The 135,235-nt window shown below is 41.9% G+C and overlaps 3 protein-coding genes and 2 pseudogenes across 4 annotated transcripts; 3 read left to right on the top strand and 2 right to left on the bottom strand.

Moving 5' to 3' along the window:
* The first annotated feature begins 21,111 nt into the window (after positions 1-21,111).
* LOC142399432 (dynein axonemal intermediate chain 4-like) lies at positions 21,112-47,998 on the top strand. 2 transcript variants are annotated; one of them, XM_075484091.1, is made up of 17 exons: positions 21,112-21,542; positions 21,661-21,811; positions 22,346-22,503; positions 27,230-27,336; positions 27,468-27,636; positions 27,845-27,984; positions 29,862-30,017; positions 30,391-30,570; positions 30,702-30,856; positions 33,246-33,332; positions 33,485-33,636; positions 33,743-33,903; positions 34,504-34,628; positions 34,772-34,870; positions 41,605-41,831; positions 44,098-44,251; positions 44,413-47,998. In XM_075484091.1, exons 1-17 carry the CDS (start codon positions 21,484-21,486, stop codon positions 44,455-44,457), a joined length of 2,325 nt encoding a protein of 774 aa, XP_075340206.1. In that variant the 5' UTR covers positions 21,112-21,483; the 3' UTR covers positions 44,458-47,998. The 2 variants fall into 2 exon arrangements, 1 of the variants encoding a protein (XP_075340206.1); XR_012772870.1 differs by lacking the exon at positions 41,605-41,831.
* LOC142399433 (dual specificity protein phosphatase CDC14AB-like) lies at positions 45,276-76,145 on the bottom strand. The gene is made up of 14 exons (XM_075484092.1): positions 76,109-76,145; positions 74,115-74,205; positions 69,554-69,629; positions 69,333-69,425; positions 69,158-69,237; positions 68,953-69,019; positions 68,752-68,814; positions 67,725-67,806; positions 48,883-49,113; positions 48,646-48,784; positions 47,521-47,719; positions 47,324-47,415; positions 46,034-46,165; positions 45,276-45,952 (listed from the first exon to the last, which is right to left on the bottom strand). Exons 1-14 carry the CDS (start codon positions 76,143-76,145, stop codon positions 45,904-45,906), a joined length of 1,431 nt encoding a protein of 476 aa, XP_075340207.1. The 3' UTR covers positions 45,276-45,903.
* Positions 52,818-54,272, top strand: LOC142398652 (uncharacterized; annotated as a pseudogene).
* On the bottom strand, positions 62,302-67,328 carry LOC142398651 (uncharacterized; annotated as a pseudogene).
* A 44,385-nt stretch (positions 76,146-120,530) lies between the features above and the next one.
* Positions 120,531-124,463, top strand: LOC142398433 (uncharacterized protein C17orf113-like). The gene is made up of 2 exons (XM_075482416.1): positions 120,531-123,288; positions 123,739-124,463. The coding sequence occupies exons 1-2, from the start codon at positions 121,644-121,646 to the stop codon at positions 124,170-124,172; spliced, it is 2,079 nt and encodes a 692-aa protein (XP_075338531.1). The 5' UTR covers positions 120,531-121,643; the 3' UTR covers positions 124,173-124,463.
* The last annotated feature ends 10,772 nt before the right edge of the window (positions 124,464-135,235 follow it).

Genomic DNA, 135,235 nt, shown 5'->3' with positions numbered 1-135,235 from the left:
ATGGATGGATTAAAACAAGTGATAATATTTTATGTTTTATCTGAAAAGCCGAAATCTGCGAGCCAGATGCAATCATCAAAAGAGCCACACATGGCTCGCGAGCCATAGGTTCCCGACCCCTGTCATAGTGAAACGATCCGCACTGACGCACCGGCAGTTTCAGGCCCTGCTGGAGGAGCTGAACAGCGCATACACAGATCTCCCCCACACAGCAGTGAGATGACTTAGCTGTGGAAAAGTTCTGGATTGATTTGTCAGCTGCTTTGATGCTGTCAAGGCCTTTTTGTCTGAAAAGGGCCAAAATTATCCAGAACTGGAGGACGAGAAGTTGATTGTGAAACTTGTGTTTCTTGCGGACATTACGGGACATCTGAACGGGCTCAATCTCAGACTGCAAGGTGCAGGACAAACTATTTTGGACACGTTTGAGACATGGATTGCTTTTGTCGGTAAGCTGGCGATATTCTCAGATGACAGTTCCACCTCCACTTTTCGCTACTTCCAACACCTGCGAGAGCTGTCCTCTCACCGCAACATCAGGACCGCTGAAATAACCATATACATGCACGAGCTGGAGGCGGAGTTCAAAACGCGATTTGTGGATTTCAAAAGGTATGGACCAATGTTCTCTTTCTTGATCAACCCCGACAGCTTTGATGGACATGATTTGGATGCTACTCTGATTGAATGGATGGATACAGAGGACATGGAAATGCAGTTGACTGAGCTGAAGAGCTCATCCCTGTGGGTGACAAAGTTTGCGGAGCTCAGAAAACAGCTAGAATCCTCACCAGTGCAAGATCATGGAGCCTACATCCTCACCTGCTGGGCATCTACACCTGAGAAATTCAGCTGTCTCCGGGACATTGCACTGGCACTGCTGTCAGTCTTTGGGTCAACATATCTCTGTGAGCAGGTGTTCTCACACATGAAACATGTGCTCAGCACCACCTGCAGTGGGTTAACAACGAGCACTCTGAGGCATGTTTACAACTCAAGGTAACAAACTACATGCCACAGATCACAGAGCTCAGCCAAGCCAAGCAGGGCCAGGGATCACATTGACTGTTAATTTGATGTTGCAAGCCTACACTTGGTTTTAGTTTAAATGTGTAGTTGTTTGTTCATGTTCTTGAAATGTTGATGTCTATTTTGTTATGCTATAATACAGATGTTATGACTGCTTTGTTATGTTACAGTACTGGTATGGCTGTATTATTATGATGTACAGATATAGTTGCACTATGGTCTCAGTTTTTGCCTCTCTTCCCAGTGCAATATGTTTATGAAAACAGTGTTTAAATAAGTGAAAAATATCTGGGACAGTCGGTGGCGTAGTGGTTTAAGCAGCCGCCCCATGTACAGAGGCTACAGTCCTCGCTGTAGCTGGCCCCGGTTCAACTCCCGCACTGAGTGGCCCTGTGCTGCGTGTCTTTCCCCTCTCTCTGCCCCCTGCTTCCTGTCACTCTCAAACTGTCCTAACATTAAAGGCATAAAAAGCCCAAAAAATACTTTAAAAAATATCTTTAAAAATGTTGCTCTGCAAATGTTGTAAAAGAAGTGCACTATATGGATGGAATAAAACTCCAGATATGTTGATAATGTGTTTGTATTTTGTATCATAATTACACTCTCATGTCAAAAGGTTGCCTACCCCTGGTATACGGTATAAACAATAGGTTTGTAGTGACTGTAATGTACATAATTCACCAACATCTTCATAAGCAGCATATTTCGCATTCTATACTTAGTGATAATAAGTGTTTAGTGGTCTTGGCCCCTTTAAGTGGCCGCAATGTTTGATGACGTTTGGTGTTTGGTTTTTGTCAGCCATTTTTGGAATGTGTTTTACCTGTTCTGGAGCTTAAATAAACAGCACGTATCAAGCGTGTATATTCCTTGGAAAATAGCACCTTACTGGTCTTTTCAATTTCCCACACTGGTGACCCCGACGTTAGTCTGCTGGACCTATCCAGTAACTCAACAATGACCGCAAACACTGTTACCCTCAAGCTCCCCGAATTCTGGGAATCATCGGTGTTGAGGATTGTGACCTCTGTTGCTGATTGTTTTGCCTAATTGACCACTGGGCATCCACATCCATAGAGTTCAGAAGCTCTATGTGCACCGCTCGTGTCGTGAGGCACTTGAAGATCACACCTCAACGCTTCTCCGTCCTTCTACCCATTTTAATCAGGTAAGGACCGAAACAGTCAACGCCAGTTGAATAGAAGGGTGGACAGAGAAGTCTGAGGCGTTGCAGGGGAAGATCTGCCATCTGCGGTACCTTTGGCTGAGCTCTCCATCGCTGACAGGTGGAGCAGTTGAGTTGGTGGTGTCGGATGGCCTGTCGTCCCCGAAAGATCCAATACTGTCTCAGTAATTCAGCATAGACCCGTTCTGTACCTGGGTGTAGTAGACGTTCATCCATCTCTTTGATGAGAAGTTTCACAGCTGGGTGCCTTGGGTCAAGCACAATTGGGTGGATCTCCCCAATGCTTGGGTTCCGCAATCTACGCAGCCTTCCCCCCACGTGGATGAGACATGTTTCAGCTTCCCACTCTGGAGCAAGGCTGAGCAGGTGACTGTGATTTGGCACAGGTTTCCCTGCCTTAAGGGCGGCGACTTCTCCTGAGAAGCTATGTGCTTGACATCCTCTCAGCAGCAAGACCTCTGCATCTCGGTGACTAATGAGCTGGTTGCGCACTGGATCTGTTGCTGCCGCCCCATGTGCTTGTCGCGTTGCCTCCACCAGTTCTTTTCATGAGCTGTACTGGGTAGCATCAGGGATGTTGTTGTTGGGCTCCACGGCTGTGAAGCAGCAGAAAGTGATACCTTTCAATTCAGATGAGCCCACTGTTGTAGTTTGCTCGGGTTTCTTCGGCCAGTGTTCTGCCCTCTGTTTAAGGAGTGGGGGCTTTTGACTCCAGCGACCAGGTCCTGCTAGCACAAGCAACGCCTCTCCCCTTGTCATATCGTCTGCCGGATTGTTTGGTCTGTCAATGTATCGCCAAGCCTGTCGGTCGGTTAGTTCTTGGATCTCTGACACACGGGTTCTGACAAACACCTTATAATGACAGGAATCTGATTGAAGCCACTCCAATACTGTGGTGGAATCGGACCACAACACTGTTTGTCAGATAGGAAGCGTCATCTCAGTCTCTATGAGCTTGGACAGTTGAGCTCCGGCTAATGCTGCGCAGAGTTCTGGCGGGGTATGGCCGTTTGGGAGCAACCCTGGACCTAGCCATCACGAAGGAGGTGTGGATGGTGTCTCCTGTATCGACCGTAAGGTAAGCTACTGCTCCGTATGATCGCTCCAAAGCGTCACAAAAGATACTTTGCATCAGTTCCTTTGACAGGGAGTGGTGAATAACAGCGGGGAATGGAAAGATTTTTCAGCTCACTCTCCCAGGTTTCCCAGGCTTCTCGGAGGGCAGGAGGTAGGTCAGGATCGTCCCAGCCTCTCTGTTTGGACCAAAGCTGCTGGATTAACACTTTGGCGCGGGTTGTGAATGGCACCATGAACCCTAGAGGGTCATATTAGCCGCTTTCGGACTGTAGGAACCTTTGGCAGTTCTAATAACCTTTTAATCCGCGGGGCCGTTTTCTCCCGCATTCGGACATACAGGAACTCGTGGCCATCTCCCTTAGTTCCTATAACCATTTCAGCTCCTTCTCCGAGGCTGGGTCTTTTCATGGTTCTATAGAACTTATCTGACAGAGGTGTTTGGTGGTTGGTAGCTACGCGCCTTGTCATGCTATCACGGCTGAAATGTTTACTCATACGACACAAACATAACCGGCGCGTGTTTAATAAGTTAAACTTACACTGGTCTCATTTGTCTGGGGCGCTCTGCTCTCCTTTCTTCCTTCATGAAATGAAAAAGTATCGCCTGCGCTCGATCCTTCGTCTCCTGACTCTCTCTGTGTGCTCTTCCAGCCTCGATGTTAGATGCCTGATGTGATCGTCCATGATTAATATCACCATCATGCAGACCATGAACACGGTGGCCTCCCCGCTCTCCATATTAGCTTCTTTGTGGTGTTTTTTCTTCTCTCCTTACTTTTACCGGGTTTTGTTTTGTTTTGTTTTGTTGTTGAATGTGGCGCTAAACGGCTAAAGTAACACATCACTGACACAGACGGCTGCGCATCAGTCCCGACCTGGTCCCGACTCATGTGCGAATGCAGACTGAAACAGTTCCGCTGGGGAAGGACAGTTATCAGAACGAAATTCGAGTAGGACAGTTCTGATAACTGCGTTCTTAGAACGGCTCTGTCCGAAAGCGGCTATTGACTGGCTAACACTTGATAGGCTGTCCTCATTATCAGCGTAGAGTGCTCAATGATCTGATACTGATAGCCAAGGGTGTCAGCAGCACAGTTCCATCTCAGGCCTAAGGTGGGTTCAAGTGGGTCTGTACGGCTCTGGCTCAGCCACTGCTCTGTAGTGGGTGGGAAGATGTGCTATCACCATTGGTTGATTACTGGCCCACTGCCTGAGGTCGAATCCTCCTTCTGCCAGTAAGGTGCGCAGCTGGTCGACTCTTTGTTTGGCTGTAGATATCGTGGGAAAGCTTTCGAGGCAGTTGTCAACGTAGAACCTCTGCTGCACTGACTGTAGCACTTCAGGATGGCTGTCTAGGTGGTTACAAGCATGTTGCTGCAGAGCGAAGATAGCACAGCATGGACTGCTGGTTGTGCCGAATGGCAGCACCTGCCATTTGTACACATCTGGTGGGTCTTCGCAGCACATGTCCCTCCAGATGAACCTAAGAAGTGGTCTGTCTTCAGGCAGCAGGCGGATTTGATGAAACATTGCACGGATGTCCCCGCTCAGTGCAATCTGGTGCTGCCTGAATCGGATGAGAACACCTACCAGCGACCCAGTGTAGGCCCAGGTAAGAGTTGCTCATTCAGGAAGACGTTGTGATGCATAAATGAACAATTGAAGACTAGACGTGGTTTATTGTTGTGGCACACAAGATGATGAGGGAGTCGACTATTTACGACTATTTTCTCATTCCGGAAAGGTAAGACATCGAGTTGCCATAACCTCTCGACATTCCGATACAGGAGATCATCTGGGCTGGCGAATGAGGTGAAAAGACACTGTTGCACTGATTTTTGCTCTAGCACACACCTCTCCGCCCCTTGCAGGGCCCATCCTAGGGCAGTGTGGATGGCTATGGGTCCACCGTTGGATCCTCTGTGGGTTGGTTCGGTGGCTGTAATGAGGTGCACATGATCTGAGCCGAGCAACACTAGTGGCTGTGCTTTGTGGAATGACTCCAGTGGTATTCCTCGCAAGTGGGAATGTCTCTTTTGAAGCATTTGTACAGGGGAGGTTTGCTCCACTAGATCTAGACCTACTGCTGTAAATGCTCCGTGCACTTTGAACCGCTTCCATGAGTTGCCTTTGGAGGAGATCTCGAAGTTAACCTTCGACCCTTGGAGGTGTGTGACATCCGTCCGTACAGTGCGAGGGTCTCAGACTCACCATTCAGCCGGTGCTGGACAGCTGTTGGTAAGATAATAGTTTGTTGTGTTCCATCATCTAATACGGCGAAGGTTTCTACTGAATTAAAACTGTTGTGCAGCAGGACAGGAATCACCTTCAGGAGCACTTTGCTGGAGGTTATGCTGGGTGTCAAATAGACTCGGCTCTCCGAGGTTCTAGACTGTACAGTAGGTCGGTGGAACGGCACTGAGCAATGCTGTGGAGCACTTAGAGATGGATGTCGCCACAGTCACTGCAAGGTTTCTTGAGGTTGCAAGACTCAGGTGCGTGACTACGTGCACACTTCCAGCAGCGTTTTCCATCTTTTATCCACCTGTCCAGCTCTGCTGTTGATTGCACTTTAATGCTAAGGCAGCGGCTGATGTAATGTTCTTGGCTGTCGCAGAAGGGGCAGTGCACTTTAAATGGCTTCTTGCCACTAGCTGACATGTGCTTGCTTGTAGTGCTCGGTTGGATGGGCTCTGCGCCATGGTACACTGCTATGCTCTGACCTTTGCCCTTAAACGGAATTCTCTCTTTCTCATTACTAGCAGGTCTCTCATGTTGATAGTGCTGTACTAGTCTGTTTGACAGGCGTTGTTGCTGAGCTTTACCTTGAAGCCAACCGTTCAAATCTTGTAGGTTGTAGGGGTTGAGGCTTGTAGTGTTGAGCTTTCCCTGCAGCTGGAGATACTCGATGAACCCATCCCTGTGATATTTAGGCAGTTTACTGAGTAGGCGGTCGACGTGGGAGCAGCAGTTGAGTTCCATCCCCTGCGGTCCTTCCAAGGACAGCAGCATACTCACTAAGAGATGGACTCTGAGAGCGAAGCTTTGGAAGGTGCGTGCATCCCCGGACTTAAAATCAGGCGCAGTGAGGATAGCTGCTATTTCGCTCTGTGCTAGCTGGTGTGGCTGACCATACTGAAGTTGTAATGCATGCATGGCTGCTGTGTACGGGAATGGATCATGTCTGCAGGACTGGCCAATCATCTGTGCCTCTGGCAGCTTGAGGTGTTCGAGTAGCACATGGTATTTGTATTTCTCAGTCAGTTCTGGATAGGGCTCAAGCAGGTTATCCACGGCTAACTTCAGGTTAGCAAACTCCCTTTCACTATATGTAGTGAAGTCTGGGATTTTGGGTTTGGGCAAACCATATACTGAGCGTGGTTGCAGACTAAAGTTGTGTGGGGCTGTAGCCTGGCTTGTTGGGAACTGTGACTGAACAGCTGGGGAGGTGTTAGTCCCTACTGGAGAAAATGGTAGTGATTGAGATGGCACTACAGTTGATGGCATAGGTGCATATTGAGGTAGACTATAGATTGAGGGGGATTGAGGTGGAGGATAGTTCGGCACACGCGGAACTACCAGGGTGGCAGGGGGTGGCAGCCGCCACCCGTGAAAAGGGGTCTGCCACCCCACCTGCCACCCCAGTCAAAAAATACCAACTGATGATTTATTGGATAATTATTATTAATATCGTTTTAGGATCAAATCAAATGCAAAACAATCCGAAATCGGTGTCAAACTGCAGAATGTTAAATTTGAAAAAGAAACACGTTGGTCCACCCCCCCTCATCACGAATGGTTGCATCCATATCGCAGAATCTCTTTGCCTTGACGTGGAGTCAGTGCGGACACAAGCTGTCAGATGGAGCCTGTTCACAGGTGGGTAACATGCATCAAAGTGTAATATGGTTTCGAAACGTTTATAATTCCTCATAGATGGAAGGCGCTGTACACAATAAAAGTATTATTATTATTATTATTATTTTCAAGCCAGTTGGGTCTCATTCACAGACATCCCAAGTCTCCCGGAAGTTCCGGGAGTCTCCCTGATATTGATAGTTAATCCCGGATGCCCGTGAGTCGGATAAAATATTCCGGATTTTAGACTATGCGAGGGAGTGTTTTTATTTTTTTCAATGCGAGTGAGAGCGTGCAGGCAATACAATAACTTGTGCACCATGCACGTTTCGACTGCGTAGGCACGAGAGAGAGAGGGGTGTGAGAGGTTGCTCGTGAAACCTGTGCGTATCTGTCCAAAGCGATTCAACGAACGTTCAAGGCGACTGCTTGTCAGAAGGCTGATTGGTTTAGTCAGCAAAATAAGCCAATAACGTTTGTGTGGGAGGGCTTCGATTTACTCTCTGACAGTCACCTAAGTTACCACTCAAAACTGTGCATCCTGTGAAATGGCAGAGGTGGGCTAAGTTGAACGCGCCATCATCTGCATTTTATTTCTGTAGGTTAAAATAAAGCGAAACGTATCAAAGACTTATTTAAAGTATCAATACACATTTAGTTACTAAATTGTGTAGGCCTAAATCTAACTAGCCAGCTACAGTATCTAACTATATCCAGCCTGTCTAAGCCTTTTAAAAAATTTGGGATGAGCAACATTTCTGCTGCTACAATAATCCCAAGGGAAACACTGTTTTAATGTACTAAAAAGTGGAATGCTCATGCATGTATGTAGACCAAATATTGAAGTGAAATCACACTTGGATGTTGAAAAAACTGTTGTATATGGGTTCATATAAAGTACAAAGTAAGATGGGCTTCCTAAAAAAACTGCCACCCTACAATATATGCCTGCCACCCTTCTGCCACCCCATGTATAAATCTCTAGAATCGCCACTGTAGTTCGGTGCTGCTTGTAGTGTGTAATATGAAGCTGTGGGCTTGTAGGTTGGTGTCACTCTACCAGATGAGATGATTGGATAGCGGGAGCTTAGGTGCGTTGGAGAAGCTGGATGTATTGGTGTGAATGGAGATTTTGCTCTGTTACCTACTACTGCAGGGGTGTAGTCTCTCCGCTCATCTTCTCCTTCCATTGTTAAGATCCAGTGTTGTGCATGAACGAGTTCAAAAGAACGCGTTCATTGAACACGCTCATTTTTTCGTGAACGTTGAACTGAACGCAACACATTTTTTAATAAAGAACTTGAACGTGAATTAGTTCACATTATGTGTCATGAACGGCAGACATCGCTGTAAATGAACGTTGGAATTTGTTCTCCATTGAAAACTGAGTGACATCTGTTTTCTCTTTTGAAACGCAACGAGAGAAAGTTTCTCCCTCCCGTATTCTCGCTGGTGCCGCCGCTTAAATCATGTATCAGACAGAAATGGTTTTGACATTGTGTGCGGCGTGCGCAATGCATTGCGGGAAACGTAGTGTCCGGCTGAGAATAGTTGAATAACATACTGGCTTCCGCACTACGTTACCCGTGATGAATTGCAGCAGTGCGGGGTAGGCATAGCAAAAAAAATGGCTAGTGGAAGTGGTGGCACGGAGACAGACACCGATTCTCCTTATGAACATTTCAAACAATTTTACGTTCTCGCAAACCAAGACCCCAACGGCAAAAATCTTACCTTTCTGTGTAAGATATGTCCACCTGCGCAGCAAAAAAAAGTTAGGACATCAACAACGTCCTTCTCAAATTTAAAACGGCACATTGAGAAACATCCATCCAGTGTGAATGCATATATGCACGTCCTCGAGAGTCATAAGGGAGGAAAGGGAAAAAAGACCCCCTGCCAACCCCAAACGCAAATGACACTGCCAGCAGCCTTCAAGAGGTCCGTGGTGGTCTCACAGGAGCAGGTAGATAAACTGATTATCGACTACATTGTGGAAGATTTACAACCTCTAAGCAAAGTTGAGAAACCCTCGTTCATCAGACTTGTGACAGGTTTGCAACCAACCAGACATGTGCCTTCAAGAAAGCAAGTGCAGGGACTACTGAATAGAGAATTTAAGGAGGTTATCCATAAATTAAAAAGTGAACTTGCAGAGCTTGATTTTGTTTGCACAACAGCTGATTGCTGGTCAGCTGTCAACAAGGGATTCATGGGCATTACAGTTCATTGGCTTGACAAACATGATCCATCACTCAGGAAATCAGCTGCACTTGCATGCCGTAGTGTCAGAGGGTCACACACATATGATGTACTGGCAAAAGTACTGGAGGTGTTCAAGGAATTTAAAATTCAGAACAAAATTGTGTGTACAGTGACAGACAATGCCTCAAATTTTGTTAAGGCATTTAACTGTTTTGGAGAGGGTGTTGCTATTACAGCTGCGGCTGCGGCTGCGGATCCGGCTGCTGATGAAACAGTGGAAGAGGCTTCTGTCCTGGCAACTAACAGTTTGGATGATGGTGATGATGATGATGGTGGGCTTGAGCCAGCACCCCTCTCAGCGTTAGAGGATCCCTGCCTCCCCCCTCACAGAAGGTGCATGGTCCACACCTTAAATCTTGTTGCTGCCGACACAAAGAATGTAACTGACAGGCAGTACAACACACTGGCGAGGCCTGTGTTTTCCAAAGCATGCGCTCTGTGGAACAGAGTAAAACGGAGCTCAAAAGCCTCAGATTTGGTTGAGGAAAAGCTAAAGATTGGCTTTGTCACTCCAAATGACACACAATGGAACTCAAAGTTCCTCTCCATGCAGCGCCTGAGTCACATTGCCACATTGACTCCACAGGGCAGCGACCTGACAGCGCCAGGTGATCCAGATCCTGAATATGACAAGCTGCTTCTGCACACCGTCTGTGATGAGTTCGGCCTTCAGCGGTTTTCCCCACAGGAGATTGATTTCATAACTTTGTGAGTGTGATGCAGCCCTTAGCCGCTGCACTAAACATTCTTCAAGGGGAGAAAAACACATTCCTTGGGTACCTGGTGCCTACAATTGTGCAGCTGAAAAATGACTTGAGAGGGCTACTGGATGAGAGCTCAAAGCCTACAGCTACAGCAGGTCTGGCTGCATGTCGTCCTCTCATCCAAACCATGATTCAGGCAATCTGCAAAAGATTGGATGACAGGCTTGAAGAAAAAGAGAACATCCTGGCAGCTGTACTACTCCCAATGTTCAAGTTGGACTGGGTGTCGGATGACGTTCGGCGCTTGCAGTACAGAGTGATGCTGAAGCAAGAAGTGCAATCTATCTCTGTGGTGGAGTCTGAACAAGCGCAAACCTCTGCAACGGAGAGGAAAAGCAGTGCTTCCTCCTTTTTTAAATTCAGTCGAAGCCCAGCAACAGTCACTAAGTCCGAGGTGGACATGTACCTGGATGCCCCAACTGCTGACAACTTCAATGAGTACACAGTCCTACCCAAGCTGAAAAAGCTGTTTGTGAAGTACAACACAGCAATCCCGTCAAGTGCTCCAGTGGAGAGGCTGTTCAGCACTGGTGGCCAGATATTTAGGCCCAGGAGAAACCGATTGGGAGATGCCAACTTCGAAAAACAGTTGGTGTTAAATGCAAACAAAAAATTCTTTGGACTGACCTGAGGGGAGAAAGAAGTATCCAGGTGGTGGGGTTCAGTTTTCAGTTCGCACTAGTGTAACCATGTTCCTGTAGATCATGTCCCCAGCACTGAATTGAAAAGGTCACCAAATACTGTTCGAAAGTTGAAGTTACCTACCTAAAGTTGCATAAAGTTCAGTTTTTCACAAAGTTACATGTTAAAAATCACTGTATCAACCATAAAGATACGCAGTTTCCTTAAAAATAAAGTTTTTTGTGCCTTTGAGTTTTGCCTTCATTACCTTCATTCAAGAGTTTTGCTCATTTCATACACACACATGTATATATAATATCATATATATCAAATAATATATACATATTTTATATTCTTTTTTAATTAAATGCTGGTAGATTGCACTGCACTAACTATAGAACTGGTCTATCTTGTCTGTACTGCTGCAAGTTTCATCACCTGGTAAGAAACCCACAATTGCAGTGTCATGAGCAAATGTCTACAATGAGAAGTTTCAAAGAACGTATAGTGATTTCAAGCTCGTAGTGTGAAAAAAAGTTTATTTGAATATCTCACGAAAAAAGTAAAATGAACTGAACTTTGAACTAGTTCAGAATTAAAATTGTGAACTTTGAACGTGAACTGTTCACTTTGAGCATGTATGAACTGAACTTGAACTAGTTCAGAAAAGCTGTGAACTGGCACAACACTGTTAAGATCACATTTGCTGGTGTGTGTCTTTCAGTGTGAGACTCCGTGTTGTGCGCCTGCTTCTCTGCTGACTGGGAATGGCTTGAAAGGTGGATGTATGAAGTGGTTGAATTGGGGGCGTGGCACATTTCACATTGTGACTCTCCTCATTCTCCTCTTCTTCCTGTAGGAATGATGTAATATGCTCCAACAGCTCTCGGCGACGATGTTGTCGATGCTCATTTTGGCAGAGTTTGTCGATGACTTGAGCTATTTCAGCCTTTTCCTCCCTCTCACTCCTAGATATGGATTCCATAAGTTGCCTGAGTGACGTGGTGCTCTGTGGTTCACCTGGACTGGGGCTATGTGAGGCTTTGCTGGTACCAAAACGAAAACCTGCATCTGCTTGTCCACTGTCTGATGGGGCTGCAAGTACACCGCCATCAAATCTCACTTGCTAAAAGACTTTTGAACTTTCCGACACTGAGGGAGCAGCAAGACTTTTCTCGCGATAGCAAGCCCATCTGAACTTATGGACAGAATGCTGGATCTCTTTGGTGACCACAAACCGGATTTCCTTTTTAATCAGCTTTTCCTACGGCAGTTGCCTCCCCAAGTTTGAGCTGCATTGGCCAACACTGTCATCACTGACTGTCGCAAACTCGCTGAGGAGGCTGATAAATTTTTTCCTGGCAAGTCAGCATCACTGTGTGGCCGCGTCTTACCCGCGCACACCACAGCTGCTGCGCTGGATGCTCTTATTGCTGCATCGACTTCTCGCTGGCAGCAGTCCCCTGGCTTGTGTTTCCTACCATGCAAGGGCGTCAGTTTGGTTTTAGAAGTGGTGGGGACAAAAAACGTAATGCATTCTATGCCCCCCACGGACCACCCACCATCCAGCATATTAAAAAGTAACGCATTCTAGATCTATTCCAGCGTCATGTTTAATAAGCGGCCCTTTTTTTGATGAACGCATACAGAGTTTATAAAATATATCCTTTAATTTCATGTTTCCATATCATTATGATATGATTCGAAATTATGTATTTATTCATGAATTAATTACTGTTAATTAATTACGCTACTGTACTGTTTGTAAGAAAGAACAGTGAAAATGATCTGAACAACAGAAAAAGGGGAAAAGTGCAACTGCAACTGCAGTTGTTAGTCCAGACAGACTATCAAAACAAACACAGACTTCGGCCAACGGGCCCTATAACTAAGCAGAAACCTGTAGTCTGTGGGGCTCCTCATTCCTCCTCAGGAGTTGCTAAAAAAAACAAGCAAATAACTAGCTTAACGTTTCCTTGGCTAACCTAATACTAAAATGCTAACGCTGCACGCGGAGACTTCATAGCCACCATGGCAAATTATATTCATAATATTATAGTCTACACATGACAAATATTTAACACACATTTCACACACAGACAATATTTCAGATGATTTCTATGGATCGTATATGGTTTGCTTATCATTACAAAACATGAATGTGGAAGGCTATTGAGTAGCCTACTGATAAAAATAAAACGTTAGACAATTTACCTTGATAACTGTGTATATACTCCACAAAGAACTTGTACCCTTTCCTCAGCCTGGACTGTGGTGTTGGTGAGTGTGACTCCACGATCCTGTGTATATCCTCTAAAGTTATCCTTGGAAGAACCACCAGCGAAGTTGCGAAGAAACGCTGCATTTTTGTTTGTGTAGAAGTAGCTCTAAATGAGTTTCGCCGGGAAAGCGGTTTACCCGGGGTCCGTTTCACAAAGCAGGTTCAACAAACTCTGAGTCTGTTCCTGAACTCTGAGTTGATCTACCTGAGATAGAAAATTCTGAGTTTTCGGTTCCAGAAACGCTGATTTGAGTGAGTTTAATCAACTCTGAGTAGGACCTTGAGTTTAGCGTGTGCGCCACAACTTTAAAAAGCCAGCATCAATGGAGCCCCGATTCAACGAGTCACCATGGCAACGGGGAAGAGGAGGGGCTACGTTTTTCACCAACCTCGAATTGGAAATCTTAATCACAGCCCTTTTACAGACAGCCGTTCCACTTCCTATTCGCCCCATTATAAAAAATTTGGCCGCAGTTCAGTTGATTTTCTCTGGGGGCGCTGGCGAGCGAGTGCAGAATGGCCATTTTCCATAGGGCTGGCGCTAATAACTCAAAAAATGTCCCCGCTAGCGGCTGAAACCTGAAAATAATACTGTGATTTCTGACAGAGTGATGTGGATTTATATCGAAAGTACAATAACCTGGGAGTTATAGCTTTCTGTTTTCTTACAGGTCTAGCATTTGCGAGTCAGTATCCGCTAGCATCTAGCTAACGGAATCTGAAGAACGCATGGTAGATTACGACCGGCTGCTTTACGGCACTCGTCCACTGTGCCAGAGTGCTAACCTGGTGCTGCTAACAACAACCGAAGCTAAACCAGAGGCTAGTCAGAGAGTATGTAAAAGGGCTGTGCTGAAATCTGTAACTATTTGAGCTAACACCTCTCTGCTAGCTCAGCGCTAGGACTGACCATGCCGTAAAGTGATGCCACATGCGTGACGTCACTCGGGATGCAATACTGACAATAAATGTGTATTTTAAACAAATCTAGTGAGTTTAAAAAATCAAACCAAGTGCCGTTTGAAAGGATAATTTATCCTGCCTTTAGGAAAATTAAAATGAAAAAATATAAAAAATTATATCCAAAGCAATGGCTGGATCTAAGGTGGATTTCATAGTACCACCATAGAGTTCGGCGTGCTCTGCACTGCTTCGTTGGCGCCCCTAGAGTGCAGTACCACCCGGAAATAGCCGCCAGTTTTCCCTCTCCTCATAATAGAGACTCTCTGTCTTAATGCGCTCATACGGCGAGTTTCAATACGTTTTTAGAAATAAGTGCAACACCGCTGCAGCAGTAAAAGTGTAAGTTTAAATGTAGTCCTTTGCAATCACAATAATATTACAGGGAAACTGCTTGAATGGTAACCCATTCATTTCATTTAGGTGCAATCCCGCGGGGGAGAAGCGCACTTGGCAGCAGTTTAAGATGAAATATAAAAACATTGTTCAAACAGGTGAGACCTCGGCATGGAGGTACCTCATTTTGATCATGTTTTACACTGTAAAGTAAATAGGCAATGCAAGGCAAGGCATCTATTTATATAGTGCATTTCATACTACAGGCAACTCAGTGTGCTATATTTAAATATTAAGTGGCTATTTGACTGTGCAGTTATTTTATTCCCAACATAATGCTGTTTTCACACACATAAACTATGTCTTCTCATCTATATCATGTTCTGTTAAATAATTAAGCCTATTTAAACTAACACAGACTTTTACTGAGCCAACAGAAAGAAGGCATATGCCTGTAAAACGGGTGGTGCCCAGCACCGCCACCTCTAACGGAAGGCCAGTGGCTGAGGGAGTCCACCCCCAAGACACGAGTGCCTTTATAAAATATAATAGGCCTATATAATTTTTTTTAAGCCTATTCATACAAATATTTATTTTTATTTTATGTCTTTTTTTTCTTTTGTCCCAACAAAATTCCGATGGTGCCGCTCAAAAAGATAATTGTCTGGAAATGCAAAAATCTATGCGCGGTCTGATAACCATCTCCCGACGAATATTTATTTCTCTGCGCAGTAATGCTGCACCTTCATCCACGGGATCGTTGTCAAAAGGACATGTTGGTGAAAACAGTCGCCTCCTGCTGTGCCTGATGGACTTCTTGAAGTAGAAGAACTCGCTCTGCTGACTGAATGAATGAGGAAATCAAATGGCTGAAAGAGGGCGGAGACAGAGAGAAACTCAAGGTTTATTGAGTAAAAGTTTCTCTCAGTTCAGGGTTAATAAACTCAGAGTTTTCACTAAACCTGCTTCGTGAAACGGACCTCTGGTGTGGCGTCATTGGAATGCACCGACTCCGCTGTCATTTTACAACTTCATGTTTCTACAGTGGCTCACAGTCGGCAAATCAAACGACTAAATACCAAATTGGGGTTTTCACATGTTCGTGCGTGCCTATCGCATGATTTAGACTCGACGATTTCGGTTGAGAATGTGGGGATTTTTTTTCGGTCGCATCAGAGCACATTTTTAAAAGTCGTGGGGACAAAATTAAAATCATAAATAGTGGGGGGGACATGTCCCCACCGTCCCCCCCGTAATCGACGCCTATGCTACCATGTGAAGTTCGGAGCCAAGGCAAAGCGATGCCGGTCCCGTGCAGTTTCAGCGGGGTGGGAAACGCTAGGGCCGGCGCTCATTAGTGGCCATGAGCGTCGGCGGCACAGGCAGGCTGCTTTTTCATCCATGACTCCATCTCCGGACGGCGTTTCCTCTGCAACACTAGGGCACAGAGGAGTGTTCTACCTGCATCTCATCTGGACGTGGTTGCCGACAGCCACATGGCGCCCATGTGGCGATTACAGACGGCTTAATGAGGCAACAATACCTGACCGCTACCCTGTCCCACACATGCAGGATTTTTCGGCACACCTGGCGGGTAAGGTTATTTTCTCCAAGGTAGACCTCGTCTCGATATCATCAGGTGCCCGTGCACCATTCGGTTTGTTTGAGTTCCTGCACATGCCATTCGGTCCTAAAAACGCAGCTCAAACGTACCAACGTCTTATGGATTCTGTGTTGCGTGATTTGCCTTTTATTTTTGTGTACTTGGACGATATCCTTGTGACGAGCACATCGAGATCTGAGCACCTGACACACCTCTGCTTTTTGAACGGCTCATGGGCTGATTATCAATCCCACCGAGTGCCAGTTTGGCTTTTCCACCATTGATTTTTTTTGGGGCACAGAGTCACTAAGACTGGTGCAGTTCCCCTGCCATCAAAGGTGGCAGCAGTTGCACAGTTCCCACGCCTGCTCACAGTCAAGAGGCAGGAGTTCCTGGGCATGGTGAATTTTCTCCATTGTTTCATTCCCCGAGCTGCTCAGCTGATGCAGCCTTTGTATGGGGCCTTGAGAGGTAGGAAGCCAAAACATGTTGTTGATTGGACACCTGACAGGGTTCAGGCTTTTGCTTGCACCAAAACAGCCCTGGCAAACGCTACTATGTTGGCACACCCCTCACCCAAAGCCTCTATCGCAATCACCACGAATGCTTCCGACTACGCCGTTGGTGCCGTATATGAGCAGTGGGTGCTTGGCAGCCGCTCGCTTTCTTCAGCCAACAGTGAGCAGAAGTACAGCACCTTCGACCGGGAACTGCTTGGTCTTTATCTGGCCATCAGACACTTTCGTTCCCTGCTAGAAGGCCGTAATTTTACTGCTTTTGTGGACCACAAGCCGTTAACCTTTGCTATTGCCAAGGTGACCGAACCGTGGTCTGCACGGCAGCAACGGCAGCTGTCCTATATTTTCTGAGTTCTGTGACATGTTGCTGGAAAAAACAACCATGTGGCAGACTGCCTCTCCCAGGCTGTTGTAGGGGCTGTCCATTTGGGTTTTGGACTACGGCCCCTGATGTGCAACTCCTCAGGTCCTCTACTACAGGGCTGCGGCTAGAGGCTGTGGTTTTTTACAAGAACAGCCCCTCACTCCTGTGTGACGTTTCCACAGGCGACCCTCGGCCTATTGTCCCCATGACATGAAGGCGACAGGTTTTCGATGCCATTCATCATCTTTCTCACCCGGGTGTGAAAGCATCACAGAGGCTGGTTGCAGCTAAGTTTGTCTGGTGCGGCCTCAAAAAGGATGTTAGGGAGTGGGCTAACACCTGTCTTGAGTGCCAATTGGTATTTTCAAACAACACAAGCGCTGCTCAACAATTCTCTTATTATTTGGGATGCTAATGTCAATATTCCTTAAAGGTAATGCAACCTGGTAATGCCCTTACACCTGTTTTACTGAGCTGATGACAAACTCTAGGAACCTTTGATCCTTTCTTGACATTGCAGATTGTTCATCAATGCTGCTTTCAGGGAAGTCATTCTTAAACTGTTGCTGCCAGAGGTCATCCAAGTTCTCGACTGAAACTCTGTTGACAGTTATTCGTGGATGCTCCCCATTAACAGTCTCTCCACTGTTTCCCGTCAGTGGACCATTAACAGTCCAGCCCAGAAAGGTTTGGATAGCAGATGGTCCATAATTCACACTACACACCACTTCCAACGGTTCCAGTGCTTTAGGAACGTTGGTTCATATGAGTAGCTTTATTCCTGCATAAATTTGAGGTAAGTGAATGCGTTTCAGATCTGACCATTGTTTAATATCTCTTTCAGTTGGGATATTTCCTCTGTGCACAGGCATACTCTTGTGTGTAAGCTCCTGGCAGCTTGAGAAAATTGTCCCCCTCCAGTGTGGCAACCGCCAGTCCTGACACGATGTTACTGCTTACAACTTTCTCCTAGCCTGTGGTTTGAAGGAGGATATGTGCCCCTTCCTCCCTGTGAGGTGGAGCTTTTGCATTAAGCTCTCAGTGCAAAAAAATCCAGTACTTCCCTGGTCCAAGAAAGAGTAAGTGATGACAATTTTGGTTCCTTTGTTAGATTTAACCTGAACTGGAACAATTGGCAGTTTGCAGTCCTGCCATGAGGCAGCGTCATTTGTTTGACTCATTTTAAGGGTCATTCCACTGAATTCATTTGCTTGTTGTAAGTCTCCCAAATTAAAGTTTTTTATTTTTTTTAATTTTAAAAGTGAATCTAGTAACTCACATTTGTAACTATTCAAATTGTGCACTGGTCCATCTCAAGTGATTTTATTTATTTTTTTACAAGGTTTTTAAGCCAAAGATGGTTGCATTTTTTTCAGTCCAGTCATGATGGAGAGATGGCTGTTCCATCTCTCCATCACCAGAGGTACGGAACCTGGGTGTCATCCTGGACTCCACTCTCTCATTTCGGTCCCACATCAAGAGCATCACTAAATCTGCCTTTTTTCACCTCAGAAACATCTCAAGACTCCGGCCCTCATTATCTGACTCAGTAACAGAGACCCTCATCCACTCATTTATCTCCTCCCGCCTGGACTACTGCAATGGTGTCCTGTCTGGGCTACCCAGTAAGGCCCTTGACAGGTTGCAGTATGTCCAAAACTCAGCTGCCAGGGGGCTAACTCACACCAAGCCCTGGCAGCACATCACCCCCATCCTAAAGCAACTTCACTGGCTCCCAGTCAAAGCACGCATCACCTATAAAATCCTTCTGTTGACCTACAAATCTCTCCATTCACTTGCACCTAAGTACATTTCCGATCTCCTCCACCCCTACTTCCAGTCGCGGCTTCTGCGCTCCTCAGACAAGGACCTACTTTCCGTTCTTCGTACTAGACTGAAAACATATGGAGATAGGGCCTTCTGTTCAGCTGCCCCTACCCTATGGAACAATCTGCCACTTCACATCTGTTCTGCCCCCTCTCTACTACAGTTCAAAAAGAATCTAAAAACACATCTCTTCTCCATGTCCTACTCTTCTTAAACCCACCCCGCCGGCCCTACCCTTCCCCCCTTCTTTTCTTTTGTTAAAGCGACCTTGGGTACCTTGAAAGGTGCTATATAAGTCCAAGTTATTATTATTATTACCAAAACTCATATGACTTCTAAAAAGCATGTTTAAAAGCATATAAAATAATGATTTTGTTTTCCCCTCAAGAAAGTGTTTGTTTTAAGGGAATGGGTAGTTTTATGTTCAAATAATTAATATTTGTGACCAAAAAGTCCCTATATATACACAGAAATTGTGTTTTTCTTAAAGATCCAAAGGCACATTTATCATTTCAACAAGACCCAAAGCTTAAGTTCATCAAATTTATTATCATGTAATTTATTAAAGCAATACTATGTAACATTTCTACCTTAAAATAACAGCTTGAAAAAAATTGTGCGGCTAGAATGAGTTTTAATATTACGATTGGCCTGTCTCCTATGCCCTTCAGGGGTCTGAGTTGGAATAACTGTGCTATGTAACTTTGCTGGACTGGCCCGGGAGCTGAGCGGAAGTACTTCGACTTGCTTTCTGGCACACCTACCACAAAAACAAATAGACCCCTCTCACGCTCCCAGGTATAAGGCTAAGCTAGCGCAACATTGTCAGAACGATCAACATGGCAGAGGCACCGAAGAAACAGAAGAAGACGTTGACTGATGAAGCAAGGAAGAGAAAGAGAGAGGCCGGGTCCATGGCTCGCCTCACGTCCCAGCAGTGAATTCTCATTTCAACAGCTCAGTAGAAAACACGAAAAAATTCCCTATCCCTCTATACTGAGAGCATTGGCCATCCCTGCAAAAATGGATTGTGGAGACCACTGGTTGTTCCCTCTGCATGTAATCGAGCACCGGGACAAGTGCTGGCAGATTGTGTGCAGTGTTGCCTGCTGGTGTGATGCTCCGAAGTGGACTGCCTGTATTTCTTTGCTGTACTTGCAGAGGTAATTTTCAGAAAAGTCAACATGAATTAAGCATTCATGTGCTTTTGAGCCTTGTCTCAGTGCCCTGAAGTGGGTAAACTGATTCTTCATGTTGAAAGTGTATCTCTTAAACCAATACAGCAGCAGGTTGAGCAGTTCTTCTTGTGTGGCCTGGAATTCTTTTTTGACGGTGGTTTTGGATGTTTTGCCACTGGTGTCATTTTTGTTTTGGGAATTTTTATTAGAAATATTAATCAATAATTAATCAATAACTTCATGATGATACAGTGTAGGGTCACCAAACTCACTACACATGTCACTGGTGTCCTACAGATTACACTACAACTTTTGGTTTGAAAGAAATTCATTTTTCATAATTTCTGGGAATTTTTATTAGAAATATTAACACATTGAATACCGGCGGTTTTTACAGAATTATGTCGTAGAATCCCAGCGTTCTAAACCATTTTTTTGACGTTTTTTGTACAGACACATAAAAATTCCCAGAAATGATGAAAAATGTTTTTTTTTTTCAAACCAAGAGTTGTAGTGTAATCTGTAGGAGACCAGTGACACGTGTAGTGAGTTTGGTGACCCTACACTGTATCATCATGAAGTTATTGATTAATATTTCTAATAAAAATTCCCAGAAATTATGAAAAATGAATTTCTTTCAAACCAAAAGTTGTAGTGTAATCTGTAGGACACCAGTGACACGTGTAGTGAGTTTGGTGACCCTACACTGTATCATCATGAAGTTATTGATTAATATTCCGAATAAAAATTCCCAGAAATTATGAAAAATGTTTTTCTTTCAAACCAAAAGTTGTAGTGTAATCTGTAGGACACCAGTGACATGTGTAGTGAGTTTGGTGACCCTACACTGTATCATCATGAAGTTATTGATTAATATTCCGAATAAAAATTCCCAGAAATTCATAAAAATGAATTTCTTTCAAACCAAGAGTTGTAGTGTAATCTGTAGGACACCAGTGACACGTGTAGTGAGTTTGGTGACCCTACACTGTATCATCATGAAGTTATTGATTAATATTCCGAATAAAAATTCCCAGAAATTATGAAAAATGTTTTTTTTTTTCAAGGCAAGAGTTGTAGTATAATCTGTAGGAGACCAGTGACATGTGTAGTGAGTTTGGTGACACTACACTGTATCCTAGTGAAGTTATTGGATATTTATTGATTATTTTTTGTAATGTCTCTCTTGGGTTGCACTTTGTAGACGGTCCCTGCTCGCTGCTATCACAGCCGGCTGCACATAAACACTAATGTTATTGGTGTGACTCCGAGGATGGCTCGTTTTGATGAAAGTTAGGTTGTAGCTCCTTGTCTGTCTTACTACGGTTGGAAATATTCTTGTTTTGTGTTTTAACAACGTCTCACTTCTGAGTTATTGATCCCGGAAGTCCGAATCTGCCAATATCTTTCCAACTTTACCGAACTCGCTCCAGTTCCGTTTTCATGAGAAAGACTGTTTTTGGCTAATTAAGCAAGTAACAATCTTTCAGGACCCTCAAAGAATGGCAAATAAAAAGAGCTGTGTGTCTGTAGCGACTGCTGGAGCATGTTGATACAACAGGAGTCACGTTGGCATGGTAACATCGTAGAGAAGCCACAGTAACCGTTTTACAACAATGTCGACCTCTTTGGCTAACGAAGACAAAAAAGGGAGACGTGCTCTGGTGTTGAGACCGTAAGTTAACATTGTTTAAAAAAATAACACATTTTGTGTACATTGGATCATTACATACAATGTGTAGGCCGACATATAGCTAACTATTGTGCATATTTGTTATCTTGGTGTGTTATAGCTCTTCTCGTGTTGTAAATGTCTCAGTCAACCAAAGCTCGAAATGTACATACAGCGTACATGGTTCATCAAGCAGGCGACGTTTCAGTTTGTGCGGTGGCAGCAAAGTTCTGGACAAAAGCGCCATTAGAACACCGAGACCAGCTGTTCAGGTAACTAAAATACTGGTGCTAGGTCATATTAGTGACCCTTTCCATTTTTTTCCCATTCCGGCTGCCATTGAGCGAGAGGCAGAGTACTACCCGTCGACAGTCCATCACAGGGCTTAACCTAGAGTCAATTCAGACTCACCAATTAAGCTGACATGCATGTTTTGGCGATGGGAGGAAGACGTGCGAACTTCATACAGAAGTTCAAGGAACTCTCTTGCTGTGAGGCTAGTCCACCATGGTGTCGACTTGAGTTAAACGATATTGAAATGTATTCAAAATGTATTCAAATGTCAAACAAAAAGTCTAACAACCCTTTGCCAAAGCCAAAAGTAAAAAAGATGAATTTTAGCTGTAAAAGTTATTGTTTGAGGATGTTTATCAGATAAGCAACTGCTAGATTAAACCATTATGCAGCTGTATTGGTATTCCCTGATTTATCTGTAACAAAGCATCATAATTTTAATTCTAATGTAATAAGACATTTAGGCAGTGATGAATTGGAGCAAGCGAGCCTGAATGTTCCACTGTATGCAGGTGTTTGATGAAGAAGGCAATGACGTCACTCCCCTGCAGTTGGACCACTCTGATCCAGGAGCAGCACACGCCAGCAGGTTCTTTTTGGATGAAATCTCCGCTGGATCGACATCAGGTCACACAATGGCAACAGGGAGCTTCATTATGCCTTTCTCGAGGTACCATAGAATGTAGCTTTTATGACTTGGTATTCTGTTTTAATTCTGTTATTTATTCTGTTATCATTCTGAAAACAGAATGAATAATGAGCCATTTTAATAATAATAATAATGATAATAAATCAAATTTGTAACGCACTTTTCATTAGCAAAAATCTCAAAGTGCTACAAAGTACAACTAAAATCAGGGATAAAATCAACATCATAAAAATCATGTGGCGGCAGAATAGGCTTGCTTAAAAAGAAAAGTCTTTAAGCCTCTTTTGAAGTCGCCCAGTGGTTGCGGAGCTCTCAGATAGACCGGGAGAGAGTTCCAGAGACGGGGGGCTGCCACAGAGAATGCCCGATCTCCCATGGTCCTTAATCTGGATCGAGGAAGGTGGAGGAGGTTGCAGTCTTGTGATCGTAGAGATCTGGTGGATGAATGTGGAATGAGAAGGTCCTTCAGATAATCTGGTGAGGTTCCGTTTAAGCATTGATGGGTGATGAGAGCAATTTTGTACTGAATTCTGTAAGTGACAGGAAGCCAGTGCAGATCATGGAGAATAGGTGTAATATGGTCAGATTTACGAGCTCTCAATAGAACCCTGGCTGCACCGTTCTGAATGTATTGAAGCTTCTGAAGATGTTTTCTGTGGATTCCAACAAACAGAGAATTGCAGTAATCGAGCCTGGAGGAAACAAAGGCATGGACGAGAGTCTCGGCATCAGAGAAAGAGAGAGATGGACGAATTTTGGAGATATTACGAACATGAAAGTAGCAGGTTTTAAACAGATGCTTAATGTGATTTTCAAATGTAAGTTGAGAGTCCATTTTTACTCCAAGATTTGTAACAGGGGTGGAGAGGGAGATGTCCAGAAAAAGAAATAGTCGTCAGAGTTGAAGTTTGAACCTGGTGAGGGGTGCCAATCAATATGGCCTCAGTTTTGGAGCAGTTTAACTGAAGAAAGTTCTGATTCATCCACATCCTTATCTCCTCCAGGCAGGTAGTGAGGGCAGTGAGTGAAGATGGTGATGATGATGCTCCAGTTCTAATGTAAAGTTGTATGTCGTCAGCATAACAATGGAAGGAGATGTTGTGCCGATTAATGATTTGACCTAAAGGCAGCATGTAAAGGGAAAATAGCAGGGGCCCTAGAACTGACCCTTGTGGGACACCACAGGAGACACAGACAGTCTGGGACTTGGCGTTGCCAAGACTAACACATTCCAGCCTATTGGAGAGGAAGGATTTAAACCAGTCCAGAACCGTGTCACAGAGACCGACCTCCTCATGAAGACGGTGGAGGATATTATGGTCCACAGTGTCAAAGGCTGCAGTGAGGTCAAGGAGGACAAGGAGAGAAGTAGAGCCAGTGTCAGCTGCCATGAGGACATCGTTGGTAACTCTCAGCAATGCGGTCTCAGTACTGTGCGCTGGACGGAAACCAGACTGAAATTTCTCGTACAGAGAGTGCTGTTGTAGGTGGAGCTGCAGCTGAGCAGCAACAGCTTTCTCCAGCAATTTTGACAGAAATGGGAGGTGGGAAATTGGGCGGTAATTGGAAAGAATGTCTGGATCCAAGTTGGATTTTTTCAGAAGAGGTTTGATGATAGCAGTTTTAAGAGGCAATGGAACATGACCAGATTTCAGTGACTTGTTTATTATTTGTGTGATTAATGGGCTTATTGCAGCGTGATTGGATTTTATGAGTGACGAGGGGAAGGGATCCAGGGCGCAGGATGAAGGCTTCATTGTCTTGATGATAGTCTCCACTTCACTCTGAGCAACATCGTCAAAGCAGCTCAGTCTGCTTTGCAGTCTGCCTTGTGGGATAGTAATAATAATAAAAAATAGAAATCACATATTGTAGATGTAATCATTTAAACAGGATTTTTTTAAATGTAAGACAGAAAAATTGTAATATTTACAGTCTTCTCATAAAGTATTTATACAATTTCACTTTCGTTCACTTTATGGGGTTGTAGATTTAATTTTAAGTAAATAGAAATTCTCATTTTTCTACTCTTAATAAGCCACAATCACAAAGTAAAAGTAAAAGCATTATATAACAAATACATTCGAATAATCATTAGGGGAAGTCTTTAATTCACAGATGTATTCAGACTTATTTCCGTGCCATACTGTTATTGTATTGTTACTTGAGATGTGTTCGTAAGTTGGTTAAAACTCAGCTATAGGTAACTGAATAAATTAGATATAGCTTAGAAACAATATCTCTTTATATCAAGCTGGCCATATAACTTAAAGGTAGGGTAGGAGATCCTGGATTTTGAGTCCAGCGAAGCTGCATTTTGAAAATACACAGGTCAAAAGTCCCAACCCTTTTTTTCAGATTCCCCCCGAAGCCACGCCTCTAGAGTACATGAATGCTCACGAGCACGAAGGTGCACGAGCGCTGTTCTGACAGCAAGCATCGATCGTTGCCGTATTTAGTATTTAGTGTTTAGTATATGCTAACTATACGTTTAATAATGCTAGGTGCTAGCCAAGCTGGCTCTAGTTTAGCTTCCTGCCAAGCTTCTGGACACGTAATTCGTTCACGGAGCAGGGTACGCGCACAGGGGGAAGGAGGGGGAGGGAGGAGCAGATTGCAGTTTGATAGACGGCATCAGAATCCAATCATTGTTAACGGTCCGTTCTGTATGATTGGATAGTGTTTTTCCTGGATTGTTCGTTCTAGAGGCCACTAAAACTTTTAATTTTTGTGTCAAAACTTTTAATTAATTGGTTGCAATGGGGGTGTGAAGAGTATTTCAAGCAATATGTAAAAAAAATGCTCCAGAAAAAGAACCCCTACCCCACCTTTAACTATAAGTCAGGATGACCAGGATGGTCGAGGCGGATGGCCACCCTTCCTGAGTCTGGTTCTGCCAGAGGTTTCTTCCTGTTAAAAGGGAGTCGTTTCTCTCCACAGTCGCCTCAGGCACGCTCAGGCCGGGAGATTGGACCGAAAAACAAAAAGTTTTCAGTGCAATCTGTTGGTTTTCTTAGCTAGGAAATTGTTTTTGAATTGGCTCTATATGAACGAATTGGATTATTTTATGAATTATGATTATTATTAATTAATTGAATTCCAATTGGCTTGAATTGGACTTACTATCTAAGTGCCTTGAGATGACATTTGTTGTATTTGGCGCTATATAAATAAAAATGAATTGAAAAAAAAATGAATGAATTGAAAAAAAAAAACATGTCCAGGTAACTATCTGCTTACTTTTATGATGAACTTTCAGGAAGATAAGATCTGAACAGAAGTACAAAATTATTTCTAAAACTTTGAGGCTTCTCACAGGAGCATGGTGGCCATAGCAATAACAGAAGAAGACTGGAACTATAATGGACTCTTCTTATGATAAATAGTTGAGTTTTGGTACTTTGTCAGGAGGAGTATCAATAATCCATTGTTGACTCTAACAGAGATTCTGACGACCATCTCAGCAGTATTCTCATAATTCAAGCCTTAATTGTACAACAGCTAGATGTACATCACTTCTTGCAAAAGGCACATAACAGCTGCTTGGAGTTTGCCAAACTGCATACATTTATGGAAAAAGATTCCTTTGTCTGATTCCTTTAGGGAGAAATTGTCAAGCTATATAGTTACTTTAGATGGCGTTTCCTTGGCTTCTAGTACTACAGTGAAGAACCTTGGAGTTATTTTGAGTAGCCTTAAAACTTTCCTTTTTGATAAAACTTATAGTTAGGGATGACTCAGGTGACCCTGAAACATCCTATGGTTAAGCTGCTATAGGCCTAGGCTTTTGGGGGGCCTCCTATGACACATCTTTCCTCACTTTGCTCTCTTTTTCCCCCTTTTATTTCCTCATATGATATTATGTACATTTGGCATTATTGTTGTCATTAAAGGGGAACTGCGGTATTTTCAACATTAAGCCTCTTTTCTGAGTCGTCTGCAATGTTTTAGAACCCCCCTCACCGCTTTTTTGATGTTTACTGCTGTCTCCGGTATTTGCCTAATTTTGATTCTTCTCAACCTGCTTCAGAACGGCAAGTCATGCGCATGTCTAGAAAGATCCGTAAAAGCACAATAAACGTCTCCGGAGTGGTTACTGGTGTGCACTGGTAATCCATATCAAATTTCGTTGCGAAAAGTTGCTTCTGTCGTGTTTTATTTGGCAGCTCGTTCATGCTCGCACTATTTTCTTAGCGGTGGCGGAGTAATATCAACGAACATCCAGTACAAAATGTCAAATAAAACACGACAGAAGCAACTTTTTGCCACGAAATTTGATATGGATTACCAGTGCACACCAGTAACCACTCCGGAGAGTTGATGATTTTGAAAACGGACGTTTATTGTGCTTTTACGGACCTTTCTAGACATGCGCATGGCTTGCCATTCTGAAGCAGGTTGAGAAGAATCAAAATTAGGCAAATACCGGAGACAGCAGTAAACATCAAAAAAGCGGTGAGGGGGTTCTAAAACATTGCAGACGACTCAGAAAAGAGGCTTAATGTTGAAAATACCGCAGTTCCCCTTTAAGTTGTCATTAACTTTTGTTTTTCAAAATTTTTGAAACCGGCATGTTTTCAGTTTGGTCTTGTGGATCCACCAAGAAATTGTTGTATTGTATTATTTTGAATAAAGTATTTTTCTATTTCTATTGTTGCACGTGTTCAAAAACTGAAGATGTACTAGTTTTTAAAACATCTGTATGAGTTGCAAAATGTTTTGTAAAGATGTGTTCTTACATTTTCAGGTCAGTATTGGGTAGCAGCAGAATATCAAGTCAATCTACAATCGAGTCAGTGAATGAAGGGATTGAAGATACATTTTCCAGACAGCACATGCCCATCAGCTTTCGAGGTTCATTAAAGCAATATTAATATTTTATTCCATTCTGTCATTGTGCATTTGTATGCCATTTTGTTCTTGCCGTATCTTTTGTTGATGGCTAAAACATGTCCTCTGTGGTGCATGTTTTATTTTTATTTCAGTTACACTGCCAGATGTGAAGCAGAAAATTTACACAGTAAAAGAGCAAGCAACAGAGGATATGTTGAAAGAGATTGTAGAGATCTTTATCACAGAGACAGGCACAATTTTACTGCTGGACATATCCCCCACCTTTGTGCCAGTGGAAGCTGATAATGCAGAAGCTATCATGTGAGTGAAGTCTTTTCTGATCTTTTCAACAATTTGACAAGATCTAATATATCTGCTTTTGAATGAAGTACGATAACATTTTTTTCTCAAAAAAGTTAACATAATTGAAAAAAATATGAAGACTGATTTGTTTTAACAGACTTGAACACATTTATGCATACAGTATGTAACTGAAATGTTGATTGGTAGCTTCGCCTTTTTCTCACAGAGAGAGAAATAATCAGTATGCTGAGCTTTGTAGGACTACAGCAGGAAATGATAATTACGTGGATCGATCCATGCAGACAATAAACGGAGCAACCAAAAGCAAACAGGTCCAGACCTACAGCACAGTCATGGTGGAAGCAGGTTAGACTGTTTTTTAGTGTCACTGTCTTAAGTGGTTATTTGTGCAAATGGGTAAAAGTGGGAGACAAGCAGGTCAGTTTAAAATGTCTAAGGACACATAATATGAAAAAATAACTTTGTCCTTTGATTGAAAGTATGTGCTTAATTGTCTGAAGTCTCTGTAAAGTCAAAAGCTCAGAAAAACATGACCTGTTTTTGAGGCCCCGCTAGACTTGAAACTATATCATTCAGTAAGCCATTCAATTTTTCAGAAAAGAACATCAAAAGTCGCAGTTTAGTGTTGTCGTTCTAGCCTGGGCGAAAGCCGACTGTTGACTCCGTCAAACAGTCTGGAAAAACCCAAGAGGAATCCGTTCCCATGGAGGGTGGGACCTTACTCAGCAACTTAAATTCATTGGAGTTCCCTTAACCAATCAGTAATGTTTAGAAAAGACGTAGGTTATGCGCCGAGGTTCATGCTTACTCTTGCGAGGCTCTAGCTCGCGAATCACGCTTCCCACATCCGCTTTCATTATACCGGTACCATTTGATAAATCAAACTTTTCCCAAAGCCAACTGGAAGGAGAGCTACGACATCCTTGCCACTAACAAAATTGACGAGGCATTCCTCTTGCTCTTGTTTTAATTGTATAATGCTCTCCAGAGTTGAGACAACTTCATGGATAGCTTCTAGCGTTCTTCCGTCGCCATGTTTATTTCCGCTGCGGTTGAACTACAATTATATGGACTACAATGGACTCCGCGCGCGAGTTCTGTGTCACCACTCGCAACTGTTTGCTGATTGGCAAAACACTGAGCGAACCGAGGTAGGGGGATTTGGCCAGACTATGTGCGGAGCCAAAATCTTTGGGCGGAAGTACGTAGGATGGCGTCGCCAGGCTATTGTCGTTCAGCCACCTGATCTAAATCTTCTCCCAACTTCAAGTTGAAATCACAGCTACGCTGGCTGTACCTTGGAATTGGGAAGGTCATACTATTTTGTTCTTGCTTTTTTGCATTGCTATCAACTGGATATTCTCATCAGCTGACATTAGCTCATTTAAATTGGGAAACAAATGAGGTAACAATGCCCTACCAGTAGTTTGTGTATGTTTTATATAGAGACTAAGCAATCTGAATTCTAATTGGCGTTTTTTATTTTATTTTCCCAGTTAGGAGTTAGAAATTCTGGCTTGCAATTTTTCATTCATTGCATCGCCTTCTGCCATTAGAAAGAGATTCCGTGCCTTAAAAATCCAGTTGCAAGCTATAGACTTAGAAAATAATATTTTTATAAGAAAGAATTGTATTGTCTCTGTAATTTTTGACCAAAGCATGTTTTAGATATTTCATTGAAAGGGCTTTCTATGTCTTCTTTTACATTGTCAATATTAATTTCTGGCAGCTTTATTTCTATAATTAGCCAGAAAAAAATGCAAGTTTTCATTTGGAGTTGTTATTTGGTTACCTGATTGATATGCAGTTGTCAGTCCTTGGTTTTTGTGATGTACTCTCTCTGCGATGTTATAAAAACCAACAACTCCTTCAACAAATTCAACTTTCAAAATTCACTGTGTGTTCATTTGAACTCATTCAGCTGGACTTTCTACATTCATTACATCTTGTTTTTCTCTGTTTAGCTAAAAATGGTAACTATTTAAGTATTTAGACGTAACCTTCAGTAACAATTCTATCTGCTGATCCATAGCTTTAGTTATTTATGCATTTATTTTGGCGAACTCAGTTGTCATCACTTCTTTAGCTTGTCCCCGCAAACTTAACCCTACAGAAAGTGGAAGGATTTCTGTATATCCAGATCCTAACCCATAATATCGTGCACAATCAATTAATTTTCAGATATTCAAAGGACATTATTGAATGTTCTTCCATGCCCACAGCCACTACTGTTTCCTCTTTTGATATACAAGAGGACCCAGAACAAGAAGAAACAACAAATAGTCCCGAAACTGCGAAGACTGATTATGCAGAGGCTTCTTTGGACACTAACAGAAGTGCAGAGAGGAGCCTGTCAGTGGGCAGCACATCTACTTCAGGTAACAATAAATATTGTTGTTTTTATTATTCTTCTTATAACTATTATCATCATTGATAATGATTATTATACTTGCTGTCATTAAATATGATAATACTATTATTTATTATTATAGAGATATTATCAATATGATAATTTTTTAAAGTTGGTGATTATTATCATAAAGATATACAGCTATAATCTTAATAGTCATTATTAAAATAATACATTTGGATTATTTTTCTATTATTATTTCTATTGTCTCGCTCATTTTTCTTGTACTTATGTTAATTAATTTGTACGCCTTCCACTTATTGTTTTGTCTTTGCCAATTTCTTTTTCAGTGTCTCTATGTCTAATTAATGCACATTTTTCTCATACACATTTGCCTTCAGTCAGTGCTTTGAGCTCACTGAAAGAAGTCGAAGCATTTGGGAACAGCACTGAGTTGGACCTGCAGTTCATCATGTTGTCAGAGAAATTCCAACACTCTTTACTTGTAATGGAGAGGAGTGTCCTTTTGAACATCTTCCAACCGCAGTTGGCTGCTTACAGACAGCTGCCCTTACTAAAAGGTAGTCTCGACCACTGCCAAGAGGGGGTTGCTCTTTTTTAGCTATAGAATCAATGATAATGGGTGATATATTGGTAATGAATGAAATGCAACCATTCGAATGAATCAGCAGAAATGTAATGATTTTGTCAGACCTAGAAAGACCGGAGAATCCTAAGGAAGTTGAGCAGAAAGATGGGGATAATGAGATCTGTCAATCTCCAGCCCTGGATTGTCTCTGGACTTTCAACTGTGAACTCACCAGAGGATGTAGCATCAGCAGCATGGGCTGGAACAAGAAAAACCCGGTAACAGAGATCAGAGATCAACAACTCACAAAGTACATAAGCAAGGGCTCTGAAGTTTGAAAACTCTCAGCCGAACAGAACAGCAGGAATTAAGAAACTAATTTGAATGTTCTGTGAGGCTGATTATTAGTCAGTGCCACTGACTTGCAAAACCTCAAAAAATATTTAAGCACTGGTCTCTTTGTTTTGATATGAAGGGCAAAAGAAAAGTTCCAACAAAATATATTAACAATATAAAGACAAAGAATCTAGAAATGATCTAGAAACCCCATTTCTAAAATGAAGTTTTCTAAAATGCAACAGAAAGAAATGTTTTTCAGTGTCTTTACAAACCAACATACATGTATTCAGAAATTGTAAACAAATGTGTTATTTGATGGCAACAATTCTCTCAAAAAAACTGAAAAAAATGCAGGGAAAAACAGAGAAGAAAATATTCTTCAAGATTGATAAACAACAGGGTTTTCAGGACTAAGCATAACAGGAGCATCTGCAAAAGGTTTAATCTTTTCAGGCAAGGATAAGTTTTGGCTCTTCACTTTCTGCCAATTCCATTAGAAAATCATTGAAAAACATTTTAATGCAGTTTCAAAGAACCTTTAGATTCTACTCTTTATAATAATGTGGAATAATGTGAAAATATTCAGGAAGTTTGAGTAAGGGTGGAACTCATGTTATATGTGTTTTGACCTTTGAGCCCCATGGCACTGAGTAATCTGGGCACAAGCTAATCTTACATGAATAGAAAGAGAGTGGAAGTGTGTTATGCGGTAAGATTAGTCGATGTTTCAGCATTTTTAATTGGGAAAATGTGCAAAAGCCAATGTATGTGATTGCATGGGTGGCTTGCACACGTATGAAAGTATCATTGATAGAGAGGTATATATTGGAATTTTGGAAATATTTATCCGACCAAAAAGAAGACGCATTTTACCAGGAGGTTCATGGTTATTACAGCAGCAAAATTTCAGCAGGACTTCATTCTGTGGGAATTACAGCAAGCCTTCAGAGACACGGAGTGTATCTGCTTGAACCTGGAACCTTCTTTCTGTGAGGCGACAGTGCTAACCACCACACCACCGTGCAGCCCCCCAATCAAATACAATTAATTAAATTCAAAATTAGTCCAATTCATACATATAGAGCCAATTCAAAAACAATTTCCTATCTAAGGAAACCAACAGATTGCACCAAAACTTATCTTCAGTCCAATCCCCTGTCCTGAGCATACATGAGTCGACTTTGGAGAGAAACGAAGCCTCCCTTTTAACAGGAAGAAACCTCTGGCAGAACCAGACTTAGGAAGGGTGGGCATCCGCCTCGAGCAGCTGGGGTTTGAGAAGACAGAAAAGATGGGAAGAAACACTGTAACACCATTCAAAGGATACCTGTTGAGACAGGGAAACACAAGTTAATGACAGCAATAATGCCAAATGTACACAATATCATTTGAGAAATTAAAAAGAGAGCAAAGTGAGGAAAGGTGTGACATAAGACACATCCAAAGACATACAAAGGAAATTTGTACTTTTTTTGTTCTTTCCAAATTTTTTGTTGCATTTAGAAAATCTTCCCAAACTTTCTGCAAATAGGGTTTATAGAATAGAATAGAAAAATACTTTATTCATTCCCCAATGGGGGAAATTCAAATTAGTCAAGTAGCTCAAAAAATTATTAATGTTTACAATGATTGTATATTAACAACAACAATAATAATACCAATTCTAATAAAAATACTACAACTAACTAATAATAATAATAATAATAATAATAATAAATGACTAAATAAAAAAATAAAAATCAATCAATCAATTTGAGAAGAACTCAGCAGTCACTGTTAAAAAGCCTTAGGGCTGTGGGAACAAAGGACCTTCTGAACACCTCAGTCCTGCAGCGCAGAGAGATGAGCCTCTCACTGCAGCTCTCCCTCATAATAAATAGTGTAGAATTAGAACTATACTATTATATGAACTATACTATTATATGAACATGATATAATAGGTATGAAATTTAAAGGTAATATGACTCAATTACTACTATGCTGCTAAGCTGTGCTGGTTACAGCTAAAATTATAAAGTTGGCTGATTATCTTAGCCAAATTTATCTCACAAGCACTTTTTAGTGTTGATATAGTCACTGCTATTTGCATTTTACATGCTTGGTTTTTATTATTTAAAGTTCTATGTGAGCTTTGGGGGCTAAAGCCAAATTAACTAGATGTGCGCCCAGAAATCTTTATCAACCAATGTTGGCTGTGCTTTTAATGCAACTTCAATGCCATTGTATTGATTCGAATTCAGTTACCTGCTACATATCCTCATTTTTTCAGATTCTGTTGTATGTCTCTTAACAAAAGCACACAAACGTTGGCTCTGCTTTCACTGCTAGGACCTTCTGGCTGTGGGATATGGTGAGTTTGACTGCAGAAACCAAAAAACAGGTCTGGTGTGCTGCTGGTCAATCAAAAATCCCATGGTATGTTACCCTATTTTGACCCACTTGACTGTGGCTAAACTAGCAATCGCTTTCCAGTTTTTTTTTTTTTTTATATCTCCTCAGTAAACATATTGATGAATGAGGATTTTCTTCACATAGAAGCTCCACTTGTTATGTTTCTCTTCCTGCAGTGGCCTGAGCATATTATCCACTGTGACAGTGCTGTGACTTCTTTGGATTTCTCAGCCAGCAGCCCAAGTCAGCTTGCTGTGGGGATGTATGATGGCAGCATAGCTATCTACGACGTGCAGAGTCCAAATAAGTTATGTGTCATCGACAGTCGGTGAGGACTGTGTGTGCATGGATGGTGCAGCTCCTCCATCACGAGCTAAAAGTAAACTAAAAGCTGCTCATGTTGTTGCCCTCTTTCTTTGTGTGTATCTCTGTAGTGAATGTCCAAAGAGGCACTTGGGGCCAGTTTGGCAGCTCAGGTGGAACCAACAAGACTTGAGCTTAACAGGTGAGGAGAGGGTAGAGGCTCTCTTCTCCGTGGGTGCAGATGGCAGGATCAGCAAGTGGTTTGTCTTCCATGGTGGCCTTGACTGTATAGGTACTGTACTCAATCATAATCTGTGGATTTAGGATTGTCAATTCAGCATATTCATAGTTACAAAGGTAAACAAAAATGCACTTCAACCTATTTAAAGCCTCTGTATGCCTTTTTTCTAACAAAGGTCCAGAAGTCTTATAAATATAAAAACTCAGATGGCTAAAATTCATATTTCAAACTGTCTCAAATTAAAAAAAAAGAAGAAAAAAAAAAAAAAGGCAGTGCTTTGAGCTAAATACTTTTTTTTAGCATCACAACATGCTTACCATCAATATGTTCTGATGTTTATATGAATGATTTGAACGCCTCACTATACATTTTTGTTTTGGTATATTAATATTTGTTAATTAAGTCAGTGTAGAGCTAAAACTCTTAGTAATACCCACAAAACTGCAGTTTTCACATACTTGGTTGTGGCAGTATTGGATAAACTGACTTTTTTTGTCCAATGATCAGGCTGCATGAAACATTACAAACTTATATTGTTTCATTCTGAGAAATGAGTGCAACATGAATTTCAGGCAATCAATTCAATAACATGGTTTCACTCTATTATTGTTATTATCATAATAATAATAACTATTATTATTGTTGTTATAGACCTGATGAAGTTTGACAATATCAGTAATACAAAGGGGAGAGCTGGCGGAAACAAGACCGAGGAGAAGGCTAAAAGCGTTCCGTCTGCACTGACTCCTGGTCTTTGTTTTGACTTTCATCCAACAGTAAGTTGCTAACAGAATTTTTTGATTTGCTCTATTGCTGGGTTCCATCAAGTCAGTTGTCATTCTTGTGTTACATGGATTAAACGACTTTTTTTTTTTTTTTTAATCACATTCTCGTTTCATGTGTTATCTTGTTCCTGGAGGACTCCAGTCTCTACTTGACTGGTACATGGGATGGTCTCATCCACAAGTGCTCCTGTTCCAACAGTCAGCAGTTTCTGGAAACTTACAAAAGTCACTTGGTAAGTCTTTCATGGTTAAAGCCACCCTTCTCTGTAAAGATGCACTTTTTGTTGCATACTACCTGCAGTGTGAGTTTATTAGATCTATGAATGCTATATCTCACAGTTCACTGTTTACCCTGTGGGAGCGAGACCATCTGTTGTAGTACGTCTTGGTACTACAAGTGGTTGAATTGAACATATGATAACATATTGTGATGGGTGGAGGAGGGCATTCTGCTCTCCTGGAGTTCCTAGTCCTGTTTGCCAGTATTGGGGCTCATTAGGGGGAATGGCTGGCACTTGGCTGGGTGTGGGAATCAGTAGAAATGCTGAGCCTGCCCGGGCAGTCTATCTGCACTCCACCTTGCTTAGATTGGATTTTCTTTTCTTCCAACTCTTTTTCATGTCAAAAATCAAACCACAAACCGGTTCTCCTCAACTCCAACTATATACTCTTTGTTTAGTGGCAACCTGTGACCATACAGACTATCACTGTTCTTGTGAGAGCACACATTTGGATGTCTGACGTTACTGCCAACTGACAAACTGAAAAAACACAAACCTGGCACTTTGTTATGTGCTCCCTATTTTTTGAAAATGTCTCATTCAGTGACCCATTTAGATTTTCAGTGGCAAGTTATATCATTTGTCAAATTCACCTACCCTCCCCTGCTTGGTCTCAGTCTGAGCCCTGCCCACTTGCATTCAACCTGTTTGAATCAATTGATGAAGCCATATTTGCATTGAAATGTTGTCAGCTATACTGAACAGAATGCGATATACATTAACCTCAGCCAGAGAGGATATAAGAGCCCAGAGGATAAACTTAATTTTTGAAGGTAATATTCCAGCAAGAGTTTGCAAAAGACTGTGCGTATAGCAACCATTGTTCTAAAAAGTTTTACTAACTTTTTTGCTCCGTTGCAAAAAAGAATGGTGGAGGTAATTCTTGACGGCAGCAAAAGCCATACTTAACAACTGCTTCTGACAAATAATTCTGAGTTGATCACTACATTTAATTTAATTTGATCTGTTACCATGCACTGCAATCTATATTCCTTTATTCTTTCTGCTCTGTCCATTGTCCCTGTCTGTAATATCTTCCTTCTGTTTTTTCTCCTTGAAGGACATTGCATTCCCATTTCAAAGATTGTCCTTAATCTGCCAGTTATCTCACATTACGGTTTCTCCATCTTGCTTTTCAGTTTGTCTGGATTACGGTCTTGTTCCAGACATTACTTGGGCTGTGGAAAGCTTAATCAGCTGCTTTCACATGTACACAGTTTACACATGGTTACACATCATGACAGATGAGTGAATTAAAAAAGTGCCCTGATTACCTGCAAAAATCATTCAAGCTGCCCAGCATTCAAACCAGCATAGAAAGATGTTTTTCTGTTTTCAAAGAAAAACGCTCGTTAGGAAATCTCAAGAAAAAATGACACAGTATGTCCATCATTAATCAATTTCAGGAATTTATTTTTATAAATTGTATTTTAAAAAAATGTCCCTTGATCGGGAATAGTGTGCTTTTATTTTTGTTTCTGGAAAATCGAGAAAAAATAGGAAATTCCTGCCAATAGGAAATTAATGGGATTCCATAAATAATTGGACAAACTAAGCCCACCTTGGAGCCCTATATCTAAGCCATACTTCAGCATAGAGACAATATTCAAAGTTTAAACAGGTCAGAAAGACAAAGACTTTTACTAAAATAAAAATGTGCTTAATTTTTTTAATATGTTTTTATAGTTTTGACACAATGGAAGTTAAAGTTTTGGGAAAAATTATCCTCTGACAGGATTCCTCTCACAAGTGTGAGGAAGTCAACCACTCATATTTCAGACTCTCAGATTAATCAGGAAAGCATCAAAGAAACTTCTCTCACATCAATAATGTCTGCTGCACTTCGACAAATTATACATCAAAACATAGGCATGTTTGTCTTCTTTCACCCAATGTGACCGACATCGTGCTGGGCCTTCGATCTTCCTTCTTCACTGTAGTTTTTATGTTATAAGGGGACAGCCATGATGGCTGACCATCAGTAATGGAGTTGTGTGCATATTCAATTCATGCCAAATGCTGGCTCCAGGTGGAGGGGTTGTTGGATGCGACTGTCGGGACAGGGCGTAACATTGCAAGTTCCTGGACGATAGGTAATGTGAAACCTCCGAAAAACAAAGACCAATGGGCTTGACAGGAGTTTAGCCTCTTAGAATTCTGGAGATAGGTTCTTATGGTCGGTCCACACAATAAAAGGCAGTTTAGCTCCCTCCAACCAGTGCCTCCATTCCTCCAAAGCAAGTTTTATGGCAAATATGGCCAACCGCAGCAGTAAAGTGCAACAAGAGAATAAAAAGGAAATATGCATGCATTCAAGAAGTTATTGGAAGTTTAGTGCAGTGAGGGAATCTGGACATGTGAGTCTTGATGGACGAATAGCGTCTGCCTGAGGGTAGCAGCTGAAACAGTTTATGTCCAGGGTGTGTGGAGACTTTTGAGGTAGCGAGCAGTGGTAATGTCATGAAGTGAGGGAAGTGAGCAGCTGATGACTTTCTCAGCAGTGCGAATGATCCCCTGAAGAGAGCAGTGCTGCCTGTATACCAAACTGTACCAAAATGAGTACCAAACTTGGACTCATCTCCCCCTTTTATGAGTCCAATCACGACTGTATCGTCCGCGAACTTGATGATGGTGTTAGTGGGGTGGGCTGGGATACTGTCATGGGTGTACAGTGAAAAGAGCAGTGGACTCAGCACACAACCTTCGGGTGCGCCAGTGCTGAGTGAGATGGAGGAGGAGAGGTGCGTGCCAAGTCTGATGGCCAGTGTCCGGTTAGTGAGGAAGTCAGTTAGGGGTGCGCGATCTGACGATATAAAATCGTGACTGGCGAGGAAGAGTGGAGAATCGCAGGCGATCTACCAAATTAGAGAAACCGTATAGATCGCCTTTGCCAATCAGCGCAATGATTTTTTATTTTTTTTTAATGCTGGTTCCCGCCGATGCGGCAGACGTAGGGCGTCCTTAACCTAACCGACCAATTATAGCGAACTGTGCGTCGTGACACTTTCTTACACGCCTCCATGTTGTGTTTGTAAAAACTTAGAAAATGCATGGACAGCCATGGCTGAAAGCCAAGCCGACGAGCTGGTGAAGAAGAGGAAATCCACCTCTGTAATTTGGAATTGGTTCGGGTTTTCTTCTACCCTAACCCACTGCTGCTGGTCCACATCAGGAATCTTTTAGATTATCTCTTTACCTTAGCTGTTTGATGATAGATTTCATGTTAGATTGGCAACAATCTCTTTGCGGGCAGTAGTTCTATTGGCCCCTGTCAAAATTTCTTCAGAAATTTTCTAGTCCAATTTTAATGTAGCTATGGAAGTCACAAATTATCCCCGAGAAACACAATAGATTAAATGAAAAACTGCAACTCTGCTTCTGCGAAATTCATTGGGGATTCATGACAATCATAAATGGTTATTAATCACACTTTGTCTGACACCTCACCCAGGAACAATTTGCCTTGGGAAACCCTAACAGGGTCAAACTAGCCCCGATGATTTAGCTCTTGGGATCCCAGGGACACTCAAACCACTCCACCATGATAAAGTGGTGATTCACAAGTGGAATGGTAACCCTTGAAATAATTTTTTTTGTGTTAAAGCTAGGGATGTCGAAATTTAAAAAAAGTCTTGACTGACCACTGAGCCTCATTAGTCGATTAAAGTCGGTCACCGAAAATTCTATAAGTGCCATTTATGATATCTGTGTCCTGTCGCGCGTCTTTCTCTGCCGACTGGTTAGGCTCCCACCACACAATTAATGTTGGTTCGTGCCCTTGGTATTATACATTTTCCCCAATCATTGACCACTAGTTCTAGGCGTACTTGTGGAGGAATTAAGGGTTTTGGGTAGAAAAATAATTGCTGTGCCTGCGCAGACACGCACAGCCACACATTAAGCGCAACGGCGCCCTTCCAGTCAATGTACTTTTTAAACACGAATCAAACGCGGCACCGAACTCGGGCTGTTAAAAACCCCCGTTACAAAGTCACAAACAGAGAACGGTTCATTTGGCGGTGTTACAGGAAAGTAGGTTAGTCTTGTGTCTTTTGCCATTACAGTGTTACAATTATTATTATGTTGTAGTCCACACGCAGCCACATTGGCTTTATTTAGGTTAATAGTGGCGATTTTTTTTTTTTAAACTGCGCAGAGAGGACCCGTCATGTACGGCGTACAAGTTACAACCGGTGTAAGAGAGGACCTCTGAGGAGGGCTCTACGTGAGCTCTGCTGCGGTTGTTCTTCCATCGTGGGATGGCTCATGCTCACATAACATTTCTAAAGATATAGTGAGTTTTTTTTTTTTTTTTTTTTTTTTTTTTTAAACTAAATTCTAACCGGACAACGTTGATTCAATCAACCATCGGTCATACGGTCATCGGTTAACATCCCTAGTTAAAGCTGCAGTCGGCAGGTTTTCAAAATTCCGAGTCTAAAGTCGGAAAATTCGAACTGATACAACTTTCAGGTCCCTCCCCCAACCTCTAACAAGCTCCGAATCGCCCCCCAAACCCCTCCCCCTCTGTGGACGAGGTTGTGCACGTGAGTTCACACCAGTGTGAGCGCACACAAGCTGGGGCAGACTCACGCTCAGCAGCGTGTGCACAAGCTGTGATTGACAGGTAGGATTCCTCCACCCTAACTTGATTGGTTAAAAACAGCCGGGAGCGCTCGGTTTTTGCAAGCACGATTACAGGCTTCAGAGGGAGCTACAGATTTCGTTATTTTTCCTAAACAGCCTATTTAATATTCTACTTCCAGAAGCCTATGACAGTTCAAGCTAGTATGACTAAAAAAAAGTTGCCGACCGCAGCTTTAAAGGGAAAAAAGTGACATGTACCAGTGCAACCAATTCAAAAATTAGCCTGTACATCTAGCTGCTGATAAATGGCATTGCTATACTGTTTATGCCTAAATTCTTGTCAGAAAAAAAAAAAAAGTCAAATGAACAAATAAACACAATTATATTTGCACCACTTCTCAGTCTCTAGTTTATTGTAACTGCAGAGGAACTGCAGAGTAACTGCAGAGGAACAATATCAGAGATGTGTGGTCAGGAATGAAGAAGATCACAGGCCTCAAGCAGAGGGAGGATCGGATGGATGGAAGTCTGGACAGAGCAAATGAGCTGAACACATTCTTCAACAGGTTCAGTTCAGGAACAAGCTCACCATCCTCCCCTCCAGTTCCCAGCCAAAGAGACATCCCACCCTCCTCTGACCCACAGCTTTCCTGTAACATCTCCACCTCCACCTCAGTCATGGATTCTTCTGCTTCCACTAGTTTGTCTTCAACCAAATCAGGAGATGCTGCTGTCCCATTTGCCTCCCCCTCCCACTTTTCTGTTTCTAGAAGTCAGGTGAAGAGGCAGTTGGAGAGACTGAACCGGAACAAGGCTGCAGGTCCAGATGGTGTCAGCCCCCGAGTCCTGAAGGCCTGTGCAGAGCAGCTCTGTGGGATTCTGCAACACCTTTTCAACCTTAGCTTGACCCAAGAGAAGGTACCACTGTTGTGGAAGACATCCTGTCTGGTTCCGGTACCAAAGAAAACTCATCCTTCAGTCATCAATGACTACAGACCTGTTGCCCTGACATCCCACATCATGAAGGTCCTGGAGAGACTCCTGTTGACCCACCTGTGTAAGCAAACCAGCACATATCAGGACCCCCTGCAGTTTGCTCATCGCCATGGAGTTGGAGTTGAAGACGCTATCATACACCTGCTTCAACAAACCCACTGTCATCTGGACAAAGCAGGCAGCACTGTGAGGATCATGTTCTTTGATTTCTCTAGTGCATTTAACACAATTCAGCCTGATCTGCTTCGTCTGAAACTCCAGAAGACTCAGGTGGAGGCCTCAACAATCACCTGGATTAATGACTACCTGACAAACAGACCACAGTTTGTCAGACTAAAGAATTGTGTCTAACCAGGTGATCAGCAGCACAGGAGCACCACAGGGGACTGTACTCTCACCATTCCTTTTCACTCTGTACACTTCAGACTTCCAGTACAAGTCAGACTCCTGTCATCTACAGAAATATTCAGATGACTCTGCAGTGGTCGGGTGTATCAGAGATGGACAAGAAGCTGAGTACAGAGAGCTGGTGGACCGCTTTGTGGCATGGTGTGGGAACAATCATCTCATCTTGAATGTTAACAAAACAATGGAGATGATTGTAGATTTCAGGAGAAACAGGGTCAGATCAAACCCTGTTTCCATCATGGGCAGCAGCATCAGAACCAGGGACCTAAAAAGACTCAACAACCTGATAAGGAAGGCTGGTTCTGTTCTGGGGACGACTGTGGAACCTCTGGAGACAATAATGCAAAGAAGGATTTTGCATAAAATCAAGAGAATTATGGATAACCCTGAACATCCTCTCCATGAGACTGTTATCGGAAAACAGAGTCTCTTCAGTCAAAGGCTTCTTCAGTTTGGATGCAAAACGGACCGCTACAGGAAATCATTCCTGCCCACAGCCATCAGCATCTATCATAACTCCTTGATTTAATTGAGTTACATCAACATTTAATTTCCCTCTGGGATAAATAAAGTATTTTTGAATTTGAATTGAATTTGAATTATGTTTATTGGTTCAGTATATTTTGTGCAATCAATCTAAACTGACCACTAATAAGGGATTACCTCTGTGATATTAATGTCTTGTTTTCTCTCAGTCTGCTGTGAACTGCATCATATGGTGTCCATTCCATCCTGATGTGTTTCTGAGCTGCTCCGCTGACTGGACCATTCAGCTATGGCGGCAGGATCACTTGAATCCTATTTTAGGCTTTACCTCTACCCAGAGGGCTGTGGGTGACATCAAATGGTCTCCAAAGTGGGCCACAGTATTCGGAGCTGTTAATGAGCGACATCTTGAGATCTGGGACCTGAATTTAAGTTTGTAAGTAAGGCTGAGTGGAAGAATATGTTAAATCCGACAAAATACAACCTCAGTTGATCAGCAACATATGACATTTTATACTGTGTTATTATTATATAACGCAGAAGCACTGTCTGAAAAACTAAGTACAGGCCACGATTCAAGCTTGTAGAACCACCTTTTGCAGCAATAATTTGAAGTAATCTTTTTTCTGTATGATGTTATCAGTCTCACATCGTTGTGAAGACATTTTGCCTCACTCTACAGGGGTTCCTTAGTTCATTAAGGTTTACAGGCATATGTTTATGCACTCTCCAGTGTTCACAGGACATTGTTCCAGAAGTCTAGCTGTTTGTTCCTATAAAATTTTGCAAACTAAAGCTGTTCTACGATGTTGTTAGCAACCTTTTCTGGCAAACCATATAAGTCCTGTCATTTTCTGATAGCACAGTCATGAATACCATCACCATTTAACATGTCAACTAAGGCCTTTTATTGTATTTGCATTATTTTTTTGTATTTCTATGAGCATCAAGTGGTTTACTTTGGGATTAACTTGCTGGAATGTTAATATGATGTCGGCCCACCCTTTGCTGCTATAATAGCTTCAACTCTTCTGGGCAAGCTTTCCACAAGGTTTATGAGTGTGTTCATGGGAATTTGTCACCATTCTAGCAGAAGCGCATTTGTGAGGTGAGACACGAGTAGGCCTGGCTTGCAGTCTCCGCTCTAATTCATCCCAAAGGTGTTCTATCAGGTTGAGATCAGGTCTCTGTGCAGGCTAGTCAAGTTCTTCTACACCAAACTCGCTCATCCTTAAGGGTCTTCATAGACCTTGCTTTGTGCACTGGTCATGTTGGAACAGGGAGGGGCCATCCTTGTCAGGGAGGGGCTATCCCCAAACTGTTGTGCCATCCCACAAAGTTGGGAGCATGAAATTGTCCAAAATCTCTTTTTATGCTTAAGCATTTAGAGTTCCTTTCACTGGAACTAAGGGGCCAAGCCCAGCTCCTGAAAAACAACCCCACACCATAATCCCCCCTCCACCAAACTTTACACTTGGCACAATGCAGTCAGACAAGTACCTTTCTCCTGGCAACCGCCAAACCCAGACTCGTCCATCAGATTGACAGATGGAGAAGCGGGATTCGTCACTCCAGAGAACACGTCTCCACTGCTCTAGAGTCCAGTGGCAGCGTGCTTTACACCACTGCATTCAATGCTTTGCATTGCACTTGGTGATGTATGGCTTGGATTCAGCTGCTCGGCTATGGAAACCCATTCCATGAAGCTCTCTATGCACTGTTCTTGAGCTAATCTGAAGGCCACATGAAATTTTGAGGTATGTAGCGATTGACTCTTTAGAAAGTTGGCGGCCTCTGCGCACTGTGCTCCTCAGCATCCGCTGACCCCGCTCTGTCATTCTACATGGCCAATTGTTATAAATAATTGTTAGAATGCCGCTGACAGATGATTGTACAATATTTAGTAGCGAGGAAACGACTGGACTTGTTGCAGAGATGGCATCCTATCACGGGACCATGCTGGAATTCACTGAGCTCCTGAGAGCGACCCATTCTTTTACAAATGTTGGTAGAAGCAGTTTGCATGCCTAGGTGCTTGCATTTATACACCTGTGGCCATGGAAGTAATTAGAACACCTGCATTTAATCATTTGGATGGGTGAGTGAATACTTTTGGCAATATAGTGTACATGTATTTTAAAAGTCTTGTTTTGGTTGGACTAACACAAACATATTTTTTTTCTAGTGCTATGTAAATGGATCATCGTAAAATGACAGACTCCAAATTGTTTGGAAAGGTCCATATAACTCTACAGTTAGCAACAGTACCAACAGTAGTTTTATTAAGGGCATTGCTGATGTCTTTCCTCCTTGACATTGTCTTAATGCACCAAAAACTAAATCGAGACCTAAATCCAGGCCAGCATACTGTCAAAACATATGCTTTTATAGAAGTGGTCATACTTGCTGATGATCAGTTAATCAAATCAGTTTGTTTAGCAGCACCTGGCTGTTACTTATTCTCTTTATTTTTTATAGAAGCAGTAAGAGCGTACTTAGTTTTTCACACCCTACTTGTGCAATTTTGCTTAAGTTTTTCCTAAATAAAAAATGACAGTGTTATATATTGTTGTTGAAGCCATTATTTTATTTAGCTCATTTTATTGACCTGGTAAAGAGTTTTCTTTTTTTTTTTTTTTATGTCTTGTTATGTAAAACATAACTTTTTTTTCACATGACTATGTGTACTCCTTTTCTTTCAGACTAGACCCAGTCATTATGCAGCCTGCTGCCCCTGGCGTGAGGATGACGTCCCTGCTGTTTGCTTTAGAGACAGACTGTGTTGTGGTAGGAGACAGTGATGGACAGGTGACTGTCTACCAAATCAAGAACCTCGGTGTTGGACAAAGCAGCCAGGTAAAAAAGATGAATAGGTGGCCAGGAAGCGAGGTTAGGTAAATGCTTTGGGTGTTACGGAATTGTAGGGACACATTTAATATAAAACTGCTGTTTGTGTAGCAAACAGACAAACCTATGACAAAAAGCCTCAAAATGTTTTTTGGGATCTTACCTTTCAGATGGATGTTCTGGACGACATCCTCTTCTCTGCAGCTTCCAGATAACTCCAAGACACTGATGATGCATACATAGTTTCTATGGGTTTCTGTCTGTTAAAATTTTTCTGTCTTTGAAATTTTTTTGAAAATTGATTCTGGCATCAATCTCTGGTGTACCCTTGAGTTAACTGCTTAAAGTGTCAGATCAGTCAGTGGCTTGCCAACAGTGATAATTCAGTGTTTTTAAAAAAAAACAAGTGTTCTGAGTATCAAAGGATGTGAACAAAACCCATTTAAGTGTGTGTGAAGTGTTTGTTGGAAATGTTTTTGAAAGTGTATCATTTGTCTATGTTCAGCTGTCTATGACAGATTATGATATTTTTTTTCCCCGTTTCAACTGAGCAAAATGCAGTCCCAGAAACTTTTAAGATGTGTAACTGATATCAAGGTTAAGTTCAAAATGTAAGTAAATAGGCCACACAGAAACAGGGTGTGTTGGGCCAACTTCTTGCAGAAATTGCTGAGTGGAATCACATGCATCAGTTCTACCTATTTCTATGCATAATGAACATGACTCAAGTTGTCATATTTATTCAGTTTTGATTCGTTCGTTTCAGAAACACAACCCTGCAACACTAATGAGTGTTTACTTAATACTATGAAAAAGCATTTTCTTCCTTTTGAATAAATAAGTAAATAAATAGTGCATTTCCAACAGCGCACTTACAATGATAACAGAGTTTGGTCACATATTATGTGGTTCAATTCTACAAATGCAGTGTAGTAGTAATAGTTTTGAAACTCAATGTTATTTTCATAACATTTTTGTGTGAATAAAAAGATCAATAAAATAAGCAGAGTCAAAATAGAGATAGTGGGTCAGATTAAACATATTTGTGATTTATTGAAACATTTTCTTGTCTTGTCTAAAACATATGGTACATTATGATTCAAACAAAAAAGTTAATTTGTTGTTAGAAGTCACATGGCATTGTTTCTACTTCTTCACTTTTTTTTACACACTTTTTTCACTTTACAATTTGTTTCTCATTCACCCAAGAAATCACAAAACACTTATCATTTTAGATCTTTTTCTAAGAATATTAATTTATTAATTTTCCTGTCTTATTTTATTCTACTACGATTCCATGTAGGCGGTTTAATTCTATCCCCGCTACTGCTGGGTGAGAGGCAGGATACATGCTGGACAGAGCCATCACTGGCCATCACAGAGACAAATACCAACAACCAAGCATATTCATAGCTACTGTCAATTTAATCTTGCATGTTTTTGGATTGTGGGAGGATACTGGTGTACCCAAAGAGATCCCACTGTGCCAAATGGAGAACAGACAAACTCATACAGAAAGGCCACAATCGAAATCTGAACCAGGAACCTTCTTGAGTTTTTTAGACAAATATCTAAAAAAAATGGTCATGGATGACAAATATTAAAGGCCTATTGAACCACAGTAAATACTCAGATGAGTTGACGTTGTCCAAGAAGTGAAGTTAGTGAATTATTGCAGGCCTTGTGCTGAACAGACTGAGATGGAAGGGGCTGTGGAGAGGATTATATAAAAATCAGAATAAGATTTTTTTTTTTCACATGTTTAAATTTGCTAAAACCATGGACACGCACCTCTTGATTTGTGTGGCTGTGGTGGTTGTTCGTATGAGCTTTTTAGAAGAAGATGGGGGGAGAGAAAGTGGGATTTTATGTGACTTAGGGGGAGGGATGATGGAGCAGTGCAACGTCTTGGACAGGTTTACCCTAAACAAAAAGCACAAAAGAAACAACAGTCTGTATGTATTTACACCATCTTATCTAAGGAATACATCCTTAGATTCTTTTGAAAATAAACTGTATGTTTTGGGTAACAAAACTTTTGATAGATAGATGGGACCCAAATGGGTATTTTCGTACTCATAAGACCTCTGTATACAATGAAGTGAAGCTAAGCAATGCTGAAATAGCATTATGGCACCAAACTACAAAAAAAAATATGAGTTATGAATTGGCAGGAGCTATTATTAAAAAAAAAAGTTCTTCTAAACTTTTTTGGAAGATATATATATATATATATATAAGAAAACTTTGACAGGTGACTATATATATTCTTTCCAAGTTCTTCATTAATATATCAACGTCCTACATCAAAATATGTGATATGTCCCTCATATATATATATGAGGGACTTCCACGTCTTGCTAGTCTGAGAGTGACCAGAAAAATTCCTTTCTTTTCAAATGTGTTCTCATCTGCAAATGGTTAGGTTAAGGCACGGTTAAAATTTGAACCAAAATGTTACAAATAAATGGTTTAACAGCTACAAAAATCTACATGGTTATGGCTTTCACATTTAAGAATTCATGTAATTACCGTCACATCATGTGAACACTGTCCTACAAGAAACAACTGCCTAAGGCTACTTTACCATTTCTTATTCTGCAACCCCTGGATAATGACACTACTAAGTTTTAGACAAGTGGAAAATGTACCCAGTGCGTTCCTTGTTAGACAAGGATGGTTTCACTGCCATGCTATACTGGTCATCTTCATTATTAGCTGTTTCACCTATGCGTTTCCTGCTTTGACATCTTACATCGTTTGTAGTGAAAAAGATCTAGCAAGCCTAGATCTAGCAAGAGAATTTTAGTTGATAGTAGTGGAATTCTGATCATGACTTTAAGTTGCCTGTTTGGTAAACTACACTTAAACTATGACTAGCATTATTTTGTCCAAAAGTTAGGGGAAAAAATGCATCTTGTTAATGTCTTCTTAAAGGTTTGTCCTGTTTCCATACCTCACATTTGAAAAGAAAGTTAATTTTTCATATTCCAATACCAATGAAGATTATTGTACATAATAAATACCAACCATAACTGTACCTTATACAAGAAGGCAAGTTATGACCAGATAGTACGGTACCTTGAAGAGGAAGAGACTGATCTAGGTGTCCGTTTTCCCTTTAGAGCTTTCAGTTTGTCTCCCAGTGTCAGACTGCTTTCCTTAGAGTTACTCTGCACACACACAAGAGATAGACTATTATTATTGGAATATCAAATTCTGCAATCTTAAATTTTGTAGTAACTGTATCAAAAATGCCAGAAAGTTCCACCCCACACCTCATCCAAGCTGTATGATTTGCAGAGGGTGGTGTTGATTGACAGGTCATCCATGCTAGACAGGAGATGGGACATTGCTTCTTTTTTCCCTCTCTCCATATAATCAGAGCTGTGAAGATGCTGCCGACTCAGCTTCTGCTGAGCAAGTTTCTGTTTGGAGCGATGCACGTCACCCTGCACCCACAAGCTGTGCTGTTTTCTACATACACATTGACAATGACTCTTAACACATTCATGAACAATGCTAACATACTAATGTAAGGCATGCACTGTAATGCTTGCAATTTTTACCAGTCGCAATCAAGAATATTGTTATCAAGAGGGCAAAGTATTGGACAAATAGAGATCACTGTGAATACATGTAATCTTCTGGGGACTATAAATGTCATTTGTTTTGACAATTCATACAAATGGTTGCAGAAATATTTCTTTAAATAACAAAAAGTTTGCATTTTTTACTATGTACATAAACAACATTTGGGAAGTAATGATCAAATCCTGGTGTTATTCTCTGTGTTTGTCAATCAATTTCAAATAGTTATTGTGATTTCCCTACCCAGCCAGTGGCACTCAGTGTGAAATCCCTTATATCTGTTAATATATTTAAAAAAACATGGGGTGGATTCTTTTTAAAAATGGCTTTTGCTTTCCCAAATCATTCCAAAGATAGCCACGGAAACAATTTTCACATTGTCAGCATGCAACATAAAATGCCAGTGATGTGACACCAGCATTACTGTAGGGAAAATCAATCCCTGATCTGAAGGGAGGACATTGAGGCAAATGATGCAAAAGAATCCCTGACCTTGTTTCTATGATCTTCCCTCTGTATGCAGCCATGTGTCATAGCCTATAAATTCAGAGGGTATTATAATAATACTCTTGTTAAGCCAGAGTTGTTTGATTTGCTGCAAAACCAGCTGCAAGACCAGCCAATCAAACAGCATTACATTCCGATGGCCATGCTGTTAACCAATTTAAATGTCTCATGAAAGCTGTTACTTTCCTCGAGTGAAAATTATTTTTCAAGGATCTTTTAAAGTAAAAGTATCTTTTGAGTCTTGACTGAGGAGACAACAACAAACAGAGCTGTTCTGTTAGGCTATAACCAAGACTGAAACTCACTCCTCTAAGAAGTTCTGCTGGGGGCCAATGATGGATCCAGGTCGGCAGATTCTTATCCAAGCAATTGCCTCGGTTGCTGTGAAGCGGAAGTGCTTAATCAGATAGCAGGCAATAAGAGTGCCTGTACGGCCCAAGCCAGCTAGGATTGGGGGGTTGAATAAAGAATGTTAGGACATACATGACTTTTACACTCAAACAAGAAAAAAAAAAATCAATACACAACAAACTCAGGCTCACCTTTACAATGCACAGCTACAACCCCTTCTGTGCTTTCACACACATGCAGGAAGCGTCTAATGATGAGGTCAGAGGGCGTGGTCCCATCCAGGAAGAAGAGATCATGATGTTCAAACCCTGCATCCTCAAACCGCCTGCTCTCATACAACTTTCTGTTCAGACGCACCACAGCTGTCACATCATTCTGGTGAAAGTATTCAAAATATGCCTCAGGTGCATGGAGAGGATAACCTGGAAAGAAAATAAACATATACTGGTTATCAGTAGCTTTAGTAGTTACAGTACCTACAGTAGCTTTAAGTCATAACATGAGATATGTTGATGCATTCTCATTTCTAACTCAACACATACTGATGCTTTTATGGAAAAGTTTTAAAATGATCTTTTTATTGAAAAATGACCAGGCCCTTACAAATAAAATCTTCAGTGTCATGGAGTCTGCCTCTCTATAGGCAGTCTTGCTGTCTTTCTCTCCACACTCCTGTGTGTGTGCTAAATCACAAAGACAGCTTCTGGTGTGTGAGGTAGGCTCACAGCTGCTACTCATCATCATCCTACTCCATAAATACCTGGTTGTGACATGGGAATGTTGTAACTAGGTATTTAGGTATTTATTGGCCATGTTTTATGTTTTTTATTTTTTTCCATACCTGAAGGATGCTGCAGTACTTACCTTGTTCCTTGTATATACAGATACCTACAAAGCAAAACTACAGTACTGGGGACCTGGATGTGGTGGTAGTTAAACTGAGAGGAATGGTGCCACAGGCTGACGGGGGGCGAACAACCTTTCATGGTTCAGACTGATTCTAAGAATCTCTCATACATCCAAACTGTTGGCAGATCCAACTCATGCCAGCTCTCTTAGGACAAGGATCAAAGAAAACCAGAACTGCTTTTTACTACTTACCTGTATTGTCACTGTTGTCACCTTGGAGATTGAGAATATTTCAAAATAGGTTCAGAGCCAACAAACTGAACCCGGTAACAGTCCAGCTGACTCTTATTTGTCCCGCAATGTGTCCAGTTACAGTTGCTCCAGTTGGGCCACTTCACCCACCCTCCCTGCCATTCTGGATTTGCCCATACATTATCCTTCCAGCAGCAGTTCTGGAGGCTCACTATGTTATTTGATGTGAAATATTTTTCTGCATGCCCAAACTGTGCCTGCACCAAGAACCCCTACAGACACAGCGCACTGATTTTCCAGCCTCCTTCCATTCCTGCAGTACTTTAGTCACACATTGCGTGTCATTTTGTACCATTAACCAAACTAATGAGGAGAAAAGAAGCAGCTGATCTCCTTGTTAACCATGTCTTTCGTACTCATGAAATCCCTTCTGATATGTCAGTCAGAGGCCCCAAACACACTTCACAGCTCTGAAAGGCATTACACACGTTGTGGCCTATCATCTGGTTACCACAACCCTTGCTTGTCCTTGGACTTTGCCTCCTTGTCTGCCCCAAACTGTAAGTCTGGATTCCAGTTATTTTTCCAGACAGAATACTGACCATTGCTTATGGACTACCTGGTTGCCAGTCGTGGAGTTTGTATCGGATTACAGCTCCTGTCACTCAGCCTGTTGCTTAGTTGTAATGTCATCACATCACTAACATCTCTGTTTACCCCAGTGAAAGCAACCAAACCACTCATGAGAAAGATTCTGCACCCATCATGCTAAAACTTACTGTAAACTTCATCAGGGAAATGTGACTCAAGACCATTAAAAACCACATCATGCAAACTTGTGAGCATTAGAGACTATTCTTGCACTATGCAATTTCCTCTGCATATAATTTTATCAAAGCAATACTTCTGCCTTTAAGTCTACTTATGGGTTCTAGGCCTGTTATGACATACAGACACAAAATTATTCATAAAACATGTTTCTGAATCGACTGAGGTTCAACAATAGGCTAATATCCAAGACAAACACAGAACCATAAAAGCTCAGATAACATGATTCAGTGTTTAAGTACTCATTTCTGTTGTCTTCTTACTGTCCTAATTAATGGGCAAGGTCCAAACGATATGCAGACTAATGAGTAAATTAACCTCAGAAACACATGGCTGTAATATATAGTCCATATTCTTTTACTCCACACTAAAAAGACAACTCTGAACATCCACACACCTCTTCAAATGTTCATCGCTGCAGACTGAATATCTTGATTGGCAAAAAAAGAGATGACTCAGAAAATAGCATGACTGCTGATACTGGATTGTCTCCTAAGAAAAAAAGTCACTCACCCCACATGATGCCTTCTAAATACAGTGTACACATGTACTGTCATAGCACAAAAGAGGGAAAAGTGCAAGTGAGATGCCAAATGTGGACTGAAATGGGCTGGATTTATGGAAAGTTTTTTCACAAATTTATCATCATGGCTCATAAGGAAATTACACAACAGATGATCTGAGTTTCTCAGGTTCACAGCGTCTTATACTTTACCAGCACATAAAGTTATAAAGCATTACTGCTGTGAGACAAAGCACAGTGCAGTGCATCAGAAGGCCTGGTTTATGTTAAAACTCTAACAAAAGTATCCTGAGAAAGCATTTTAAAATTGCTCTGAGCTAAGAACAATAATAAAAATAATGAACTAAAAAGAAAAATTTCTATTGAAAGCAGAAGGAGCTCCACCTTTAACAATCATGACGTACCACTAAAGAAAACAAATGTTGGAATAATACCTGTATTTGACATTCACAGAAAAGAGAGAAAACCTATTTGTTCTTTGGGATAATTCTCCAGTCACCTCATTTTTGTAGCTGAGGGGTACCAGATTCAATTTGTTATGAGGCAATATGTCTCTAATGTGACTTTCTGTAATAACTTTAAAATGATTCTACCACACTGGCTCTGCTTTATTATAGACATATGCATAATTCCAACTGATTCTCACTCAAAGATAAGAACATTGTGTAACAGACACAACGCTTTCCTTACACATTTTGGCTGAAAATTAGCATTGCACCTTGTTAGTGGAAATTAAACCTGGTTTTAAGTCTGTCTTGCCTCGGTTTCAGTGCACTGATTGGGCATATACTATCCTACCTAAAAATAATAAAATAAAATGCATGTAGTGGTTTATTGTTTGGCTAAGTCTTTTGTTATGTAGATGGAATATATTCATGGAAAATGTCACTGATGTTTCCTAATAATGACTTATGATGATAATGTATTTCCTGGGATTTATTACCCACTTGTAAATTATTTACTATTATTTATTATATTCTATTTTTATAAAAGTGGACAATTATGGAAGGGAAATTAGCATTTTGGGACAGTTTATATGGCATATGTCAAGATCATTTGCTTATTTTGACACCCCCTTCAGATTCTTAATGTATCTGGAGCTCCGACTCCAGCTGGTTTTGCCTTCCTTACGTACTGTCTGACAGCATGTAAACCATGGCTATGTCTCAGGACAATATAGATATTTGTGCTCTAAACACCCATCCATCTATTTTACATACCCCCTTAATCCTATTCAGGATTCTGGGGGGTCTGGAGCCTTTACATCTGCTATCGGACGAGAGAAGTATTCCCTGGACAGGTCGCCAGTCCATTACAGGATCCCACAGAGACAACGAGACAAACAGTCTAGTATGCTCACACTCACTCATAGAATCATTTAAGAGAAAAACCTAACATGCATGTTTTTGGACGGTGGGAGATAGCAGAAGTACCCGGAGAGAACGCACACATGGGGAAAACAAGTAAACTTCCTGTAACCTCATTTGTGTTCTGTGGAATTTTTCGCTTCTCTTAGATTATTAAATGCCACAGAATTTCTTCTTATAAGTGACACACGTTTGCACCGTGAACCCTATGACTCACTATTTGTTTTATTCTAGCACCCATTTATATATATTTTGTGTTTTGACAAGTTTTCCCTTTTTAGCGGTGTGTCAGGTTCTCTAACTTAGCATGGCTACCAGCTCTCTCCCGCCATCTCCTGCCTTCTCTTGTTCTGTATATGAGATGTTTAACTACTCCTCTGCCTCCTTTAGTGATAATAGTACATGTAACAAATTCAGTCTTTTTGTAGTTTTGGAGGCAAGGTTATCCGAATTGGACTCTCGGCTCTGCACCCTTGAAAACCACCCGGTTGCAAGCCACGTCCCTTTAGGTGTAAAACCACCTAGTGTACCTAATCCCGTTAGCTGTTCACCAGCTTGCCCCGAGCAGCCGGGACCACAGGCTGGCTGGGTGCGAGTCAAGAAGAGGAGGCATAGGCCTTAAGGCAAGCCTGTGGTTCACCAGCCTGTCCGTGTTTCAAATAGATTTTTTCCCACACTGTGACACGTCTGCTGAGGAAAAAACCCTGGTAATTGGCAGTACCATAGTCAGAAACGCGGCATTAGAGACACCATTGACCATACTCAAATGTATCCCACAGCTGGCAACGTAGAATCCTATTTAAAACTGCTGGCTAAGGATAAGCGTAAATACAGTATAATAGTTATTCACATTGACGGTAATGACACATTTGCCAATCGGAGGTCACTAAAATTAATGTTGCATTGGTGTGTAATTTTGCCCATACAATGTCAGACTCTGCAGTTTTCTCTGGACCGCTGCGAAATCTGACCAGCGATGACATGTTTAGCCTCATGTAATCCTTATACCACTGCCTGTCTAGGTGGTGCTCAGCAAACAACAGGGGCTACATAGATAATTGGAAATCTTTCTGGGGAAAATCTGAGATAGACGGCATCCATCGCACTTTGGAGCAGCTCTCATATCTAGAAATATGGCCGAATTTATTTGCCATCCAAAAACATAACAACCCAGGGTTGAGGCCAGGATGCAGAGTTGTAGTCTTAGGCCGGCTTTATACGACAACGCTCCCGGGTGAAACCGACAAAATATTTTATCAGATGTGCCTTTCGTTTAGACGGCGACAGCGTTTTTGGGGCTTAAAAACGCAAAAAAAATGAACCCACCCTCCAGAGTGGAAATCTTACCGTCTCCACCGTCGCGTTCCCGTCTAAAGGGTTGAAAACGCAAATGTGTGCTCTGAGCTGCTCACGCTGGGTATCCTCACATACGCGTTGACGTCATAACCATGCGCAGTACAGCCAAACAATAACAAACATGTCGGATTATTTCCATCAGTCAGACATTCAAGTTGTCTTAGCTGCTTTTATAGCTATTCGCTTCTACGCCATGTTTTGGTTTTCGACTGTGGGCTATTTCCTATTTCGCGCTACTACAGAGAGAAGTAGAAGGAAGTTTCAACGCATGCGCGCGCTCTTGGTGTTGTTGTATGGCAGTGCTTCACAGTACCACCTAGCCACCTGGCATGCATACTACATCAAATTTCACACACTTTTGCGTCACCGTGTGCATGCAGATTTCCACCCAAAGACGCTCGTCTAAACGCGAAATAAAAAGTGGGAACGCAACGCCACTTTTGCGGATTGTGTTCAGAGCGTTGTCGTGTAAAGCTAGCCTTAAACACTTCTCTGCAGCTTCCCACCTGCTGCTCTTACACAATCCCCTCCCCCCAAAAAAGACTCCACTATGTCTGCTCCCAGGCCACCCAAAAAGCCATCCATCCATTTCATACTATACCCGCTGAATCCGTCGGTCGGGTCGCGGAGGGGGCTGGAGCCTATCCCAGCAGTCATCGGGCGAGAGGCAGGGTACACTCTGGACAGGCCACCAGTCCATCACAGGGCCACACAGAGACAAACAACCACACACAAACTCACACTCACTCCTAAGGACAATTTTAGAGACACCAATGAACCTAACATGCATGTTTTTGGACATTGGGAGGAAGCCAGAGTACCCGGAGAGAACCCATGCATACACGGGGAGAACATGCAGACTCTACACAGAAAGGCCCCAGCTGGGAGTTGAACCTGGAACCTTCTTGCTCTGAGGAGACAGTGCTAACCACCACACCACCGTGCAGCCCCACCCAAAAAAAAAACAATCAACATAAGAGGAGCAAATCCAGAAAACCTAAAAAAATTAAGACAAAAAATGTAATGTCACGTTAGCATTAATGAATCAACTCCCTCTAGCTATTGTCACATTCCTAGAACCACAGGCAGAGCGGCAGCTATCTTTAAATCAGGGTTACTAATCAGTCCTAGACCCAAGATTAGTTTTAGCTCTTTTGAATCTCTGACTCTCAATCATTGTAGTGGGCTACTTTAATAGTCCTGTAGATGTGACAGATGACAGAATGAATATTAACTTCAATTCTATATTAGATTCAACTGGATTTTCTCAATAGCCCCTTTCACACTACCGCTACCTTAGCGGGTCCAAATTGCACCTTCGACCCGCGTCGAGCAATGTGAACGCTTGGCGTGTTGGTGACCCGTGTCGCCTGAAGCTGAGTTCAGGGGGCGTTGCCTAGTGGCAGAGCGTCACACGAAACACAGAAAATGCTGGGCGTGTACAATGACGTAGGCACAAGCCATGCGTCGGAGGTAGGGTTAAATACACCTTGAGGACTCGTTTTTGCAATTGTATATGCAGTTCATGGAGATGTTATTTTACGGGGTGTGGATGGTTACAACGTGGGATGCCGCCGAAGAACATATGCGGCGAATACAAGAGCACTATAGTCCCCGAAATGTAGCGGTAAATAACGTCCTCTGCTCGGAGGCTGAGGAGCTCGCGGACCTCCTTGTCTCCCCAGTTGGCCATATTAAAAAAATGTCTCGAACTTGATGTAGGCTAAACAGAGTAAAACTTGTCCTCACCTGTCGCTGTTGTTCTGAATCAGCTGTCCATTCTGTCTTTTACACTCCTCACGTCACGCCACGCCCACGTCCGACCCGCGTCGATTGCGTTCACATCAAACTCGGCTCGGCAAAAAGACTAGGGTCCGACGCGGGTCGAAAGGCGAGTCGAGTTGGCGCGGCAGCCCGGGTCGGCAGTGTGAACGCAACAGTGGACACGCTAAATTCGCGGATAAAACGCGGGTTATTCGGCAGTGTGAAAGGGGCTAATGTGTACACAGACTGACTCCCTCTCTTAATCATACCCTTGATCTTGTGCTGACTCATGATACAGATTCAGATTCAGAATTTGTCATTGTCCAACAGCACAAGTTTAATGTCTGTTTGTTAAGTGCAGATCACTTAACAAACAGACATTAAACGATAAACAATCAACAATGGCATTGAGAATGAACAGCCAACAGTATTTCCTCATAATCCTGTCTTATCTGACCATTTAAGAACTTTTGAGTTTACAATACTTGAATACACAGCATCTGAGAATAAATGTATTCATAGCAGTTGTCTATCAGAGAATGCTGTAACCAATTTTGAAGAATTAATTCCATCATCATTTTCTTCACTGCCATGTGCAACAACAGAGGACAGCTACCTTAACTTTACTCCCACAGAACTTGATTGTCTTGTTGACAACACTATCATTTCAATGTGCACAACATTGGAAAAATGTGGAAGAGAAAGTCAGAAGAAGCTGGCTCCTTGGCATAATTCACAGCCGCATGCTTTAAAGCAGACAGCAAGATGGTTGGAAAGAAAATGGCGTTCCTCTAATTTAGAAGTCTCAATTTGTCTGGAAAGATAGTTTAATAACGTATAAGAAAGCCCTTCGTAAAGCTAGAACTGCTTACTATTCATCATTGATAGAAGATCAAAAGAACAATCCCAGGTTTCCTTTCAGTACTGCAGGCTGACAAAGAGTCAGAGATCTGTTGAGCCATGTATTCCTTTAACTCTCAGTGCTTAGTCTCAGTCCAGTCGAACTCTGAGCTGACAACAACAATAGTCTCTTCTAAACCATCGACTTGTATTTTAGACCCAATCTCAACCACTCTGTTCAAGGAGATTTTCCCCATTATCAATACTTCCATATTGGATTTGATCAATCTGTCTTTGTTGACAGCCTATGTACCATGAATGTATGTTCTAAGCTTGCTGTAATTAAACCGTTGCTTTAAAAACTTACTCTTGATAGAATGTTAGTTAATTATTGACCTACATCCAACCTCCCTTTTATGTCTAAAGCTCTTAAGAAAACCGTTGCTGCTCAACATTATAGCACAGAAACAGCACTTCTGAAAGTTACCAATGATTTCCTCTTAGCCTCTGATAGTGGTTGCGTCTATGCTTGTCCTATTGGATCTCAGTGCTGCATTTGATACGACTGATCACAACATTCTATTACAAAGGCTTCAACCTGTTATTGGGACTAAAGGAACTGCATTAGGCTGGTTTAAGTCATATTTATCTGATAGATTCCAGTTTGTTCTTGTAAATGAAGAATCTTCCTCACAAACCAGAGTAAGTCATGGAGTTCCTCAGGGTTCTGTGCTTGAACTGATTCTTTTTACTTTACACTTGCTTCAATTGGGTAACGTTATTAGACAGCATGGCATAAATTTAAATTTATCTATACCTATCTATGAAACTAGATGAAACCATCAGTTGGTTAGACTACAAGCATGTCTTAAAAACATAAAGACCTGGATGACTTAGAATTTTCTGCTCCTAAATTCAGACAAAACTGAACTTGCTCCCTTTGATTGCAAAATGCTGCAGCCAGAGTTCTGAGAGAACTGGCGGGAGAGATTATATTTCTCCAGTTTTAGCTTCTCTTCATTGGCTCCCTGTCAAATTCAAAATAGGATTTAAAATTCTTATTCTTACATATAAAGCTCTGAATGACCAAGCTCGATCATACCATAAAGGCGGATTTATAGTTGACGCGTCGCTCACGGCGGTGGTGGCCTGTGACATCAAAATGACATTTCAGGCATGGCGCTTGCCTTGAAAAGACGGCGCAGCGCGTTGTTGTGCACCAGTCGATTTTTGTAACTTGGCTGCGCTGAGAACGACAAACCGGATGGACCAATGTGAGACCAGGCTCAGTCATGAGGTGCGTTTGTACAGGCACCTGTAGGAAACTGCAGTGAAACAGCACAGGGACCACGTATGGTTGTAGAGTAGCGGTAACCTTCACGTTGCAGCGACACCTCTGTGACGGAGAAAATTGCAACTACTGGCGCATCGACTTATATAGCGCCACTATATTATAGCCGGCACGAAATCGTGACGTCATCAACACCGCTCGCGCTAGCAGACGCGGCAACGATGCTAGAGCCTTAAAGCTCTCGTAACAGACCACTTCACTCTCAAACTGCAGGTCTACTTATGGTTCCTAGAGTTTCTAAACGTAGAATGAGAGGCAGAGTTTTCAGTTATCAGGCCCCTCTTGTGGAACCAGTTGCCAGTATACGTCCGGGAAGCAGACACCCTCTCTAACTTCAAGAGTAGGTTTAAAACTTTTCTTTTTGACAAAGCTTGTAGTTAGGGACGGCTCAGGTGACCCTATAAAACATACCATAATCATACTGCTTTTGGCATAGATTCCTGGGGGACCTCCTATTATAAATCTTTCCTCACTCTTCTCATTTTTCTCTGTGGACATATAACATTACTGTTGTCATTAACTTGTATTTCTCTTTCTCAGCAGGTATCCCTGGCGTGGTGTTTTCACGTTTGTTGTCCCCTCTTTCCTGTCCTCTCAAACCCCAGTTGGTCGAAGCGGATGGCCACCCTTCCTGAGTCTGGTTCTACAAGAGGATTCTTCCTGTTGAAAGGGAGTTTTTTCTTTCCACAGTCACCCTGTGCACGCTCAGGACAGGGGATTGGTTTGAAGAGAAGTTTCGGTGCAATCTGTTGGTAGGCTACTTTTTTCTTTTTTTTTTTAAATAGCTTGGTGTGTATGAATTGGACTTTTTTGGAAATCAATGAATTCAATTCAATTAATTTTTATTTATATAGCGCCAAATACAACAAATGTCATCTCAAGGCACTTAAATAATAAAGTCCAATTCAAGCCAATTGGAATTCAATTCATTGTAATCACAATTATTTATAAAATAATCCAATTCATTCATATAGAGCCGATTCAAAAACAATTTCCTAGCTAAGGAAACCAACAGATTGCACCGAAACTTGTCTTCAGTCCAATCTCCCATCCTGAGCATGCCTGAGGCGACTGTGGAAAGGAACAACTCCCTTTTAACAGGAAGAAACCTCTGGCAGAACCAGAGTCAGGAAGGGTGGCCATCCGCCTCCACCAGCTGGGGTTTGAGAAGACAGAAAAGAGGGGAAAAAACCCACTGTAACACCATTCAAAGGATATCTGTTGGAACAGGGAAACACGAGTTAATGACCACAATAATGTCACATGTACATAATATCATTTGAGAAATTAAACAGGGGGAAAAGAGAGTAAAGTGAGGAAAGCTGTGACAGATGAGGCCCCCCAGCAGTCTAGGCCTATAGCAGCTTAACTATGGGATGTTTCAGGATCACCTGAGCCATCCCTAACTATAAGCTTTATCAAAAAGGAAAGTTTTAAGCCTGGTCTTAAAAGTGGAAAGGGTGTCTGCTTCCCGGACATTTACTGGCAGCTTATTTCACAAGAGAGGGGCCTGATAACTGAGGGCTCTGCCTCCCATTCTACTTTTAGAAACTCTGGGAACCTCAGGTAAACCTGCAGTTTGCGAGCGAAGTGCTCTGTTAGGAAAATATCTTATAATGAGATCTTTAAGATATGATGGAGCTCAGTCATTAAGAGCTTTATATGTGAGGAGAAGAATCTTAAATTCTATTCTGAATTTAACAGGAAGCCAATGAAGAGAAGCTAAAACTGGAGAAATATGATCTCACCTGTTAGATCTCATCAGAACTCTGGCTGCAGCATTTTGGATCAGCTGAAGGCTTTTCAGAGAATATGTGGGACAGCCCAATAATAAAGAATTACAGTAGTCCAATCTTGAAGTAACAAATGCATGGACTAGTTTTTCTGCATCACTCTGAGACAAGATGTTCCTGATTTTAACAATATTACGAAGATGAAAGAAGGCAGTCCTAGAAACCTGTTTTATATGCGAGTCAAATGATAAATTCTGGTCAAAAATAACTCCAAGGTTCCTCACTGTAGAACTAAAAGCCAAGGAAATACCATCTAGAGTAACTATATAGCTAGACAATCTCTCCCTGAAGCGCTCAGGTCCAAAGATAACGACTTCAGTTTTGTCTGAATTTAGAAGCAGACAGTTCTGAGTCATCCAGGTCTTTATGTCTTTAAGACATGCTTGTAATCTGACCAACCTATTGGGTTCATCTGGTTTTATAGATAAGTACAACTGAGTATCATCAGCATAGCAATGGAAATTTATGCTATGCTGTCTAATAATATTACCTAATGGAAGCCTGTATAAAACGAAAAGAATTGGTCCAAGCACAGAACCCTGAGGAACTCCATGACTTCCTCACGTACATGTGTGTGAGGAAGATTCTTCATTTACAAGAACAAACTGAAATCTATCAGATAAATATGACTTAAACCAGCCTAATGCAGTTCCTTTAATCCCAATAACATGTTCAAGTCTCTTTAATAAGATACTGTAATATACTTTGTAATAGAATGTTGTGATCAGTCGTATCAAATGCAGCACTGAGATCCAACAGGACAAGCACAAACACCAGTCCGCTATCAGAGGCTAAGAGGAGATCATTGGTAATTTTCACCAGTGCCGTTTATGTACTATGATGCACTCTGAATCCTGACTGAAACTCTTCAAACAGATTAATTATGTGTAAATGATCACAAAGCTGAGCTGCAACTATTTTTTCAAGAACTTTAGACATAAAAGGGAGATTGGATATAGGTCTATAATTAGCAAACACTTCTGAATCAAGAGTAGGTTTTTTAAGTAAAGGTCTAATTACAGAAACCTTAAAAGGCCGAGGTACATATCATGTCAACAAAGACAGATTGATCAAATCCAATATGGAAGTGTCAATTAAGGGGAAAACCTCCTTGAACAGTCTGGTTGGGATTGGGTCTAAAATACAAGTTGATGGTTTAGAAGAGACTATTGCTGTCGTTAGATCAGAGAGATCAACTGGACAGAAGCCGTCTAAATACAAATCAGGTTCTAAAAATGCTTCTAAAGCTGCTGTACTTGATGATACATCACTGATAATAGTGGGAAGGACTCCATCAATCTACTCTCTGATAGAAACAATTTTATTGATAAAGAAGCTCATGAAATCATCACTGCTGAGAGTTAAAGGAATACCTGGCTCAACAGAGCTTGGACTCTTTGTCAGACTGGCTACAGTGCTGAAAAGAAACCTGTTCTTATTCTCTTCTATCAATGATGAATAATAAGCAGTTCTAGCTTTACGAAGGGCTTTCTTATACGTTATTAAACTATCTTTCCAGACTAATTGAGACTCTTCTAAATTAGAGGAACGCCACTGTCTCTCCAGCTTTCTTGCAGTCTGCTTTAAAGCACGCAGCTGTGAAATACCAACGAGCCAACCTCTTCTGACTGATTAGCTTCCTTTTCAGAGGGGCAACATTGTCCAGTGCTGTACATATTGAAACTATAGTGCTGTCAACAAGAGAGTCAAGTGTTTCTGGAGTAAAGTTTAGGTAGTCGTCCTCTGTCATCTCTGCACATGGCAGTGAAGAAAAGGAAGATGGAATTAATTCTTTAAATCTGGTTACAGCATCCTCTGATAGACACCTTCTATATGTAAACTTCTTCTCAGAAACTGTATAGTCAAGTAATGTAAACTCAAAGGTTATCAAAAAAATGGTCAGATAAGACAGGGTTATGAGGGAACACTGTTAACTGTTCACTCTCAATGCCATAAGTCAGCACAAGATCAAGGGTGTGATAAGGCAGTGAGTCGGTCTGTGAACACTCTGAGAAAATCCAATAGTCTAATATAGAATTAAAGTTCATATTTAGGCTGTCATTTTCAACATCTACATGAATATTAAAGTCACCCACTACAATGACTTTATCTGTACTCAGCACTAACTGGGATAAAAACTCTGAGAATTCAGACAGAAACTCAGAATAAGGGCCAGGTGGACGATACACAACAACAAACACAAGAGGTTTCTGGGATTTCCACTTTGCGTGGGAAAAACTGAGAATCAGAGATTCAAAAGAGCTCAAACTAATCTTTGGCCTGGGACTGATTATTAACCCTGATCTGAAAATAGCTGCCACTCCTCCTCCTCTGCCTGTGGTTCGAGGAACGTGAACATTTAAACAGTCAGAGGGAGTTGCTTCATTAATGCTAACATGATCCTCCTGCTGCAGCCAGGTTTCTGTAAGACAAAATATATCAATATGATGATCACAAATCAACTCATTCACTAACAGAGACTTCGAAAGGAGAGATCTGATATTCAGCAAACCACATTTTATAGTTTGATGTTTTTGTCCAGTTAAAGTTTTTGTTTTAATAATTTCTTTTTGCACAAGAGGATTTGCTCCTTTTGTGTTAATTGATTGGGTGGGTAGCAGCAGGTGGGAAGCTGCAGAGAAGTGTGTAAGACTACAACTCTGCATCCTGGTCTGAGCCCTGGGTTGTCATGTTTTAGGGTGACAAATAAATTTGTCCATATTTCTAGAAATGAGAGCCGCTCCTTCCAAAGTGGGATGGATGCCGTCTCTCCTCATCAGACCAGGTTTTCTCCAGAAAGATTGCCAATTATCTATGTAGCCCACGTTGTTTGCTGGACACCATCTAGACAACCAGCGATTGAAGGAGGACATGCGGCTAAACATGTCATGACTGGTCAGATTTGGCAGGGGTCCAGAGTAGGGATGTTAACCGATGACCGTATGACCGATGGTTGACCGAATCAACGTCGTCCGGTTAGAATTTTTCTGCCGTCGGTTTAAAAAAAAAAAAAAAAAAAAAAAAACTCACTATATCTTTAGAAATGTTATCAAATCAAATCAAATCAAATTTATTTGTATAGCACATTTCATGTACAAACAGTTCAAAGTGCTTTACATAAAATAAAAGCATTGCAGCAGGGAGTGCAAGAAGCATTAAAAATACATAAAAGAATATAAAGAGAAACAAATAAAATCATTTAAATGAATTTAAAATCAGGCAACAGTCTAGATAAGTTAAAAGATATTTCATGCATAGACACATGAGAAAAGAAATGTTTTTAACCTGGATTTAAAAATGTCTACATTTGGTGAAAGTTTAATCTCCAGTGGCAGTTTGTTCCACTTATTTGCAGCATAACAGCTAAATGCTGCTTCTCCATGTTTAGTTTGGACTCTGGACTGGACCAGCTGGCCTGAATCCTTGGATCTAAGTGCTCTGCTGGGTTTATATTCTCTGAACATATCACAGATGTATTTTGGGCCTAAACCATTCTGGGATTTGTAAACCATCAGCAGGCTTTTAAAATCTATTCTGTGACTGACTGGAAGCCAGTGTAAAGATTTTAACACTGGTGTGATGTGTTCAGATCTCTTAGTCCGGGTTAAAACTCCAGCAGCAGCGTTCTGGATGAGCTGCAGATGTTTAATGCTCTTTTTGGGAAGTCCAGTTAAAAGAGCGTTACAGTAATCGAGTCTACTGGAGATGAATGCATGGATGAGTTTCTCCTGGTCTTTTTGGGAGAGGAAACCTTTAATTATGTTGATATTTCTGAGGTGGTAAAAAGCTGCCTTGGTGACAGCTTTGATGTGGCTGCTGAAAGTCAGATCTGAGTCTATCAACACTCCGAGGTTACCAACTTGGTCAGTGATTGTAAGGTCCCGAGTCTCAAGATATTTACCAACGCTGACCCTCTTCTCTTTGCTACCAAACAGAATGATCTCAGTTTTGTCTTCATTTAATTGTAGAAAATTCTCTCTCATCCAGGTGTTTACTTCCTCCAGACACTGACACAGTACGTCTGCTGGGCTGCAGTCGTCCGGTGACAGAGACACATAAAGTTGTGTATCGTCTGCATAACTGTGATAATTGATGTTAAAATTCTGCAATATCTGACCCAAAGGGAGCATATACAAGTTAAACAGAAGAGGTCCAAGAATTGACCCCTGGGGGACTCCACAAGTCATGGCCACTCGCTCAGATTCATAGCTGCCAATAGTAACAAAATAACTCCGGCCTTCTAAGTAGGACCTGAACCAGTTAAGGACCGCTCCAGAAAGTCCAACCCAGTTTTCCAGCCTGTGCAACAGGATTCTGTGATCTACAGTATCAAACGCAGCGCTGAGGTCCAACAGAACCAGGACTGAAACATTACCAGAATCAGTATTCAACCTAATGTCGTTTAACACTTTGACCAGAGCTGTTTCAGTGCTGTGATGACGTCTGAAGCCTGATTGAAACTTATCAAGACTTCCACTTTCATTCAGAAAGTCATTGAGCTGGTTAAATACAACTTTCTCAATAATCTTGGATATAAAAGAGAGGTTAGAGACAGGTCTGTAGTTGTTCATCATAGAGGCGTCTAGAGTTCTCTTCTTTAGGAGTGGCTTAATGGCAGCTGTCTTTAGTGACTTGGGAAAAATGCCTGATGCCAGTGAGCTGTTAACTATTCGTAGGAGATCACTTTCTACTGAGGTAAAAACAGTTTTTAAAAAGTCGGATGGTATTATGTCCAGAGAACAAGTTGTTGATTTCAGCTGCCGAACTGTTTCCTCTAGGATTTTTAAATTAACAATATTAAATTGTGACATAACGTCAGAGTTATTTCTAGGTTTTAGACACAGATTAGTTTTCTTGTTTGTCTTTGTTGCGTTAATGTTTTGTCTAATTGTTTTGATTTTTTGGCTAAAAAAGTTGGCAAATTCATTGCATTTCTCAGTGGAGAGGAGGTCTGGGTTTGACTGTTTAGGAGGATTTGTGAGTTTTTCAACCATAGCAAACAGAGTTCGAGACTTGTTGACATTCTTATTAATCATTTCAGATAAATGCAGCTGTCTGGCCTTGCACAGCTCATTGTTATAACTACGCAGGCTTTCTTTGTATAGCTCATAGTGAATCTGAAGCTTTGTTTTCCTCCATTTACGTTCAGCTTTCCTGCATTCTCTTTTCAGGTTTTTGACCGTAGTGGTGTTTCTCCATGGGGTTTTCTGTTTGATCAAGGTGCTCTTGATTCTTATCGGTGCAACAGCTTCCATTACATTAAAAATTTTCAAGTTAAAATGATCCAGCATTCCTTCAACCGACTCAGCGCTCATTGTTGGTAACATAACTATGGCCTCCCTAAACTGACCGCTTGTTTTCTCATTGATGTACCTCTTCTTAACTGAGAAGCTGGTTGTTTGAACATTCTGAGTAATATGTAAATCAAATAAAATACAAAAATGGTCAGACAAGGCCAAATCAGTAACAACAACAGAAGAAATATCAACACCTTTAGAAATGACCAGGTCCAGAATGTGACCTCGAAGGTGGGTTAGTTCTGTTACACGCTGCCACAAACCAAACATGTCCATCACAGAAGAAAATTCTTTGGCAGTACCATCCGTCATATTATCCATGTGAATGTTAAAATCCCCGGTCAAGATAAAATGGTTCAAATCAGTCGAAATAACAGACAATAATTCAGAAAAATCATCAATAAAACTTGCACAGTATCCTGGAGATCTGTAAATGATTAAGAACAGGATTTTAGGAACACCCTTTAAAATAAAACTCAGATATTCAAAAGAAGTGAAATCACCAAATGATATCTCTTTACACTGGAATGTATCTTTAAATAAGGCAGCCTCCCCCCCACCTTTCCTCCCATTTCGGCATTTAACCATAAAACTAAAGTTTGGGGGAGCTGCTTTATTAAGAACAGTAGCACTTGTGCTCTCTGTTAACCATGTTTCTGTCAGAAAAAGAAAATCTAAATTGTGTGAAATTATGAAGTCATTAACTAACAGTGACTTATTGGACAGAGATCTAATATTAAGTAAGGCTAGCTTTGTGGAGTTTACACTGGTCTCTGTTGTATTCTGAGTTGTACGTGGTACCGTTAACAGATTAGATAAATTCACCCAGCAGGTTGACTGTTTTCGATTCCTTCTTTTACTAACTAATACAGGAATCCTATTGGGCCCCAGCTTGTTCTCAGAACAGCTGTCAGAAGTCGGACTTCTATAGCAGGGACCCTGCTATAGAAGCCATCCCACGATGGAAGAACAACCGCAGCAGAGCTCACGTAGAGCCCTCCTCAGAGGTCCTCTCTTACATCGGTTGCAACTTGTACGCCGTACATGACGGGTCCTGTCTGCGCAATTAAAAAAAAAATCGCCACTATTAACCTAAATAAAGCCAATGTGGCTGCGTGTGGACTACAACATAATAATAATTGTAACACTGTAATGGCAAAAGACACAAGACTAACTTAGCCTACTTGTTGTGATATATTCATCTGTACTTAAATAGCAAGACGACAGGAACTTATTGCAAAGGATTTTGTGCAGCATCTAGCTACGCCACAGAGGCTGTTGGCATTCGGTAAGTTTTTTTTCTAACGAAGTCATTGGTTAACCTACTTTCCTGTAACACCGCCAAATGCACCGTTCTCTGTTTGTGACTTTGTAATGGGGGCTTTTAACAGCCCGAGTTCGGTGCCGCGTTTGATTCGTGTTTAAAAAGTACAGTGACTGGAAGGGCGCCGTTGCGCGTAATGTGTGGCTGTGCGTGTCTGCGCAGGCACAGCAATTATTTTTCTACCCAAAACCCTTATTCCTCCACAAGTACGCCTAGAACTAGTGGTCAATGATTGGGGAAAATGTATAATACCAAGGGCACGAACCAACATTAATTGTGTGGTGGGAGCCTAACCAGTCGGCAGAGAAAGACGCGCGACAGGACACAGATATCATAAATGGCACTTATAGAATTTTCGGTGACCGACTTTAATCGACTAATGAGGCTCAGTGGTCGGTCAAGACTTTTTTTAAATTTCGACATCCCTAGTCCAGAGAAAACTACGGAGTCCGACATTGTTTTGGCAAAATTACACACCGATGCAACATTAATTTTAGTGATCTCCGATTGGCGTAACCGGGTGTGATTAACGCCGACGTGAATAACTATTTTACCGTATTTATGTTTATCCTTAGCCAGCAGTTTTAAATAGGATTCTACGTCGCCCGCTCTGGCCCCTGGAATGCATTTGACTATGGTCGCTGGTGCCTCTAATGCCACGTTTCTGACTATAGAGCTGCCAATTACCAGGGTTTTGTCCTCAGCGGGTGTGTCGCTGAGTGGGGAAAATCTGTTTGAAGCGTTGACAGGTCGATGGTGAACAACGGGCTTGACTTTAGAGCTATGCCTCTTCACCAGTCACAGTCACCCAGCCACCCCGTGATCCCGGCTGCTCGGGTTCTGCTTGGGGGCGGCTAATGGAGCTAGCTACACTAGGTGGCTCCGCAATGACTAAAGGGACCTGACTCGCTATCGGTTGATTTTCAACAGTGCAGAGCCGAGCTTCCAATTCAGATAACCTCGCCTCCAAAACTACAAAAAGACTACATTTGTTACATGTACCATTATCGCTAAAGGAGGCAGAGGAGTAACTAAACATCTGACACACGGAGCAGGTGAAAGCAGGAGATGGAGGGAGAGAACTGGTAGCCATGCTAAGCTAGAGAACCAGACACACCGCTAAAAAGTGAGAATACAGATTAAAGATCTGTAGGAGTGTGTTAGAACAGAACGGTAAGCTATAGAGTTAACTATGCAAAATTGTGTAAGTTATAGGTAGAAATAAAGTGATTATCAGTAGTCCAAGAGGAGCAAGAAATTCCACAGTACATAAGCAAGGTAACAGGAAGTGATGCAATACGTATTACCGCAAAGCAAAGCGTAATTGCATTTGATTGTATTATAATTGTATTACAGTGAATTGGATTCTTATTGACTTGAATTGGATTGTTTCTTTGAAGTGCCTTGAGATGAGATTTACTGTAATTTGGTGGTATATAAATTGGGAAATTTGAGATTTAGAAGTTAGGTTAGATAAAATCTGACTCACCATTTTCCGTCTTGCAGCGAGGGCTGCTGAATGCCAGAAATTTTCTTGGGATGATCCAGGTCATGTCTCCATTTTCAACTCGCTTAAAACACATACAGAAAAAAGTAACACATCTCAACAATCCATCAATATAGATCATCTTTAAATAGTTAAGTGAATAAAATAGAGTTTGCTCAGAGGCAATTTGAGAGAAAACCGTGAGGCCTAGCACAATGACGGTCACATTGGGTGAAAGAAGACAAAATGCTTGAGTTTTGATGTATAATTTGTGTAGGTGTAGCAGACACTGTGCACGTGAGAGAAGTTAGGTTTTTCTGATTAATCTTGAGTGTGAAATATGAGTGGGTGACTTCATCACAGTAGTGTGGGAGGACTCCTGTCAGAGCACAATTTTTTTAATCTTTGTCTTAATCTTTGTCTTTCTGACCCATTTAAACTTTGAATGATGTCTCTATGATGAACTATGGCTGAATTATAGGGCTCCAAATTGGGCTTAGTTTGTCACATTAATTTCTTATGGGAGGAATTTCCCCTTTTTTTTTTTAGATTTTCTGGAAAACTGTTTGAGTAATGAGAAAGAAAAATACAAGCACACTATTCCTGTTCGAGGGACACGGTTTGATGTATTTCTTTTTTTTTTTTTTTTTAATTTGTCTAAGCATCCGACTAGTTATGCGCCGAGAATCGTGACGGAAACGGAAGCCAAATAAGTATGCGCAAAAGTAATACGTGTGCCAATGCCTTTCGACATTGGCACCCATAATTATTTTTGCTTTAGAGTTCAGAAGTATATGACATTTGTTATTGTTTCTTGTATTTTCAATGTTGTCAATCTTTTTTTTTAATTCTACATCAGATCAGCCTCATACAGGGTAATATTCACTACTTCAAGAAAAAGTATTTATTTGATCAATTCAGATTAAATTGTGAGGTGCATTGAAATAGCTGAATGCAGAGACAGCAAGTATTCAACTTAATGTCTCTGCATTCAGAGGTGTTTTGCATTTACCATCATAATCCTCCTCACCTCATAATGTTCATATTCCTCAGCACTGAAACTTTCAAAATCCAGGATGCCATGCTGTAATGCCTGCAGGAAAGGATAGTGGAGAGAGGACAGCTCTTTAAATTAAGTCAGTGCAGCTGACTCGCCTCAACTGTCTGTCTGTGTCCGAGTGTTAAAGGGATTTTTGGGATGTAGTCTGGCTTTTCTATGCATGTGGCTCACCTTGCGTATTCCTTGCAAACAGTCCAGGACGGTGAGGCTGAAGGAGCACTCTCCCACTGCTGCATCTCTGTGGAACACACATACATGCACAATAATATGGCTATGTTGATTCAGTTGGACTGATTTTAAAGATGCAATTTAATAGGGTGTGTGTGTGTGTGTGTGTGTGTGTGTGTGTGTGTGTGTGTATGTGGAGTGGGGGCACCTGAATGGCAGGTAGCTTGTATTGTTTCCTGAGATTAGCATCCTATAAGTGTCTTCAGGACTTCTTTTCAAATAGATAATCTATAGGGCATAGGTCGAATTGGGTTAATGATAATAAACTGTTGGGCTAATAGACAGAATAATGGATAGATGAAGATATTCATAAACATATTTACAGCATAGGCACCGATAAGAACAGCAGCATTGGCTCTCTTCTTCTGGTCATAACTTGTATAATGGACCAGTTTCTTTCTAGACATTGTGAAGGACTACAAACACAAAAGTTCAAAATGCAGAATCAATAACGTAAAACATAAACTTACTTCAAAGAGCTTTTCATCAAACTTTTAAAAAATGGTTAGACTATCTTCGATCTTTAATCTAAATTCTTCATCACCTTGAGTTTCTTGTTGAGTTTGCAACAGTATCTGTTGAGCATGGCCAGGTTGAGGGGCCCAAAGTCTGCATAGAAACTGTTGATGAATGAATGAATGAAAGACATGTCATATATATACTCATATATAAAATAATCTATTACATTTTTCCTGCATTTAAAACATAGAAAAAACAAAAGACAGCACCATACATAACAATATGTGTTTATAGTAAATGTGATACATTACACAGAGCACTGTCATGATTGCATTTGGCTGTGGTGTTTTGGTTGCGTTCTGAGTTTCAGGCAGGGCCGAGCAGGTATCTGGGGCAGAGTCTGGAATGCTCCTGTCAGCACATCTGCGTTCGTTTAGAGTTGGCTTCTTAAGGATCTTAAGGAGCTCCAGTCTTCGCTAGATTGTTCTCACTGATTCCGTGGTAATCAGGCCGACCAATGTGTTTTTTGAGAAAGCTTTCTGTGTCTCTCCCTATGTTATCAGTTTAACTTTGCTTCTCCTGTGATCTTGGATATCCCTGCTGATCAAGGGCATAAAGTTTGCATAGGGAACATAGGGACAAGTCACAACCAAAGTTTGGGAAAGACAGAGTTGTCTCTAACAATATTTTTGATAATATTCTAATACAACAATTTTTTTACATAATGCATTAAATATAACATTTTCACAAACTCATTCGTAGTATTAAGAATTTGTAGAGAACTATTTTTCCGATGTGCCGTCTCAATGACGTGCAATGTTCAGTGTAACTTGCATTGCATCAAGGTTAGATATGCTGCCATTTGATAGGCTGACCTTCAGCCATTCTCGCCACCGCTCCCGACAAAGAGACGCGCTTGTGGCAGAGTTGCTGTAAGACACTGGATTGACGGTAAAATATCAGATTGGCTGTTGCAGACAGGCTTGATGCCGCAAAATCATGAAAGTAAATCCTCACATTATTATTTTGTTTGGTCTCAACATTTTTGCCCGCGTTTCTGCTTTGTAAATAGAAAATGTCACCGAAAAAGAAAAGAGACATCAAAAGTTATTTCACCACCCAGAGAGTAGTAGTAGCTAACTACCCACACAATGCTAGCCTTCTAGCCTAATGTAAACACTAATTTACTATGGAAAAGTGTTATTAAGGTGTTTTGATGTGAATGTTATGTAGGCTAGGAGGCTAGTTTTATTTTACATTTGTATTTTTTTTTTATTCAGGAGATGTTTTTTTCTCTCTATTTTTGAATTATAAACAAAGTTGGTTCCATAAAGCCTAAATCTTGGCTATTCCTGTAATATTCAAAAGTTTTTCTAATAAGTTTGAAAAGTTAGTGTTAGTTAGTTGGATAGTGTCCCTACCAAAGCTAAGACCAAACTTGCACCCTAGACTGTCTGTGTCTAGACTGACAACTTGCAAATATACCACTTGCCTGCTTTTGTGCCTGCCTGCTAGCCCCTCCACCATCTTGGACAACCACACCGCAGCTTTTATCACTCCCCTACCTCCTCCTTCGCTGGACCCCTCTTGAAATCATGGTAAGCGCTCACTGAGCGACAGATCATTTGTTATTGAATACTCCTGGACCAATCTAACTACTCCTTCTCTTCTTAGAGATTATCACCAAAGTGGATTTGCCTTTCAACTCACTTCTCCTAATAAACTGTTTTTCCTTCCATATCTCAATGTCAATCTGCTTTTGGGTTCCACCTTGTGTGAATGGGCTATTTCATAGCTGTAACAAGAACAGTTTGTGTCTCTCTGCAATAGTAAAACCCTTTTTACCTTTTGTTGACATCAGCTGTTTTGTTAGTCATTTCTTGTATTCTTGCATCTTTGTAGTTTTGCTGATTTTTGTTAGTTTCTAATCTTCTTAATCATTGTTTTATTGCCTTCTTCCTGTCACGCTTTTTTCCCCCCGTTAAATGGTTTGATCTTTGTGATAATTAAGAAACTTTTACATATTATGTATTTGTGAAATTCCCAATCATAGAATTTTGGTCAGACCAACATGTTAACATATATTACAGTTTGGTTTTGACTGAAACAATAATTCTTTGTTTTGTCTTTTTTCGTGTGTGATAAGTGTACCAATTTGCCCGAAGCATACCAGCACAACTTCAACTGAACAGCTGAAAAATAATCATAGTGTTGCAGTGGCCCTGTCAAAGTCCAAATATCAAACTAGTTGAAACACTGTTTTGAGAGCTGTACACGAACAAGTTCCCACAACTTCAATGAACTTGGGCAACATTTAAAGGAAAGTATGCCAAAATTCCTCCAATACAACGTGAGACACTGATAAACAAGTGCAAAAGTGCTTTGAGTGGACAAGAGAAGACCTATGAAAATACAAGCTACTTTGCAGTCCAACTGTTTGACTTCACAAGTTTATCCTGCACCGTTCAGACACAAATAAAACGTATTCTATGCAGTATAACACAAGCTAGTGGGGCACACCTTTAAGTGCAGTGACCTTTCTGAAGCATATATGCTGTATTTCTTTTTGCTAATGCCAAACAGCTCTACAAACCCAATAGTTTGCACCTTCACTCAAGAAATACTCAGCGGAGGTGCCACTTTCAAATCTTGCTAGCTCCCTTGCTAGATCATTAGGTGTACCAACCATGCCTTTAAGCATCCTGCCTGAATGTTGTCATCAAGTATTTGTCCTAAATCCCTTTGCAATAGTAGGCCACAGCCACTGATCTCATCTTGACCTACATCTCACAATGGGATCATAACCACTGGCTGAACAAATAGGAGAATATATATCTATATCTATACATATATAGATATAGATACATATATACAAAATGTATAATTACTCCTGCATGTGTATGCTCAACTAGAAATGGGCTTAGCCACTCCGAACAGACTTCACACAGAAGTAATTTAAAGCACTTCAAAACTAAAATTGTACTCTAAAGAAATCTTGATTTTTGATGTCTTTGAAATCTTGATGTCATTTGAAGTCCTGCTATTCTGTATATAGTCTGTATATATATGAATTCACCTTAATTATTTAATATTCATACATACATTCACTTTAATGATTTAATACTTTATATTTATACATACTTAGAAATATTTATGTCAATTTGCACATTACATCTGTATATAATTTTGTTCATCATTTCTTTGTAAAAACTTGTTTTTCATTACATTATTACCTCCGCCCAGGAGGTTATGTGATCGCCCGAGTCTGTTGGTCTGGATGTTTGTCTGTTCGTGCTGCAATCTTGCGACCTGCCACAAGGTGGCGACAAAGCTTCCTTGGCGGAGGTCTGCACTCTCTGAGTGCATTTCTAGTTCTATTTCAGTTTGCCCCAATTTGTTTTTATTCTTCTTTTATTTTTCTATTGCACTGTGCTCTATTGATCCCGGTGTTGGATCAATAAAGTATATCTCATCTTATTATTGTAATTAGCATGGTCACTTGGGGCCCCAAGTTAAGGAGGACCCCTACTGACCTCAACTTTACAAGACAATTTCCATATTTGCTCTGACATCAAAAAAACACTCAGGTTTCAAGAGATAATTATGGAAATGTTGTGATGTCTACCAGAGTAAACATATCAAAACAAGTTAGACCTGTTGTTTGGTAAAATGACTGATGATTGCCTGGTTGCTGTTTTCAGTTCTCCCATGACTGAATAATAATAATAATAATAATCAATTACATTTGTAAAGCACTTTTCATTTCATACGGAATCTCAAAGTGCTATGCTGATGGTGGCAGACTACTGAATTGTAGCCACAGCTGCCCTGGGGCACACTGACGGAGGCATGGCTGCCATGCACCGGCACCATCGGCCCCTCCGACCACCACCAGCAGGTGGTCAACCTAACATGCATGATTTTTTGGACAGTGGGAGGAAGCCAGAGTACCTGGAGAGAACCCACGCATACACGGGGAGAACATGCAAACTCCACACAGAAAGGCCCCAGCTGGGTGTTGAACCTGGAACCTTCTTGCTGTGAGGCAACAGTGCTAACCACCACACCACCGTGCAGCCCAAAGAAAAATAGCTTAATATACTTACTCATCAGAGTGTCAAAGTTCATTATTTGACAAAAAGAAAAAAGTGGAAGCAACATGACCTCAATAAAAAAAAAAAAAGTCAACTTCATGAAAGTAGTTTTTTTTTTTTTTTATTACAGGTAACATCTAACAGACTCCAATAATGTAGATAATGTCAAATGTGATTTGCTATAGGTGATAATATGTACAACAATGAAAATTGCACACAAATTATAAAGGTGCACTTATATATAGCATGAATATGAGTTTTGGATATTTTCCAAATATCTTTAACTGATTTTTCAGCTGTTCTCAGCACAACACCAATTCAATTCTTCAGAGAACAAGCATGACTTTTAAACATTTTCAAAACCTACATTTAACTAATGGCAACCTTTAATCACATGCTGTTCATATCAACTGCTGTTAAGCCCAGAATTAACAACACTGCCTACATATTGCTACGTATTGCTGACTTGAATTCTGTATTATCCCATAGATATAATATCTATTATTCAGACTAGATCAGAAAGCTTAGCTGAAACTACTTATTAAGACTTACCTCTCATATATGAACTCTTCATCCGTGCTAAAGTAGTGTGTGTTTGCAGAGTTCTTTGGTTTGACACGTAGACTGGCAAAGTACAGCCGGCCTGTGGGATACAGACAGATAGGTGTTGTGAGTTCAGTTTAATCACAATTCTGGCTTCATGTAATAGATTAAAAAAAAACATCAATCCCTCCTCCTTCCAAGCAAAACATGCTGGCAAATTTGGTAGTAAAGAGCATTTTGTTGTGCACAAGAGTTAAGTATTTCCAGTGGAACCTTCGTCAGGGATGTGTTCTTTAGCTTAAATTAAAAAAAAAATTCAAGTTTCCTGCTTAACTGAGGCCCCTTGGCAACCTGATGCCAAATCTTCTCACCCTAAAACTAATGCTTGTGTCAGTTACTTTATCCAATTTCAACTTAATCTAAGCACTACTGTAGTGAGTGTTGCAGATCTACTCGAGAGCAAATCAGTTAAAAAAGGTTATACAAACTTGTATGTGCTGTGGATCAGGGCAACAGCTTGATCCACATTTTATGTCTATAAGCAATTTTTTTTTTCTTTTCGACAAACCAAATCAATTATAAATCTTCTAAATTCAATATTAGCATGTATTTCTTGCAATACACACATGGATGCATAAAGACAAAGTAACTTGATAACTTTAATACTAAGTACCGGTAGTACTTAAAAACACTTCGCCACTCCATTGATGAAAATAACTATTTTCTTCTCTAAGTTTATGACCATTTATCACTTATTAATATTTTTAAAGATTTTTGTGACACTAGTGGCCTGTACAAAAAGTTGCTCGAAAGGAAACCCATTTCCTGTTGAGAGACTTTATCGAGCTACCAATTCTACTAAACCAGTACCCCAACATTTATAATTTATTCATTATGGACACTGAAAATAACAGTGATTTAAAATGTATGTATATTTTGTCAAAGTGTTGCCATTCTTGAGCCACCTCTCATTTCATTGCATTCACCTTTTGCTTCCAAGCAGCCAGACTTTATTGTAATATTTTCAAGTGGCAATAGTTCCCCAAGCTTTCTGGAGGTCTTTCAAAATTTTCTCTAATCTTTTCTTGGTCATTTTTAGTTGAGTCCTTGAACCTGAACATTCTTAGAGAAATGTATTTTTATGTTCGTTAGGTTACTTAACACTGACCTATAAATTATTCAAGCATTAAAACTACACGAAACAAAGAACACATTTTAAATCGTAGCTTCAGGCATTTTGTCACAAGCAGCCTGTTGCAAAGACAATTTGTTTCCATTTTGTATGCTGTGTCTACATCCAAAGAGAACACTGGTTGACAGACATTTTTATGTCTGTGTTTGTGCAGGAACAAGGTAATTATAGAAAAGCTAATAACAAAACATTTGGCATATCTCGGTATTGTATGAAGTGTGTACTTCATAAGTTTAAGGAAACTGGAAAAGTAGAGGAGAAAAGAAGAAGTGGCAGACCTGCAAACTATCTACGACAGAGCAATAAATTCTGAGGATGACATTCTTGTGAAACATCCAGCAATAAACTGACACAGGACCTGAGAGATGCATACAGACCTTAAGGTAATCCACTTACTTTTTGCCAAAGCCACGTCAGAGAGGATATCAATTAAATGGAAGCAGGCAGGTAATCTTGTCGATATTTAGACTGAGTTGAATAAAAATTATGACCATACCAGACCATATTGACTTTCAGGCTTTTTAGAATTAGAAAAAAATTGTTCTGCCTTGTACATTATTTCCATTTCTGTCGGCACATGTTCTGATCAGTTTTTGCACATATTTCCTGGGTATTTTTTTCCTGGTCAAAATATACAAATGACGAATAGCTTAAGACTTATTTTGACATTCAAAATAATTTATTATCCAGTAGAAGTCCCAGTGGACAACTAAAACCTACCCAAATACACATGAAATAATCTCTACCAGTCAAGATTGATATATACGAGGTTCATATATTTATTACAAAATAAACACCATCCAAACCTTACCTTTAATAAATTCCGATTGTTCACATTCGTCTGCCATTTGACCCAGGATCAAGGAATTCCTGTGACGGTATCCGCTCAGTGACTTGATATGTTGTCCCTTTTTCCTATTTTTAATCAAGCTAGTTATCCTGTAACCTGACACCTGCCCTGAAAATCACGAGTTCACTGTAAAACATAATGGCGCTAGCTCCTTTTCACAACTTTAGCGACATCGCTTGGTGCTTAGAAACATCAAGCTGTAAGTGAAGTCACAATAACTCTGGAGGTTGAAAATTGTTGCAGCTCCAGTCTCATAGAAACCTGCAGCCGTAAAATAGTATTCAAAGCCAAATAAGCGTTTTGACTCCGCTTGAACTCAGAGAAACAGAAATAAAATATTTCAGTAAATATTCTAGAGAGCAGAAGCACAGTCCTAACAAGCTGTCTAAGTCGAAGGGACTCTCATCAGTCGCCTCCTTCGCATATGCTCTGTCAGAGGCTTCACGCACACACACACACACGCACAACTGAGCGTGCGCTAGTGTGCATGTTGCCAAAGCCTGCTAGAAGTGGATTGGATGAACTGTGCTTGTGTGTATTCCTGTAATCCCCTTTCCAGTAATGCGCCTTTATGTAATAGCTGTTTTTTTTTTTTTTTTAAATGCTGATTAAGAATATGTCATTTCAATATCTGTGAATGGCATCCACAATCAAAATAGATTATTGTGTGAGATTACTTATGATATTCATTGTCATTTTAATGAATAAAATAAAATAGTATCGAATTCCAATATACCACGAGTGTAGTGCAGTGTCATTGCAATATCATGGAATGGTTCAGAGTCAGTGTATGTTTTGGTAATAGGATTTTCTCAGGCCAGTATATCTTTGGGTTACAAGCCGCCATTCCAACATCCCACAAGTCCGACATGGGCCTCCAATTGTCGTAATGGCAACACTTAATTTTCTATCAAACATCCCGTCATTCCGACACTTTTTTCCTCCCATTGTCGGAATGGCGGTATGTTTTATTTTTTATAAATATCCCGCCATTCCGACTCTTCCTTTAATAGCCTATTAAAGCCTTTTTTTTTTTTTAGAGGAACTCCACAACCTCGCAAATATTTCCACATGAAAATGAATTTTGTGCAAATGTGCAAAATTCAAATGCCTTGAAACCAACCAAGGCCGTAACTACCATTGAGGACACAGAAGTCGTGTCCTCGGTATTTTTGTAGTTGTTGTTGTTGTTGTTGTTGCTTAAATTGTGGTATATAAATCACACGTGAAACTGACTGCAGGACGATGATTTTGGTCTCCCACAAAACCGTGAGGTCATTTTTATACTTGAAGAGCCAAGAGTAGCGCGACTGTTTAATAAAACAGTAGCTAGAGAGCACTATCGCAGCCAGAAAAAAGACATTGGGTGTGCACCAGCATATTCTGGGTGTGCCAAATGTAATTTCAACAGAGTGTTACGGTAGCCGACACGTGCAAACGCATTGCAAACGGTAAAACAAATCCAACAGTAAAACGCTGCAAGAGAAAAATGCGGCAATCACAAACGACTTGAGCACACGCGCTGCAAACTTCAAATTACACGCGAGAGAAACGCGCTGCAAACTTCAAATTACACGCGAGAGAAACGCGCTGCAAACTTCAAAACACAAAGCGGGAGAGAAACGCGCTGCAAACTTCAAAACACAAAGCGAGAGAGAAACGCGCTGCAAACTTTAAAACACAAAGCGAGAGAGAAACGCTCTGCAAACTTTAAAACACAAAGCGAGAGAGAAACGTGCAGCAAACTTTAAAACACAAAGCGAGAGAGAAACGCTCTGCAAACTTTAAAACACAAAGCGAGAGAGAAACGTGCAGCAAACTTTAAAACACAAAGCGAGAGAGAAACGCTCTGCAAACTTTAAAACACAAAGCGAGAGAGAAACGCGCTGCAAACTTTAAAACACAAAGCGAGAGAGAAACGCGCTGCAAACTTTAAAACACAAAGCGAAAGAGAAACGCTCTGCAAACTTTAAAACACAAAGCGAGAGAGAAACGCGCTGCAAACTTTAAAACACAAAGCGAGAGAGAAACGCGCTGCAAACTTTAAAACACATGCGAGAGAGAAACGCGCTGCAAACTTCAAAACACATGCGAGAGAAACGCACTGCAAACTTCAAAACACAAAGCGAGAGAGAAACGCGCTGCAAACTTCAAAACACACGCGACACATAGATTGCGTGCCCAATGAGATGAACATAGTGAAATATAACACACTCATAGACGTACTCTCACAGAGCCATAACGTATCCACATTACGCATGATCAACAAAGCTATTTAAGCATCTGAACACAACTATTGGGCTCAGCAGCAGAGTAAAGGACACAGCGATATTGCTGCTTACCTGTGCGCACTGCGCTGCTCTCACTTTAAAGGGGAAGACGGCGTAGCTTGGCGATTGAACGCATTTATCATTTCCTCAGAAATAACGCTACACCAGGTTGGCAGGTGCAGGTGTCGCAACGCATCGTCTGATGGCAATTTTTTGGGTGTGCCAGCTGCCTCTTTGGGTGGCACACCCGTGGCTACGCCATTGCGAGAGACTTTGGGCATGCGTGCTGTGTGTCATCAACAACACGCACTGTCGCTATGGTAACTACCACACAAGTTTTTTTTAAAACTTTATTAACAATTATATACATAACAAAACTGTTTAGCCAGGGGAAGAAGAAAAAAAAATATATATATATATATATATAAAAGTATAAATGTACAAAGAAACGTATCAAATCAAATTGATTTATATAGCACATTTCATGTGCTATATAAATAATTAATTGAATTCCAATTGGCTTGAATTGGACTTTATTATCTAAGTGCCTTGAGATGACATTTGTTGTATTTGGCGCTATATAAATAAAAATGAACTGAATTGAATTGAAATGTACAAACAATTCAAAGTGCTTTACATAAAATAAAAGCATTGCAGCAGGGAGTGAAAGAAGCATTAAAATACATAAAAGAATATAAAGAGAAACAATTAAAATCATTTCAATCATTTCAAGTTCTAGAATGCACCGCTGAGGGTGGCAGCACGTTGGAGTAGCTCTGTATCTCACATTGAGATTTTCCTTTTTTCTAAATTTCCTTCCTGTTTTTTCTTGGAAGAAATTGCATTTTTTTGGACAACTGTTCCTTCCTGCCTTGGATGCTGTGCAGGTGGATTGATTTTTCCCAATACTTTTGTATATTTTGCTCTTTTGATATGATGCATAACCATAGCAACAGGGTGGTTTACAACAGGGAGCAGCTGATTAACATTGGAAAAGCAGAAATAATTCGACAACTGAAGCCAGAAATCCCCCTGGAATTGAAAAGGAGGCGTCGTGGATGCAGAGCAGGAGCAAAGAGGAGAGAAAGAAAGAAGAAGTTCAAACCATCTCTGCCATCCGTCATCATGGGCAATGTAAGATCGTTAGCTAACAAGTTGGATGAACTTCTAGCCTTGACAAGGACTCAGCAAGAATATCGGGAATGTAGCATTATGTGTTTTATTGAGACATGGCTGCAGGATCATATCCCCGACTCCAGCGTCTCTCTGCCGGGCTTCCTGACTGTACGAGCAGATCGAGATTTAAAGAGTAGCAGGAAAAGGAAAGGGGGTGGATTGGCAGTGCTTGTCAACAACAGATGGTGTCACCCAGGACATGTTACTGTGTCTCTGCAGTCCTGACATTGAACTATTGGCAGTAAGTTTTCGTCCATATTATTTGCCAAGAGAGTTCACCAGTGTTGTTTTGGTGGCTGTTTACATTCCACCCTCAGCTGTTGCCGACACTGCATGTGATGTCATCAGTTCCGTTGTTGCTAAGATACAGACACAACACCCCAATTCTTTTGTGGCAATATCTGGTGATTTTAATCATGCCTCACTCTCTGCAACACTGCCAACTTTTCAACAGTTTGTCAGCTGCTCTACCAGAGAAAACAAGACATTGGATTTGTTTTACACAAATGTCAAGGATTCATACAATTCCAAATCAAGACCTCCCCTGGGTAAATCAGATCACAACCTTGTTTTTCTCTGTTCAGCATATAAACCCCTTGTCCAGAGACTACCTGTCACAAAAAGGACTGTTAGAAAGTGGTCACAGGAAGCTGAAGAAGCCTTACAGGGTTGTTTTGATGCAACCGATTGGATTTCTCTTTGTAAGCCACATGGAGAGGACATTAATGCCATGACTGAGTGTGTGACTGACTATATAAACTTCTGTGTGGACAACACCATCCCCACCAGAACAGTGAGATGCTTCCCTAATAACAAACCCTGGATCACCAGTGAGCTAAAGGAACTATTGAACAAGAAAAAAAGAGCCTTTAGGGAGCGAGACAGGGAGTTACTGAGGAGTATACAGAAGCAGCTCAAAGTCAAGATCAGAGAGAGCAAGGATGTGTATAGAAAGAAGCTTGAGAGTAAACTGCAGAGGAACAATATCAGAGATGTGTGGTCAGGAATGAAGAAGATCACAGGCCTCAAGCAGAGGGAGGATCGGATGGATGGAAGTCTGGACAGAGCAAATGAGCTGAACACATTCTTCAACAGGTTCAGTTCAGGAACAAGCTCACCATCCTCCCCTCCTGTTCCCAGCCAAAGAGACATCCCACCCTCCTCTGACCCACAGCTTTCCTGTAACATCTCCACCTCCACCTCAGTCATGGATTCTTCTGCTTCCACTAGTTTGTCTTCAACCAAATCAGGAGATGCTGCTGTCCCCTTTGCCTCCCCCTCCCACTTTTCTGTTTCTAGAAGTCAGGTGAAGAGGCAGTTGGAGAGACTGAACCGGAACAAGGCTGCAGGTCCAGATGGTGTCAGCCCCCGAGTCCTGAAGGCCTGTGCAGAGCAGCTCTGTGGGATTCTGCAACACCTTTTCAACCTTAGCTTGACCCAAGAGAAGGTACCACTGTTGTGGAAGGCATCCTGTCTGGTTCCGGTACCAAAGAAAACTCACCTTTCAGACATCAATGACTACAGACCTGTTGCCCTGACATCCCACATCATGAAGGTCCTGGAGAGACTCCTGTTGACCCACCTGTGTAAGCAAACCAGCACATATCAGGACCCCCTGCAGTTTGCTTATCGCCATGGAGTTGGAGTTGAAGACGCTATCATACACCTGCTTCAACAAACCCACTGTCATCTGGACAAAGCAGGCAGCACTGTGAGGATCATGTTCTTTGATTTCTCCAGTGCATTTAACACAATTCAGCCTGATCTGCTTCGTCTGAAACTCCAGAAGACTCAGGTGGAGGCCTCAACAATCACCTGGATTAATGACTACCTGACAAACAGACCACAGTTTGTCAGACTAAAGAATTGTGTGTCTAACCAGGTGATCAGCAGCACAGGAGCACCACAGGGGACTGTACTCTCACCATTCCTTTTCACTCTGTACACTTCAGACTTCCAGTACAAGTCAGACTCCTGTCATCTACAGAAATATTCAGATGACTCTGCAGTTGTCGGGTGTATCAGAGATGGACAAGAAGCTGAGTACAGAGAGCTGGTGGACCGCTTTGTGGCATGGTGTGGGAACAATCATCTCATCTTGAATGTTAACAAAACAAAGGAGATGATTGTAGATTTCAGGAGAAACAGGGTCAGATCAAACCCTGTTTCCATCATGGGAGAAGAAGTGGAGGTGGTTGAGGAATATAAATACCTTGGTGTTCATCTGGACAACAGACTGGACTGGAGACACAACAGTGAAGCAATCTACAAGAAAGGACAGAGCAGACTGTACTTCTTGAGGAAGCTAAGGTCCTTCAAGGTTTGCAACAAGATGTTGCAGATCTTCTACAAGTCTGTTGTTGAGAGCGTCATTTCCTCTTGCGTCATCTGTTGGGGCAGCAGCATCAGAACCAGGGACCTAAAAAGACTCAACAACCTGATAAGGAAGGCTGGTTCTGTTCTGGGGACGACTGTGGAACCTCTGGAGACAACAATGCAAAGAAGGATTTTGCATAAAATCAAGAGAATTATGGACAACCCTGAACATCCTCTCCATGAGACTGTTATCGGAAAACAGAGTCTCTTCAGTCAAAGGCTTCTTCAGTTTGGATGCAAAACGGACCGCTACAGGAAATCTTTCCTGCCCACAGCCATCAGCATCTATAATAACTCCTTGATTTAATTGAGTTACATCAACATTTAATTTCCCTCTGGGATAAATAAAGTATTTTTGAATTTGAATCTGAATTGAATTTAAATGAATTTAAAAACAAGCAACATCGTATAGCAGTGGTGTCAAAAGTACACACATTTGTTACTTAAGTAGAAGTATAGATACTGCAGTTTAAAAACACTCTGGTAAAAGTTGAAGTATCAACTTGACCTCTTTACTCAAGTAAAAGTGAAAAAGTATGCGCTCCAAAACCTACTTAAAGTATAAAAGTATAAAGTAACCTTTAAATAAAAAAACCCACACACAAAAAGGTAGATGCCACTATATGAATTGCAAGCTTAATTTGAAAACTGGTTAGTTCTACATGTGGCTCAAGACAACAATCATAAAACCATTACTGTCAATGACAAAGTCACTCAAGGAGCATGTTCTTTCTCAAACTTTATTGGAATTCAATTACACGTGAGGTAGTATTCAAGAGGTAGGTCGTGAGGTATTCATGTTCGTCCCATCAAAAAAACAAAAAAAAAGTCTTACTGCCTGAAAAATTCAAAGAAAAAAGATATACACACGCACGTTCCCCCCTTTGTCATAGCTGACAGTCATGACAAATACTAAAACGAAAATGAGCTCTTTATCACTACATACAGAGCACCTAAAACGGTCTGAAAATGGCACGGAGTAGGAGTGCAACACTTTTGCATACACACAAAGATTATGTTAGACGCTTCGCGTTTGCAGTTTGTAGAACACCTGCTTGCTTCTGACGAATGACGATTTCCTTGTGTGTCAGCACAAATTTGACGAATAGCCTAACCGATGAGTGTTTGCGTTATATGATTCATCCAATTACACTCGTTCTAACTAGGTGTGGATGGCGCCACTGATCTGTATTGGATGGCGCAAAAAACTGAAGCCAAGAGTAACGAGGCTGTTTGTTTTGAAAATATAAGGAATAGAAAGTACAGATACTTGTGTGAAAATGTATTGAGTAGAAGTAGGCAGAAAAATAAGTAATAGAGTAAAGTACAGATACCTAAAAAGTGTACTTAAGTATAGTAACGAAGTATTTGTACTTCGTTACTTGACACCTCTGTCGTATAGAAACATCATGCATAAAAAAATGCATCACTGTAGAGAAAAACATTATTTAAATAAAACCTTTTCCAAAATAAAGTTTGTTTTTAACCCATTGAGGCCGGGAAAGCATTAGCGCATTTCTACCTTTAAAGCCGGGGGCGCTGTTGCGTTATTCTACCTTTAAGGCCGGGAAAGCGTACACGTCTTTTTTCATGTATATGGTTGTTTTGCGCCAATTAAATGCATTATAATAGACACGCGAGAGTGTCGTCATGTTCCTCGTGTCATTGTTTTGAAGTTAAGTTTCATCGAACAAGCATGGAGGACTTTCAGTGGGAAGACATTTCAGACGGTAGCGATTTTGAGGAGTTTCTTGGCTTTGTTGATGCTGATGATGAACGTGCTGACCCAACTGATGGAGATTTATGGCTAGCACATATGTTTGAAGATAACGATAACGACGAGGATGATTTTGAAGGGTTTGAATGTGAGTGGAAGACTGATAATTACCACCGTAATCGACGGAGAGATTTCAACCGCACACCAGGGGTGAAAGTCGGTTTACCTGCAGATGCCACACCGTTGCAGGCATTTAATCATATTTTTACTGAGGAGCTTTGGGCACATCTCGTTTCTGAGACGAATAGATACAGTGACCAGGTACTTCAGACTCCAGCTCGAGCAAAGATGGCAAGGTGGTCACACGTAACTGTGCCGGAGATGAATACGTTTATTGGAATGTGTATGGGCTCCTTGTGCTGCCAGTACGAAGAGATTACTGGCGATAAAATAAATAGATAAATAGATAAATAAATCATTTAAATATAAAATTAAATTTTATTTTATTTTATTACTGTTTTCTAATTGAAAATAGCGCTGTTCCTGCACTTAACTTTTTTATTTTATTACTGTTTTTTTTATTGAAAATAGTGCTGTTCCTGCACTTTACTTTTTACATTTTCTATTTTCGTGAAGGTGTATGTAAATAAACTCAATTTCCAAAGAAAGCCACAGGTGTAAGCTCTCAAATACTTTTTGAATTTTGTTTCTATCTGCTACAGAGGCTGAGAAATCAATCATTTAGTAAGCGTTGACACAATTGCTGAATTTCCAGAAAAACTTAAGGTTTTAGGGGGTCTTTCTGAAATCGCCCATAGGTTTTCCAGGCATTCTTTTCCAGGCGTCTTAGGCCTTAATGGGTAAAGCCTTAGGCATTTCTAAACCATTGATGTCGGTGCTGTATTGATATAGTTCTTTAAAAAAAAAAGTGTAAAATTTGGTTTGCTGCCAGTCCATTTCCTTTTGTGGATATGAAATTTACCTAAAAATAAAACAAGTTGCACAAAAAAAAATGTAATCCTTTTTCATACCACTGGAAGTTGGACGTTACCGTCAGTCACACCAGTCAATGGAAGAGAAGCTAAAAATATAGGTGGAGAGCAGTTTAAGTGGTGAGAATTAAATGCAGTTTCATGTGGAAATATTTTTATTGCAGCCCAGAGTACTACTCAGATAGCAAGGAAACATCGAATCAAAGTTTAATTTTGGTTAACTCCGTCAGTACCGGTCGTCAATCAATTTCCACCTGTTGAATCAACATTCATTTTGCGATTGATATGTCAGCGACGTTTCGAATTGAACATGAAACGTTTATTCAGTGTTGATTTCTCAATGTTGGTTGTTAAACCTGTTATATATTTCTGCCGGATGCTGGAGCAACACGGCACAGAGCAGATCGTGCGTGATAGGAACTCGTCCGCAGAAACAAAATAAAACATTCGGTTAATTTTCTAGATAATAATATATCATTTTCTGTGGGAACTCACCCTTACCTCACCATACAGTCACCATACTGGTCCTTGAAAAAGCCTCAGAATGCCCCATTATTACCTCAAATTTTCAAAAGCTCTGCACCACCCTCAAGGTTTTTTAAGATTTGACACATCTGAATACATGATGTTGAAATGGCAACATATATACATATTCCTAATCCATGACTTGATGAAATTCATTCTTCAGTTTTACAATGGGACTCATTTGCAAATCATTTAGGGTGAGGGTGATGTTCTTTGATAACAAACAAGACAAATAAGCATATTTAAAAGGCATAATGATGTTGTTTTTGCTCCTTAAGACTCAAATGGCCAGATTTAAATAATGGAATTTAAAAACATTCCAGGGGACCATGACCTCAAACCCAACTAGAAGTTCTGACCCATGACCTCAGTATTTTTGGGGCCCTGCGTACGCCCCTGAAACCAACTATAATAAATTATCATCAAAATCCCCTGAAATTTCAAATATCAAAATACAGGTATTAATGTACATCGGGCAAGTCTGAAACATTTTAGAATAAGCAGAAATACAGTGTCAGTGACCTGTCACAGCAGCCAGCTAGAGCAGAGCTCACCACAGAGTCCATGGAGAGCTCTGTGAGAGCGTCTTTTTTACGCTGGCATCATATGCAACATTAATAATTGCAATTACAGACATCAATGACAGCTCATCTGTGCCGGACGTCCCAGTGCTGCAAATAAAACCAATTTCATATATTAGGCTACCCAAAAGATATTATTAATTTTAAGTGAACAGTGATTGTCTATGTTTGTCGCTTCTTTTTGTGTAATAAACTATTGGAATATCATTTATTTGCTTTTGGAGTGCGTTTTGTCAGGATCGGACTGTGTCCGACACACCTGACAGCCGTTACACGCACACACCAGATTTAAAGTGAAATAGTAACAACACAGCCCTTATGGATGGATCCTGCGTGCCATCATCTTTTATTTTTTAAATCCAAAATAAGCCCACATCCACCTGAACCACATCCACTAGATTTGACCCTTAAATCATCATTCACTATCAATTTAATATCATCAAACATCACAAGCTTTGAAGAATAGCAGGCAGCGAGAGGGGGAGAGGCTTTAATTACGCTTTTAAAGACTGTATCACATCTGCATATGTCTTAAAGGGATATGCCACCCCCAGGGCAAATTAAGTGTATCCTCGCATTCCCGAGACATAAATAAGTGTGTGGGAGCGTTTTCCTGGCGACCCAGGCATTGTCCGAATCTCACAGCACTGACCACTGCTTGGTTGCGCGTAATACATACATGCTAGCGTCGCCAGCGTCGCCAATCGAAATATTTTGCCCAACGTGAATTAATTTACTTGATTTACCTTCCAATTACTGTGTGAGTGGTGTACTTTCACATCGAGTGCAAATGACTGTGTAAATCTACACGGAAGGCTTGGTTTGCTCATGTCGGTTTGGGAACTAGTTTCCAGTGCGGAAAACACAGCCGAAGCACACTCCCCGCTACGTCTTTGGGAATCCCCACCCCCGACTTCCTCAAACAAACCAGCGTGAAGCAGCCAATGATCCTCTCCACTGTCTTTATCACTCTGCTAAGTCTCTGTCTCTCTTCTGCTCTGCTGTTCCCGTACCAGGAGGTTAGGGTGCTCTTGATGGTCCTTTGGTAAAACCCAGTCAGGGCTGACTTGGAGAGGCCTGTTCTCTTCAGTCTCTGCTGTGCTTTTCTGACTACAGCAACAGTATTGTCTCTGGAGGTCAAGTCTTCCCTGAGATGCATCTCCAGGAATTTGGTGCTCTGGACTCTCTCAACCACAGAGCTGCTGATGATCAGTGGAGGGTAGTCTGAGCCTTCCTAAAGTCAATTATTATCTCCTTTATTTTTCCTGTGTTGAGAGAGAGGTTGAGTGAATTGCAGCAAGTCATCGGAGATCGTGGTGGAAATTTTAGTAAGGCACAGAGTCAGTTATTTTCTTCTGAGGAGATAAGATGCTTTTATAATTATATCTTGCAAGAGAGAACAACACAGTACAAAGTACAGAGTTGTTCTGACCACTGAGGCAAAAACAATTTAGTTATAATGCACATTGTTGCGTCATCGCTCCTTGGGTATAGTTGAGCGTTCTTATCTACTTTTTCTCCCTAACTACAGTAAAGGTTACACACACAGCTGCAAGTACCAGCTTCCTTTCTATCTTCATTAAAGTTGTTTTATCATATAACGAGCGCACAATGCCCTCAGGAAGAAAGAGAAAAACAGGTTGGTATCTTGCAGGGGGTCATTCCAGGTTATACACAGTAACACTCAACGGTCGTGTCATCGTCAAATTTTATTATAGGGTTGGTGTTCTGCATCTTGTCTTCCAGATGAGTAAGGGTGAGGTGGAGAGGAGGCTAATGCGAAAGTCCCCAGTTGTAAAATGGGTAATAAAATGGTCTCTAGCTAATAAGTCCCATGTATGGTCATCTACAGAGGGGTATGCTTTAACTACCAGCCTACGCAAAGCATTTCCAAACTCCTGAGCAGTCTCATTAGATCATCTCCTCCTTTTGGCAAAAGCAACCCTGTTCCATTCGTCACCGTGGCAAGGCTCTAAACACCTCGACATAGCTACCTTCAACAAGGCATAATCGCCTTTGGCCCCTAGAGAGACCCGTTATACATATCCCGAGCATGGCCAGACAGTAACAAGGACATAAATTCAAGTCTAACGGTGTCATCCCACCCATTCACATCAGCAGCCAACTCAAATTGTTCCATCCAATCGGATCATTCACGGCCCACCCCTGTGAAAACTTCGGGCGGGAAATTAGACTAGCTGAGATGGACAGAAAACCTATGCTATCCAGAGGGATTATTCTCTGCATCTGGTTCTGATAACCCCTGCTAGGTTAAAATACTCTCTGCCTCTGACATTTTTAATTGATATACCACCACTGACACCAGTGTAATATATTTTTATAAGGTAGGGCTGGGCGATATGGGAAAAAGTCATATCATGATATATCTATGTAAACCGGTCAAAAAACAGTGATATCCTTCAAGAATAATAAAAAGTCAAACAGATTAAAAAAGGTAAAAGTTCATGGTAATGAATGGTGTTTTGTGTATTAAAAAGTGCATTTAATGTTATTATTTCATGTTCATAAAAGTGTTAAAACGTCACATCATTATTATTGAAAGTACAGTAAGAAATACGCATAACTGTTTCTGAATGTATTTTATTGTGAAAGGGTTCGTACGTCCCTGTGTTGTTTTTGGGAGAAATCGAGAGAGAGGGAGAGTAATGGCTGAAGTCCGAGAAGCGCGTGGGAGAAAGTGAGTTAGAGGACTGTGAAGTGAATGTCTGTCACCAGAGTTGTGGAGGTGTTCGACCAGAACTCTTGCAAGAACTTGGTGGAGCTTTTCCTGTTGGCTTGAGTGGAATACTCAATCTGAGAAAAGACGAAGCACAGAAGCTAGCAGCTAGCCCAGCAGCTAGAAGTTTCCACGGACTTTTGCTAAAGCTAGCGACCAGCTAACTGACGGCAGAGACGGTGGGGATTGCGTGTGGAGTCGCAGACGGAGCAACAGAGCCAGAGCGCTGGAACGGAGCCGAGCACCGCGGCATTGGCAGTGGCGTGTCCTCCAGGCGGAGCCTCTTCTCATCACCTCGTCTATCTTGCAGCCATTAGTCCACCTGTGGTGTGGATAAGTCACTCGGGGGGTAAGGTACCTTTTTTCTTTCATATTGCCCGGTTGTGGCGAAGCAGCCATCTGGTTTAAAGGATAAGACCGGTTTTTTGACATTGGGCCCTTGATTTCACATTATAACATGATGTTCTACTCACCCCTGCTTGTTGTTGAACATTTGGAGCTGTTCCGAAGATATTCGAGAGGCGTCTGGCTGCTCTCTTGAGATATTCGCCATGAAACGGTTTCCTATGGGCAAGCTTATACAGGCACAAACTATGCTGTTTATAATTTATTAATTACTGTACATTAGCACTGATAACGTGGAGGTGCGTCGCTTACTTCAAAAAATCCGGGTTACTGTAATTTTGATTTTTTTGTCGTAAAGTGGGTGTTACTGACGTCATCGTCGTGCTACTACCACAGACAGCCCACAGACCTGCTGCCTATTTATTCATTCGGCTAAAATTCAAAATTAGTAACCCGGATTTTTTTAAGTAAGCGACGCACCTCCACGTTATCAGTGCTAGTGTACAGTAATTAATAAATTATAAACAGCACAGTTTGTGCCTGTATAAACTTGCCCATAGGAAACCGTTTCATGGCCGAATATCTCAAGAGAGCAGCCAGACGCCTCGCGAATATCTTCGGAACAGCTCCAAATGACCAACAACAAGCAGGGGTGAGTAGAACATCATGTTATAATGTGAAATCAAGGGCCCAATGTAAAAAAAACGGTCTTATCCTTTAAGGCTACACCGTACCCGAATTTCATCCAGGCCTGCAACGTTTTGAACGGTATATTGAAACAGTGGTTTAATTTCATTACCGGCTTTTTATTTTCATGTGGCCCATTTAAGTGTCATGTATTGGATGTGGTTTGCATTCTGAAAAGTTTTGAACAGAAAGTGTGGATCTGTTGAGTGCATAGTCTGATTTCATCAAGGTGATTAAGAATATTTTGAAGTTAAAAACAAAGGTTTAAAGAAGAATATCCATATTTTTATTTTATTTTATTAATTAAATGATTGAGATCTACTTTTCTAAAAGCTTGTGTTGTGAACTTTATTACTTACCTGCTACTTACCTAAAAGAGGAATTCATAGGTAAGTTAAAAGAGAAACCTTATGGTAAAACAATAACTTGATTTAAAGGTGAAGTTTCACAATATTTAAAAACCACTTTCCCAAGTATTTTTTGTTGTAGTTTAAGTATTACTGAAATCCAAATCTTATTGTTTTGAAAGAACTCAGGTTAGCCACCTCTCATTAATAGTTCAACCCACTAGAGAGGCGCTACATCTACATATCAGTCGATATCGATATATATCACAATATAAAACAAATCACTATTTTGTGAATTTTAAATGTTCCCACTCTTAAATGAGATTTGAAGATATCAGAAGGTTCATTTTTAATTAAATATTTATTTTCTGTGAAAGTTTTCTGTGAAAGTATGTAACACTATACAACTGTTTCAGATAAATACAGAACAGGTATTTCAAATTAAAATCCTATATCTGACCGGTCAACTTATCATAAAAAGTTTGCATTCTCCGTGCTCAAACACGTGGCGATGCATCAGGTGATGAAAAAGATTAGTGATATTCCCCGTCTTTGTCGGAACATGCGCTTGACATAATTTGCAGTGCACACTATTCTGTTTCGTGTTGGACTTCAAAAAAACAAAATACATCACCGAACTTTTCGAGCCCTTCTTATCAACAATGTCATCAACAATGTCATCCCTTACGCCTTGGGCTGTGTCTTGTTTCTTCCGAGGGAGCACTCATTTTCTTTTTTTTATACGGCTTAAGCAGCAGAAACATACACGCCAGGACTAGTTGCTGGCATAGCTCTATTCCAGCTACGTGATTGGTTCAGCGCGTTGTCATTGGCTATTCGTATTGTCTGTCAAAAGATGGACAAATTTAATCTATTGAAAAGTATATCGACCATGTTTTATATCTCTATTGAGGAAAAGTTATTCCTCGATAGCTAAAAAACATCTTTTCTATCGATAAAAGCCTTTATCGCGTTCCTCTGTTCGTCTTTCAAAATTAATGCAATGTGGAGATCCACAGACTCGATGGCAGAATCTACACACCCTAGCTCTCCAGCGGCAGCCATGCTTCCTGCTTCCTGCTTCTGAAGAGTGCAGACGTGTCTCTGCTTCCTCCTGCTGCTTATCGCTTTATTTGCTTTTAAATCATTTTACTTCTTTCCACAAGTCTTGGATATAATTTTATTCTTTTTCTTTTAAGTGAACCAAGACTTTTTAAAATCATTTTTATTCTTTTTACAACTTATCTGATGAACCAGCGACTACAATCCTTTCAACATGCCCTGTGAAAGCTGTCGGATATATCAACAAGAAATTTGGGCGCTACAAGTAAGGATTTTTGCCTTTGAAACTGAAATGGGACTTCATGAAACGCTCCCAATGGAATCCAGTGGTAAGAAGTCCACATTTACTTCCAAAGGAAAGGGTGAAAAAACTGCTACCTCCAACTTAAAGCTAAATGATACTGTCTCTTTTCCAAGACTGTAAAGACACGTATGATGGACTTGGTTGGTATCAACAGAGGATATGTAACATCACCCGGAATAAAGTTAACAAACAGATTTTTACCACTGTCAGAGCCAAATGTGACTGAGTGTAACAGACAGAGAGACGGTACAAAACAGCAGATGGACAGAGAAACTGTGCCGAGTGTCAAGGTCAAAGATACTCTTGTGCTTGGAGACGGAGCCATATCTAATATAAACATAAACAGAATGGTTACATGCAGCTATCCAAGTGCCACTGTCTCTGACATCACAAGATTACTACCAGAGGTACTGGCAAAACACCAACGGGTGAAACAACTGATTGTGCACGTTGGTGCAGTGGACATCAGAGCGAATCAGTCTGAAATCTTAAAAAAAGACTTTGAGAAACTGTTTGAGAGTCTTGATAAAGTGACAATACCAACATTCATAAGTGGACCTCTCCCAAACATCGACAGGAGGATCAACAAATTCAGCCGGCTGCTTCAGTTGAACACATGGCTGTCCAAAGTCTGTGAGTCCAGAGGACCTCATTTCATTGAGAACTTTAATCTTTTCTGGCAAAGAGATGATCTCTTTCAAAGAAAAGGCACACACCTGAACAGAGGTGGAGTGAGACGACTGACGGATAATCTTCTCCACGCTCTGAGGCATGAGAAGGGGCCAGGACCAGGACCAGGACCAGGACCGGGTCCTGTGCTGCCACCGAGAGAGAAGACGAGCCAGAGAAGAGCTCCTGCCTCGCCACCCAAGGACCCAGCAAAGGATTCAGCCACAGCAGCCACAGCAGCCACAGCAGCACCTCCAGCATCCCGAACACAGGATTCAGCAGCTACACCATCGCCTTCACCACGGCCCTCACCACAGGCCTGGGACCCACCTGCTGCATCTACACCCTCCAGAGATGTTTCAACATCGTTCTCTTCTCCACCATCAGGAGATTTCCTGATCACCTTAAAAGCTTGGTGAAATCGGGGATTAAAATGGTTCCTCTCACGCCAAACATGGCAAGATCAAGAATTCTATCCTCAAAGAATCATCGAGCCCCTCTCCCTCCCCAGCCTACTCCATCGACCAAAGCCCCCCCAGCTTGGCCCCCACCACCGGTGCCCACAGCTGTCATTTCCAACAGCGTCAATGCTGTTGTCTAGGACGCTAAGGGCCTCTGTGTTGGTAAACACCATCTCAACCAGAGGTCCAAGGATGGAGTGAAGAGAGGGACAATCAGACTGTCCAATCAGAGAAATCTTATCCATATCCCTTGCAAGAACACAGCATCCAGTTCAACTATAACTAATCTCAAACACGCAGTACTCAATGTAAGATCTTTAAGTAACAAATCATTCTTAATTAATAGTTTTATTTCCTCTCACAATCTTGATTTTATGTTTTTAACTGAGACGTGGCTCGACAAAAACACAGCAAATGCAGTCCTGATTGAGTCTAGTCCACCTCACTTCAATTTTGTGTCTGAAACACGAGAAAACCAGAGGGGTGGGGGTGTTTGTGCCATGTTCAGGGACAATATACCCACCCACAATTGTCATTTGGGTTTTTTTCATCATTTGAGTATGTGTCATTCAAAATGGAGATAAAACAATCTTCCATACTTTATATCACCATTTATAAACCACCACAGAATTGTTTTATTGATGATTTTACTGAACTACTTTCAATTGTGTGCACTGGTTTTGACTGTTTAGTCATAACAGGGGACTTGAATGTGCATTTGGACGTAGCGCATAACAAGGAAGCTAAAGAGCTCACTGCTGTCCTTGAAATGTTTGGATTGGTTGCCTAGGTAACCATAAAGCGACGGCGCGATCGTTTTCGCAGCGACCCCTCGAGAGGAAAAACTGTGTAAAACAGTGTAATTTTAGTGTATTATTGTATTTATATCGTTAAGTTATGTGTTGAAGTCTACGGGCTGCACTCGAGAGGCCGCTGGACTGCAACACTCAGATGCAGTGTCACAAAAAGTCTACCAACGGAGTCTACTTATGGGACTTAAACACTGCCCAACGGCGTTACCAACGGAGACAAAGGACGCGCTACAGTCTACCAGCCTGCTTCGCAAATTCCCGAGCTCGCCTGAAGACAAGGGCCGGGTGAGGAGGCGCCGAAAGCGGTGTGAGAGAAGACGGAAGAGGGGCAAGAGAGCCGGTGTCCGTGCTAGGCTGATGGCTAATGCTAGCCGACCGGCTCTCCCGTCCATCCTGCTCTCTAACGTCCACTCACTTGAAAATAAACTGGACTACATCAAACTACAACGGACTACTCAACGGGACACTAGGGACTGCTGTGTGTATGTTTTCACAGAAACATGGCTCAGCGACCGCGTCCCGGAGGCGGCTATTCAGCTAGACGGACTAGTCTCGCATCGAGCCGACAGAGACCCGCTGTGCGGTAAGACACGAGGCGGGGGACTGTGTGTTTACATCAACACGGACTGGTGCAACAACTCTGTCCTAGTCTCCAAGTCCTGTTCATCGCTGGTGGAATACGCGGTCGTGAGATGTAGACCATTCTACTTACCGAGAGAGATCTCCTCCCTGCACGTTGTAGCTGTGTACATTCCTCCCAGCGCTAACGCTAAGGAAGCGCTAACCGCACTGTACGGGGCCATCAGTGATCTCCAAAAGAAACATCCAGAAGGACTGCTTATTGTCGCCGGAGACTTCAATCATGCTAATCTAAAAACAGTGCTTCCAAAATTCTACCAACATGTGGATTTTGCAACGAGAGGAGCGAACACGCTGGATCTTGTTTACACCACCATACCCGGTGCATATCGTGCCGAGCCCCGCCCCCACCTGGGATATTCTGATCACATCTCCGTCAAGCTGATCCCAGCATACAGACCACTGGTCAGACGCTCCAGACCAGTCAACAAACAGGTAAAGACCTGGCCGGAAGGAGCCATCTCTACCCTCCAGGACTGTTTTGAGTGCACTGACTGGCAAATGTTTAGGGAAGCAGCAACCACCAACGGCTCCACTGACCTAGAGGGGTACACGGCTTCAGTCACTGGTTTCATCAGTAAGTGCACTGATGACGTCACGGTCATCAAATCCATCACCACGCGCTCTAACCAGAAGCCATGGATGACTGCTGAGGTGCGTGCACTGCTGAGAGCCAGAGACACAGCATTCAGAACAGGAGAAAAGGAGGCCCTGAGCAGAGCGCGGGCAACACTGGCCCAGGCTATCAGGGATGCAAAGCGAGCGCATGCCCAGAAAATCCACGGCCACTTCAAAGACAGTGGAGACACACGGCAGCTGTGGCAGGGAATCCAAGCCATCACTAACTTCAGGACAACAACACCGGCCTGTGACAGTGATGCCTCCCTGCCCGATGCGCTGAACGTGTTCTACAGTCGTTTTGATGCAGAGAATGATGTGGTGGCAAGGAAGAACACCCCCCCTCCGGATGAACAAGTGCTATGCCTGACCACAGCTGAAGTGAGAAAGACTCTGCAAAGAGTCAACCCACGTAAGGCTGCTGGCCCAGACAACATTCCCGGGAGTGTGCTCAGGGGATGTGCAGACCAACTGGCAGATGTCTTCACGGACATCTTCAACATCTCCCTGAGCAGTGCCATCGTCCCATCGTGCTTCAAAACCACCACCATCGTCCCTGTGCCCAAGAAGTCGCCTGTGTCATGCCTCAATGATCACCGCCCCATCACACTCACCCCTACCATCATGAAGTGCTTTGAGAGGCTGATCCTGAAGCACATCAAGAACCATCTGCCTCCCACCCTAGACCCCCTGCAGTTCGCGTACCGAGCCAACCGCTCCACCGACGACGCCATCAACACCACCCTCCACCTAGCACTCACCCACCTGGACAAAAAAGACACTTACGTCAGAATGCTGTTCATAGACTTCAGTTCAGCATTCAACACTATCATCCCACAGCACCTGACTAGGAAGCTGAGCTTGCTTGGCCTGAACACTACCCTCTGCAACTGGATCCTGGACTTTCTTACGGAGAGACCCCAGTCAGTCCGGATCGGAAACAACACCTCCAGCACCACCGCACTGAGCACAGGGGCACCTCAAGGCTGCGTGCTCAGTCCACTGCTGTTCACACTCCTAACCCACGACTGCACAGCACTACACGACTCGAACCACATAATCAAGTTCGCTGACGATACGACCGTGGTGGGTCTCATCGAAAAGAACGACGAGTCATCATCAGGGAGGAGGTGGAAAAGCTGATCACCTGGTGCAAAGCCAACAACCTGTCTCTGAATGTGGACAAAACTAAAGAGATGGTTGTTGACTTCCGCAGAGCACAGAGGGACCACGAGCCTCTGCACATCGAAGGCTCCCCGGTGGAGATTGTGGAGAACACCAAATTCCTTGGTGTCCATCTGGCGGAGAACTTCACCTGGTCCCTCAACACCGGCTCCACCGTAAAGAAGGCTCAGCAGCGTCTCCACTTCCTGAGAAGGCTGAAGAGAGCCCACCTCCCTCCCACCATTCTCACCACCTTCTACAGAGGGACCATAGAGAGCCTCCTGGGTAGCTGCATCACCGCCTGGTTCGGGAACTGCACCCAACTGGACCGCAAAAACCTTCAGTGTGTGGTGAGGACGGCTGAAAAGATCATTGGAGCCACTCTCCCCTCCGTCTCAGACATCTACACCACACGCTGCATCCGCAAGTCAACCAGGATTCTTAAAGACCCCACCCACCCCTCACAAGCCCCTTTCACACTGCGACCCGCTATCTTAGCGGGTCCAAATTGCACCTTCGACCCGCGTCGAGCAATGTGAACGCTTGGCGTGTCAGGGTGACCCGTGTTGCCTGAAGCCGAGTTCAGGGGGCGTTGCCTAGTGGCAGAGCGTCACACGAAACACATAAAATGCTGGGCGTGTACAATGACGTAGGCACAAGCTATGCGTCGGAGGTAGGGTGAAATACACCTGTCTGCATCAAATTTTTCAAACAAACGATGGCGGGACACCTTGAGAACTCATTTTTGCAATGCAGTTCATGGAGATGTTACTTTATGGTGCGTCTTGCTGCGTGGGAAACCGCGCTCTCCCATCTTTCTCGCCAGCCCTTCCAGCAGAGGTCCATCTTTCACCGTCCCCGAAATGTGGCGGTAAATAACGTCCTCTGCTCGGAGGATGAGGAGCTCGCGGACCTCCTTGTCTCACCAGTTGGCCATATTAAAAAATATCTCCAACTTGATGTAGGCTAAAACAGAGTAAAACTTGTCCTCACCTGTCGCTGTTGTTCTGAATCAGCTGTCCATTCTGTCTTTTAAACTCCTCACGTCACGCCCACGTCCGACCCGCGTCGATTGTGTTCACATCAAACTCGGCTCGGCAAAAAGACTAGGGTCCGACGCGGGTCGAAAGGCGAGTCGAGTTGACGCGGCAGCCCGGGTCGGCAGTGTGAACACAACAGCGGACACGCTAAATTCGCGTATTAAACGCGGGTTAATCGGCAGTGTGAAAGGGGCTACACAGACTTTTCTCACCCCTCCCATCTGGCAGAAGGTACCGCAGCATACGGTCTGTCACCACCAGACTACAAAACAGCTTCTTCCCCCAGGCCATACGACTCCTCAACGCTCAGAGACTGATCTGATCACCTCTGTTGTCCCAGTTGTTCTTTATTGTTGCTGTTTGTTGCACTGAAAAACTTCTCGAGAAACGTTATTTCATTGCACTGTATACTGTGTATATGGCTGGAATGACAATAAACCCTCTTGAATCTTGAATCTTGAATCTTGAATCTAACTCAGCATGTGACTGAGCCCACCCACAACAGAGGGCACACTCTAGATGTGCTCATTTCAAGGGGTGTTGTTATTTCAAACGTGAATGTCGTCGATGTTGCTTTATCTGATCATTTCTGTGTTTTCTTCGACCTATCTACTTTACCCAAATCAGCAGCTGGGTCTGCAGTTGTTCGGGGAAGACTCATAAATGACAGAACAGGGACACAGTTTATGGAAATGATTAGGTTTGAGAACACCCTGTGTTCTGATGTTGATGATCTGTTGAACTCTTACACATCAAGTCTCTTAAATGTTTTGGATACCATTGCTCCTGTCAAGGTTAGAATGGTTAAAAGTAGGCAAAGGGCGCCATGGAGGAAAGAAGAGTCGGTCAGGGCACAAAAAAGGGAGTGCCGGAGAGCCGAATGGAAATGGCGCAAGTCAAAGCTCCAGGTTCATTATGAGACTTACAAAGAAAAGCTATGTGTGTTCAACCAGACTTTGCGTAGAACAAGGGAGAGTTATTTTTCTGAAATCATCAAAAACTGCAGTAACAACTCTTGTGTCCTGTTTGCTACAGTAAACAGATTAACAAACCCTCCAGTTTCACTGCCTTTAGAACTCATTTCTACATCCAAGTGTAATGAGTTTGCAACATTCTTTAATGACAAAGTTCAAGGCATTAAAAATGCAATAATTTTCACAACACAAATAACTACTCTGCAGCCAGCTAGACACCTAGAGCTGACACATTTCACACCTGTTACTGACAAAACAGTCGAAGAGACCATCTGCAGTCTGAGTTCATCAACGTGCTGCCTTGATGAGTTGCCCACTAGATTTCTAAAGTCTGTGCTGAGCAGTTTGTTACCACAACTCGCTCATCTAGTCAACATCTCACTCCAGACTGGAACATTTCCAAAGGCCTTAAAAACTGCTGTCATTAAGCCTCTTCTAAAGAAGAGCAATCTTGATGCCACAGTACTGAACAACTACCGGCCCATATCAAACCTGCCATTCTTAGGCAAAGTTCTAGAAAAGGTTGTATACCAACAGCTTAGTGACTTTCTCCTGTCTAACAATGCTTTTGATACTTTCCAATCAGGCTTTAGGCCCCACCACAGCACTGAGACAGCTCTGATCAAGGTGACAAATGACATCCGCCTGAACACAGATGCAAGTAGAGTCACAGTCTTAGTTCTGCTGGACCTGAGTGCTGCCTTTGACACAGTTGACCATGCGACCTTATTACAGAGGTTAGAAGACTGGGTGGGAATCTCTGGTCGTGCTTTAAACTGGTTCAAGTCCTATCTGGAGGACAGGAAATATTTTGTTGAAATTGGTAACTGTGTCTCAGACCAAATGGCTATGACCTGTGGGGTTCCCCAGGGGTCAATCCTGGGACCCGTATTGTTCAATCTGTACATGCTTCCACTAGGCCAGCTAATACGCAGCTATAATGTGTCCTACCACAACTATGCAGATGACACTCAGATCTACGTGTCACTGACGGCAGGAGAACACGGGCCTGTAGATACATTGTGTCACTGCATCGAACAGATCAGTGTGTGGATGCAAAACAATTTCCTCCAGCTAAACTCAGACAAAACTGAAATCATTGTCTGTGGCCAACAGAAACAAAGAGAAAATGTTATCAGTCACCTTGTGACTCTCTCTCTAAAACCTAACTATCAAGTTAGAAATCTCGGGGTAATATTGGACTCAGACCTGAACTTTAACAGCCACATTAAATCTGTAACATCAGCAGCTTTTTACCATCTAAAAAACATTGCCAGAATCAAAGGAATAGTGTCTAAACCAGACTCAGAAAGACTAATCCATGCGTTTGTCTCCAGCAGGTTAGACTACTGTAACGGCCTGCTCACTGGGCTCTCTAAACGGGCTATAAGACAGCTGCAGTACATCCAGAACGCTGCTGCTCGAGTCCTGACTAGAACCAGGAAATACGACCATATTAGTCCAGTGCTCAGGTCTCTGCACTGGCTTCCTGTCGCTCAGAGAATAGACTTTAAAACAGCTCTGCTTGTGTACAAGTCTCTTCATGGTCAAGCGCCAAAGTACATCTCTGACATGTTAAAGCCATATGAACCAACTCGGGCTCTGAGAACCTCAGGGAGGGGTCTCCTGCTGGTGCCCAGAGTCAGGACTAAACAAGGTGAGGCTGCGTTTCAGTTTTATGCTCCTAAAATCTGGAACAGTCTTCCAGAAGATGTGAGACAGGCCTCAACTCTGACAATGTTTAAATCCAGGCTGAAAACAGTTATATTTAGCTGTGCATATGACACTTGAAAGTATTTTATCTGCACTCTTTGCTTTTTAATTAATTAATGATTATTTTAATGGGTTTTTAATTTCTTTATTTTATTTTTTATTTCTTTTTAATGATTTTATTGCCTTCTTGTGATTTTATGTAGCTGTGAAGCACTTTGAATTGCCCTGTGTATGAATTGTGCTCTATAAATAAAATTGCCTTGCCTTGCCTTGCCTTTGTTTCAAACGAATTCAAACCAAGCGCTCTATAGTGACGTAGTCGATAATGTCCCTGTTGATCATCTGTCCATCATCGTATAAAGCCCGCCCGTTTAAAACATTACAACAATACATGCCCAGTAATATTGTTGTAATGTTTTAAATACTTGAACGCAGTTTTTCTAGAGAAGATAATTATTTTGTATATGGGATTATCGTCCATCGACTCTTTTGGGCTTTCACATGCGCGAGCCTACAACCAGCCGGTGAGTTACATGCTGTTTATAAAGTTGTTTTGTAACGTCCCCATGCCAGTAATGTGAGAACCATGCATTTGGTTTTGATGGTAAGGCTTGTGACTTTATTGTCGGATGGTTTATAAAGTGGTGTGACGTTTCTGCTGTGTGCAAGTTGTTGTTTTACGTGGAAGGGTTAGCAGTTGCCCCTTAGCCACCACGTATTAGCCTCGCATGACACGCTGTGCGAACAGCGCGATCTCCACACAGGGAGCGCAGATTTGCACCTCTCTGTGTCCTACTATCAGTATTTGACAACCTCTAGCAATGGAAACGCGCTTCAAATGCCCCGGAGTTCCCCTTTAAGTATACTAACAGGCATTAGAATGAATTCATGGCAAATCTGAGAAGTCCAAGACAGCAGTCCAGAAAGAGCAGCTGCTCTACAATCCTGCACATCAACACTGCAAACAAGGAGAAAAGTCACACACACACATCCTAAGAGAGTCACAACACACATGATTAACTATACGGCAACTGGGACACACACAGGGGGACGACGCAACTCTCACCGGGATGCACTACCGGAGGCAGGGCTAATTAGCTTGGCAGGCCTGACGGTAACTAACGTGGCTGGAGTCACGAAGGGGCTCAGAGAAGCGCAGGTGAGGCAGTCACTAATCCATGCAATACAAGCTGCGAGGAGCACCCACCCACCACAGTGCCACCGCTTCACCTACAGCTCAGGGCGACAGCTTCCCCCGTCAGACTCTCCCACACCGACCTCCAGCCCCCTCACTTTTATTTCTCACATCCCTTTCATTCCTCAAGCTACAAACACAGGTGAGTTTGATCATTCCCACCACAACATCAGTCATCAGGTCTTTCTATCTCCCGGAAGTCGCAGCACAACAACACTCCAACACTACAGTATTGAAAAACAAACAACAAGCATTTATTCAGCTGGTTTAATGTTTTTTCTCGCGGGTGCTGACAACTTACAACATGCTTGTGTGCCAAATGTCTTTAATCCCTGACTGATTGCCTAACAAGTGAGTTTCACACAGGGCCAACTAAATCTGCACTTACATCATGTATAAGTGCAGTGTGTAACAATTTGTGAAATGGGCCTTTAAGACTGCCTTGGTTGTCCACCATCAATGATGTCATCAGTCAGTACTCAGATAGCAGTGGACTCCGGGGTGGATCCGCCGTCCTGAACCTGAAAACCGCTCACCCCGCCTCCACACAATGTTCAGCGGGCCCGTTGCGGACTCTAGGCGGATCCGCACATTGTACACGCTCTTTTCAAACCTCGATTTCAGCTGCATTTGGAGTTGGGCAGCGACACGCCCCGCCCCCAAACAATGTACTGTGAAACAGCGGAAGCGCTGCACACTCTAGGCGGATCCGCACCATTCTTTGTTACAGCGTCATTCGAAGTTGGAAAGCAACAGTGAAACGTCTCCTTCGGCAGATCGTACACTGTAAGTAAACTGTTAAAACTTTTAATATGTACTTGTTTATACAGATGGAAAGCGGGTGAATCTGTCTCTATGATTTAACTTTTAACTTTGTAATATAGCATAGCGATATAGCAAACCATAGCGTATAGCATAGCATATAGCATAGCGTATAGCATAGCGTATAGCATAGCGTATAGCATAGCGTATAGCATAGCATAGCGAGCGTGGTTAGCTAGCTCACATAGCATATTGCTGGTAGGTAATGTAGATTTGAGTTAACCCTGGTAGTTTTGGTCACTATATCATTCACTCATCACTCATTCATCTAAGTTGACTATACAAAGGTTATTTTTGTTACTCTCATGGGCGTCAGCTTGATTTCAGAAGTGCTGGGGACAATTACCATAAACCTGAGTAAGGTTTGAAAAGTGCTGGGTACAAGCTAGGCCCATTACTTGAGAATTGAGGTTTCATGATAAATAATAGGCATTGCATTAGATGATGCGTATTGACGCGATATTGTCCCCATATTAAAAGTTAAAAGCCATCTGCGCGGTCTTGTTTAGGCCGTCGGAAACATCCTGTTCGGTTATTGCACAACCCTTGACACACCAACAAATCTCAGACAAACCTCGACCAAGCAAGAGCGCATCAGGAGATGTAGCCTGGCTACAAACAGCCCTTGCCCTGACAAAGTTTTCAAACATTGCCAGGCTATGAAACGACGGGCAAGAGTGAACGAGCAGCAACCCCTCTGTGAAATAAGTTTTCATTCATTGTCTATCTCGCCTGATATGCATCATAAACACTGACGAATCTTCACCTGCAACACCAGCGACGTCTTTCATCGCTCGGCCTAGTAATTACTTGCAACACACAGACATATAGAAAAATGGTGACAGCGCACCACATCCACGTCCAAACTCAAGTTTCAGAAACCAAAATTAAGCTTCAAACTAGAAACAACAGGCACCGGGCATCAAACTTGCCTGCACGCACGCGCACGCACGCACAGACAGTCAGACAGACACACACACACAATCATCCACTTGTTTTTGATGTCCACTTCGCTCCTGCACCCTGTTTTTATATGCAAAAGTCCCTTCTTTAGATCGCTGTCCACTCGAGAGAGACCCAGCTAATACTTCATGACAAGACAGTTATGGTAGTCCAACTTCTATGCTAACCAGTCCAGAGCTAAATACAAAGCAACATGGAGATACTGTAAAATTGTCAGCTAGACAAGCCGTCAAATCGAGAACCCATTACCAAGTCATAAAGATAGGAATAAGAACAACTACAACAGCCCTGCCATAGATTACCAGGCAGTTACCACAAGCTAAACAGGTTTACACATCGTGAAAAGTGTGCCTTGTATTACTCTTTAGGTTAGCCAGACTAGCCACAGACTAGCTTATGACAGTAGGCTACACACTGATTTAGAAAAGTGAGTGGCAATACAGACAGACCGTACGTGAAGGAGATGAGATGAAATATAAAAAAAGATAGTGCCACGGCGGACAAAATGATTAGTGGAAATCCTTCGGCCCCTACCTTGTCTTGTTCGTAGAGTCTGTGCAACACATCTTGTTAATATCCATATTTGTGTAGTTGCTATCCCATTGTGAACGTATTTCTTGGCGATTGCAGAGACAAATCTGTTCAATTTGTCCCTCTTTTTCTCCGCTCCCCCCTTCTGTCGTTTAATACCTCCTCCTGGTTATCGATTCATTTTTTTAAGATTGTTGTAAGTAATCCATCCGCGACATCTACCGTCCCCGTTTATCTCTTACTTTGACCAACAAGCTACAAAATGTTGAATCTTCTACGTTCTATTTTTTTTTTGGCGGGAGCCGGGTAAATGAAATTCCCACAAGGCATTGCTTTACTCCAGTTGTCTCAAACACATACAAAATATAGATAGATATACATTTATTTTATTTTAAACATTTTTACATCGTACGAAGATATATTCAGATAAATCAAATCAAATCAAATCGAATTTATTTGTATAGCACATTTCATGTACAAACAGTTCAAAGTGCTTTACATAAAATAAAAGCATTGCAGCAGGGAGTGCAAGAAGCATTAAAAATACATAAAAGAATATAAAGAGAAACAAATAAAATCATTTAAATGAATTTAAAAACAGGCAACAGTCTAGATAAGTTAAAAGATATTTCATGCATAGGCACATGAGAAAAGAAATGTCTTTAACCTGGATTTAAAAATGTCTACATTTGGTGAAAGTTTAATCTCGAGTGGCAGTTTGTTCCACTTGTTTGCAGCATAACAGCTAAATGCTGCTTCTCCATGTTTAGTCTGGACTCTGGACTGGACCAGCTGACCTGAGTCCTTGGATCTAAGAGCTCTGCTGGGTTTATATTCTCTGAACATATCACAGATGTATTTTGGGCCTAAACCGTTCTGGGATTTGTAAACCATCAGCAGGCTTTTAAAATCTATTCTGTGACTGACTGGAAGCCAGTGTAAAGATTTTAACACTGGTGTGATGTGTTCAGATCTCTTAGTCTGAGTTAAAACTCTAGCAGCAGCGTTCTGGATGAGCTGCAGATGTTTAATGCTCTTTTTGGGAAGTCCAGTTAAAAGAGCATTACAGTAATCTAGTCTACTGGAGATGAATGCATGGATGAGTTTCTCCTGGTCTTTTTGGGAGGGGAAACCTTTAATTCTGTTGATGTTTCTGAGGTGGTAAAAAGCTGCCTTGGTGACAGCTTTGATGTGGCTGCTGAAAGTCAGATCTGAGTCTATCAACACTCCGAGGTTACGAACTTGGTCAGTGATTGTAAGGTCCCGAGTCTCAAGATATTTACCAACGCTGACCCTCTTCTCTTTGCTCCCAAACAGAATGATCTCAGTTTTGTCTTCATTTAATTGTAGAAAATTCTCTCTCATCCAGGTGTTTACTTCCTCCAGACACTGACACAGTACGTCTGCTGGGCTGCAGTCGTCCGGTGACAGAGACACATAAAGTTGTGTATCGTCTGCATAACTGTGATAATTGATGTTAAAATTCTGCAATATCTGACCCAAAGGGAGCATATACAAGTTAAACAGAAGAGGTCCAAGAATTGACCCCTGGGGGACTCCACAAGTCATGGCCACTCGCTCAGATTCATAGCTGCCAATTGTAACAAAATAACTCCGGCCTTCTAAGTAGGACCTGAACCAGTTAAGGACCGCTCCAGAAAGTCCAACCCAGTTTTCCAGCCTGTGCAACAGGATTGAGGATTCTGTGATCTACAGTATCAAACGCAGCGCTGAGGTCCAACAGAACCAGGACTGAAACATTACCAGAATCAGTATTCAACCTAATGTCGTTTAACACTTTTACCAGAGCTGTTTCAGTGCTGTGATGACGTCTGAAGCCTGATTGAAAGGTATCAAGACTTCCACTTTCATTCAGAAAGTCATTGAGCTGGTTAAATACAACTTTCTCAATAATCTTAGATATAAAAGAGAGATTAGAGACAGGTCTGTAGTTGTTCATCATAGAGGCATCTAGAGTTCTCTTCTTTAGGAGTGGCTTAATGGCAGCTGTCTTTAGTGACTTGGGAAAAATGCCTGATGCCAGTGAGCTGTTAACTATTCGTAGGAGATCACTTTCTACTGAGGTAAAAACAGTTTTTAAAAAGTCGGATGGTATTATGTCCAGAGAACAAGTTGTTGATTTCAGCTGCCGAACTGTTTCCTCTAGGATTTTTAAATTAACAATATTAAATTGTGACATAACGTCAGAGTTATTTCTAGGTTTTAGACACAGATTAGTTTTCTTGTTTGTCTTCGTTGCGTTAATGTTTTGTCTAATTGTTTTGATTTTTTTGGCTAAAAAAAGTTGGCAAATTCGTTGCATTTCTCAGTGGAGAGGAGGTCTGGGTTTGACTGTTTAGGAGGATTTGTGAGTTTTTCAACCATAGCAAACAGAGTTCGAGAATTGTTGACATTCTTATTAATCATTTCAGATAAATGCAGCTGTCTGGCCTTGCACAGCTCATTGTTATAACTACGCAGGCTTTCTTTGTACAGCTCATAGTGAATCTGAAGCTTTGTTTTCCTCCATTTACGTTCAGCTTTCCTGCATTCTCTTTTCCGGTTTTTGACCATAGTGGTGTTTCTCCATGGGGTTTTCTGTTTGATCAAGGTGCTCTTGATTCTTATCGGTGCAACAGCTTCCATTACATTAAAAATTTTCAAGTTAAAATGATCCAGCATTCCTTCAACCGACTCTGCGCTCATTGTTGGTAACATAGCTATGGCCTCCCTAAACTGATTACTTGTTTTCTCATTGATGTACCTCTTCTTAACTGAGAAGCTGGTTGTTTGAACATTCTGAGTAATATGTAAATCAAATAAAATGCAAAAATGGTCAGACAAGGCCAAATCAATAACCACAACAGAAGAAATATCAACACCTTTAGAAATGACCAGGTCCAGAATGTGACCTCGAAGGTGGGTTGGTTCTGTTACATGTTGCCACAAACCAAACATGTCCAGCACAGAAGAAAATTCTTTGGCGTTACCATCCGTCATATTATCCATGTGAATGTTAAAATCCCCGGTCAAGATAAAATGGTTAAAATCAGTCGAGATAACAGACAATAATTTAAAAAAATCATCAATAAAACTTGCACAGTATCCTGGAGCTCCGTAAATGATTAAGAACAGGATTTTAGGAACACCCTTTAAAATAAAACTCAGATATTCAAAAGAAGTGAAATCACCAAATGATATCTCTTTACACTGGAATGTATCTTTAAATAAATAAAATAAAATAATGAAATGTAAATGAACCATAATAAAACACATCATCAAGGTCCCACCGTCAGTGTGTAATGTATAGCGAGTTCAGTGGTATATATAGCGAAAAGGTGCCATTAAAACGTCAGTAAGAAGGAACTTTTTAGGGTGACGAGGGAGCGTGATGAGCGACCGTGACTGCTCAGTCTGTGCCTGGTGGGAGCGGAGCGGATTCAACATAGTTGCTATTCAGCAATGGGGGCTGATCGCAAGCGCATTCATACAAGGAGAGTGAAAGCAGAGCGGATCAAATAGTCTTTGGTTAGGAGAATGCCATGATATAAAATGATAGTTTTTAGCAAAAGCGGCGTTTGCACTTTCTCTACTTTTTTAAAGTGGTGGGGACAAATCTGCTCGTCAGACAAAGTGCCGGGGACGCGTCCCCACCGTCCCCGGCGGAAATGACGCGCCTGGTTACTCTTAAACTGCATTCCTATATTTAGAAATTCTATGTCTGAAGTATGTGACAGATTGTCTATTTTGGAGTGCATCACTATGTGTATCCTGTCACAAATTGTGATTATGATGGCGGATGATGATAACTTAATTGAAAATCTCCTTTTGTGATTACAGATTCTGTCAGAAAAAATCCTGTCGCTCGTGCTTCCACTGAACATGATGTCTGCAAGCATGCCATCCGGTGGTTCAACTTGGCAGCAGACAGGGGAACCTCAAGGAGACGCAGTACACGAGGTTCACCCTGCTGACCATGTCTAAGCACAGCACATCACATGTTATGCCAGTTCTTGTTTTTTTTTTTTTTATTGTTCATTTAAATGAGTGTGTGAGTATTAATAAATACATTTAAGAATTTCCATCACGTGTGTCCATTATCTTATTAGCCACTTGTAGTGATGTGTTGGTCAATCTGGTGTTTGTGCCAGCTCTTTTAAGTGAACTCAGTTCCACTTAATTGGTTGTATCCAACCAATCATGTGATCACAAGGATCATACTCTAATGTCCCATATATCTCCAGGGAGGTTGGTGGAGGTTACTGTCCTGGTATGGAGGATGAGGGAGGAAGGGAGAGCAGTACAGCACAATGGATAGCAGATGAGATGAAGTACCCAGAGAGAACCCATGCATGTACAGGGAGAACATGCAAACCACATACAGAAAGACCCCTGGCTGGATTCTAACACCTGCAAAAGTGCTACCAACTGCACCACTGTGCAGCCTCAAAACTGTAAATTTACTCGTAATAATAACCCAATTTTAGGTCTTTTGCAGCTTCGCAATAAATCATTTTCAGGTGTATGAGGCTAAACTGGTGGGATTTTTATGGAGTCATTTCTAGTTGGTAAGCAAGTTTTTATCTGTATCTACTTTTGTTAATAAATTCATAATAAATAAAGAATCTGGACCAAATGAGTCCACCTCCCTTATAAGTATCATACACGGATCCGAAACGGCTCCGGGCCGGATGATGTGTTCTATGAACGGATCCGGGCCGGATCATGTGATCTATGAACGGATCCAAAACGGCTCCAGGCCGGATGATGTGTTCTATGAACGGATCCAAAACGGATCCGGGCCGGACCATGTGATCTATGATCGGATCCAAAACGGATCCGGGCCGGATCATGTGATCTATGAACGGATCCAAAACGGCTCCGGGCCGGATCATGTGATCTATGAACGGATCCAAAACGGCTCCGGGCCGGATGGGGCACTTAATGTGTGGATCCGGATCGGACCCGGATCCGTGATCCGGATCTGTTCCGGATCCGTTCCGGTGTGCAAGTGGACTCTGATCCGGGTCTGTTTTACGGATCTGTTCCTGAGCCTACCCTAAATCCGGAACGGATCCGGTCCGGAGTCCGTTTGCTATCTGGGTATCCACTAGATTCGGATGCACCCTCATGGACGTTGGATGGACGTTTGTCAGAGCTTGCTCTGTTCATGCATTGCCAATTCACCTGTAACGTTGCGTGTTGTGTAGCTTCTGTTTTGTTCATGGATGATAAGACAGCAGCATTCCAACTGGGCTTGGTTAGGTTGACGAATTTATGTATAATCAATGAGAAGTACTGTGGAAGCCCCAGTAACAGTGTAGCAGTGAATGTTTTACTATTATGTTAACATTGCATGTTTTCTGAGCTATATGAACATTTAGACACGACCCATACCCGTTAGAAGTGATTGCAGTGAATGTTTGTTTGGTTAAGTCAATTAGGCTACTTTCAGACTGCATGTCAAATGTGGCAGGGATCCAGTTTTCTGCTCAGCCTGTCATGGCATCCTTATTGTTTTTTTGCACATGCAGATCGGTTCAGTATGGTGCAGGGGAGGTTTTGTAATGGGCGAAGTGGGCAATCGCCCAGGGCACAATCTGTGAAAGGGCGCACCGTGCACGAGGGGAAGAAAAAAAATAAAAGTATTAAAGCAAGGAGAAAATGTTTCATTTACTTTCAGCTCGGGTGGGTCAGGCCACAATGCAAATTAAGTGTAGTCACAAACACTGCTCCAAATAAAAGGTTGGGTTATATATACCTATACTCAGGCTACCCTGAGGCTCAGGCTATACTGTTTGCCACGTCTGTATTTTTGACATGCTCATCCTATAGACTCTTTTGCCATACAGACAAATTCATTGTCGGCTTATTCAGTTATTTTTATAGCTGAATATACAAATTCGACTGTTTGGGTTTTTCTAGTTCCAACAATATGTAGCTAGCTAAAACGGTACAGCGCATAATTTATTATTATTTTTTTTTAAACTTCCTTTTATTCAAATTTTTTTTTACATTACACATGAAACATTTCATATCCCCATACCAGTGGCAACTGGTATGGGGATATGTTCCGATTATGACCAATTTATGACCAAATACTGAAGTGGCCTTTTTCTGTGTTGTTCTTCTCATTATAATTCAAAGGCCATCAGACTCTAGCGTCAACAGTCTACTGTCCACATGCGCAGAAGAAGAAGATGTCACACATTGCGTTTATGGAAGTAAACATAGATGCTACAAATGTTGGCATGTGTATATCAATTCTAAAGTTTTTTTGCATCAGAGTCGACAAAATTATGACCAAGTGCTTGTTTTGTCCATTGTTTATATTTGATTTTGCCACATCTCACCTCGTCCGTCGCAGAAATGTCTCAGTCTTGATAGACAATAACCTGAGGCTTCTCGTATGAGATTTATATGGTCTGTCAATCCAGCATTGTTACCATGTGCATGTTGACAAATATGCCACGCACAAAAAAAGAAATATTTTTTTAAAAGAAGTGAAACCTTATTAAACAACTAAAACCCACATTAATCCAGCGTTGTAATGTAGGGTGGAATGAAAGAAGGTCTTGAATGTCGAATAAGTGCATAATTTCATGACAGCCTCAGTATACTCTTGATCAGGAAGGATGCCATCTGCAGTGACGACATGACCTGAGTAACGCAGAGATGGATTTCTAAAGTTAAGCTGGTCTTCATTGAGCTTCAGTCCAGCTTCCTTGAGCTGCTGGACAGCATTGAGGTTTTTGTCATGCTCAGAAGTAGTTTGCCATAGACAATGAGGTCATCTGGGTAATTTATGACACCTGGAAGGCCTTTGAGAATTTCAACAATCATGTTCTGGAAAGCTGAGGGAGCAGAAGCAAGTCCATATTGAACCCTACAAATCTAAAAGACCATCATGTGTAATAAATGCTGTAAGATCTCTTCATGGAGAGGCAGCTCGTAGTATTCATGAGCCAGGTCAATTGTGGAGAACATTTTTGCTCCCTATAGATTTGCAAAGATTTCATCCAATGGGTAGCAGTCAGTGACAAAGCCGTCCTTGTTTGGTTCCCTCATGTCTGCACCCATCCAAATGCCACCATTTTTACATCCTGTCACCACAATAGCCGCTTTCGGACTGTAGGAACCTTTGGCAGTTCTAATAACCTTTTAATCCGCGGGGCCGTTTTCTCCCGTGTTCGGACATACAGGAACTCGGGGCTTTCTCCCTTAGTTCCTATAACTATTTAGCTCCTTCTCCGAGGTCGGGTCTTTTCATAGTCCTTATAGAACGAATCTAACGGAGGTGTGTGGTGGTCGGTAGCTACGACCCATGTCATGCTATCACGGCTGAAATGTTTCCTCATAGACACAGACACAACCGGTGGGTGTTTAATAAGTTAAACTTACACTGGTCTCATTTGTCTGAGGCGCTCTGCTCTCCTTTCTTCTGAGGTGTATGGACCCACAGGCAAAATGGGGCCCAAAGGCACATGAGGAAATCTGAACTGAGTTCATTGAGTCCACAGACAAAATGGACGAACCAGAGTTTAATGAGTCCACAGCTGGTTAATTTCAAGACGCCTCCGCGCGTCTCCGTGCAAGACACTGAGATACACTGAAAAACAAACTCTTAAATAGTTTTACCAAATAAGGTAGATTTGATATGGGACCTTACAGTCAGACCATATCTTTTGGCTTTACGCCTGGACCAGTGGCCTTGAATCTTCTTTAAAAGTAAGGGACTTTCTCTTCCCGGGAGAGAGTTTTCCCATTGGACCACGGGCTCTCCCGGAAAATGCATTTTCTGAGACGGACCTGATGACAGAAATAAAGATTTCTTTTGTTCGACTACGTCCGTTTCAGCAGCTTTCTTCATCACTCATTTTTTACACCGGTTTTTGAAGACGACCTCTCAGAATTTACTACATTTGGCGTCACGAACACAGAAGTCTTTGCTCCAGCATCTGGGTTCCGCCTGTCCTCAGTGGGGCTGCTGTTGTCGTGAGGCCGGCTAAGAAATAATAGAGTGAGTTTGTCATCTTCTCATGGGGGCTGCTTAGCTGCACTGTGGACTGGGGGAAAACTGTTTTGCAGAAAGGGCATGCTTTTAGAGCCTGTCCGGGGTGGAGAGGTCGCCTACGGTTATCAGTGAGTGGGGAAGAATCTGTCTAAATTGTTGAGGTTGTTATAAGTACTGAAGTTGATGAAGTAAATTTTAACAGGCCGGTGAGTGGCTGTTAGTGAAAAGTGTGTGCGTGATACGCAGTAATGTCACAAGGATTTTGAGCCGTCTAACATAGGCCCACCCCGCGTCGCCGCCATGGGAATAAGCCGGTTGTCGTCCGGTGGGAAATGTGGTTCAATAATCGTTGTATTCGGTCAGTGGAGTTTGTTTATTGATTAAACTGCTTCGGTAAACAAGTTTTAAGTGATACAGAGTGTAGTGGGTCAGTGTGGTGGGGAATCGCGGACGCGCGCTCTCCACTGCAGGCCTTCTGAGTCACAGTGTTTTTGTTGGTTTCGTCAATAATGCATCATAACTATGCAGTGTGAAGGCGTGGCGCTTACCTGTCACATGTCAGTCAGTGTGTACATTTGCTGAGAGGACACCACAGACGCTGTTTTCGGTCTTGGAGCCAATATGGCTTCGGTAAAATGATTAATGCGCGTAATCGCTGGGCGCGCTGAAGTTGTGAAACAGGTGTCGTTGAAAGACACGTCAAGCGCTAAGAAGAAGTTGTTGTTATTTACAGGTCGGGTGACCTGACTGTGGCATTAAGTGATCAGGAACTTTTGTCGGTAAAATGAGTTCGGGCGTGGCCCAGTGCACGCTACAATTATTAAAATATTAAACAGCTGTCGACATACGCGGGTGCGCGCACAGAGAAAATAGAGAGAGAAAATATGCCGGCTTGGGGTAAATGTTTTCTGTTGTCTGGCTGTTTGGTTCAAATGTGTTGTGAAGTCTTTGGTTTAAATGTTATATGTGTATATGTTGTCTGTGTATGTTGTCTGTTGGTAGCTATCCACTAACTTTCATACTATTGAGAATGAGGAGTTGTCATCATAGTACAGAGCCCCGCCCCTATCCGCCATGTTGGCAGAATGCTAGCGAGAAAACGCCATTCTCTCCGTTCGTTTACATTGTACGCGTGTGTTTTTAAATCAGTAGGTTTAAACAGTGCGGAATTGCAAGAACATCCCTGGAAATCACTGCTGTGTGAAGAACTTTTCCAGTACCTCACATAATACGTTTGGGAAACATAGGAACAACGAAATACATTTTTTTTCGGTTTCCTAAATGGATGCAGCATCAGGGAGAGCAGGCGTCTGACCTGACGAGGAAACGCCGGGTTGCCTGGCTGGCTGGACCTTACTTTCGATTGCACCCCTCCGTCGATGAGAGTGTGTTCTCTACATTTTCACTCGGGTACGTTATCTAAAAATCTCTTTATGTTGTTGTCTCTTAAAGCTACGAAGTTACTTTATGTTGTTGCAAACCCTGAAGTGCACCTGACGTTGCTGCCTAGCGAGCTAACTAGCGAACTGTTGCCTCTTCGAAAATGCTCAATTTGCAAACTGTTGCCTCTTCGAAAATTAATGTTAACTACCCCCTAATGTGGCTAATGTGTACCCCTTCAGCCCTTTTGTCATACCATGAGCAGCGTTACCCTCTCAGTCTGTATCTTTATTTTGCATGTGTTCTGTGATGGGTTTGCCATTGATTGCATAGGTTTTTTTCATAAACTATTTATTCTGTTGTAGGTAAGCCATCATATGAGATGTTGGAGAACCACGCTGACTGGACAAATTCAGCTTTTTACATTCAACTGTACCTGTGCACATGCTGCTCAAATGTGAGGGTGAAAACCTAATGCCTTTAGATAAGATTGTCACTGTTTGCTGTGCCTTAACGAACATGTGCATAAGTGTTGTTTGAGTTCATTCCTCATTGTTCATTACCTTTTAATTTGTTTGAAATAAATGTTTGAGTGCCTTGTTCATTACCTTTTAATTTGTTTGAAATAAATGCTTGAAACAACTTGATATGGCTTAACAATGTTTATTAACAGAACAGGAAAAAAGAATAAGGCGCAAGGTGCAGAATGCAATATACCTCTAGGAAAAGTTAACAGTGCAAAAGAACATGTGTGCATTCAGAATAAAAAGTATAAAAATTTCCAGCATGTAAACATTGACAACAAGCAATAATAAAATAATACTGTTACTAGTGCAAAAGAACAAAGAAACACTATTCAGAACAACAAGAGCAAAACCATGGCGTGTCAGCGGAGGGTCTGTCCACAAGCCCCACACAACTGAAGTGATACCACTGGACTGGTAAGTGGAGGCTCAGTCTCCGTGAATGCAGGACCTGTAAAATAAATAAAGTGAAATAAACTAAACAGTAAAAAGCATTTATTTCAAGTTACAGTCTACACTTTAGACACATTGATAATGGCTGTAATCTAACCAGGACATGTACACCTTGCATTCAAAATGTTAATGGCTTAAATCTAACCAGGAATGTAATTCCTGGTTAGATTTAAGCCTTGCAATCCTTGCAATCACACATAAGTACCCTAGCCAACCCAGAACTGGTTTGTTCACTTTGCAGCCCCCAACACCCAACACAATAACCTGATGTGTCGTTGGGCTAAAATCAAATGACAACTAAATACCTAAACATAAGCTTTAGCATACATCAAAACATTGGAAACGTTTGTGTACATTGAACATCTCATTAATCTAGTGTTTACAAAACAAGTCGCAGTTAATTACGTTGCCATTTTGGTCAAGAAGTGTCTAAATGCAATGTAATTACAACACACTAAAACGCATGACAAGAACCTTACCTTTGCCAGTACAACGCTGTTATCATCACCAGAGCCACCTGGAGGCTTGTAGATGGCCAAGTCCTGCACCCAGCCACAGCAGAAAGTCTCGTACGATTCCAAAGATTTGTGACTTTTAAACTCCTGCATAGTGTAGTAACTTACACCAAAGACAAGATAATTGACTATGTCCATATATGTGCACGGAGGTAACTGGTCCAGGTCTCTGTGCCATTCTGCTGCAGGGAGCTCGTAAGGATCAATATTTTGGATGCTGGACAGTTTCTCCAAATACCGCTGCTTTGCGCTTGTAATAAGCTTGTCCCTGCAAGGTCCCTTTTCTTTCGCCTTATCTCTCTCCGTTGCTTTGCTTTCTTTCTTTCTTTTGTATTCGTCTCTGCCCTGCCGAAATGACAAATGCGGGAGGATATCCGTTAAGTTAATGGCGTTGCCCCTGGCAACCAATAGATTCTTCTGCCAACATGGCCGACCGGCCGACCGGAGTCACGTGACTCCTCATTCTCAATACTGGCGTGCTTGGGTGGAGTGTTCCTATTGATGATGGATGAACTGACGGATGGTGAGATGCGAGTACATGGGCATGCGCGTGTCTTCGCGTGGTTTGTGGGGATAGCATGGGTGTGTGATTGCTGAAAACAGGACAATAACTGTCATATTGTGAGTTCTTGTGTGTCTGATAAGATCTGTCCATCTAATGAGACGATCAGTGTGCACGGATTCTGATTTAAAAAAAAAAACAAGTGTGGGGAAGCAGCCTCTGGGTGCGCGTTCACGGCGAAAGAGAGAAAAATAATAGGCTAAGTGTTTGCAAAAGTGGATTTTGGCTTAGAGCGGGAGAGTTGGAGAGCGTTACTCCAGATAACAAAAAGAGGGGGATTGTCAGAGTTCGGAAATCGTGGTAATGATGGTGGGGTTCATGCTTATTTAATGGGAAAGTGAATACATTTAACATGTGCTCTGTTTCAAGGAATTAAATGTTACAAGTGGGGTTCTTGTTTTTCTCACCGAATGTACATGAGAGCCAAAGGAGGGCCAACACCCAAAACTCAGGACCCTCCATATAAGCGCTGGAGTTAGAACCCAAATATATTGAAAGACATTCATTATTAGTTAATCGGCTGTTTAATCAATACCAACGGAGAAAATTAAGAAATGCACAACCTTAATATCCGAGTTAAGCACATAATCTGATCTAGGATCGGCTGAGGCTCATACCAGAACAACAAGTGTTTCGGAGGAAAACGGAAAAAAAAAAAGATTTAGATTTAGATTCTTAGAATACACAGAATGGATAGGAATGGTGAGAGTTAATCTTATTTGAGGTGAATTTTATCTTGTACTATGTTTCATGGATTTGGGATGTTTCTGTGATCCCTCGAGTGTGTGGGAGGGTCCAAGCAGACAGAGAAGCTGCGCCCCAGCCATATAAGGCCAGTGTGATTTATCCACAGAGTCTTTAAAACATCAACATACATACACATACAAACACATACACACGATCACTTACACTCCTATGCCCACATACATGCACACACACATGTCTGTGCTTGTTGCTGTGTGTTTGTTTTAACAGAGTGAGTCTCTTAACAACTAGGTCCTCCTAAACAGATCTCGGCGCTCTTTCCGCCCCCCAGGGTCGGTGCTGAAACCGTGCACGGGGGAGTGAAAAACTCCTAATGAAAGACCTACAGCTGAATTGCTGTCAAAGGCCAGCTTCCACTGGAGGGGGGAAAAGTGACGAGATCATATTTTTTTTTTAAATCAGTGGCCTGAACACGGCTGCTGTGTGTTCAAGTAGTAGCATCTATGGCATCAGAAACTATAAGGTTACTTCACGCATTAATGACTAAGGTACCTCAGAAAGTGACTGTGAAATTGTTACTCAACAAAAATTTTTATTTGTCTCCTTCCAGACATCTCTCCTGCATAACTGTTGTTCTTTCACAGCCACACCTCGTGGTAGAGAGATGGACTTCACTTGATCCATCCTCACAGCTGCCTGCCCAACGAGATGGAGAGCATCAGGATTGCATATCAGAAATTACTATAAGTGTCTTACCCAGGCCAGACTTGAATGCCATACATTATGAAAATGCAGGAATAAATATGCTTGTCGACAGGTCACATAGGAAAAACCCTGATGACACAAACATTACAAAAGTTGCTGTCGTAACAGAAGCTGAAGTTCTCTTAAAACGACCACAACCAAACAATTGTTCTAATCAAATAGCTGAATTGGTAGTTGTAACTAAAGTTAGTAAGTTGGAGAACAAAAAGGTTGTTAACATTTACATTAGCAATCAATATGCTCCCTCAAAAGTATGCGGGTTAACACAGCAAGGGAAACAGATGTATGAGGACATTCACAGGTGAATCTATACGTCATAAAGAATTGATTTTAGCATTATTAGATGCTATTCAGCGGTTAGCTAAAGTAGCAATTTATAGATGTGCTGGACACATAAAAAGCTTGTTTAAATCATGGTGCAGTATTGAGTCATGGCCTAGGTCATGTCTCAACAGGGGGGATAGTAATAATAAGAAACAAAGGTTTTTACAACATATGGGTTTACTAATTACTTAATAAATAATAAATAAGTAAATAAATTTGTGTCTAACAGGTCAAATATATGCAAAACAGAAGCCACATGGCACTCAAGTGACAATATGAGGATAATTCCTTAAAGCTAGAGAACCCTTTTCATCACATTTGTATGAATTCCATTGAATTAACTAAATGGGAAGAGAAACAATTCTGCCAAGTGATAATAATTGTGTTTACCAAATGGGTTGAAGTATTTCCATGCGCAGAAGCAGATGCACTCTCAGTAGCAAAGGCACAGGGAAAATAAATATTTCCTAGATTGGGGATTATGGAAAAACCTACAGTGATAATGGAACATACTTAGTAAACAATGTCGTCTCCCCGATGCTAAAGAACTTAAAAATATACCTTAGAAACCAGTAGACATATGACCATATCAGTCAGCAGGATGACTGGAAAGACACAAGGGAATAGTTATGTCAAGACTGAAGAACAATCATAGAAGAAACAGGAAAATGGTTTCACTGTTTACCACTAGTAGTCCTAAATGTCAGATAGGGCGGATGCGAGGAAGCATGCGAGTACAGAATTCTTTTAAAAACTAAACTTGGTTTATTATCAAAAAGGTTTCGAGGAAAAGCGCAGCTGGGCCGGATATCAAAAACCAAACAGTAACAAAAACAAAACATAACTAAGGTTAAACAAAACAGGACTATGACTATGACTGAACACAAGAGGGGTACTTAATTTCAGTGACTAGTGACTAGTGAGGATTTGGCAGTGAACATGAATAAACCGGGAGACTAAATACTGTGGAGGGGGATTAGTGATTGAGTGCAGTTGATGGCAGGACAGGGGAAGGACTAAGGAAAGGTGACATGACATGACAAAACTAAATACGAAACCTGAACCTAAACCTTAACAAAACTAAGAAACGGTTAAAACTAAGAACTAAACAGAAAACTAAAAACGTGTCAAAACACCACGGACACGACACTAAACATGCATAGCATTTCAATTATCGCAAGATTAATGCCATTTGAGATAATGTATGACCATTTGTACTCCCACAGTGGAAACCATTCACCAAACACGATGAAGAGAAAGAAGAAACCGTTTCAGAATACATGGTTAAAATGTTAACAAGGAGAGAGAGATCTCTTCTGTCAAGTCTGTTCCAGGTGAACCTGTGGAGGAATCTCTGAAGACAGTAAAACCCGGAGACTGGATCCTCATCAAACCGATAAAAGAAAAAGGGACAAAGAACTGGCCCAGTCCAAACGGGGGAAGGTCCATATCAGGTACTACGTACAACACCCACAGCAGCTGAAAAAGTAGAAAGGACTTCCTGGATTCACTTATCACACTGTAAACTACTACGACCACGACCATCAGAAAAAGGGAAAGATTAGTTACCCACCACTGTTCTCTGAAGCATAAGTCTGACTACAAAGGGGAACTTTCTCAACAGGAGAGGTTCATCTCAACCTCAGTGAAGAAAACAACGGCTAAAACGAGAACATAGGGTGCGGCTAAAATAAGACAGGAAAATGGACAGACATCGGCCGTGGCATCCATTCAGATTACCAGGATTTTGTGGGTTAAGAGGAACTACCTGTGTATTGTTTATCATTACCTTTATTATAGTATTTCCAATTTTATGGTATGAAGCATAGATTAACAAAAATGAAGATGATGCGGAACAGAGTACCACCACTGCTCCCGTGACACCGCGGGTGCCACATAGAAATTGGGTTTAGGCCTCACACACACAGAACAATACCAAGAAATATAAGAAAGACATTCATACATAGACATAGAGGTTCACATATAGGCTACTGAAGGCAACAAAGACCTGCTCACCCAGTAAAGTTCTGTTAGATCGGGTTCTTTTAGTAGGAGGCTCAAGAACGGACCGGAGTAAATTCAAGTGAAAATGAAGTCTTTATTGGTATGGCAACAAGTGGAGCATTTCAGCGCTGGTCTCAGTCTGACAGAACTCTCGCAGGAATCCGTCAGCCCGAGCCCCGTATGTCCGGTTACACCTCGTATATATGTCTCCTAGTTTCCCGAGGTGGATCCCTTGTTGATCAAATGTGATTGGATATGAATTGTCTAACTCAAATAATGTCTCTGAGGAATTCAACTAATGTGTGTGTGAGAATCTGCCCTTGGTTTCCCAGACTTTCCTGATTGTTTTGTCTGTCTACTCCTGCATCACTTAAGGTCATATGGAAAAGTACTGAGACTTATTTCATTCCTAATGTCTAAGAACAAAGCCAATTATAACAGTTCAATATTAATGTGTACTATTTAACGGAGATCTGCAAAACCGTGAGTTAAAATGTTAAGGAGTCCATAGTCAGTGGGAGAAAACTACAGAGATAAATGACTGTATGTACGTTAAAACAGAGATGAGAAATTGAGAAAAATAATAGTTTGTTCGTTTGTTTGTATGTATGTATGTATGTACCGGAAGGTGATTTGGGTTGTAATTATCCAGTAGTGTCTCAGTGAAACAACAGACTAGGGGAAACATAACGAAGTCAACAAAAAACGGTGTTCCGCTGATCTGATCAGTTGCTCAAGTGTACTCCATGCAAACTGGTTGGCTATTAAAGGGACATAAAATGGGGAAGGATTGTTTAGAAGAAAATAGGAATAGAGATGTGAATGTCAAATAAATGTTTTAACGGGACACTGATAATATTAAATAGGCCACTCAGACGAGATGGGAAAAGAAGTTTGGTTTTTAAGGAAATCCCTGTGCGAAAGGAGACACAAAATTGTTGAAAACAATTGAAGAATGCCTTTCTGAAGGATGGTTTACCACAGATAAATAGCTTTGTGACCAAGCACAGGGTAGATCACTGTACGGCCCAGTTATATATCCATCCATCCATCCATCCATTATCTATACCGCTGAATCCGTCGATCGGGTCGCGGGCGGGCTGGAGCCTATCCCAGCAGTCAATGGGCGAGAGGTGGGGTACACCCTGGACAGGCCGCCAGTCCATCGCAGGGCCACATAGAGACAAACGAGACAAACAACCATGCATGCTCACACTCACTCCTAAGGACAATTTAGAGATGCCAATCAACCTAACATGCATGATTTTTGGACAGTGGGAGGAAGCCGGAGTACCCGGAGAGAACCCATGCATACACGGGGAGAACATGCAAACTCCACACAGAAAGGCCCCAGCTGGGTGTTGAACCTGGAACCTTCTTGCTGCGAGGCGACGGTGCTAACCACCACACCACCGTGCAGCCCCCCAGTTATATAATTAAATCAAATTAAATCAAATTTATTTATATAGCACATTTTATGTACAAACAATTCAAGGTGCTTTACACAGAATAAAAGCATTGCAGAAGGGAGTGGAAGAAGCATTTAAAATGCAAAAAAGAATATAAAGAGAAACAAATAAAATCATTTAAATTAATTAAGGAACAAGCAACAGTCCAGATAAGTTCAAAGATAGCGTGCAGATTTCATGCATAGACACATGAGAAAATAAATGTTTTTAACCTGGATTTAAAAATGTCTACATCTGGTGAAAGTTTAATCTCCACTAGCAGTTTGTTCCACTTGTTTGCAGCGTAACAGCTAAATGCTGCTTCTCCATGTTTAGTCTGGACTCTGGACTGGACCAGCTGACCTGAGTCCTTGGATCTAAGAACTCTGATAGGTTATGTTCTCTGAACATATCACAGATGTATTTTGACCCTAAACCGTTCTGGGATTTGTAAACCATCAGCAGGCTTTAAATGGATCCTGCTATTAGATAGGCAGTGAGTTGGTAGCCGGTTACGCGAGAGTAAAGCGCACGGAACGGATTTTGTTTTTGAAAAGCTAGACCTAGAAGACAAAATCAAACTTTAAGATGTGAATTTAATGCAGGAAGCAGCTTGTGCGCTGGACAAGCAGCGTTGGGCTAAGAGGGTTGCCAGTCAAGACCCTACGGGTCTTTGGAGAAACCATGAGGGTTTGATGGTGACGCCCCCAGACTTGTTAGGTTGGCTCATTCAGGAAGCACACGGGCAAGCCCATGTTGCAAGGGGGGAAGTTAAGAGAAAGATTACACAAGAGTACAGTTTTTGGTCACTGTACTTGCTCGAACAGGCGGATCACGTCATCAGAAGATGTGCCATTTGTTTGAAAAATAATGTTAGGAGAGGTATGACGATTCCTCCAGGGCACATTCTGACTTCAAAAGGCCCTATGCGGGAGTAAGTCATGGATTTTGTTGACATGATAAAACCAGTGGACGGCAAAAGGTACATGTTGGTGGTAGTGGACAGGTTCTCACGATGGCTAGAGGCCTGCCCAACTAGGCGAAAAGACGCTCAATCTGTCGCTAAGTTCCTGTGTCGTGAAGTCATACCCAGATAGAATATCATCAGATAACGGGCGAGAATTTGTTGATAGAACTGTAAAACTGATCCTACAGAAACTAGGAATCAAGCAACGTCTTGGAGCGGTTTATCATCCACAGAACCAAGGCATGTGTGAGAAAATGAACGGAGTGTTGAAAAACCGTCTTGTAAAAATCTGTCAACATACGGGACTGAATTGGGTGGCAGCGCTTCCACATGCTCTAATGGCATGCTGTTCAGGTGCACTTCGTGATTTGCAAATGACACCACATGAGTTGGTGACGGGCAGACGAATGCCCACGCCTTTTTTGCGAACAAACGGGAAAGGTCCAAGTTTGTCTCTGTTGGAAGATGAAATGATGACATACGTTAAGTATATGGTTACCTGACATTCCGTTGTCCGGTAATTACCGGACATTGGCCGGAGAAAAAAATAAATGTCCGAGAAAATGAAATCTCACCGGTCAAAGTGTCCGTTTGAAATTGACTAAATAGGGTTGCCACCCGTCCCTTGAAATACGGAATCGTCCCTTATTTGGCAACAAAATGTTGCATTTGTTCCGTATTTTCACACTTGTCTGTCCCACACACATCCACACAAAGCCCCGCCTCCCCGGCTGCGCTCCTCTGTGAGTCTGCCTGGCTCCCTGCGCGCGGTGCTGTCACTCACAGTTGCTTAGAGACACACACACCAGCGCGGCACAAAACCCGCGAATTTTTAATAATGTCCTACTAATAATCCCTCTATCTAACTCAATTTGATTTTCAGAATAATACTACCATTTAGGCTAAGTCTAATGTAGTAACACAGTAGCCTATTAGAATAAAATAATTTACCCTAATACAAACACATCGAAAGGTGTATGGCGTGTGATTGGCCGAGCGTTTGCGCGTGCAGCAAAGATTCTACCGCGAAAAGTGTAAAAACACCCCTTTGTTTATTGAATGCGGCTTCGTCTTCTGCTAACAAACAAATAGGTTACGTCGGCTATTGTTAAAATATGGCCGGTCCCAGGCAGAGTAGCCTTAAAAGTTTTTTTCTGAAAGATGTGACGACTCCAGATGCGACTCACAAGAGAGGTCCTGCTGCTGCTGCTGATGATGACCGGTCTGTACCTGTGCCAGATGTGCCGCCTCCGCCTCCAGAGAAAAGGCAAAAGTCTCGGGTGTTTCGTTCCGATTGGGGTGAAAAGTTCACATGGCTGAGGTGTGAGGTTGTTAGCGGTAAAGAAATAATGTTCTGTTCGCATTGCGAAATGGCCGGACGACGCAATGGTTTTACAAAAGGATCGACTAATTTGAGAATGTCCGCTCTAATTGAACACAGCCAAAGCAATGACCATGTCTCCGCGCTCCATTTAAAGCCACAGCAGGTTGTCATGAAAAGCCACTGCGAGAAGGCCACGGAAAGTTCAAAGAAAAAGTTGTCATCGCAGCTCAAAATTGTCTTCCATATGGCCAAACATGTCATTCCTTCAAACCAGTTTGTTGCGCAGACAGAGCTTCTGCGAGCTCTCGAGGCTCCAGACTTCGTCACTACCGATGGTATTTATCACCACAGTGACTCTGTTGATGACATGGAGAAGGCATTAGAAGATGTGGTGATGAATCAGATACAGGAAAAAATAAAAAGGAGTGACTTTGTTGGACTGATCATCGACGAAACAGTAAACATCACAGTTAACAAAAAGTTGATCGTTTATCTAAAGCTGGAAATGGAAGGAAAGGTGGAGACGTGCTTTCTTGGAAATTACGATGTGGACTGCGGGACCGCAAGATGCATTTATGATCGCCTAGTCGCTGTGCTTCGGGAAATGGATGTTGAACTGTCTCGTGTCATTGGCCTGGGTTCAGATGGTGCAAGCGTAATGATGGGGAGGCATGGTGGGGTTGGTGCTTTGCTTAAGCAGGCGAATCCCTTCTCCATACAAGTGCACTGCGTGGCCCACAGAGCGGCTCTTGCTGCCCTGGACGCAGAAAAGTCCGTCAACAACATCACATCTTACAAAAACACAATCTCATCAGTGTACTCCTTCTACAAGCACTCAGCAACAAGAACAAACCGGCTGCGCCAACTTACAGCTGAACTCCACGACGAGGACATGGTCAGCCTCAAGCAGCCTTGCGCAGTGCGCTGGCTATCCCTACACAGGGCGGTGAAGGCCATGAAACACAACTGGCCAGCTGTGGTCATGGAGCTAACTGAAGAGGCCTTGAGAGGAAATGCAAAAGCGCAAGGACTGCTAGGTCAAATCCAGAGCTACAGCTTCATAGCCCTGACTCACGCATTGGCCGATATGCTACCTGTGATGACCAAGCTGAATTTAGTGTTTCAGAAAGACGACGTCAATCTCTCCAGTATCCGACCAGTAGTGCAAGCATCTGTCGCGGCATTCACACAGTTCCGAGATGCCCCGGGTCCAGAAGAGGAAAATTTCCTGGCAGGCTATGAAGACGGCAAGTACATGGATATAAAAGTGACCAACGCAAGCGAGCGCTCAATCCAAGCTTTCAGAAAAGTCAGAGAACGGTTTGTTCAACATCTGATAGATGCCTTACAAGACAGATTCCCCGAAGACTGCTTGGATCTACTTCACTGCTTCGACACCCTCCTCAATCCTCGTAGATATCCTCCATCACAGAATGGTAAGAAGGAGCTATTCTATATTATATTATATTATATTATATTATATATTATATAATATTATATTATATATTATTATTATATTATTTTATATTATATTATATTTTATTACATATTATTATTATTATAATATTATCATTATTTATGTCTGTGGCATGCGCTCACTTAACATAGGCCTACCCAGTCCTACAATAACAAGATATTTACAGTTGGTTTATTAAAAATACTTTTCAGTAAAAGTTAACAACAATAACTCTCATAACAAATGATAATTTTATTAAAAATGTATTCATTCAAAATGCTTAAGTTAACAATTCCTGTAATGAATGAATAGCACAATGAAAGAAATAATGTCTCATCTTAACATTCCTCACTTAACAACAAAAGTTCTAATAACTCATCATTGTCTCCTATTTGCTTCTTATTCTTTCTTTTTTCTTTCTTTTTTTTAGCTCTTCAAGAATATGCAGAACCAGCGATCAGAACGGTTGTTTCCCATTTTACAACTGTTGAGTCTGCAGACACCACTCCTCTTATTAATACCATTGCCCTGCGACGAGATGCCCTCGCTGTGATGACAGCGCTCCGTGGCTATGGGGGATTGCAATTCGCCACAGCCTGTGAAGTCCTCATTTGGGACTTCATCGAAATCTATCCAGAGTGGGCTAAGCTCGCCAAAATAGCTTGTGTGATCCCAGTTTCCAGTGTTCCCGCAGAGAGGGGGTTTTCGCTGCAGAACCGAATCAAGACCAAGCAGCGAAGTCGCCTCGCAGAGCACAAAGTTACGCGCCTTATGCGCATCGCCAGCTGCGGAGAGACATTACAAACTTTCAATTTCTTGTCGGCAGCTGATAATTTCAACATGGCCAAAAAACGTAAAAGGTAGTGATGTAAACCAATGAATAATTTGATGACCTCATGCCTATTCATTTTAAATTTAGGCTACCTTAAACCGCACCATATCAGGTGCACGTCAAGACCGTTACTATAACTGTTAAAAGTCTTAATTGTATGTGGGTAAGGGGGGTTAGTTCATTAAACCACAAAAAAGTTTATTTTTTATTTTTTTGATATATGGAAGAATGATTGGTTCATCAGATACGTCTCTTAATATTAACTGCACGGGGTTGTTTGCGCAACAGGGGTCGTAAGGCCAATAAATGTGTTGAATTATTTTTTTTGTGTCAAATTGTCATTTTTTAAGCTATTAGTCACTTCAAATTTTTCTACACTAGCCTAATTAGGAACGATGGAATATTTGACCGTGGTGTTATCAAAATGTCCGGAAGGTGAAACCTCGGACGGTCACTTTGACCGGCAGGTTTTTTTTCTAACGGAAACCCTGATGGTTACATAGGAACATATCCACGTATGTAATTGACAGGCAAAAACAGGACCACGAGCAGGAGAAGCTTGCGGAGCTAAAGAGAGACATTTTGCAGCCAGGGGACAAAGTGTTCGTGAAGGTCTTTAGGAGAAAGTGGTTTAACGCACGCCGGGAAGGACCATTTGAAGTTGTGCGCAGCACAGGGACAGCGGCCCAAGTAAAAGGGTCTACAAAGATTTGGGGTCATCAATTAAGCGTCTTTGAGCATTTGGAAAAGCGCTATATAAAACTTAAGTATTATTATTATTATTATTATCAATTTGCAACACGTGCCAGAGACAACGGGGGCCTCCTCTCCAGAAAGCAATCCAACAAAGATCAAAGAGAACAACAATGACGTTTCGAGAAGTGGCACAGAGTCATTCGTACCAAGGAGGCCAAAGTCCGGCCGCAGAACTACCAAACCCGAGAGATACGGCGATTAAGGTGATAGTGACCGAGGGTCAGTCGGCCCTGCTTCCATGCGAGTGCAAAGTGGTGGACGTGGGAGGACCCCATCTACCACAGTGGAAAGACAACTACGGAAAACTGATAACCTACCCAAATGCCACCATCAACGCACCGCCAAAGTATGTACTGGTTAATGAGGCAAGGAGGGTGAAACAAGAAGGAGACTGTAGTCTTTTTGTGCGTCATGTTCAAAAAAGGGATCAAGGAATGTATACGTGTATATATTTTGGGTCCCCAACCCAGGGGAAAGAAGGGCGTAAAAGAGCTGAACCTGAAGTCAAATATGTGAGGTTAAGGTTAAGAAATGGAGGGGCGGAAACGATAATTCCTGAAGCAACACCTGTCTCAACACACCTCCCTCCACTCGTACACACATCCAAAGGGGAAATAATAGAACCGGCAACCACTGGGATTGCTCGGGGGACTGTAGCGAAAATGAACACTACCTCCAATAACAATAATAGGATAGGGAATACCATAGCGAAATCTGCTCCGCCAACAAGCGTGGTGGAGAAAAAGGTGGTACCATCGGACACCATTTACCATGTCAATAGGAAATTAGACAAAGAGACACTAGATTTTGAACAGCAAGAAAATGATGCAGCTGCGGATGAACAGACCATTTATAAAAGAGAAAATAAATGGAGGGCATTTGGGTTTGATTCTTCGGTATTGCAGATTACTGACCCATGGGCTATAAGAACATGTGGTTCCAACAACTGACTCATTCCGTACGGCGAGCTACACTTGATAACTGCCCCTGCTTTGTAAAGGTTCCAGCACCAAACACATGGCCGTCAATTCTGGAGACAATACCTGAGCCACTTAGTCCCTTGTGTCAGGAGTATGCGTTATCTTGGTTGTTATATAATCAACGAGCACCAACGGATAGGTGGTTGGCTCTATCCAAACATCTATTTACACCCCAAAAGGAATGTATATGGTTAAGTGATTTGCCATATCTTAATTTACAAGATCAACAGGAGAGGGGGGCAGCAGCAAGGCCTGATCCGATGGAAGTAGTGGCCGTTAAGGCCAAAGCTTGTTTTTGTTCAAACGACACTCACGGTGCTGAAGGGATGTTCGTAGGAATATCAGAGTGCGATAGCTATAAGATGCAAGTCAGAAGAGAAGCAAACAACAAGATTGAAGGCCAGACAAGGGTAACTTTCCATGCCCCGGATAAACGAGAGAGTAGGACCCTGTGGGTTAAGCATGAACTCCTCACTGTAAATGTGACCATTGGAACCGTTAAAAGACATATGGTGGGTGTGTGGGAATAAAGTATATCTATTTTTACCATATGGATGGACAGGTTGTTGTTTTATGGCTAGTCTAAAATTGCCATACGGGGTTGTTACAATCCAACAAGAACCACCAGCTGAAGAGATTCACCCCATTGACAGTTCGGCGAACAGGAAAAAGAGGAGAACCAAGCACAAATGCCATTATCGTAAAGAGACAGGTGGAATGAAGACACGGAAGAGGTGCAAGCAGTGGATGATATCATGGATATGTATCCACTTTAAAGATACAACTAAGACAATCATGCAGTAGGAGTGGACAGCCATTTTGTTAACCCAGTTTTCCCCTGTTTATATTATTCTAGGGAGGTAAGATGACTGTATTTTTGGTTTGCATTAATTTTGTCAGGAAAGTCAACTATATTCAAGATAGACAGGTTTTGTTTGTTATTTTGGCCAGCGTCCACTCCAACTCGTGTTCCTAAGAAATGTGCTCATTGCGGAGTTGCCAGTTGAGTGAGGAAAGGTTGAAACCAGACTAGAAAAGAGTTTCTGTTTCTAGCACCATGCACGCCACTCCTGGGATGGAAAGCTTAGCGTTATTACCACAAACATATTTTATAGTTTTATACTGAGTGTGACGTTTTTACATGGTTTATCACTTATTTCTGACAGTGTGCAGTCTTATTAACCTTGTCTACATTTATGATACAGTGTTTTACTTAACAATCTGCTATTGCAGTGGTGTGGCCAGACGCCGAGGTGTTCCAACTCGGTACGGGAGTTTTGACAGATGTAAGGGGGGAATGACTATGCTGAGGCTAACAGGATAAGATGGGTGGAGACAAGTAGATACATGTCACATACACACTAATATAGAAATTAGGGGAATTAGTAAACAACATATACAGGTATAGTAAGTAGGACTCTGGAAGCGGAGTTTGGACACATCGTGTGACAAATAGGTAATCATGCAATATACTGTAGCATAAGTTAATTTTCCGGCAAGATACTGGTGGGTGTTTTCTTTCTTCTCAGGATGACATTCTGGGAAATGGGAAACGAATTGAGAGACATTGGCTGTCCAGGGACCCCCACGGAATGGACTCAGAGACTCAGGACGGGATGATGAAAACGGACTGTGGGACCCTGGACAGGAGAATACGATAAAGAAAAAGGGACGTTGGATAACAAAAGAGGGAAACTGAGCTACACGGCTACTCCACTGCAAATGCATTGATATTTTTCAGTAGTACTAGTTTGCTAAAACTCTAGAATTGTGTGGATTGAGTTAGAATCAGGAAAAATGTAATCGTTGATGTTATAATCTTGGTTGCTGTTATGAACCATTTCAATCTGCATTGTATGCCATAATGGAGTGTGAACTTATATGTTACTTGTGATATTGTTGTCATTATGCTTTTGATATAGCCTATTCTCTGTAATACGGTAGGAGCCACGCTTTGTGGACATAATAGGACGAAATCGGACCAAATTGACCATAAAGGTCCTGAAATTAGACGTTAATGGTAAAAGTAATTGTTAATATGAAACAGGGATTGCTTGCTTAGATTGGCACCAGAGTGACATTCCCTTAGGTCATCCAATCTTTTTCCCCACTTTTTAGGAAGGGTGGTTTTTTATCGACTGGATGACAACTGACCTGCAGGTTCCCCACAGGGACACACAGATTGTATGGGAGAGCAGGACATGGATGTTTAGTCATGTCAGGAGACTGATGAGCTGTGTGACTGGAGGGAGACCGGTAGGCTGGTTTACTGTAGCCGAATTTGGACTAATTATATGATAGATTTAGCTTACCTAGTCTAAAATAGTGAAAATAATGTGCGCATAGACACGTAAATAGGAGTTTAACTAATCAGTTGACTCAGAAATTGAGGGCTTATGATATATTAAGAGATTGGGCAATCAATAATGTCGAACAAGTGAGGTCTTTGTTGATGCAGATTCATGGGTTTGACCATTTACCATGACACATATTGTAGAGGCCATTTTGTGTTTCGGGACTCTAAGTAGTCCCGAAGGGGGGAATGAGGTGTATGGACCCACAGGCAAAATGGGGCCCAAAGGCACATGAGGAAATCTGAACTGAGTTCATTGAGTCCACAGACAAAATGGACGAACCAGAGTTTAATGAGTCCACAGCTGGTTAATTTCAAGACGCCTCCGCGCGTCTCCGTGCAAGACACTGAGATACACTGAAAAACAAACTCTTAAATAGTTTTACCAAATAAGGTAGATTTGATATGGGACCTTACAGTCAGACCATATCTTTTGGCTTTACGCCTGGACCAGTGGCCTTGAATCTTCTTTAAAAGTAAGGGACTTTCTCTTCCCGGGAGAGAGTTTTCCCATTGGACCACGGGCTCTCCCGGAAAATGCATTTTCTGAGACGGACCTGATGACAGAAATAAAGATTTCTTTTGTTCGACTACGTCCGTTTCAGCAGCTTTCTTCATCACTCATTTTTTACACCGGTTTTTGAAGACGACCTCTCAGAATTTACTACACTTCCTTCATGAAATTAAAAAGTATCGTCTCCTGACTCTCTCTGTGAGCTTTTCCAGCCTCGATATTAGACACCTGATGTGATTGTCCATGATTAATATCACCATCATGCAGACCATAAACACGGTGGCCTCCCCGCTCTCCATATTAGCTTCTTGGTGGTGTTTTTTCTACTCTCCTTACTTTTACCGTTTTGTTTTGTGTTTGAATGTAGCGCTAAACGGCTAACGGCTAACACGTCACTGAAGCAGACGTCTGCGCGCGGCGCATCAGTCCCTATCAGGTCCCGACTCATGTGCGAATGCAGACTGAAACAGTTCCGCTGGGGAAGGACAGTTATCAGAACGAAATTCGAGGAGGGTAGTTCTGATAACTACTTTCTTAGAACGGTCTGTCCGAAAGCGGCTAACGGCTGAATCCCAAGGTGATGCATCAATCTTTTCAATGACACCAGCCTTCAGTAAACAGCCCAGTTCTGCTGATAATAATAATGATAATAACTTTCATTTATATAGCGCCTTTCAAAGGGCCCATGGTCGCTTTACAAAAACATAAACAAAGAACATGGTCGCAGACCAACAAACAAACAAGCAGAACACAAAATACCAAGATACCTGATACAGTAACTCTAACTGCAAAAGGCAGGCGTCACAGTTCCTGGAGTACAGGTTTGACTGACTGGTCAATTTTCACATTTTGACATGAAGTCATCACTACCGAGAGTTAAAGGAGTACATGACATTACACTCTGTCTAACCTCTAACACAGACACCCACAGTCATACCCATATCGTTGTCTGTGGGATATAGTCCTATTCTTGGTCTTAGCTTGATCTGCTCAAGTTAGCCAATTAGAAATGAGATTAACAGCAGGAAGGGAAGGAGTGAGCGTGGTGACAGCTGAGGACACTTACATCATGAACATTAACTATAGTGCAAAATAGCATACTTGATTCAGCATACTGAAAATAGAATATCTCAAAGCAAAACTTCCTTACAAGTTAATTTTATAATAAACTAATTTCTGTGGTTTATTAATATTTTTAATTTCCCCCACTGGGGGATGAATAAAGTATTTTTCTATTTCTATTTCTATTTCTATATATTCATCCATTGGTCCCACATCATCTGAATATATCCCTTCTCACTAGGATTGCTTGAATAGTAGCATTCCAACAATGTGAGACCTTGTTAATCTGACATCCAAGAGATCCTCCAGTCTTCTATTAAGACACTGCCTCCCAGTGTTCATTTACATTATGACATCTGCCGTCATAATATGGGGCTTTACAACATAGGCACATCCTGTATCGAACTGCTTATGTTTGTCAAAGACAGAGTTGAATTTAGATAAGTGGTTTTCCTTTTGAAACAACAAATCACAGGATTTGATGTTTAAGAATATGATCAAAGCTGGATTTCCAGTGAAACCTTTTTTTCTTTTTTCCTTTTTTGTCGGTTGTAAAATAAAACAATTATATGGATAATTTAGCTAGTTCTGCATGAGTATATATCTTGTGTTTCCTTTTGCCATCAATAAGACAGGACAAATGTAGGTGGCGCTAAATTACTGTGGCTTTTGATAATACAAAGACAACATAAGACTAAGTTCTTACTGCAATATCAAAGGGGAATATAAGGCTGCTGCAGCTCCACATCTAGGCCTGTCTGACCACATCACTGTTGAACTGATCCCAGCATACAAACCACTGATCTGCAGATCCAAACCCATCAAAACTGTTCAGGTTTGGACTGAAGAGGCCTCTTCAGCACTTCAGGACTGTTTTGAGCTCACTGACTGTGAGGTTTTCAAAGAGGACTCAGAAATCGAGTTACACATCGGCTGCTCTGTCCTATGTGCAGTTCTGCACTGATGCTGTCCTACCCACTAAGACTGTAAAGGTTTTCCCTAACCAGAAGCCGTAGATGGATGGTACTGTGCGGTCCCTGCTCAAAGCCCGGGACTCTGCTTATACTGTAGGTCAGGGGACAGTCTGGTGTATAGTAATGCCCGCAGAGATCTGAAGAAAGGAATACGACTGGCTAAACTAAGGTATAAACAGTGCATCGAGGAGCACTTCAACAACAACGACCCACGGAACATGTGGAAAGGCCTCAGGAACATGGCAGACTGTGGGAGCACCAGCCAGCAGATCAGCAGGGATCCAACCCTTCCTGACAACTTAAATGGGTTCTTCTCAAGATTAGACACCTCCAGAGGCAGAGAAACTGATGCACCCCCCTACTAGAGGAGCAGCACGAGCCCCTGACCCTGCAGCTCCACCAAGTGACTTCTTCCCTGAGGAGGATCAACATCAACAAAGCCGCAGGACCGGATAAGGTGTCGGGGAAGACTCTGAGGGGAAGACTCCTTGTTTGCCTACAAGGGGAACCAATCTACAGAGGATGCTGTCTCCATAGCACTCCACAGCCCTGACACACCTGCAGCATCCTGACATCTATGTTAGGATGCTATTTGTGGACTTCAGTTCAGCATTTAACACTATCATTCCGGACAAGCTGATAGTGAAGCTAGAGAGTGTGGACATCATATTCCTGGGCATCCACATCACCTGTGACCTGACCTGGGGCCTCATGTACAAAGACTTGCGTGGATTTCCTACTGAAACATGGCGTACGCTCAAACCCAAATGACCTCCAACGTCGGATGTATGAATCTGTGCGCACGCATCAATCCAAGCACATTTCGTTTGTACATCCCAATCAACGTGGAATTGAACGCACATGTCGGAGCACCCGACTCCTCCCTGTCCACGCCCCTACTTAAATATGTAAATCATATTTAAATGAGCCCTGCACCTGCGATTCCCCTCTCTGTACGATCAGAAAATAAAGAAAAAAGAATGAATAAGACGGGAAAAAAGAAGAACTTCACGGAAAGCGAGATGTCAGTGCTACTTTCTGAAGTGAAGGCCTGCTAAAAATGTGTTCTTTGGCACGCTGTCCTCCGGCATAAGCAGCAAACTAAGAGGAGTGGGTGGAAGAGGCTGTCAATGCTGTGGGGTCTGAGAAGCCTCACAAGCAGAGGTGAAGAAGAAGTGGTCCCACATTAAAGTGGATGTGAAGCGGAGACTGGCTGCCCACCGCTGCAGTGTGGCCAAAACAGTCGGGTGGGGGGGGTGACCGACTCTGTTTGAACAGAGAGTCGGCGCAACAATGGGTGACACTGCTCTCTCTGGGGTGGTGGGAGCTCATGTGGGTGACTCTGATTACCCCCAAGCTAAATACTGATGTTTTTGTGTAACTCACAACAATGTGTTTATACAGTAACGTGCAGAAGTGCGCCGGGGAAAAGTCGAGGCTGATTAAGACATTTCACACTTTACGCACGGGGTTATTAACATTTGCCCACAGAGACGATCAGGGGCTTGTTAGAAAGATCTTAAACTGAAGTTTAACCAGCAAAAAACAGGAAGAAACTAACTTTAACCACCGACTATGATGCTGTGAAGACGGGATAGAAATTGGGGGCGCACATACTCAATGCGTCACGGGGAATAATATTAGGACAATTACAAGAATGAAGTTACTCACCAAGAAGCCAGCCAACAGTGCCACCTTGTAAGTCTGTTCCCAACGATGCTGTTACTCAGAATATGAATCGTGCATTGAACCACGGCCCCTCGCCACAATGTTGGTTAATTGCATTTATGCATCACATATGATCTGTACATCGATCGAATAAAAATGTTTCCTGTTAACATACAAATTCATCATGTAATGGCGCTTTTATAGCAATGTGTGTGCAGTCGATAGCTCCGATTACAAAATCGGCTCTCGCTTCAAATTGAGCTTTAATGTTGGCCTGTTGGGAATTTGATATACGTGGCTGAGATGCGGATAATTCTGTCCCACACGGCTGGCATGGCTCGGCTCAGGGTAGACTGGCACAGTCCCAATCGTTTGGTCACCTGCCCCTGGAATGCTCCAGTTGGAACCCCAGTGTGCACATCACCTGTGAGCACAGGCAGCGCATGGCTCCTCGCTGTGTTGCGCTCCAACACCGGCCGCAGCTCTGCGCACAGTTCTAGGAGGATTTCCCTCAAAACAGCTAATGAGTCAGTCGCCATCATATGCCAGCTAATCCTCTGTTGTAGTGAACACACGCTCTCTTCGAATTGCACCATTTGCAAAGTCTTCTAATACTTTTAAAGCAGCCATTGTTTTTAATGGTATGCATTTCACCACTTAGCGCTGCTCTTATATCCACTCGTGTAAATGGAGACACATGGGTGTATTAATTGTTTATCAGTATTAATTGTTCATGTGTCTCAGATGTGCACATCACTGTCTGAGGACTAATTGTTTTCACATTTATTTATTATAACAGTGTCCCAACAGCACCTTAGGTGTCGCCAAAGAATCAACAGCTGCAGAAACGTGCGTACGCCCGCCCTGAAGCTGCCGTGAGGCACCGCACATTTCCACGGTCTTTTCGTTCTTGATACATCTGATCGTTGATGTGAAAAGGTGCGTACGCCTACGCCACTATTTTGTGCGTACGCACGCTTTGTACATGAGGCCCCTGGTCACTGAACACCTCTTTTCTAGTGAGGAAGGCCCAACAAAGACTCTTGTTCCTCAGGAAGCTGAGCTGCTCGTGAACTTCTACAGAGCCATGATCAAGAGCATCCTCTGTCTCAGTATGACTGTGTCATACGGCAACTGCACTGTTCAGGACAAAAAAGACTTGCCCCGTGTAGTGAAAACTTCCCAGTGGATTGTGGGGAGGCTACCGGACCTGGACTCAAAATACCTGGAAGACTTCAAAGGAAGACCAGTTGTATTGCTGCTGACCACACCCACCTGGGATACGAACTGTTTGTACCGCTGCCGTCATCAACTGCAGAACCACAAGGCTGAGAGACACCTTCTTCCCAAGAGCAGTGAAAGCCATCCGCCCACCCTGGGGCGTGGCAACGGGGGGGCTGGGGGGGCACTGCCCCCCAGGAACAAGTCCTGCCCCCCTGAGAAATGCCCTGTCCATCCAAAGAAAACTGGCCAGAAAAAAGGCCACGATTTATCATCTCTGTTTGTGTCTTGTATTGATAGAATAAATGCAGGTGGTGATTTAAAAAAAGCATATATCTGCAAAGTTTATAGCTTTATTTAGTTTTTTTGTTATCGTGTTTCCCCCCCTCCGTAACCTTAACCCCTTGCTGCTGAAAAAAAAAAAGGCGATTTTCACATTTTCGGATGTTTTTGTTGTATATAATGATCTGAAATGTAGACTTAATGAAGGTAATAAAAAGCTGGAGTTGGCTGGATGTCTTTCCCCAAGTATCTACTTGAATTTAAACCCTCAATGGAGAATGTGGAGCATGTTAAACAAAAGCTATTGCATCCTAAAGTCCTCTCAGCTTTATTTCTTCTCTTTAGCAGTTACTTGGTGAACACATTTCTTGTGACCCTGATAGCGTTTTAATGGTGCGTTTGCATGCATCATACAAGTTCTACACCCCGCAGCAGACTCACTCACAGTTCACAAGAGTGTCAGGGGATTGTTTAGGCTGCTGCACCGTTTGTTCCTGCAGGCTTACAGTTAATTCCAGCCTTCATCAAAGTGTTATTTTTACTCACGCGTAATTTCTTCATGCTGCACCTAGAAGAGACATAAGTCTGTGAGTATAGTGACAGTCTGTGCCTTACCTGTTATGCTGCCCTGTTTTGGTTTAGTAACGTTTGTGTGTAAAGTTAATAGCGCAACCGATGCTAATGCGCTAGCCCATCAAAGGGATTTTCCATGTTATATTAGCATTGAGCTAAGCGCTACTCGTTACCACTTCTGTTGTGTGGAGTGAATTATAACTTTGGTGTATATTAATGCGTGTTGTATTTGAATGTATAAGAAACAGACAAAACTAAGTCTGACGTGTCCTTTTTATTTTTTGTTTTGCAGTTTCACAGATCACCAAAAACCTACACAGCAAAATTGGGAGTTTAATTCAACTCACAGTGTTAAATTTAACACTTTTTCCGTGTTTACATAATTCTCACAGATTCTGAGTTAAAATTACACTTTGAACAGTGTTAATATTTTAACTCTTTAATAGTGATAAATATTTGACACCCTTGGGGTTATTTTATGACGGCACATAAGTGCACCTTTAACTCTAAATTGTGCTATTCCTTTTCACTGTGAGTGTTGATTTTTTTTTAACGTACATTGTGTTATTTTATGACACATTAAAGTGTATTTTTAACCCAAAATTGTGTTATTTCCTTCCACTAATGTGTTAATTAACATTCATTGTTTTGTTTTACAATACATTAGGTGCATTTTGTGTTTACTAGCCTAACATACAAGTCACCAAATCTT

The sequence above is a fragment of the Odontesthes bonariensis genome, chromosome 14, assembly GCF_027942865.1.
Source record: "Odontesthes bonariensis isolate fOdoBon6 chromosome 14, fOdoBon6.hap1, whole genome shotgun sequence".
Taxonomy (NCBI): domain Eukaryota; kingdom Metazoa; phylum Chordata; class Actinopteri; order Atheriniformes; family Atherinopsidae; genus Odontesthes; species Odontesthes bonariensis.
Note: the sequence above shows the minus strand (reverse complement) of the source record. Positions and strands in the feature narration are given on the sequence as shown.

Bases quoted from the DNA above. Each gene is read 5' to 3' on its own strand.
- LOC142398433 (XM_075482416.1), top strand. From the start codon at position 121,644: ATGGCCGGTCCCAGGCAGAGTAGCCTTAAAAGTTTTTTTCTGAAAGAT. The intron at 123,289-123,738 runs GTAAGAAGGAGC...TCTTTTTTTTAG, and splicing joins ATATCCTCCATCACAGAATG to CTCTTCAAGAATATGCAGAA.
- LOC142399433 (XM_075484092.1), bottom strand. From the start codon at position 76,145: ATGGCAGACGAATGTGAACAATCGGAATTTATTAAAG. The intron at 69,020-69,157 runs GTGCCCCCACTC...TGTGTTCCACAG, and splicing joins ACAAGCTACCTGCCATTCAG to AGATGCAGCAGTGGGAGAGT. The intron at 46,166-47,323 runs GTACCGTACTAT...CTTTTTGTTTAG, and splicing joins TCAGTCTCTTCCTCTTCAAG to GGTAAACCTGTCCAAGACGT.
- LOC142399432 (XM_075484091.1), top strand. From the start codon at position 21,484: ATGTCGACCTCTTTGGCTAACGAAGACAAAAAAGGGAGACGTGCTCTG. The intron at 30,571-30,701 runs GTAGTCTCGACC...TGATTTTGTCAG, and splicing joins ACAGCTGCCCTTACTAAAAG to ACCTAGAAAGACCGGAGAAT. The intron at 34,629-34,771 runs GTAAGTTGCTAA...TTGTTCCTGGAG, and splicing joins GTTTTGACTTTCATCCAACA to GACTCCAGTCTCTACTTGAC.